We start from the raw sequence: 144,179 nt of genomic DNA on the forward strand, positions 1-144,179 counted from the left end.
TCATTCTTATTCTCATCTTCTCTCTCTACAATCTACAATATTTTATGGTTTATGGACAAAGAACTTAGACCCTTTGGCATCCCCTTAAGTTTGTATGTCTCATGTTTTCTGTTTTTGGAACAAAGAGCCAACTAATTGCTTGATGTATTTGATAGGCTTGTTGGTTATTTACATGAGAAAGAGGTCTTTATGAACATCGATGCCTGATTCACAAAGTGATAAGATAGATTTGATATCTTGATGTATGGAATATTTCAATGGTATCATATATGTATGTGTGTAATTCATGAAATTTTTCAATAGATAAGGCATTGATCAACTATAGGATCAACTTGTTCTTACTATTACATATTTGGGGATTTGCTAAAATCAAAAATTATAATCATCCATTTCCCTTTTCATTTAAGAGTTGCAAGGATGCCCTCACTTAGCTTATCAATTTCTTGGATCATGTCATTCACTATTTCATGTCTATGATCTTTGCATAAGAACAAAAGATATAAGGGTTTAATCTACTTTGTTTAGATTTAGTCTATGATTTGAATACTAGTACCATATGAAGAATCTAATAGGTCCACCCACCTAGGTTTAGTAGAGCCTAAAGTAGAAAAAGGGTCTTGCCTTATAGTTGGCCCAGTTTTTGAAAGAATATGTTGTAGATGGGAAGTAGCTGCCCCTAGATGTATCATATCCTCATCAAGGTAATTTAAAACCATAACATTTCAAAACACTAGCACCTATGACACTTCATTACACACTAAAATAGAATATTTCTCCTATGAAGAGTTTTTGTTCCTTCTCAACCAAGAAGTAGAACCTAGATTGATTAAAATGTTGACTCTCTACAATTACAACCGAAACATGTACAATTTGTACAACTAGAAGAAACCACTAACTAATGGGATTCCCCTTGGATTAAAACCTAATCCTCATGATCTATGAGAAATAAATAATCCTACACCGGTATGTGCACCCAACTAGGCACAATAATCTCAAATGCAAGGGGCGGTGCCCACTTTAATAAAGAATATTGTATGGTCAAAAGAGAAGTATAGTGCGATCAAATAATTGAAAAGAACTAAAAAAAAAATATCCATGTATGACATGTTGCAAAGTTGTCCCACCCAAAGAGAATCTCTTTTGAAGATGTTGGATCACACCAAGGCATCTACCATCACCAATACACAAAAGGTGAACTCTCCCCAAGTCAATTTTGAAAAAGCCATACCTACCACATTCAAGGATAACATAGAAGTGAATCCTTTTTTTACTAAGCATCTAAATCTTCATAAAGAACCTTCATAATTGCCTCATAGATTTAGGCACTTCATGAAATGTGACATAGGGAGAGAAATGAGATAACTAGGGCCAAAGGCAAACCCAACTATCTAATCTCCTACAGGAGTAACCATAGTAGAAAAACAACACAAATAATAGCAACCAAAGGAGATAGAAGAGCCAAGATGATTTTTAGATTCATCAAATCATCAATATACATGCCTAACTATAAGGCCTTCTGGGTTACAGCCAACATTAAAATTTAGACCCCAAAATTCAACGATAAAACTTTGCATTCCAACTTTACTTCTACTCTTTCTACTCTACTATTCTGCTCTAGGACTCTACCCAATGTTTGAATTACAATAGGAGAGGTCAACTTCTAAGGGGGGGTGAATTAGTAGTTTAAACTTTGACCCTTAAAACATTCACCATGCATCCATCTCATACATTAAATAAGTACACTAAAATACTATGTAAAGCATGTACATCTAAAACATGTAAACAAGTAAACAATCACACATATATGACACTAGATATGATTACCCAGAAACCCTCCAATGAGAAGGTAGAATTTGGGTGGGGATGACACCCACAAATCTTCACTATGGCATTAATAAAGTGTATCTAATGAAGGTTACAATGTTTGATCATGAGACATGATCTAACCTATGAAAGGTCTACCTTGTTAAATACTTCCAAAGACTATTAGGTATTACCTTGTTAAAAGGATTTCAACACACTATTAAAAGTGTGCCTTGTTAAAGGACTTTAACTCATAATTAAGTAAGCACCCTACTAAAGGATTTCAATATAGCCTTTTAGGACTACTCTGTTAAGAGATTTAACTAATTCACCTAATAGAATGACTCAACATTAATCCTACGGTTAGAACTTGGTTGTCTGATGATAGATCACCTCTAAATTGATGTATTCTTGATCCATCTTGATCAGATATCTCTCTACTATATGTTATTTCCTTCCTTTTTTCTCCTCAAATGAATTTTGTAATGTAATCTTAGATCATAACTCCTTAGGCACCATAAATACTATGTTTTTTGCATGCAAACTTCTCTCTTTTCTCCTTCATACTCCTTAGAAAGTCTTGGGTTTGTCCTTCTTAAGAAGACTTAGGTGAATTAGGGTTAGGTATGAATCAATGCCTATGATTCATCCATTTTTCTACTTAATCCTTTCCTTTACCTAATTAGTTGCATATAATGCATTGGGAATCCAACTTAAGATTCATCCTTATCTCCAAAATATCATAATTCAATCTTTAAATTGGCTCAAAAATGGTTTACATAGTTTTTTGTGCCATTACTAACAACTATGACAAAATTTTCTTACTCACCATCTAAATTCTTGGATGCTTAGCATATATTGGTCTCTATATTGTGACTTAGCTTCTGTATCACTTGGCATGCTCTGTTTACTTGGCTCCTAAATCACTCAACATACACTATCTCCTTAGCACTTGAGTGACTCGGCACATGGGTAACTCAACACTCACTATGGACTCAACATGCACTATTATATACATGTTGTGCTCGACATGTACTACTTGTTCTGTATGAACTAAGTAAATGACTTTAATCTGTAGACACTCATTAGTCAAAACCAATCTAAGATCAACACCCTTTGACATGAATGTCAAGAACACTTGGTCATTCATTGATGTCCTTATTCTTACGAGCATAACATATCTCTTATTCAGCTTATGTACAAAACTTCTAATTTTCTAAATTTTGTAACAATTTATTTTAGAATTTTGTAACAGCTTATACCTCAAAATCTGATAACTCCCCTTGAGTTGATAGGTCTATTATGTATTCAAAATTTTTTACTCTTGTTGAGTAGAAATTCTTCAACTAATAGTCTTGTGACTTCTTTGGCTTGCTTTCTATTCTTTGCTAACTAATACTTTTTCATTTCATCTCCCCCTTTGCTCTTACTCTCCTCCTTTTCTCTCTTTCTCCCTCAAATTCTATATCTCCCCCTTTTATTTCTCCCCCTTTTTGACACTTATGTCAAATGGACTTATACACTAATTGTGTGTTTGTCCAAAAAGGATTTATGGACCTCTAGTACAATCTTGAGAGCTACTTCCCAATTTTCACATGCCACATCCAAAGACTTAATTTGGATGACCAGCTCAATAGCCAGGTGGACTATGCTATCTAATGTTGAAAGATTGGGGTCTTTCTTTATAACTATTTCAGCGTAGCCTTATCTAATGTTGAAAGATTGGGGTCTTTCTTTATAACTATTTCAGCATAGCCTAACTCCTTGTGCAAAATTTCCATGTGAGGGGTCAATGTTGTTTGGATGCTAATCAGTTTTGCCCTTATATTGGCTTCATCTACTAATAATACAGCTAACTAACTCTAGGATTGTAGCAAAGTTTTGAAGTGCTTCTCACTTTAAGCTAGTGTCATAGGTAGTTTTGCACCTGATGCATTAATATGACTTTCCAAACTCAAAATGTGACTTCTTGTCTCATGCAAAGAGTGTTGGATTGCACAATTTTGTGTATAGTGAGAAAATGTTCTCAAGTACCTTCTTCACACTCTCAACCTTAGTTGTCAATGCAACTTTTGTAAGTGCTATATCACTTGATATTTTCTCATTCACTTTGCTTTGAAATTTCTCTTCAAAACATTCTTGTAATTTAGCATTTGTATCAAGGTCTACATCACTAACCTTTTCTACTATATTTGTCAATTTTTCAATGAGAGGATTGGTTTCATCTAGAGTAGGCAGACTAAATGCATCCAAAAATATGTCTTTGATTTTCAGCAATGCTTGCTTCTACCTATGCTCCTTTCTAAGCAGTTCTTGTCTTTTCTTTCTTGCTAGGGTTTCTTTCAATATGCCCATTTGCTCAATTTTAATTGTGTTATAATCATATTTTGGTAAAATAATCTCTTTATCAAGTCTTACATCTCCATATTGTATCACTTCTTCAGCCTTTGATAAACTCAGACTCAGCACTGAGATTTGCAATGGTGTTGCATCTATGCTCAGCTTCTAAAGAGTTTGACTAAAAGGAGTGTTAGATTCTAGTAAAGTTATCAAGGCTTGGATCTTTACTTGCTCCTTCACCTTTGGTGGCAACTTAGTCTCTTTAGGCTTGTTCTTCACTTTCATAGTGCCTAGTGATGCAAATTGTACTTGTGTTGGAGTTCTTGTTTCACTCTGTGTTTCTGTAGTGGATTGGGTTTCCACTGTGTCCTTTTCAATTGTATCAACCTTTTTTTGATGTAGCTTCAGGTACTTTATCTAAAGGTTTTACATTAGTGACTTGAGGGGTGATAGTAGATGGTTTTGTGTATTCACCTCCTCCCTTGTAGTATTAGTCATTATTTTCTGTCTCATCTACACTTACCAATATAGGATTGTCACATAATTTGGCCTGCAGTGTGAACTGATCAAGTATCTTTTTCAGATCTTGCTTTGTAAGGGATTTATGTTCTAAGTAGTGTGATCAAAAACATCCTTCACTATTATTGTTTTGGTATTTACACTTGTTACATGTTGAGGGCTAACATCTAGCAATTGTGTATCTTGTACACTCTATTCTTCTTGCTACTCTACCTCAGTTGTTGCAAGATCGTAGACATTCATTTCTATATCTCCCTCAATAATGTCTTTATTGTCATCATCTTTTACCTCAATGGGTTCCTATTCTCCTGCCTTTACTATTGCTAGTCCATATGTCACTTTCCACATTTGTGTGGACTTCTTCACAACATCTTCAATATTATTTTGTAGTATGTTGAAGGCTCTATATTTTGGAACAAATATAACTGCATATTTCTTCATAGCCCTAGCAATTTGTGCCTTACTAGGTTTAGGCATAACTTGTGCAAGTGATGTTTCCCTTATTTGTCTTTCTAGGTTTAAACAATAATGCCATTTTTAATCAACTCTTTCATATAAACTTTTGGGCATAGAGTTAGCAATTCCTAGTGGGGCTTTCTTATAATTTTTCATCATGTCATATATAGCCTCCTCCACTTGATTATTTTTTACTTTACCAAGGTTATGAAAATTGACATGAGAAAATCTTGATAAATTTGCACTATTCTTAATATTTTCACATAGGTTTTCTAAATGAGATAATGGGTTGTGACTCACCACTTTGAATTGGTCATTATCGTCTAATTTAGTTCTTTCTTCATCTAATTTAGCTTGTGCAATGTACTTTTTCCTAGGTCTTTTCTACACTTCTCATCTACATTGACTTCGTATCCTAATAGCCTTAGCCATCTTACCCTCGGAATTGTTGCTTGAACAAAAGTATAATCAGCATCCACTTAGAAACAAACATCATCATAATGCTTTTCCATGAGTGATACTAGAATTCTCAATATTTTCTTCATTGATTGCTTAAAGTCCTCATAATAGCTTGTCATTATAGACTCAAATTTCTCAACCAATTGTTCAATGAACTCACCAATTTGTACTGCCACTAACCTATTTGTCTTCCATGCAATTGTGCCAAATGTAGGAAAAGTGTTTTGAACATAAAAGAAAATATATATCAAGATAGAACCAAATTTGCACTGAGCACTCTTTGTCTTTCTTATTGCTCCTAGGTTTTCAACTAGTTTTAATTGTAGCTCTACAAGATCATATGTGTGATCTTTCTTTACAATCTTGTAACCAACATCTACTACAATACAAGGCACACTATATAATCTACTGGATTGGTAAAAATTTTGTGCAATAACCCTTACTGCAAAGTCTATCAATAGATCTGTGATGGTATCAATAGTCATTCCTCTCTTATTCCACATGGCTCATGTATTATTCTCAATAACCTCTTTTGAATCACTCCTTAGCATCTTAGGACGATCTAGGGTTGGATACCCTATTACCCTATGTATTATTCTTTTAGTTATTTTGATAGGTCCATTGTCTAACCATAGAGAACTATCATGAATTTTGCTTAGCAAAATCCTAATCCATTTGGTTTTGAACATATTTAAAAAATCTAGGGCATGAGTTAACCCTTTCTTTTCAACAATTTTATATTCTTCCCTTAACACACCATTCTCACAAAGTCCATCATATGGTTGCCTGATCTCCATATCTCCAATACTTCCAATCTTGTAGTTGTAACATTTTCTATCATCTTGCACCATTAAAACTTTAGGTGGTATCATGGATAACACACCGGAGGGGTCTTGTTTGTATACAATATCAGGTATGGCCTTGAATATCAATTATTTAACATCATTACTAATTAGTTGAAAATTCAAAACCTCCTTTCCCTCAACATTCTTTGAACTAGATGACATTGTGTACAACTAGGGTTTATGAAAATAGAAATAGCATAACTCAGCACTTGATAAATACCTTTCAAGATCTAACAAAATGATGTTGAATAATTGCTTAAATCTTTTGCAATCACTTTGTATGAATTTTTTGATCGCTTCTTGCTCTCCTTTCTCTTTCTTGGTTTTGAAATGATGTAAAATGAGCTAAAAATCAATCAAATATCCTTTTAAATCCTGCAATAAATGTTGAATGCTTAAATAGTTGTAAGCTTAGCATCAACCAATTTCAAGCTCACTCGACACTCATAGGAAACTTTTCATGCTCGGCTGTTACATGAAAAACATGAAGATTTTTCTTTGATTCCTAATAACATCTTGCATCTTCATTCATGCTTATGTAGAATTTTTAGTACTAAATTCTTTTGGAACTGATGTATGAGATAACTTATGAATATTAGTCCCACATACCTCTTGATTGTTTTGTTTGATGAGATGTGATCACCTGATCCATTGGGTGAAGTGATACCTTCTCCATTTGATGTGCTACAATCACTCTTTTTCTTCCATGTCTTGTTCATTTGATTTTTGACATTTTCAACATCCTCCTTGCCTTTTCCTTTATCAAACTCACAACTTGGTGCCTTTGACTTTGTTAGACAATATTGACTCATGCGATCAATCTTTAGACAACTAAACCATGTGGTTTTACTCAACCACCTTTTGTAGTCACCTCTGAAGTGTGTTCTAATATAATTTTCAAGAACATGTCCATATTCTTGACAATAATGATAGCTATATCTTGTATTATAATCCCAATTATAAGAGTTTTCATTGTTCCTTACCTTTTTTTGCTTGTTTGATGACCACATGGGTTTAAATCTACACTCAAAAGCTCTGTGTCCATACTTATGATAGTTGTAACAATATCCTTCAAATCTTTGTGTGTGCATAGTCATAGTTCTGCATTCATGTGTCTAATGACCTTGTTTGTTGCACTTATGGCAGTGAACCATGTTTTTATGCTTGACATTCTAATTTAATGTCTCGATCCTACACACATTAGCTAGTATGTCCTTTGTTACCACAATTATGACAAGTAGGTTTCAAGTTCTTACCTTTATTGCTCCTTTCTTCAACATTTTTGGATGACTCTCCTTCTTTAGTACTTGTGTATCCCAGTCCAAATGTATCATTTTTGGATCTTGGGGATCTCAATAATTGCTCAAAGTATTTGATTGATTCATTAGGTTTATTGAAACTTTCAGCAAATTCCTTTTCCCTTTTTAGGTCACTCTTCAATTTTGTATTCTATAGTTTTAATGTTGTTATCTCAATGTCCTTAACATTCATTCATAGTCAGCATTCATCATTTGACTCAAAGTATCCAATTACATGTTGGAAATCATGGTAAGATCTATTAACTTCTCTTCTAGTCAATTGATCAAAACTCTTTTCTCATCTTCCATAGCTATCTTCTCCTATTTAGTTACTTTACATAGCAGTATGGCTTGTGATTCTTGCTTTAGCTTGGACTTTGTTATTTTCCATTAGATCCATAATGGTTGCATCAAGTTCGTTAGAATCTCTATTAGAAAATAGCTTAGTAGTGTCCACTTCTCTATATTGTGTGTCATTTTTCTCAATAGCAATTTCCTTCCTTCTCTTCAAAGATTTATTTAGTTCTTCTCTTGCTTCATTTAGTTGATGTAGAATGAGTTGTATTTCAATTCCTTGGTTCTCAATGATCTTTCCCAGCTTGTAGACTTCCATTTTCAAGATCTTTCCTCAAAGTTGCAAAGCCTCTCTTGCAAAGAACTAGGCTCTGATACTAATTGTTGGAATTACAATAGGAAAGGTAAAAAAAATTTTGGGGGGGGGGGGGGGGGGGGGGGTGTATTAGTAGTTTAAACTTTTACCCTTAAAACATTCACCACATATCCATCCCATAAATTCAATAAGTAAACAAAAATATTATGTAAAGCATGTACATCTAAAACATATAAACAAGTAAACATTCATACATATATGACATGAGATATGATTACCCAGAAACCCTCCAATGAGAAGGTAAAACTGGGGTAGGGATGACACCCACAAATCTTCACTACTACAATAATAAAGTGTATCCAATGAAGGTTACAATGTTTGATCATGAGACATGATCTACCATGTGACAGGTCAACCCTGTTAAAGGCTTACAAAGACTGTTAGGTCTCACCTTGTTAAAGGATTTCAACACCCTATTAAAAGTGTGCCTTGTTAAAGGACTTTAACTTACAACTAAGTAAGCACCCTACTAAGGAATTTCAATATAGCCTGTTAAGACTATTCTATTAAGAGATTCAACTGATTCACTTGATAGAATGACTCAACATTGATCCTCTAGTGAGCACTTGGTTGCCTGATGATAGATGATCTCTAAACTGATGTATTCTAGATCCTTCTTGATTAGATGTCTTTCTTTTGTATGCCATTTCCTTCCTCTATTCTCTTTTAACCAATTCTATAATGGAATCTCAGATCATAACTCCTTAGCCACCATGAATGCTCTATTTTTTGCATGAAAACTTCTCTCTTCACTCCTTCATACTCCTTAGAAATTATAGGGTTTGTCCTCCTTAAGAAGACTTGGGTGACTTAGGGTTAGGTATGAATCAATGACTAAACAACTATGATTCATCCATTTTTCTACTTAATCCTTCCCTTTACCTAATTGGCTGCATGTAATTCATTGGGAATCCAACTTAAGGTTGTTCCTTATCTCCAAAATATTGTAACTCAATCTTTAATTTGGCTCAAAAATGGTTTACATAGTTGTTTGTGCCATTACAAAAAAACTATGACAAAACTATCTTACTCGACATCTGAAGTCTCTGATGCTCAGCATATACTAGTCTCTATACTATGACTCAGCTTCTATATCACTCAACATGATTTTTTTACTTGGCTTCTGAATCACTTGACATACATTGTCTGCTTGGCACTTGAGTGACTTGGCACATGAGTGACTTGATACTTACTGTGGACTCGACATGTACTATTATATACATGTTGTGCTTGGCATGTACTACTTGTTTGACATGAACTAAGTAAATGACTTAAGTATATAAACACTCATTAGTCAAAATCAATCTAAGATCAACACCTAAGACCCTTTTAAAAACTTACACAACCGCAAGTTAGCCTATTAAAAATACCAACTAAATAAAACCTTACATTAAATGCAAACCAAGTGACAAGTCAACTCTTAGCAAATATCTATCACAAACTTAAATGCAAAGGTTGTCTCCAACTAGAAACCACACACAGACAACTCAGTCAAAGAAGACCCAAAATAATACTAGCATTTGGCAAGCTTAGTACACACACAAACTAGGAAAACCATAGATAACTCAATAACCAAAGAGAACTCGGCAACCATAAAGAACTTGGAAACCACTTTAAACTTGAAAATCAAAGAGAACTTGGCAAAAACTGGAAACTCGACAACCACTTCAAACTCAAAAATGAAAGAAAACTTAGAAAAAATTGTGAACTTGGCAACCAAAGACAACTCAACAATGCAAGGCATTACAACTTGGTAGAAACTAAGGAACTAGGAAAATAAAGAGAACTCAACAATGCAAGGCATTACAACTCGATAGACATGTAGGATAGCAATGCAATCCATGATGCTCCTACATCAAACAACTAGGGTTGAAAGAAATGATTCTCCTAAATTATTGAGATGTCACAACTTGAGATGAATCCAACTCAAATTGAAAAATCCATGTAGCATCTTCAACGGTCTATTCTTCCACTTTACTAAATACTCATAGTAGTCTTTTCCTCTTGTGCTCTTACCAACTCTCTAATCTATTATCTGTTAAACCTCTTCAATATGCTTCTTAGGATAATTATCTAATACAACTTCATCATCTAACTTATGATATTTATACAAATCAGCAACATTGAATATTAGAGATATATACATGTCATTAGGCAACTCAACTTCATAAGAATTTCCACTCTCAAAATTTCTCAAGATCTTACAAGGTCCAAACTTCTTCATCTTTATCTTATTGTATTTTCCAATAGAAAATCTTCCTTTCTTCAAATGAACCATCACCTCATCACCAATCTCAAAAACATGATGTCTTCTAGACATATCAGCATTCTCCTTATACTTTAGATTACTTTGCTCCAACCTTAACTTCACTTTCTCATGCAAAGACTTCATAAAATAAGAAACTTCTTCCCCTAAAGCACTTCTCTTCTCTTCATTGGCAATATCCTTTAAATCTAATATCTCTTTAGGTTGTATTCCAGTAACAATCACAAAAGGTGTTTTCCCTATACTCCTATTCATAAAATTGTTGTATGCAAAATCAACTTGTGTTAATACCAGCTCCCAATTACTTGGCTTATCTCCATTTAAACATCTCATCAAATTACCTAAGCTTCTATTAACAACATCTTTCTGTCCATTTGTCTTTGGATGGAATGTAGAACTAAACTTCAACTTAGTACCCATTTTTCTTCCACAAAGTCTCAAAAATAACCAACAAACTTATTATCTCTATCAAAAACAATACTTGTTGGTAATCTATGCAATCTAACAATCTCTTCGAAAAAAATCTTAGTAACATGCTCACATCTGATGTCTTCTTACAAGGTATGAAATGAGTCATCTTAGATAATCTATCCACAACAATAAATATAGAATCATACCCCTTCACTATCTTAGGCAATCTAAGAACAAAATTCATACTGATGTCACTCCAAGGTTTCTCAAGAACATAAATAGATGTGTACAAGCCATTATTTTGACTTACTCCTTTCGCAACTTGACAAACTCCACAACTCTTTACAAACTTTTGAACATCCTTATACTTCTATGGCCAATAATACTTATCCTTCAACAAACTCAATGTCTTATCAATTCCAAAATTTCTAATCAATCCACCACTATGCTTTTCCTTAATCAAATTCAACCTCATAGAACTCTTAGGAATACACAACTGAATTCCCTTAAACAACATACCTTCTTGAATAAAATATTCATCAAACTCACTTGGTTTTTTTGTTAAACTGGGTGCTCTACACTCTCTCCACATCTCAAAAAAATTAGGATTAGTTTAATACATCTCCTTCATCTCATCAAAACCAAGAACTTCAACCTTCATCTCAATCAGCAAAGAACATCTTCTACTCAATGCTTCAACAACTCGATCTATGACTCCACTCTTATGTTTAATGCCAAATGTGAAACTCTACAAGTACTCAACCCACTTCATATGTCTTTGATTCAACTTATGTTAAGTTTCCAAGTACTTTAATCCTTTATGATTAGTATCCAACACAAACACCTTAGGAATTAAATAATTTTTCCACTTCTTCAAGGCTTGAAAAATAGCATAACACTCTTGATCATACATAGAATACTTCCTTTTAGCATCATTCAACTTCTCACTAAAGAAAGCAACAGGTTTACCTTCTTGACTCAATATAGCTTCTATTGCACTACTACTTGCATCACATTCAACTTGAAATACCTTACTAAAAGTAGGAAAAGCTGATATAGATAACTTAGTAACCTTTTGTTTCAAAATCTCAAACTATTATCAGCTCCATGTGTCCAATTGAATTTCTTTTTATCTCCTCTTATTGTCTCAATCATATCATTACAAATAGAACTAAAATTCCTTATAAACTTTCTATAAAACTAGCCAAACCATGAAATGATCTTACCTCACCCACATTCTTAGGTGTAGGCCATTCCAAAATTGCTTTAACCTTCTCAGAGCCCATATTCAAACCATCAGCTAAAATCACAAATCCTAAATACAAAATCTCCTCTTGCATAAAAGAACACTTCTTCATATTAATCTTCAACTTTTCATCCTTCAATCTCTGCAATACTTGTCTAAAATGCTCAAAATTCGTCTTCCTTAGTCTTACTGAATATTAGAATATAATCCAAATAAATAATCAAAAATTTACCCAAGATTCTCTTGAGAACCTCATTCATCAACCTCATGAAAATACTAGTTGCATTAGTCAAACCAAAAGGCATTTCAAGCATTCATAGAAACCATCTTTTGTCTTGAAATTAGTCTTCCATTCATCACCTTCTCTAACTCTAATCTAATGATAGCCACTCTTCAAATAAATCTTGGTAAAATACTTTTCTCCACTCAAACAATCCATTATGTCATCCATCCTCAACATAAGAAACCTATATTTCAATGTGATCTTTTTAATAGCTCTAAAACCAATACACATTCTCCATTCTCCACTCTTCTTAGGTGCTAATATAGTAGGTACAACACATGGACTCAAACTTTCTCTAATCAAACCTTTGTACAACAATGCATGCACTTGTATGTTAAGTTCTTGATTTTCAGTAGGTGTCAATCTATATGGTCATTTATTTGGCAAACTAGCTCTAGGAATTAGATCCATGCAATGACTTATACTTCTCATTGGATGTAAACCTTTAGGTATATATTCTACAATAATATCTTTATACTCATTCATCAAATTTTTAATTTCCACTAGCACTTAGTCAATACTACCAATTTTTGGTGTCACTCAGTTACCACTACCTTATGTCACAGTTACCACTACCTTATGTCACTCGGTTGCTACTAACTAGCACTTGGTTAACACTCTATTATGATACTCAATTTCTACTAGCACAATTCTATCTCCTAGGAATGATGGAAAAATATATTTGTTTCTTCTTCATATCCTTTTCAAATTTCTTTCCATTAACCATGCAAATTTTTATAGTAGTACAATTAACCTCATCTAGACTTTCAATCAAAGGAAACAATTTTTTCTTTCTTCCATTCACCCAAAGAGTATATTGATTCAATCTTCCATCATGTATAGCATATCAATCATATTGCTAAGGTCTACCTAATAGAATATGGCAATAATCCATAGGCATAATATCACACAGAATTTCATCAAAATAATGTCCAATCTTAAACTTCACAATACATTGTTCACTTACCAATATCTTATGCTCATCTTTGATCCATGAAACATGATAAGGTTTAGGATGTTCAAACCTCTGCAACTACAACTTTCTAACCATTTTGTCTAATTTAAAATTTGTAGAACTTCCACTATCAATGATCACCTTGCAGCATTTTCCAACCATCTTACATCTAGTCTTGAAAAGACCTCTCCTTAGGATAGGTTCCCCATCACTTCCCTTATTACATAAGGTTCTTCTCACCATTAGATTTTCTCCAGCCTCAGGTCCACTAGGTGAACCCTCAGTGTCTCCTTGAACCACAACATTTTGGTTACCTTTCCCACTTTCATAGGAGCTACAATGAAAGGATATGTGCCCTTCTTTACCACATCTGAAACAATTACCACAAAAATCACCTCTAGAATAACAATTACCTCTTCTTCAATAAGAACTTGTACCTCATTGTTAAGAATCACCACCTTTCCACTTGGCCTTTCCTTTATCGTCATTCTTCCATTTATATTTTCCCTTATCTTGTACAAGAACTATTAAATCTGCCACCTTCCCCATATGATCTACCTTTGCCTCTCTGGAATCTACCACCTCTACCTCTTTGTCTTTGTTCATACTTCTTTCTCAATATCTCTTTAGCTTTTAAGGTATATTGATATGCTTCCTCCACACTTTCCAATTTTACAAAAATTATCTCATCTTGAATCCTATATATCAATCTATTTATGTACCTTGCAATTTTCTCAACATCATCATCCACATGTATAGATCTAATGTCCAATCTGTAGAATTCCTTAGTATACTCCTTCACAATCATGTCCCTTTGTCTCAAATTGTGTATATTTCTCAACAAGATAACTTGATAATCAACAGGAAGGAACTTGTTCTTTATCTTTTTCACCATTTTGGGCCAAGTCTTGATCTTCTCCTTTCCTCTCCTTTTTCTATCAATTTGAAAATTCTCCCGCCATAGTGAGGCATGACCTTTCAACCTAGTAACTTCAATCTTCACCTTCTTATTATCAAGAGTGCTTTCATACTCAAAGAACTTCTCCATTTTAGAGATCCAATCCAACACAACATTGGTATCCAATTTTCTATCATAAGGAACAAATTCTATAGCAAGTTTTGAATTTTCCCTAGATAATATTCTCAACAATTTTGCCTCATCTTGATCTTTTTTAGGTTCTAGATTAGGGTTTAGTGTTGCTACTTCATCATCACTCCCATCATCAAGGTGCACTCCTCTCCTCTAAGTTGTCTTCACAACATCAAATCTATCTACAATTTGTCTTAATGTATCCAATACAACATTATTAGCATTTCCTCTACCTCAAACCATCTTTACAATTAGGTTGTTGCAAGATCGTAACCCTCTACAAGTTAAATGTCAAATACACAGATCTGTAATGCTACAACCCAAATTCGCTTAGGGTTCTACATGATCCAATCTCCATAAGTATGAACCTCAAGCTCTGATACCACCTGACACAGGGGGAGACATGAGATAACTAGGGCCAAAGGCACACCCAACTATCCAAGCCACTTGTAAGAGTAAACACAGTGGAAAAACAACACAAATAATAACAACCAAAGGAGATAGAAGCCAATTTTCTTTATAGATTCATCAAATCATCAACATGCATGCCCATTTGTAAGGCCTTCTAGGTTAAGGCCAACATTAAAATTTAGACTACAAACTTCAATGATAAAACTTTACGTTCCAATTTTGCTTCTGCTCTTTTTACTCTATTATTCTGCTCTAGGACTCTAACCAAGACCCCTTTAAATACTTGCATGGCCAAAAGTTGGCCTATTAAAAATACCAACTAAATAAACCCTTACATTAAATTCAAACCAAGCCACATGTTGGCTCTAAGAAAATACCTATCACAAACTTAAATGCAAAGGTCGGCTCCAACTAGAAACTGCACATAGACAAATCAATCAAAGAAGACCCAAAATAATACTAGCACTCAGCAAGACCAGCACACACATGAACTTGGAAAACCACAGAGAACTCATCAACCAAAGAGAACTTGGCAACCACAAAGAACTCATCAACCAAAGAGAACTCGACAACAAGTGTGAACTTGGAAACCACTTTGAACTTGAAAACAACTGTGAACTTGACCACCAAAGATAACTCAATAATGCAAGGCATTACAACTTAACAACAACTAAAGAACTCAGTAATGCAACTCAACAGACATGTAGGATAGCAATGCAACCCAAGTTTCTCATGCATCAAAACATCATTCCACTCTCAATATCTCAAAGGCTAGGGTTTACCCTATAGTCCAGCAATTGAGTCATGATCAGCTCAATAAGATAGAAATGAAGGTCATTGGTGTATTAAAATATCTATGTGTCCAACTGACTACAGATCCTTAAATTCAAGACATCATTGATATCCATGTAGTAGACATTCATGAGATCTATGGAATTATCTTGAGTAGGGGATGGACTAAGTGTCTCAAGGGATGGTTTTCTACAAATTTCACCCAACTATAACTATCATTGAAGGGGTTGAATAATCAAATTAAAATTGATGCTAAGCCCATGATAAAAAGGATGATCATAGAATACAACACCCATAATGATGTGTTGTTCCTCCAATCCAACTTAGAATCATATAGGGTGATGGTACTTGATACGTCCCATATTGAGGAAACTAGTCAAAATTTTGTCATATCTCAACAAGATCCCCCTCCACAAAACCTCATCACTTAGCTCATAGGCAACATGGTAACTAATTTGCAATACCTTGGAAAATATTTGAACCCAAACATATTTATCCTCCCTAGGTTCTATAGGTTGCACCATCTGATCCATTTTGAATTTGAGTGCCCGAGTTGCTAGTATGTAGTTGCTCAAGTGCTAACCTAACTTTCTCCATCAATGAGTACTAAGATATCTTCCCTATGTTAGAAAATCAAGCTACCTATGAGGTTTGAGACACTTTAAAATTACCCTCAAAGGGGTTGACACTAAGAAATGCTCCTCCATAGAGGAAGTAAAATAAGACCTTAATCCATCATACAATAATACATCTTTAGATGGGAGAGCTATGTCCTCTCCTCCCAGAGGGGTAATTATTATATGTAGGAGGCAACACTCTGTAAAAGGTCAAGGATAGGTATTGATGGTTGTCCATACCAAACCCCAAAATTCCAAGGTCACTCACCTCATCAAGGAAATCCAAGAGAAGCAAAGAAGCAAAGCTATCCAGTGTCAGAAGTGATTCTTAGTGATAGGCCAATGCAAGAAAAAATGAAGTGGGCTCCCAAGACATTTTTCAAAGACCAATTGAAAGAGAATTTCAGAAGAAATAAACATAATTCAAAGGAACCTAAGAAAGAACTAGTTTGGACTCTTAGATTTGATGGCTCCAAGTGTAAACAAGGAGCCAAAACTGGGATTGAGTTGATCAATCCCAAGGGTAAATTTGTTTATGCATCCTATTGTCTACAATTTATATGTACCAACAATGTGGTAGAATATGAAGCTTTAGAGTGAGGACTTCTCTTCACACTAGAGAAGAATGTGAGATCTCTTGTGGTAGAAGGATATTCTCAACTAGTGATTTGACAAGTCAAAGAATTCTACTCTTATAATGACAAAAGGCTAATAGCCAATCACAAAATGGTATGGGACTTGGTGGAAAACTTTGAATCACTGAACATCAATTCCATTCCTAGAAGAAATAATATATTTTCCAATGTGATCGTTATCTTAGCCAATGCATTACAACCCTTAGGAAGCACAAAAATTAAAAAGTTTTATGTCAAACTTCTAGTTGTCCCATTAATTAAAGACAACATAATGAACTGTGTCAAATTTTTGGATTTGATTGTGTATAATTTTTTTACATCAACGTTTCGGATCATACTACATGATCCATCATCAGGATGCTAGAGAGAAAAGAGAACACGAAAAAATAGAATGCAGATCCAACCAACTGAAGAAAAAAATGAACTTCCAAGCTTTTCAAGATGATCAACATATTTTAGAATTCATCATGTGAAATGGTTTATTCAAAGGACAAATAATTAATTACAATCTCGAGGAAGACTCAGAAGATCAAGAATGTGAGGATGGGGATGGTATCCTAAACCTAAACACCAACACTATCACTAAAGGAATGTTAGAGTTAGAACACATCTTTGATCACAATGAAGCCACATGGCACAAGAAAGCTCCAAAAGAAAAGGGGAATGATGAATGTGAGTCCTATAACTTTGGTACCGAAGATGATCCCAAGATGGTCATTATTGAAAGGTGTGTACCCCTCAAGAAAGAGATAAAATGCTATGCCTTCTCACTAAATATAGAGATGTCATCACTTGAATTTACAAGGAACTTAAGACCTATGACCCAAACATCATCACTCACAAAATCCTATCAAAGCTAGATGCTAAACCTTTTTGACAAAGGAAAATACTGGTGAACCTAATCATTGAACCATTAATTATGAAAGAAGTTCAAAAACTATTGGATGTTAAGATTATGTTTTCTATCTAGTACTCTATTTGGGTAGCCAACCTCATGTTGGTAAGAAAGAAAAGTGGAGATATCTACCTTTTTGTTGATTTTAGAAACCTAAACCAGGCATCTTAGAAGGACAATTATCTTCTACCCTCACTTGATGAGGTACTAAAAATAGTGAATTGATCCAAGATGATGTCATTATTAGATAGATATTGTAGGTATAATCAAGAAATGGTGGATGATGACGATAGATTGAAGACCACCTTTACCACCAAGTGGGGTATATTTGTGTATAGGAAAATTCCTTTCAATCTAATAAATGTGGGAGCTACATTCCAATGGGATATGGATGAAGCATTTAAAGGATTGTTAAACAAGTGCATTTTCATCTACATGGATGAACTTATAGTGTTCTCCAAAGATAGAATTAATCATATTACTGACCTGAAAGAGGTACTCAAAAGATGTAGGAAATATGGCATATCCCTCAATCCCAATAATTTTTCATTTAGATTTATTAAGGGGAAGCTCCTTAGGCACATCATCTTGGAAACAAGAATTTCTATCCCCTGAGAGATTTGAGGCAATTCTCAAATTGCTACCACCCAATAGTCGTAAAGAGTTAAAGTATTTTTTTGGGAAGATCAACTTCATGCAAGAATTCATTAGTGATTTTTCTAAAGAAGTAGATCCTCTAAATGACCTATTGAAGAAAGGGGTAAGAATTGGATGGACACCCAAAGTCAAAAGGTATTTTGAAGATATCGAGGTGGTTATTTCTACTACCTTGGTCCTCATTAGCCTAGATTATCAACTACCGTTCAAAGTCTCCTCTTTTGCCTCAAAAAATTCATGTGTTGGCATCTCCACACAAAAGAAAGAGAGTGAGTATGAGAAACCAATCATATTCATGAGTTTTCTGCTGAAGAATACAAAGTTGAACTACCCAAATCTTGAGAAAAAGTCATTTACATTGGTTAAATCAATCAAGAAATTCTAGCATTATATACTCTAGAGAAATGTGTACACCATGGTACCTAACCATGTGGTCAAGGTACTACTGATGTAGAATGTGTTGGGAGAATGAAGAGGGAATTGGATGGTTATGTAACAATCATTTAAATTGGAATTTAGCCCATGAAACTAGTAATAGGACAAGGGTTGACCAAAATGATGGTTGACAATAATGAATAGGGCATAGTATCTCATGTGTATATATGTGAAGGGATCATAACTAATGTTTGGTATCATAGTATCATGTATTATCTCCTACAAAACCGATGCCCTCAATACATTAACAGTTCTTAGCATTGAGGTCTAAAGATAAAATGTAAACACTATATGCTCCAAGATAGAAAAATATACAAGAGAAAATATGAAGGAAATATTTAAGTTGTTTGGACCATGATGAATCCAAATAGGTGTTGGAATAATATCATGACAAGTATAGCACGGGGCATTGTTTGACAGAAGCTATAATTCACCAAATTTTGAGGTCTAGATATTATTGTCCTGGCCTCTTTAGAGATACCCATCAACATGTGCATTCTTGTCATGTATGTTAGACTTTCTAACAAAGAAAGAAACCCAGTGATGTCTTTGCAACCAACCTTCTAGACTTTTCTTTTTGCCAAGTGGGGGTTTTATTTTGTCAAAGCAATAAACCCACCCACTGGAATTCTTTAGATAATTGAGATAAGGGGTGAATCGATTATCCAAGGTCTAGATGTAAAAATAAATCCTTTCAATGCTTAGTAGACCTATATCCATAAAACCTTCTCATGCATGCATCCATTAGATCATAAAATACTTAAACTTTGTAGGTTACTATGCTAGGTCAAAATAACTTTGCAAAAATGTAAACATGAAACATAACTGATTCAATAACACATATGACACAAGAATTTTATGTGAAAACCCAATTTTGGAAAAACCACTAGTAACATGCTACTAATTCTCACTCTTCTGAAATGATGCCCTATGAAAGGCCAACCCTGTTAAAGGTTACAATACACATTATTAAATGTGACCTAGTTAGAGGATTTCAATCACCCTATTAGGAGTGAACCTTGTTAGAGAACTTTAGACCATTCCATTACAATGTCATCTAGTTAAAGAATTTACAAATGACTCTTAGGTCAACCTTAATCCAAAGGATTTACCCTAGACTGATACAATGATTAGAAAGTAATAGTAAGGCTTGATCTAATAAAAAATTACAACTCACTTGTAGATTACAGGTCTTTGTTTTAGTCCTCCATTATGCTTGGAATTCACACACTTTAGCTCTAATAGCTTATTCACCCTTCAATCATTCACAATCTTAAGACTTCTTGCTTTGCATGCTAATTGCAGTCTCTTATATTTAGCTACTGAATGAAGCAATACCCTAGACTCCTTGTCTTCCTTAGGTTCTCTCACATGACAACCTTTTCTTCTGATCAACTATCTCTATAAATAGAGAATTAAGATCTTTTATCAGTTAATCACAATAACTTATTTTAGGGTTAGGTAGGATACAATGAATCTACCCACTTTTCCATTTAGTTCCTCTAGAAACTTCTTCTCCAATCCTCCTTGAATTCACCTCAAAATGGTTTACCTTCAATTCTATGCCACTAGCCCATCATAGTTATCTTTCATGCTTCACACTATTCAAGAAAAAAAATAGTCCTCTCAGATTCATCAAATCTTTGATTTAACATATTTACTAGCACTCAGCATCAACATGTTGTCACTCGGCTTCTATATTGTTCTTCCACTAGAAAAATCCTAGTTCACTTAGCAAACACTAAAGTTTACTGATGCTTGGCATCAACTCAAATTTACTCATCATATACTAACAATCACTCAGCTTGCACTATTTTTTATCTTTGCTTGGCACCTCTTGTTTTTCATTCAAATTCTATATTGTTCTTCCACTCGGCCAATGCTAGTTTACTCAGAAAAGACTAAAGTTTAATGATGCTCAGCATCAACTAAACTTTACTTAGCATATACTAACAATCACTTGGATTGCACTATTTTTCATCTTTTCTTGGCACTTCTTGTTGTTCACTTGGCTTTCACTAATTTCTACTTGGCTTGCACTAACTACTCAGCAAGGCTGAGCAGACACTTTTCATACTTGATCTTCTTCCAATCTTAAATTGAGTAATCTTTCATTTCATACTTTAAGCAGATAAATAATAAACTATAGTACCAATGTCTTACTTCGTCTTAGTGCTTCTTTTACATATCAAAAATTTCAACCTTTCTCTAGGTGCTATTGTTATCTCCTCTTCATCAATCAACTAAATGATAGCTTTCAAACCAAAAATCAATTGTCTCGTTAACAGGTAATAGGTTTGACATCATTGAAAAAATAATGAATGTTCCATTATAGGTTCTTCACTTCAAAGCAGTCTTACATCAACAATATCTCTCTTTGGCATTGATGGAAAATCAATACCAAAAATAAAATAAAGCTTTGAAATTTCTCCCTCTATCATTGTAGTATATATCCTTCCACTGTATAGGGTAATGTAAGCTTTTATCAAGTTCCTTTACCATTTCTTCTCCCTCTGACTTATATGTACACTATCTTCCTCTAGTAAACATTGAGTACACTATCTCCCTCTTTGAAAATAATGCCAAAGACTTTTAATCTCTAAATGTAGATATAATCAATTCAAAATTCTCCCTTTGTCACCTTTCATGTAACTATAAGTCTTCTAATTCAGTTCCTTCATTACTTTAGGCAGGTCCTAAAGTAATATCCACTGCATCAAGTTGTAAGATACAACATTTGGCTTAGTTGATGCAGGGCACTACTTATGCTTTTTAAGTAGCTTTGGATAGGGCTATCACCCCTATTTTTCCTCTTAGATACTCATGAGCATCCTTAGTTAAATTTTATGAATATATTAGCTATCTACTCTCTTGCATTCACATATTCCATCCTCACTTCTTTGTCTTGAACTAACTCTCTCACATAATGATACTTGATTGCAATGTGCTTAGTCTTTGTGTGCATCATAGGGTTCTTTGATATATTTATAGCACTTTTATTATCACAATAAAGTACTACAGTTTCATTGATTTCCTCCTTCATACCTTTGAGTAGTTGTTTGATCCATATAATGTTTGTATAATTTACTGCAGCAACCACATATTTAGTTTTGGTAGTAGATTGAGATATGCAATTTTGTTTCTTATTGGTCTAGGTGACCAACCTCTTTCCTAAGAAAAATTATACACCACTTGTGCTCTTTCTGTCATCAATGTTTCCATCCCAGTCAACATTAGTGTAGGCTCTCAACTCAAATTTTTCATTTTTCTAGTAGTATAGACCATAGTCTTTTGTTCCTTTTAGATATCTCATAATTCTCTTAATAGCCATCAAATGATTCTCTTTAGGATTTTCAAAGAATCTTACAACAATCTTAATAGATAATGCAATGTTAGGTCTACTATGCACTACATATTACAATTTTCCAATCATAGACTTGTACAATGTTTGATTCACATTAGTTGAATCATCATTCTTTGACAACTTGTGTCCTATCACCATAGGTGTGCTAACTGGTTTTGAATCTTCTAATAATTTTTTAAAAAATCAATATTTTCTTCACATACTTAGACTAAGTGATGTATATATCATATTTCATCTGATATACTTGCAAACCAACAATGAACTTGATCTCTCCAAACATAAACATCTCAAATTTTTTCTTCATTTCATTTTCAAATGCCTTACATAATCCATCTTGACCTCCAAATATGATATCATCAACAAAAATTTCATCTAGTAAAATACCTTTACCTCCTTTTGTCTTCAAGTATAGATTGTTGTTATCATCAGTCTTCTCAAACTAATCTTCACAAGATAATTGTTAAGTCTTTCATACCATGCTCTTGGGGCTTGTTTTAAACCATATAATGCTTTTTTTAGTCTACATACCATGTTATTTTTGTTCTATATAGACCTCTTCTTCTAATATACCATTCAAAAATGCTAAAGTCACATCCATTTGATAAAATTTGAAACCTTTGTATGTAGAGTAAGCAATCAGAGTTCTTAATCCTTCCAATCTTGCAATAGGGCTAAATGTTTCTCCATAGTTTATTCCTTCTTATGCATACCCCTTGAAAACTTCCTTGTGACTTCACCATTTTCATCTAACTTGTTTTTTTACACCCACTTGGTTCCAATCACATTCTTGTCCTTTGGTCTGGGAACTAGAGTCCATGTCTTGTTCTTCTCAATCTCTTCTTTCATGACTTTACTCCAATCCTCATTTTCTAAGGCATCTTTCACTATCTTAGGCTCATGCATGCTCAAAAAACATGTATCACTTATCATCTTATTTCTTGTCATTGGTCTAGCATCTTTATCTCCAATAATTTGTTCAGCAGGGTGATGTCTTTTGACATACTTTAATAATCTTGGTTCTGCTCTTCTTTCCTCATTAGGTCTATCAAATTATGAATTACTATGTACTTCTCTATCAGGTAGTTCAACATCTCTTTCATGTACACTTATCTTAGAATTAGAATGTGCATCAGCTTCTATCTCCAACTTAGCTCCTGAATGCAACTCGGCATTCATTGTATGTGACTTAGCAATCACTGAAACTTGTTGATTTGTAACTTGGTTTATAGCATCTTCATCAGCATACATACCTTCATAAAATTATGTGAATGATTTTTACTCTTTAGGTTCCTTCATAGGTTTAACTTCATGTACCTCTGTATATTCATCAAACTTCACATTTGCACTTTCCACAACTTTCTTAGTGTTAGTATTTAAACACTTATAAGCTTTACTTCTTGTGGAATAGCCAAGAAATATACCTTCTTCAATTTTAACAGCTAATTTACCATTCCTCAAATCCTTAAGAATGTAGCACTTGCTTCCAAATTAAATATATATATTTTACATTCAGTGAGTATCCATACCATAAGTCAAAAGGTATTGAATGAGTACCTTTCTTGACTTGCACACGATTGAAGGTATAGAGAGTTGTACTAACATCCTCTCTCTAGTATTTCAAATCAAAATTATTCTTCATCATGAGTGTCCTAGCATAGTCCATTAAAAAATTTTCCTCCTTTCAAAAATCTTATTTTGTGGAGGGGTCCTAGGTGTAGATATATGTCTTTTGATTCCTCTATCATTACAAAACATCTCAAACTCATTTTCTGTAAACTCTCCACCTATTAGATCTCACACATTTCAAGCTTTTGCATGTCTCTTTTTCAACTCTAGCTAAGTACTACTTAAACATTTGGAAAGCATCATATTTATGTTTTAGAAACATAATTGTCATCATCCTAGAATAATCATCAACAAATAGGATAATGTACTCGTTACCCTTGTAGCTTTGCACATCAATTGGTTCACACAAGTCAGTATGAATAATCTCAAGAATTTCTTTAGAGAAGTGAGTCTTACTATTAAAACTAGATTTTTTCCTCTTGCCTAATTGACATTGTTTACAAATTATATAGTCAGGTTTCTTCAATCTAGGAAAACCTCTGACTCTTTTCGTGTTACTGATACTCACTAAGTTATCAAAGTTAACATGACATAACCTCTTGTGCCATAACCACACATCATAAAATTCTACAACAAGGAAAGTAGCATCATTCATATCAAGATAAAATATATTACCTCTACTTTAATCACCTTTCCTAATTAGTTTCCTATCAGTATCATAGATCTTTGCTATCTTGTTCTCAAACTCAACTTTACAACTTGAACTATTCAGTTGCCACACACTCAACAAATTAGTTAACTCCTTCAACATAATAAGCATTGTCACATATGATCTTTTATGTGATTTTGATGGATCCTTTTCCTTTTATCAAATAGGCTGCATCATTACCAAACCTTACACTATTTCCATCATAACAATTTAGGGTAATGAACTTACTTTTATCTCTAGTCATGTGATGTGAACACCCACTATGAACAAACTATTTGTTACTTTTTTTCACATAAAATACTAGTGCAGTTGCCTCATCCTCATCATAATCATCCTTCATTGCAACATACACCACTTCATCATCATGGTTGTTAGATCCATCTTTGGTTTCCTCTTCTACAATGTAGCAAGACTTCTTTCCTTTATCTTTATAATCTTTGATGTCTTCATCTCTTTTACTTATGTAATTGTCTCCACTTCTATTGTTCTTCTTCTATGGACATCTAGTAGCAATATGACCACCCTAATTGTAATTAAAACACATGATAGGTAACTTAGCTCTGAATTTGTATTTGCCTCTATGAAATATCCTTTCTAGTTGTGATTCAAGTTGTTCTACATCTGTACTACTATCACTAGAAATATATTTGACCTTTTTTTTCTTCTCTTTAGATTCTTTTAATGATAGTTTAGCTTTGAAAGAAAATTCAACATTCTCAGATTTGAAATTATCAAAATTAGAGAGTTCAAAGGCAGTGAGCCTACCTACCAAACCTTCAAGAGTCAGATTAGAACCTAGTATACATCTTAATTATCTTATGGTAGAAACTCTAATAGCATAGATGGGTACAAATCTTCTCAATACTTTTCTTAATATAGTCTCATCATCAATCTTACATTAGCTTCTCTTATAGCATTAACAACATCTTTTATTCTAGAGCAATATTGAGCAATGTTCTCACCTTCTTGCATCCTCATGTCATCAAAATTCCCTCTAATACTTTCATATTTGGCTCTCAAAAAATTTGTGTCTCCTCCATAAATAGTATGAAGAGCATCCCACATCTTCTTTGCACTATTACAACCCTTGATTTCATTGAACTCAAAGTAACTTAGGGTAGAAGTAATCTCCAACATTTTCTAAATGTGTTCTTTCTTCTTTTTTAGATCCTCAACAGTTAGGGCTCCAAAAAGGTCAACATGCTCAGTGGTGATGATAGATTTTGCATGGTCTCCAAGACCTCCTAGGTGTAGCGTCATCAAAATTTTCCATGTAGGGAAGTTCTCCTTATCGAGCTTAGGTACCTCTCTTTTAGACATCTTGATCTTTTGCTTCTAGCACCTTCAAACTAGTCATCTTAAGCACAATGGCGCTCTGATACCAATTGTTGGAATTCTTTAGAATAATTGAGAGGGGGGTGAAGTAGTTATCCAAGGTCTATATATACAAATAAAACATTTCAATGCTTAGTAGACCCATATTCATAAAACCTTGTCATGCATGCATCCATTAGATCATACAATACTTAAACTTTGTAGGTTATTGTCCTAGGTCAAAATAACTTTGTAGAAATGTAAACATGAAACATAATAGATTCAATAACACATTTGACACAAAGACTTTACATGGAAACCCAAAGTGGGAAAAACCACCAATAACATGCTACTAATTCTCACTCTTATGAAGTGATGCCCTGTGAAAGGCCAACATTGTTAAAGGTTATAATACACACTATTAAATGTAACTTGGTTAGATGATTTCAATACCCTATTAGGAGTGAGCCTTGTTAGAGAACTTCATACCATTCCATTAGAATGTTACCTAGTTAAAGGATTTACAAATGACTATTAGGTCAACCTTAATCCAAAGGATTTACTATGGATGATACACTTATTAGAAAGTAACAATAAGGCTTGATCTTATAAAAAATTAAAGCTCATTTGCATATTACAAACCTTTATTCTAGTCCTCCATTCTGCTTGGCATTCACACACTTCAGCTCTAATAGCTTTTTCACCCTTCAAGCATTCATACTTTTAAGCCTTCTTGCTTTGCATGCCAATTTTAGTCTCTTTTGTTTGACAATTGAATGAAGCAATACCCTAGACTCCTTGTCTTCCTTAGGTTCTCACACATGACAACCTTTTCTTCTAACTAGCTATCTATATAAATAGAGAATTAAGATCTGTTGTCACTTAACCACAATCATCCATTTTAGGGTTAGGTAGGATACAATGAGTCTATACACTTTTCCATTTGGTTCCTCTAGAAACTTCTTCTTCAATCCTCCTTGAGTTCACCTCAAAATGGTTTACCTTGAATTTTGTGCTACCAACTCATCATAGTTATCTTCTACACACTTCACACAATTCAAGAAAACAAAATAGTTAGCTCTAATTTGTCAAATCTTCAATTTGACATATTTATTGGCACTCGGCATCAACATGTTATCACTCGGCTTCTATATTGTTCTTCCACTTAGCCAACACTAGTTTACTCGCCAAACACTAAATTTCACTAATGCTCGACATCAACTAAACTTTACTTAGCATATACTGACAATCACTTAGCTTGCATTATTTTTCATCTTTCCTTAGCACCTCTTGTTTTTCACTCAGCTTTCACTAATTTCTGCTCGGCTTCCATTAATTTCTACACAACTTGCATTGACTTCTCAGCAAGGCTCAGTAGACACTTTTCATACTTGATCTTCTTCTAGTCTTAACTTGAGTAATCTTTCATTTCAAACTTTAAGTAGATAAACAATACACTATAGTATCAATTCCTTACTTGATCTTAGTGCTTCTTCTGCATACCAAATAGCTCAATCTTTCTCTAAGTGTTGTTGTTATCTCCTCTTCTCAAATCCTCTTAATCAATCAAGTAAATGATAGCTTTTAGACCAAAAAGCAATTGTCTCACTAGTAGGTAGTAGGTTTGGCATCATTGACAAAATAATGATTGTTCTATTATAGCTTCTACACTCCAAAACAATCTTACATCAAGACCACCATCTTCAACTACACATACTTCTTTCTTGATAGCTACAGACTATTGTACAAGGTGGATTGAGGTGGAGACATGTCAAAATTACATAGTGCAAGTGGTCACTAACTTCCTCATAGAATGTATAGTGACTAGATTCAAAATGCCTTTCTTTCTAGTATGTGACAATATAGCCTCCTTTGTGTCGATCTTCCTAGCTCAATGGCCCTTGGAGAATTAGGTGATAATCAAGTTTTTATCCAACTACCACCTACAAGGGAATAGATTTGTTGAATCCACCAACAAAGATCTACCAATGGTCATAAAGTTCCTACTCGTAGAGAACCTAAAGGATTGGCACACACAATTGAAATATGCTTTTTGAACTGACAGGGTCAGATTAAAGAATGCTTTGTGTGCATCCCCATACTTGTTAGTTTATGACTAGGAGTTCATCTTCCCCCTTAATCTGAAGATCCTAGTGATAAATTTCATGAGGGGATATGTTGAAAATATAGATAAAGTCTAAGTTAGACTGATGAATCTTTTAGAGTTGGACAAAAAGAGAATGGGAGCATTAGAACATGTTTCAAAACATCAAGCCATTGTCAACTGGCTCAATAAAAGAGCCACAATAAAGGCTTTCAGGATCTTTGACCTAGTTCTCATATGGGATAAAGAGAAGGAGAAGCCCAAGAGCCATACCAAGTCCTAGCACCTATGGATTGACCCCTACCAAATTGCAAAAATCCTAGGGGATAATACTTTTAGGTTCTGCACACTGGAAGGGGAATGGATTATATTCCTAGTTAATGGAAATTTTCTAAAATACTATTTCGAAGCATGAACAATTTTAATTTTTTTAATGTTTGTTTAGTCTTTTGTGTCATAGTTAAAGTCAATTTATGTTTTTTTATTTTTTTATTTTGGTTTGGGTTGGGAGTATAAAAAGTATATGCACCAACCCAGCAAGTCTCAACTTTATGAAAGAGGTATTTCCTCATTAAAAAAGTATGACAATGTTGTCTCTTGAAAATTCTTAATACTAGTTTTATGTATAGGAAATAAGGGGTCCATAGCTTATGACTCAGACAATAGAATGATATGTCTTATTACTAATAATTCATGTAAAGAAATGACTAAGTTATTTGTAACCTGAGTAGACGGTGACTAGGTTTGGCCTGAAACTCATCAACATGAGTAGAAAGGGGTTTCTCTCATAAATCAGACCAAGATTACTTGTTGGCATGCGAGTTTCCCAAATTTTACTAAAAGAGGAACATGGAAGACATCCAAAATGGGGGATCAAGAAATCAAACACCGCCGCTCCCTTGCCTAGTCCAAGCTCATAGTAGAGGGTACTACAAAAAATAAAGATAGATGAGTGTCATAAAGGGATCTCCTCAAAAGAAATAGGTTGCACAAGGTCAACAATGTTTAATCACTACCTTCCTAAAAAAAAAAAAATTAAAGGGTAAAACAACTGGAAATATGTGAGCCCTCTAAAGTTGATAAGAGTCCCACAAAATTCAAATATAAATGTCTCATTAAGAGCCCTCTGAATGTATTTTTGCATTTGGTCAACACTGGTTGGAAGTACAATAATAGGAGAACCCTAGAAGCTCTCACTAGTTAGTAAAGGGTTATTTTAATACTGCTTGATGCTCATGGTGAATAGCATTTGAGAATGTCAGCAAAATCAACTCACTGAATCACACACTGGGTGTGAAATTTGAAAGTCTAAGCTTTGATTCGAGACACTAAGTAACCTCTTATAAATACCAAGAATCAAGTCCTAACTTGACATACATCTGACGATTGTTTCTTAATAAAGAAATGCCTATGTCATTTCTTCCTTTTGATTGGTCTATCTGTTGTGGCTTTAAAATACATGCCCCATTTTTAGTCAAAATGGGGACCCCCACTTCTGCTTCTAAAGAAAAATATCTCATTCTCTAGAATAGGGCACCTATTCGAGAGCCTTAGTGGATGGGTCTTTCCCTAGGTATAGTTTAGTCTAGGATGTTCAAACAGTCATCTCTAAAAAGGTATAAAATCAAATTTTGACAAGGCAGAGTAATGGTGTTCACACGTGCACCCAAATGCATAACTCCCAAGAGGCACATATTTACACATGCACACCCTTGAAGGTGCTTTACATGAACCCTCGGTCCCCATGCATCTATAAATATATTAGTCACTCCCCCCATGCATTATGTTTATTTTGCATCTCATAAACTCCAGCACTACAACTTTGCACTTTTGGATATCCACATCATCTCAACTCATCATTATCTTCCACCTAGTACTTAAGGTGAACCTTGGTGTGCATATGCTCACCCTATAATGGTGCACATTATGCAACATGTAAATAGCATGCACTTATGTGCAATTTGTGCTAATCAAGAACAAGGTCATGTTATTCACCATGTGCACCTTGTGAACCTGCACATCTGTGCCTAGTGTACAAGGTGTGCATATGTGCTCTTAAGGCTTCTTGTTAGTTTTTCATTCTTCTATTAGTTTCTATCAATTTTTTCTAGTTAGATCATGTTGATTAGTGTATTTTTAGTCCTTTGGCATTGATATGAAAACATGTCTCTCTTGTGCAGGTTAAAATGGCATCTTCATCATCCTCAATGGCAACTAAGATCACACCAAAACTAGTCATGTTCAAGTTCCAAGGTGCACCAAATAAATCATGATTTGTGCACAAGCATTCAAAAATCCAAGACATAGAGATGGGACATACTAATTGGAATGCATTCCTGGTTTTGTGAAACAAGTCAAGGGAGAGGTGTAAGATGATTTCATTACTAATCCTAAGTGGGTTATTGAATGCAGCCTCACATCTTGTATCTATCCAATTTTCTAACTTGATCATGGCACTAGCCCATTATTATGTGCTATAGGAGAAGATTGTAAGAAGTTTCATAGGAGAGATGGTCCTAGAAATCAGCCGAGATAACATTGAGAATATTTTTCACATACTACCTGTAGATTAATCCCAGAAGACAATGTATGGCATAGCAAACAGGTGGTGTAGGGAGAATGAACAATAGGAGAAATGCATAGTACAAGAAAAGTACCTTATTTCCCAACCATCTGCTAATAAAATAGCTAGAAAGGTCGACATGACCTAGAGGTATATGATAGGCAATATTGGTTACTATATAATGCTCCTAAGTAGAGTCATGGGACTCCCTGTAACCAATCATCTTGAGATGTGGATGGTTCATTTCATTGAAATCATCAAGAGGAGGGGGTTGTCAACTGATTGGCCCACCATAACCAACAATAACCTAGATAAACAACACATTTTGGTGAAGTCTGGCCCTTGTTTCTACAAGGAAGCTAGATAATTGATTATCTAGGGTTGATAAAGAGAGGAAGCATGCAGGAAGCCAATGTTTTGCTATATATAGTGTACCCTCAATTGGTACAAAAGAAGCTCTCATTTAAGAGCCTAGAGTACAGACTAGTGAATGATGGCTTTGTCTTTTTTCTATAGTTTGGTTCATTGAAGGGGAATATGCAAAGAGAATTTATGTGGAGGTCATCACTCGAGTAGCACAAGTGGGTTCTTATTTCATTCAGTTTAACACATTCACATATATTTGGATGGTAGGGACCCTCTTGTGTCAAAAGAAACTTATCTACTATCTATCAGATAGATTGTTATTACTAGAGATAGCTAGGCAATTTGCCTCAACCTATGATAGGGTCAAAAGGAAATATGAGAAGACATGGGTATGGCCCATTACCATTGTAGCTTTTTAGCTCAAATAGTGGTAGGATATAGCCATGTATGATTTGGAATGGGATAAATATCCTTTTGATGATTACCTAATAACATGCCCCTACTTTGAGAACATTGGGATGGTCCAACATCTTATAGGGAAGCAATTCACACATGATGCCTTGATAGAAGATCACTAGATAAATTGTAGAGATGAATATGATGTTTGAGTTAGGAACTATTATAGAATGAGTCTACAACTTACTTAAAGAAGTCTTAACTTGCACATCCCTTTTAAGACATGGAACAAAGATACCCTAGATATGTTGGACCCACTATATAACACGGATAAGATCTTCAAGAGGCTCATAATAAATGTTTAGATCGGTCAGGAAGAGAATGAGATATAGAATATAGGGCCATACATGTCATTCAACTAACTAGAGATTGGGTAAGGAAGTCTTTTCACTTGGAGCCAGTTCCCAAAATGTCGACATTACAGGCTATGTCTAGGCTCAAGAAAGGAAAAGAAACCAAGGTGTGGATGGATGGAGTCTAAAAAAGGACATGGCTCTGATATCTTTGACTTCTCAATGATTAATTTTATGTCTATTGGGACGCATTTGGAGGGAAGAGTGATAAGTGATACATCATAGAGAGAATCCTTGGGTAAGTATTGGAATAAATTTCCTCCACTATTGCAAGGACTAGTGTTTATACCACCTTCCCCACCAATAAATCCACCTATTCCTCCTCCTCTTCCACCAAAGGGGGAAACCACCCCTATGCTACCTCTAATCACTAGATCAGATTGTCAGGTAGCTGGTGGGGATGATTTCCAACAATTACACACTTATGAGGTTTTAGAGGAGGAAAAAATTGCTAGAGAGAGAGAGAGAGAGAACCACTCATAGAAGGATCAAAAACCTCTCCTTTGAGGACAATAATAGCCACTCTATTAGTCAACCCATCAATGGCTAAAAAAACCCATAAAATGAGTGACTCAAGGAGGAATTGAAGAGCTAGGCCTAGAGGCAAACCTAACTATCCAATCACCTTGTTGAGTAACACAATAGAATCAAAAAAACAAAAATAATAATGCTAAGGAGAGAAGGAACTTGAGAATTCTTTATTAATTCATCAAATTATTTGCATACATGCCTAGCCATAAGGCTTCTGGGTTATGGCCAACAAAATGCAACTTAAAAATCCATGATCTGACTTCAAATTTTCTATTCTAGGAATATTTTCTCTCAACTCTCTAAGTTATGCCTAATCTAAACCTAAATGCCCTCATCTATACTTGAAAAAATGGTTCACAAAAGATTCTAGATCATTACATAATAGAAAGGTTGGCCTTAAAATGGATTGCACACATCCGAAGATAATATCATAACATTAAATTCATGATCCAAATTAATTACATAAGTTGTCTCAAACAAAGAATTTTTCATAGAAAAACTTGATCAAAGAAGGAAGTGTGCATCAATAAATATCAGGCTCACTCAGCACATGAAGGAATACTCAGCCAACATCAGATAGTGCGGCCAATACTGGATAGCTACAATAATTTGGTAGCTATAGTAACTTGTCCAACACTAGCTATAGTAACTTAGCCATCATTGAACATCTTGGTAGCAATAGAAACTTGGAAACCACTAGCACTTGGCTCCAACAAGAAGAATAAACAAAGATGAGTAGGATAGCAAGACAACCTAGTATGCTCCTACATTAGACAATCAAAGTTGAAAGGAATGATTCTCCTAAATCATTGAGATGTCACAATCTAAACTAAATTCAACCTGAATTGAGAATTCCATGATGCATCTTCAATAGGTTTGTTTTTGCATTTTACTAGATATTCATGGTAATCCTTTCCTCTCATCCTTTTACCAACTCATTTATCTAATATATGTTCAACCTCTTCAATTTTCTTCTTAGGATAATCATCAAGTACAACGACTTCATCATCTCACTCGTGATACTTGTGTAAGTCATATGGGAGATATATCCATGTCATCAGGTAATTTAACTTCATAAGAATTACCACTGTCAAACTTCCTCAAGATCTTACAATGTCTAAACTTTTCCATTTTCATCTTACTATATTTTCCAACAAGAAATTTATCTCTCTTCAAATGAACCATTACCTCATCCCCAACTTCAAAAATATCATGTCTCCTAGACTTATTAGCATTCTCCTTATACTTATAATTACTTTGTTCCAATTTTAACTTCACTTCCTCATGCAAAGACTTCATAAAACTGGAAAATTCTTCCCCTTCAGCACTTCTCTTCTCTTCACCATAAACATCCCTCAAATATGATACTCCTCTAAGTTTCATTCCAATAACAATCTCACAAGGTATTTTTCTTGTACTCCTATTCACAAAATTATTATATGCAAACTCATCTTGTCCCAATACCATATCCCAATTACTTAGCTTAACTCCAACTAAACATCTCAATAAATTACCCAAGCTTCTATTCGCAACCTCTATTTATCCATAGGTCTATGGATGGAATGTAGAACTAAATATCAAGTCATTACCCATCTTCTTCCCCAAAGTCCTCCAAAAATAAATAGTGAACTTATTGTCTTTATCAGAAATAATACTTTTTGGTAATCCATGCAATCTAACAATATCTTTAAAGAAAATTTCAGCAACATGCACAACATCTGATGTCTTCTTACATGGTATGAGATGTTCTATCTTATAAAATCTATCCACAACAAAAAAATATGGAATCATACCCTCTTGTTGTCTTAGGTAATCTAAGAACAAAATCCATAATGATGTCACTCCAAGGTTTCTTGAGAATAGAAATAGGTGTATGAAATCCAATATTCTGATTTACTTCTTTTGAAACTTCACAAATTCTGCAACTCATTAAAAAAAATAGAACATCCTTATACATATGTGGCCAATAGTACTTATCCTTAAGTAAACTCAATATCTTATCAATTCAAAATGTCTAGCCAATCCACCACAATGCTTTTCCTTGATCAAATTAATTCTCAAAGAACTTCTTCATACACACAACTAAATACCTATGAAAAAAATACCTTCTTGAATGAAATACTCATCAAACTTACTTATTTGATCCGATAGATATCATGCTCTGCACTCTCTCCACACCTTAGAAAAATCAAGGCTGGCATCGTATGATTCTTTCATTTCATCATGACAATGAACTTCAACCTTCATCTTGGTCAAAAAAGAATGTTATATGCTCAATGCATCAAAAACTCAATTAGTAGCTCCACTTTTATGTTGGATCAAAAATATGAAACTCTACAAGTATTCAACCCACTTCATATGTCTATGATTCAACTTATGTTGACTTCCCAAATATTGTAAAGCTTTATGATCAATATACAATACGAATTCCTCAGGGATCAAATAATGTCTCCACTTCTTCAATGCTTCAACAATAGTATAAAAATCTTGATCATACACAGAATACTTCCTTTTAGCATCATTAAAATTCTCACTGAAGAAATCAATAAGTTTACCTTCTTGACTCAACACAACTCCTATTGTATTTCCACTTGCATCACATTCCACTTGAAATACCTTATTAAAATCAAATAAAGCCAATTTAGGTAACTTAGTAACCATTTGTCTCAAAGTATCAAAACTCTTATCAACCCCATCTGTTCACTTGAAATCCTTTTTATCTCCTATAATTGTCTCAGTCATAGCATTACAAACAGAACTAGAATTATTAATAAACTTTATGTAGAAACTAGCCAAACCATGATAATGATCTTACCTTACACACATTCTCAAGTGTAGGTCATTTCAAAATTTCTTTAAACTTCTTAGGATCCATTCTCAAACCATTGGTTCAAATCACAAATCCCAAATATACAATTTCCTCTTGCATAAAGGAACACTTATTCAAATTAATCAACCACTTCTCCTCTTTCAATCTTTGCAATACTTGTCTAACATTCTCAAGATGTTCTTCCTTAGTCTTATTGAATATCAGAATATCATACAAATAAACAATCACAAACATACCCAAAAATCTCTTCAAAGCTTTATTCATTAACCTCATGAAAGTACTAGGTGCATTAGTCAAACCAAAAGGCATAACCAACCATTCATACAAACCATCTTTTGTCTTAAAAGAAGTCTTTCATTCATCACCTTCTTTGATTTTGATCTAATGATAACCAATTTTCAAATAAATCTTGGCAAACTACTTTTCTCCACTCAAACAATGCATTATAGAATCCATCCTCGGCATAGGAAACCTATATTTCACTTTGATTTTGTTAATAGCTCTAGAGTCAGTACACATCCTCCATTCTCCATTCTTCTTAGGTGCTAATATATCAAGTATAATACACAGACTCAAAGTTTCTCTGATCAAACCTTTCTACAACAACTATTGCACTTGTATGTTAAGTTCCTCATTTGTTGTAGGTCTCAATCTATATAGTACTTTGTTCGGTAAACTAGCTCTAGGAATCAAGTCCATACAATGACTTATATATCTTATTAGTGGTAAACCATTAGGTATATCTCTAGAAATAATCTCCTTGTACTCATTTAGTAACCTTTCAATTTATGTTGGAACTCAGTTAAAATTGTTAGCTTTTGTTGTCACTCTACCTCCATGAGCTTCTGCCACTCAGTCATCATTGTTTTTTGTCACTCGGTCACTACTAGCACAACTCATTCCTTTAGGGATTACTGCCAAACACACTTGGTTCTTCCTCAACCCCCTTTCAAATTATTTCCCATTGACCACATAAACTTGAACAGTAGTACAATTAACCTCATCTGGACTTTCAATCAAAGGAAACAATACTTGCTTTGTTCCATTCAACCAAAGAGTATATTAATTCAATCTTCCATCATGCATAACATATCTATCATATTGCCAAGGTCTACCCAACAGAATATGACAAAAATCCATAGGCATAACATCACATAGAACTTCATCAAAGTAATTTCCAATCTTGAACTTCACCTCACATTGTTCACTTACAAGAAGCTTATGTTCATCCTTGAACCATGAAACATGATAGGGTTTAGGGTGTCTCAACCTCTACAATTGCAATTTTGTAACTAGCTCCTTTGATTCTAAATTTATTGAACTTCCACTATCAATAATCACTTTGCAACATTTTTCATCCATCTTACATCTAGTCTTGAAAAGAATTCTTCTTAGGATAGGCTCCTCATCAATTCCCTTAGTACACAAAGTTCTCTTTCCTATCAGATTTTATCTAACATTGGGTCCACTTGATGAACACTCAAGGTATCCTTGAATCATAGCATTTATGTTACCTTGTTCATTCTCACCAGAGTATCTACACTCAAAGGATCTACTCCCTTCTTTACCACATCTGAAAAAATTACCACAAAAATTGCCTCTACAATAAAAATTACCTCTTCCTTAGTAAGAATCAGTACCTCCTCTATAATGCCCCACCCGGAGATCCTTGGAAACAAGGATGAAATACAAGCAAGATAAAAAAAAAATTAAACAATTGTAAGAGCACAAAGCAACAATCATACACAGATCATAAAGATTTCAATGGAAAACTGACAAACAATACAACACCAATAGATCTCCAAATGCCACTACTACCAAAACCAAAAACAAAAAAACATAAGAGATTGACCAAGCTAAAAGATCAAAGCAGACTCATGAAAATTGGCTAAGTCTAAATTCTAAAGCCCTAAAATTTCCTAAAATCTTTATCTTAGCTCACAGAGGTTTGAAACCCATCGCAAATGAATCATCGCATATATTAAAATATATCTTAAATAGTTAAACAATATATTTTAAACCCCAAATGACTACAATGAAAAGATGCATAACTAGATTAGAACAAAAAAAACTTGGATCCAAAATGCGACACCATAGGGTTGAAGAACATCAAAGAGGGTATCCAAAACAACTCCCAAAAAGTTTGAATCAAACCGAAAAGTGCTTGCTATGGCCCGCACAGGTTTTTACAAAACTCAGGTGATACTTTAATATAGCATTAGAAAGTATCATGCGACATTTCTAAAGGAGGGCAACACTTTTAGGGACTAGGCGATACTTTTCTTGAAGGCGTGCAATACTTTAAGGGTATCGTACAACAGTTCTCAAAAGGAGGTATGATATTGGAAAGTATCGTACAATATTTCTCCAAGAGGTGTGCAATAGAATCAGGAGACGCACGATACAATTTCAATGAGCATGCGATACATTTTTTTGTTGACCATGTTGATAAAAGGTTGCCCATAGAAACCCAAGAACACTTAAGGAAAACATAAAAGGGGAAAAACAAAGTATAAAACCTCCACACCATGGAGTAGTGGGTCCACAATTTGAGGCATGAACACTCGAACACACTACTGAAAAATGCAATCTACATCTAACCATCTAACAAGCAATGAAGGGAAAAATACTGAAGTAAACATCGTAGTGTACAAAAGAAACATTGCAATAACTGAAATAGCATCACAATGTATAGAATAACCAACTAAGTACGTGGTTCCTCCCAATCGCCAATGGCATCATAAGACCATCGTGGGCCCTAGCCATCCCCCGTGTGTAATATCCCAAGCCACCGATTAGATCATCGATACTATCATGATAGGGATGTCACTACTAACGTGCTACAATATATGCATAAAGAAATCTAACATGCTAGTAATAAAGCAAAAGATAATCCTACAAAGTAGATAACATCACCTACCACATGCTAATCATCATAATAAGGAATGCGTTAAAGCTAACATCATCTAAACATGATAAACAACATCCCAATGAAAGCATAAATAACAAGGAAGCATATTTCACAAACTGAAGTACCAAGTGAATACATCTAGCAACAGTTGTGCTAGAACAATAGATCGTCTCTGTACATTGGTCCCTAGCAGTGGTGAAGGTAGCTATGCCTCCCAACCACATGGAACCCATAGGTCCACACCCATCATGCTAATGGAGATCATGATCTAACCACAAACACGCAAAACTACATCCATGACTAACACACACCAAGCAGTCTAATGACTGAATCCAAGATATAGACAATGCATAAACTACAAGTCCTGGTCAAACATCTCAAAGGACTACTAAGTAGGGGCTAACATTATGGAGAGTTGCTTGGCATCAAAAAGCTCAAGCTCAGATCTATGTAGACTCAACTCCCTCAACAGAACGCTCATACACTATGTAGACTCAACTCCCTCAATGGAAGGCTCATACACTAAAGTACTATTTTATTATATTTAATGTTATTACCACTCGATGTTTTATTTATTTATCACTTATATAAAGCTTCCTCTACCAACCTTCGATGCCATGAATGTCAAGTTGTGAGATAGAAGACCCTTCCATATGCTACCCTACCCTACCCATGCTCATCCAACGACAAGTGCCCATAGGCATGCAAATTCTCAACCCATCCCAAATGATCACAACTTCCAAAAGTACCACAGAAGATCAGGCCCCGCAACTCACCCAAAAAATGTACTCATTCGTGGTGCACCACCATCACGAAGATCAACACAAGGACTAGATGAGAACACAAATAAAAAGTCAATCAACCGAAAACATAATCGGGATGACGAATGCTACACGCATCCCAATGCAACATAAAGTGCAAAAGTGATTTGACAGATATCCAAACGGATCATCGAAGTCCACGACCCACATTGTGCCAAGAAAACTTGAGAAAATAAAGTGGCACGCAAAATGAGGCAAAAACCCCAAATTTTGGAAAAATTTTGAAATTAAAACCCATTTGACCTTTGGGTGCAAAAACCTTAAAAATCCAAAAATAATTGAAATCAGACACTATATGCAAAAACAGCCAACATAACGGCTCAAAAACCCAAACCCCCATTCCAAAAATAGGGAAAACATTCATACCTGACCAACCAGGTAGAACTAGCAAACAAAAATGGAGCGAAACACTAGTTCTCAGCCTCCTAACATACTACTAAAAGAAACAAAAGCTAAAATGGAGCGAAAACAAAAAAAATGAGAAAGTCCTACCTAACAACAAAAGGGCAAAAACTGAAACATGAACAATAAAATAAATCACCCGCCAAATTTGCTGAAAATGATGGCAAAGCATAAACTCCCCAAGCCGAATCCAATGAGACCAACCTCATGAAGATCCCACGCTCACAGCTCCTAGGGCGAACAAAACAGGAATCCCACAAAAGAGGATTTCTAAAATAGGTCTCCAATTTCTAATTCTGAAAAGTGAGAAGTCCATAACCCATCCACTTTTCCAATACTTATTCACTTTTCAAGTGAATAGTCGATTATGAAAAATAGCCAGCTAGAGTAGCTAAACTCTGAATCGACCCAAACAAAAATAGGTTATTATCCATAATGAAAATTCACCTAAGGCAGAGTTGCCAAAAATTAAATTTGAAAAGATTTAAAATCCAAAAACCTAAAATCACAGAAAAACACTTAACACTTTCATGATAGAGCGAACCTCTACATGCACAGATATGCTCACTGGTCTAATCACATAATGCAGATGAGTTTGGATTTACTAATCACTAAAAATTTTTTAATTTAAAATAACTAAATAAGGATATGTCGACCATACAGGGATGACATTAGTAAAATATGAATAGTTGAATCACTAACTCCATGTGCCACTACCAGGGATATAATTCATGCACACTAAAATACATGATCAAGTGCAATTGCATATAATATTGTAGTCAAAGCAACATGTATTAAAATACCTATTTATTCCATTTACATCTCTCACATTTGTAGAAGCGTAAAGATACAAAAATGAAGTAAATAACCATGGCATAAAATTCATCTCATAGCATCATCAAAAAATATGTCCACTAAACCATATAACCAGATATCATCATAGATCTACTATCATCTCAAAATAGCATCAACATGTGAATATGATAAATTGAACAGTATATAGTAAGCATCTATGGTACTGGATCAAGTATACATCTGACTCTCAGGTCATCTCAAAATATAAAATAAGAGTATCAAGTATCTCTCAAATCAAAATAAAAAAGGTATAGACTGTAACCACAAGAGGCACTACATCCTTGGTAATAATTACCACCTTTCCATTATGTCCTCTCTTTGTCATTATTTTTCCACTTAGATTTTCCCTTATCTTGTAGAGAATCATCAGATCTACCACCTTCTCCATAAGATCTACCTCTGGCTCTCTGGAATCTACCACTTCTACTTCTTATCTTTTTCCATGCTTCTTTGTCAGTATCTCCTCATCTTTCAAGGCATATTGATATGCTTCTTCTATGCTTTCCAATTTCACAAAACTTATCTCATCTTAAATTCCATATCTTAATCCATTTAGATACCTTGCAACTTTCTTAACCTCATCATCTACATGTCCAAATCTAATGTCCAATCTATAGAATTCCTCAGTATACTATTAAAGTCATGTCCTTTTGTCTCATATTTTACATCTTTCACAACAAGATAACTTGGTAATCAGCAAGAAGGAACTTGTTCTTCACTTTGTTCAAAATTTTTAACTAGATTGTGATCTTCTCTTTTTCTCTTCTTTGTCTATTAGTTTGCAAATGCTCGCACCACACTAAGGCATGACCTTTCAACCTAGTGATTGAAACCTTCACCTTTATATCATTAGGAGTGCCTTCAAATTCAAATAAATTCTCCATATCAAATATCCAATCCAACACAACATAGGTGTAAATTTTCCATCATAAGTAACAACTTCCATATCAAACTTTGAATCTTCCCTAGACAATACTCTCAATAATATTTCCTCATCCTGATCTTCCTTGGCTTTTGGATCAGGGTTTTTTGTTATTGCTTCATCATCACTCACATCATCAAGATGTTCTCCTCTCCTCTAGGCTCTCTCTATGGCATATAATCTAGCTTCAATTTGTCTCAACATGTCCATAATAGTAGTGTCATCATTTCCTCTACCGCAAACCATCTTTACAAATAGGTTCCTACAAGATCATAACCCTCTACAAGTTATAGGTCAAATTTGTAGATCTACCACCCTACAACCAAATCCAATTTAGGGTTCTACACAATGCAATCTCCACAAAGATGAACCTCAAGCTCTGATACCACCTAACGCAAAAAGGAATTGAAGAGCTAGGGCCAAAGGCACACCTAACTATCCAATCACCTTACTAAGTAACACAACAGAAGAAAACAACATAGAGAACAATGTCAAGGAGAGAAGGAACTTCAAAATGCTTTATTAATTCATCAAATTATTTTCATACATGCCCATTTGTAAGGCCTTTTGGGTTACAACCAACAAAAAAAAACTTCAAAATCCATGATCCAACTTTGAATTCACTATTCCAAGACCATCGTCTCTCAACTCTCTAAGTTATGCCTAACCTAAACCTAAACACCCTTATTTATACTTGTCAAAATGGCTTGCAAAAGATTCTATATCATTACATAATAGAAAGGTCAACCTTAAAATGGTATGCACACATCCCAATAAAAGATGTTAACATTAGATTTAAGATCCAAATTAATTATATAAGTTGGCTCAAACTAAGAAACAATCACAGACAAACTCGGTCAAAGAAGGAACTGAGCATCAGTAAATATAAGGCTCACTCGTCACATGAAGGAACACTTGGCCAAGACTAGATAGCTCAATCAATACTAGATAGCTACAATAACTTGGCCAACACTAACTATAGTAACTCACCCATCATTGAATAGCTCAGTAGTAATAACAACTTGGAAACCACTGGCACTCATCTCCAACAAGCAGAATGAACAAAGATGAGAAAGATAGAAAGACAACCCGAGATGCTCTTGCATCAAGGAGTGATAGAACAATCCCTAAAATGGCCTTGTCTTCTGGTCATTACATGTCTCCCATGGGTACTACTCTAACATGGTTGAAGTGAGAGGTATTGACTCATCAAAAAAGGTATGTAGAATATACATAGGCCGAGGGGTTGAAGACATTAACAAAGGAAGTCAAGACTAGAGCACTTCTTAGTTGCAATGGCACTGACAATCAACTGTTAGTTTTATTTTTTGGAAGTTTCATGCATAGAAAATGTCTTTTGGTGGCAGTTAAATGGATAGAGATACATTGTGGAACCTGAGCTTGGATATGAATAAGTGCCAAAGACTCTCAAATCATCTACAGACTTCTCTCTTCTTTTCTTCTTCTTCTTTAGGAGTTTTTGAGCCATTTAAAGATCCATGTGCCATGCAATTAATAAAATAAAGAGTGTTGACCTACTTAGTACCTATTTAGGAATCTATTTGTACATAATTTTCTTAGAATTAATGATTTTAGAATGCTTTTTGCAAGAAAAAAAATCCCTAAATCAAAAATTTGTATTAATGGTGGGGTTTCCTATAAATACAGAGATGTAATATCTATTCAAGATCGGTATTTTGATGCAATAAAGCATGTTATTATTTCTCTCATTTTGCATGTAGTGTTTCTTGTTCGAATGTGTGTTTACTTTTTGAATTTTATGTTCATCAATAGTGATGGATCCAATGGTTTTATTGTGTTTTAATTCTTGTGTGATCTATTAATTTTGATGTTTGTCATTTGCTAACATTTTTTCCTCTTTTGTGGCGAACTAGAGAAAGGATCACCTTCGATTTGTTGCATTGCAATTTGTCTCATGTGAGCACACTTTTTGTGGTTGCATGAATTGATAAATTGTGAAACTTCTTATAGTTTTCATTATTCCCTTTGATGATTGCATCTATAGAGTTGAGGAAGCATTGCTTCTAATTTCAATGGTTTCTACTTGATCCTTTTAGAGATTTAATTTGCATAAGTGTTGTTGATTTGACTTATGTCCATTATGAATTTTATTTTCAATCATTTCTTTAATATTTTGTCACCCTAACTCTATTATTTTCTTTTGAAAATGTGGTTAAAGTATGACTTCATAATAGTTGTGTTGGTAGAACTTACATTCATCATTAAAAACCAAGAAATACAAAATAAATTCATTCATGAATTGTATTCTCATTAGAATTTTTAAAAATTAAAGTACTAACAAAGGCCTCCTTGTAAACATTCACATTTATCTTCAATTGAGCTACCTACCAGGTTAGAAAAAAACCATCTGGAACCTTGGAGTTGGCCAAATTTATTAGCTTTTCAAGAGATAAATTTGTAAGGATTTATGTGGTTGGCATCATGCAAAATGACCACTCAATTGAATTCATGCTAGAAGGAGGGACCAAGAAAATTCTAAGTGTAAAATCTCACATATTTGCAGAATTCTAAGTCTGTATTTTTATAGTCACTAAGGTGTTTAGGTATGCTTGTTCATAGGTCCACTTGTCAAAAAGTTGTGCTAAATTCCAACGTGCACTAAAAAAAAAGGTGTGTCACTTCAAAGGTGTGCAACTAGAAGATCCTAACCCAACATCTCCTTTTCAGCGAGCTTTGAGGTCCTCTCCCAAAAATAATGAGTTCTTAGAACTTGACCATTTCAAAAATCCTTATAGCAACAAGGGGATACTGAAACTTTTCCCATTCACTCCACAAATTCCATCATCATCTTCCACCTCACTTTCCAATCATGTCATCACAACCACTTCACAAAATATCTCACAATATAAAATTCAAGTGCCACCATTTCCACCCATGTCTTTCTTTGTAGACACACAGGGTTCACCTATCAACTTACAAAGACTACTCCACGACCTCCCCAAGAGTCCTGAAAACTTATGCCCAAAGTTTATCTATGGTGATATGTGAAAAATAGAAGATCACGTCAAAGTCTTCAAAGAAATATGGAACAAAAAGCAAATTCAGCATGAAGATGTGGTCCTTCACCTTTTCCCATACACTTTGGGAGAAGTTGCATTCAACTAGTATGTGAATCTTCTATCACCATCTATCCAGAATTGGATAGCTTTTGAGAAGTTGTAAGGGAAATTCTATCAATTTTGGGTAGCTATTTTGACACTTAGAAAAAATTGTCAATTTTGGTCCTACCATCCAGAGGTGCACTAGTGTAAAGGTGTGCAAAACACAAAGGTGGGTTTTTCATAAGGTGCACCAAAAAAGTATTTTGGCAAAAATTTAACTAATAGAGACACACAGTGAAATGTGAGCTTGGATCTAAAAAAGTGCTAAAGACTCTCAGATCATCTGCATACTTCTCTCTTCTTATCTTCTTCTTCTTTAGGAGGTTTTGAGTAATGTAAGGGTCCATGTACCATGTAATTGATAAAATAAAGAGTGTAGGCCTACTTAGCACCTAGTTAGGAGTTTGTTTGTACATAATTTAGTTAAAATTAGTGATTTTAGTATGCTTTTTGCAAAGAAAAATTCCTAGATCTAAAAATTGCATTAAGGATAGGGTTTCCTATAAATAAGAAGATGTAATATGTATTCAAGGCTAGTATTTTGATGCAATAAAGTATGCTATTGGTGCTCTAATTCTACGTGTAGTGTATTTTGTTGGAATATGTGTTTACTTTGTGAACTTTATGTTCATGAATAGCAATGGAACTAGTGGTGTTTGTCATTTGCTTAAAAAATTCCTCTATTGTGAAGAATTGGAGAAACCATCACCTTTGAGTTCTTTCATAGCAATTTGTCTCATGTGCATACACTTTTTGTGGCTGCATGATTTGATGAATTGTGAAACATCTTATGATTTTCATTATTCCCTTTGATAATTGCATCAGTGGAGTTGAGGAAGCATTGATCCTAACTTCATGGTTTCTCCTCAATCCTTTTGAAGATTTAATTCATAGAAGTGTTGTTAATTTGACTTGTGTCCATTAGGATTCCTTTTATTTCTTGTTTCCCTAACTCTATTATTTTCTTTTGAAAACATGGTTAGAATATGACTTCATAATAGTTGCATTAGTAGAACTTGCATTCATCATTTAAAATCATAAAATACAATAATTTATTTGTATGTAGATTGCATTTTTTCAGAAGTTTTGTAGATTAAAGTACCAAAAAAGGCCTCCTTGTGACCATTCACATTTATCTTCATTTGAGCTACCCATGAGTAGCTTGAAAAACAATCATCTAGAAGCTTAGAGTTGGCCAAATTGGTCAACTTTTCAAGAAGAAATTTGTAAGGATTTCTATCATTGGCATTGTGTAAAGCAACCACTCAACAAGTATTACCTTCAATGGTGACATAATAACATTTGTAAAATCTAGGCATAAACTTCATTCCCTTATGTTTAGGAATTATTTAAGGACATCTAGATGCAAAATGACCAATCTTATTACACACAAATTATTTCATAGGGAACTTTCCTATGTACTTATCTTCACCTCTCATATATCTTCTAGCGATCATAGCTTCCAATTCATCTTGCTTCCTTTCCTCTTCCTGAATTTCTTCTCATTCTTTAGCATGTCGACCAAATCTTGTAGAAGTAGTAGAGCTTATAGATACATCATGATCAGTCTTGTTCTTTCCTCTAGATACAATATCTTTGAATGTCAATTCTACCTTAGGTTAAGCATCTCCTATTTTATCACAATTGAGTACTAATAGCAATATCACAATTTCCTAGTTTATGCATCTCAAAGGTGGATAATTTACCAATTCATATCTCCCTTGTCACAATTTGAGTAGTTTTGGTCTCCTCAATAGAAGAATCCCTGGTTTCATAGAAAGATGGCAAGGATCTCACAATCTTTGGCACAATTTCATCTTCAATAATGGCTCCTTCAATAACTCTACAAGTAATTTATGTAGTCCTTTGCACATATTTCCTCACATTTCCATCTTCACTCATCCTCATAGATTCCAACTTCCTTTTATTCTTTTTAGTCTTTTTTGAAGCACAAACTTGTCTCTTTCATAAAGTGATTGTAATGTCATCCAAAATTCATGAGCAATATCATGTTCCATCACATCAGCATTTTTGGTATCTGCTATGGCACTAAGTACAGGTCATATTGCAATAGAAATTTAAAAATATATGTTTTATCTTCTTTCTCAAGATCCAAAATCTAGTGGGAATCCTTTGTAACACTCCAAGCTCTATAGCCATGATCAAGTGTGTCATCATCCTTCCTTTCCAAAGTACATAGTTTCATCAAACTTTAGACTATCCTTCATAAATGTCATTGCAAATCTTCTCAAGCAGTTAAGCTTCATAAATAAGATCAAAGAGATCGAATACCAATTGTTAAGAATAGAAATGCACCACACACAACTGAGAGGGGGCTAAATCAGTTGTGAGAAGATGAAAAAATCAAACCATTCACTACCAATCAAGTCTATAACATACTCGACAATGTAAAGAAAATGGAACCATAAGTACACATCACACCAATAATTTGTTCTTGAGAAAAACTTGGTTAAGGAAAAATGAAAACCTAAAGGGGATATAACCCGCAAGTTGATATACTAGCACATATAAGACATTGTTGAAGGTACAATGATAAATTCACATGCATCAAGCACTCGCTTAGAGAGCACCACTCTATTATAACAAGGGGAAAAAACCTACTTGGACAACAATCCATTTACAATAAAGGAAGCAACCCAAAAGGCGAACAACAATTCCCTATGGACAAAAATCCACTAAGATGAAATGGATGAAAGCATCAACTATGCCAATACAATTCCTTTGAAGTGAAATATTAGATTCCATTCATGACTCTTCTCTAATCTCTACTCTGATCAAGCCTTGCAACCACAAAATTGTAGCATCTTAATATCATCAGTAAACACACTAAATTCAAAAACAAATTCATTTACATATACAAGTCTCAAGCACATATAAAGTTAGTTCAATATATGATCGAATACAAAACTGAGTTATATAACTAATGATATCCCAAAATTGTTAGATACAACACGTATAAATTCATCCACAATAAAAATCAACATGCTAATATTCCAATAGACAATCCAATAATTAAAACAATGCATTTCTTGACTAAGTCGAATAGAAAATAAATTATCTTTCAATGTCCATGATGAAAATTGCTTCCATGAAATTATCCTCAAGAAAATTTGTGTAAACATAAGAACTTATGTCTCCATAAAGTATCCTTAATCACAAATTGTGAACTTGCGCCACTGAAAATTTCTAAACCAAAACTAGACCATTGTCAAAGACCTTTCTGTTGGTCAAATAAATAGTATTGACAAATAAGTGTCAACACACTTAACCATTTTCATCATACATGCCAAGTACACAATAGATGCCAATCCAAGAATTTCAATAGGTTTCGAGTCACAGTTAGTGCAAAGTAGATCACAGTCTAGTATGTGTCGAGCAATACAAGGATTTGTTCATGTGTCGAGTAACAGAATCATTCAGATGCCTAGCAATTTAGAACAACATATGCCAAGCAATATAGGATATAATAGGTGCAGAGAAAACTAGAAAACGTAGTTGATGCCGAGCAATCCAGAAATAGTATGTGTCGAGCATCAGTAATACTTCATGTGTCGAGCAATGCAAGATCAGCATAAGAGTTTGTATTTGCACAAACTAAGATGTGAACCATTTTTGGAGCTGACTTAGAGAAATTTCAAATGAGAAAAAGGATAAGGACAAATCATTTACATTCCCTATACAATCTGCATGCAACCAATCAGAAAAATGGTGAAGGCATGCAACCAATAACAAAAATCCAAAGTATGAGCAGGAATTTGAGATTCAATATGGATCGTAGATCCATACCTAACCTTAAGTCTTCACGTTCTTTATAAGGAGAACGAATGCACCATTGCATAAGTGGAAGAAAATAGAATAAGGGGAAGATTATAGTGAAATTTCAGTGTGAAGAGAAAAGAATTAGAGGAATAGAGCAGCAGTTTCATATTAAGTTGATCAGAACAACACAAGGGACAAGGAGTACATACAGAGATCAGATCAAGTAACGATCAGAACAAGAAGAGCAGATCTTGTACCCAAATCAAGCAATTTGAGATTGTATTCAATCAAGTTAAATTTTCTAATACTCTCTCACAATTGTATTAGAGGTTGAAATCCTATGTTGATAGGTTAGCTTAACAGCTAGATAGGAGAACCTTTGGTGAAAGTCATGAAAATCCTATATATTAGGTGGGTTTAACAACCTATTGTAAATCCTTTAATAGTGTGACACTTCATGTAAGTGTTTGTAAATCCTTTAACTAGGTCACTATTAACATAGTGTGAAGCCTTTAGCAGGGTAGGCCTTTCATAGGGCATACCATCAGAAGTGGTTGAACATTGATTGCTGCAATAATTTTTGTCGGTGTCATCCCCACCCCAGTTTTACCTTCTTATTCCTGGAGGGTTTCTGGGTCACCAAAATCTCTTGTCTTATGTGTTGATGCATGCTTTCATTTCATGTTTGTCTATATGTTTACATGCATGCAAATTATTTTTCAGATATGTGTTAATAAGAGTTTTAAAGGATAAAAATTGTGTGCTTTTGATTCAACCCCCCTCTCAGAAGTACTCTCCCCATTTGGCACATTCCAAAAATTGGTATTAGAGCTTGGTTCTCTCAAGAAGAAGCCTAACAACTTGGAGAAAAAGGTCAGAAGATGAAAGTTTTCAAACTTGAGAAGATCATTGACAATCAAGCAATTGATGTGCAACTAGCTCTACACAAAGTAGAGGAAACCAGGGAGGAACTAAGAAAATCTTTGAAAAGAAGAAAGGAGATAGCCATAGCTGAAAATGACATACACTACAAGGAGATTGACACCTCACAAGTGTTTTCCAATGGAGACTCCAAGGAATTTGATGTAGCAATAGTAGAATTAATGGAGAAAAATAGAGCACAAGCTGAAGAAATTAGATTACTCAAGCTTGAACAAGAATCACAAGCCATAATGCTTTGTGAAGTGACTAAACAAAAGAAAAGAGCTATTGAAGACAAGGCCATAGTAGAAGATGACAAGAGAAATCTCATCAATAGGCTAGAACAGAAGACAATTGAATTTGAAAAGATTTCAAACATGTAGTTAGACACCTTAAGGCAGATGATGAATGTTCATCATGATCTAAATATGAAGGATATTGAGATCTCCACCTTGAAGATACAAAATGAACAATTGTAGAATGAATTGAAGAGAGAAAAGGAAATAGCAGAAAGTTACAACAAACCCAATGAGGCAATCAAGTAATTTGAGCAATTGTTGAAATCACCAAGGGCTAGTAATGATACTTCAGGACTTGGCTACATTAGCACTGAACAAGGAGAATCATCCAAGGTTGTAGAATAAAGAAGCAACAAAGGTAAGAACCCTAAACCTACTTGTCATTTCTGTGGTAAAAAGGGACATAACTCTAATGTGTGCAAAAGCAAGAACAGTCATCAGCATGATAGGCCTACAGATGCAAATTTTTATCACAAGTGTCGAAAGCAAGGATATTTAACACAAGACTGCAGAACCAAGACCATGAGGACACCAAGATTTGAGGGTCAATGCTACAACTATAAAAAATATGGACATAGAGCATTTGAATGCAGATCAAAGCCTATGTGGACACCTAATCAACCTGCAAGAGGAATCAATCATGCACATCACTACAATTAGGACTACAATACAAGGCAAAGTTGTCACTACTATTAGGAATATGGTCATGTACCTCATAATTGCATAAGAACACACTTCAAGGGGAACTATAGCAGATGGTTGAACCAAACCACATGTTTCAGTTGCTTGAAGACTGGTCATATTAGCAAGAACTGTCCAACAAAGGTCAAGGCACCCAAGACTAAAGTTAACAAGGGAAAAGAAAAATTTGATGTGGAATACATCAAGGAAGATATGAAGAAGACATGGCAGAAGAAAGGTGAATGCAGCACATCAAATGGAGAGATCACTTCACCCAAGAGGTCAAGTGATCACACATCATCAAATTAAGCACTAGAAAGGCACATGGGGCTGATACATATAAAGATGTATCATACATCAGCCCAAAAGAACATGGGAGAAATGCAAAGAATAAATTTGCATATGTTAAGATGTCAGATGATGTCAAGGTACCAATACATGCCAAGTTGAATAGACTAGTAGCTACCAAGTAAGACTTGATAGTGGCTATCAAGCAATTAACAAGATCAATAGATGTTGAGTGAAACGAGATAGTAGCTATCAAGTGAATAAAATAGAGTTGATGTCAAGTTGGAAAATCCTTTGGAAGCCGAGTGACAACTATAAGCACGAATGTAATAAATGCTAGGTTTCAAGCTGATAAAAGTGAAAATCGTTCATTTTTTTATCATTTGAACAAAGAGAAAAGACGAGCTGAGTGATTAAGTGATTTCCCAGTGATCAAAAGATGATTTTCTGCAATTCAACAGCAACCCAACTCCATTTCATCAATTTACCAAGTATTTCATTCATGTGTCGAGTTACACAATTTGAAAAGTTTGTTTAAATAGTAAACCCTAGTTTGGTTAGAAATGGCATTTGGTTCTAAGTCTACAAAGGGAAAGGAAGATATGTAAATTCAATTAGTTAGCAACGAAGTTAAATAACTTGAGTTCAAGCCAATCCCAGAGGTTGCCTACAAAAATGATCCCATTGGTGCCATATCTGTGATTCTTGATAAAGTAGTAATGGTTCAGGATGTATGCAAATGCTACAATTGTAAGATAGGATCAATAGGAGATTTGAAGATTTTTAATGCATTTGATAAACTCTATGAAAATGGGAAACTTAAAGATGAATTCTCCATAGTTCAGAAGGATCTGACCAAAGCCCTAGTTTTTCCTATTGTCTTTAAAACGGAATGGATATGTATAGTGTTGAGAAAAATCCATGATGGAGCTTTTTGGTTAGAAACAGGGCCAATAAAGTTTACAAAGAAAACTATACATAAGTTACTAGTATTCCAACCCTAGATCAGCCAAAGACCCTAAGAAGTGACAAAAAGGAAGCTATAGAGAAGAATACAAGGGAAAAATGGAATAATAGGGGAATGACAATAAACACCATCACAAACTAGATTTTGTTGTAAGGGTTATATCTTACAAATTCTACCAATCCAGCAAGTTGAACAGTGTACCTTGCATAGTAGTAGATGTTGCCTACAAGCTAGTGAAAAAGGATCATACTTATGATCTTGCAGAGTTGATGATGCAACAAATCAATGAAAACTTGGGAGCCATAAGGAAATCAAAAGGGGCTCAATGCAAATTTGGCTCAGTTTTGGTTTGCATGGTTTTCTACATTATGAAATAATTCCCCTCAGTAGGCAAGGTGAGATGGGATCCAAATAAAACCATTGTTGACGAAATAAATGGATTTATTGATCAAATGGGTGAAAACTTTGATGCCCAAATGACCAGTTATTTTGAGGACTTCAAACAATCCATGAAACAAAGAATGAGAATTCTAGTTTCATTCGTGGAGCAACATGAAAAAGGCATTTCCTTTCTAGTGGATATTGACTATACTTACATACAAGCAGTCATCCCTAGAGTTAGATGGCTTAGACCACTAGGTTATGAACTTGATGTGGATCAGGCTTTAGCAGCTATTATAGCATTGCTAGTAGAGGAAACTAATAAAACTGCAAAGCACTTTGGGACATGATGTTGTCAAATCAAGGGTGGTTACAGACCTCAAGATAGCAACAATAGTCAAGAAGAAGGACAAGATTGTAAAGAAGTTTAAGAAGAAATTTGGGGTAGATATTGGAGAGACAGGTACTGCAGAAGAAGCAGAGGAAATAGGTAATGATGAAGAAGAGGATGACAATGAGAAAGATGAGGATGAGCCAGAGCAAGGGTCACTTAAGTTAACCCAAGGCCTAGGTGAAGATGAGGATGAGAGTGCCAAGTAAGAACAAGCCAAGGAAACATCCATCCAAACCAAAGTCACCAAAAGAAAGGAAAAAGCACCTCCTCAGCCCAAGCCAAAGAAAGTGGCAAAGCCTGCACCTAAGAAACCTACTACTAGAGCTACTACACAAAAGGAAAAAGAAAAGGCAGCAAAGAGGAAGATATCCACTAAGAAGACTATAGATGAGCCAAAGAAAAGAAGAAAATTTGTGGCTCAACCTGATTCAAATGAAGAAAGGACAGAATCATAAGACATCAATCAGTTTAAAGTGGTAAGTCGTCCACCTAAGTCTTCAATTGACAAATTATGTGCTAAGATTAGGAATGGTGACTTGAATGATTTGAAGAATGTAGATTTTTAAAAGCTCACAAAGGATGAGAAAAATAAAATAGAGAAATCTATCTATAGTATGATGGCAGAATATAAACATACACATCTTGAGTTGGATAGCTCATTTCCAAAGGAATTATATAAGATTGTAGAAGATAAATGGAATTTTTATCTGCAAACTGAGAAGGAAATAAGGGAGTCTACCTTAGCAAGAATGTTGCCTGATTTGACTAAAAGTTAAATAACAAATGTAGTCAAGAGGCACAACAATAGATTTACTCCCAAATACAGGGCATTTAGTATTCTACAAAACAAAATTTAAGAGGTTGTGAGCAAATCCACAAAAGTGTGGAAGATTATTTACAAGAAAATTGATGATGTATTTGATGAAGAATACAAGATAGAAGCAAGGGCCAAAACAAAGGAAACAAAAGAAGGAAGAAGGAAGAAAGTAGAGGAGAAGAAGCTAGAAGAGAAGAAAGTGGAGGAAGAAAAGAAGGATGAAGAAGAAAAGGAGGAGGAAATGAGTAAAGAAGAGAAAAAGGGGACAGATGAGCAACAAGAATAGAGTGTGTAGGATACACAACTGCCACCTCCTAGTCCTCCTCATTCTACCATCACACCTACAGAGACAATCAAGATAAAGGATGTTGTTGATACTTCTAGTCAAAACATTAATCTATTAACTACAGAGAATCTAGCAAAGATCCTTGACCAATCAAAACAAGTAGCTACACTATGTTCAAGCCCAATACTGGTCAGTGTTGATGAGTTACAAAAGGTAGTAGTGAAATCAAAGGAAGTCAAGGTGCAAACACAAGAACCAACTATGACCACACAATCTACTGGACTTCTACTCCTTCCACCTCCATCTCCACCAAAAGCAATCACACAAGCACTTCAGGAGCTGAATACAACAGTAGGGGATGATAAAGGAAAATTAGTACAATCAACAAGTACACCCCTAGCTAGAATGATAGCAGAAGAGAAACAAGCTGAAGAGAAAGAAGAGACAAAAGATAAGGAGCAATTTGCAATATAAACTTTGGTTGAACTACCCAAAATAGGTACTCCCACTCAAACTCTTCAGCAGCCGAGCACTGAAATGCTAGCATTGCAAATTAGAACACCAAGATCGAGCTCAAGAAAAGTAGCCAAGAAACTTCATTATGGAATTCATGGGCTTGATGAAGAAATAAAGATACCCTACTATGAATCCAGCACTCTCATAGAAGAAAAGATGAATGAGATACAAAGTGCATTGGATAGAAGAAGGAGACAAGAGGCACTTAGAAAGGATTATAAATACAAGCAAGCATTAAATGAAATCAAGGACATATTCATGGATGCCTTCAGCCTACAGTCTCCAAATGAGTCAAGACCAATTATAGAACAACTATCAGATATAGTTGATCAGGTGACAAATGAGGACCATGACACCAACACCAAACTAATTGAATGGTCAGAGAAGAAATTCCAAGGTAAGGTCAATCAGAAGATATCAAATGACATCATTTTGGGACAAGTTGACTTGGCTAAGAAAATAGATAAAGCCAAAATCATACTTCGGAATATATTCTCCCTTTACAATAAATTGTGTGATTTTTCCAATTTCACACAAGAAACTAGCCAGAAGATATTGAGCTTGGAAAGAAATCTAAAGATTTCTAGTATGCAACTCCCAACCAATCTAGCTCAAAGTGAGAAGCATTTTGCTCAGACGCTTCAGACTCAAAGGGAACTAGTTGTATTAACAGCACAGGAGGCTAATATAAAAGCCAAGCTAATGCAAATTCAATCCTCCATCACCCCTCACTTGGAGGTACTCCACAAGGAGAAGATGTATGCAGAGACAGTCCTGAAGAAAGATCCCAATCTTTCTACACATGAAGGACTTGTAGACCTAGCAGTAGAGCTTGCAATCCAACACAAGTCATTAGATATTGCATTAAACAATTGGGATGCAGCTCTGAAGATACTCCTGGAGGTTAACACCTCATTTTTGGCTAAACATGGTATTACTCCATAGGACCCTTTGACATTAGTGTCAAAAAGGGGGAGATATATTATAGGGGGAGTAATAAGAAAAGGAAGAGATATGTAGATACTATGGGTAATTACCAAATTTTGACAAATTTTGATCATTTTGATTACATTCTTTCACTCCATTCTTTCATTCATTTTGAGAATAAAGTGGAATGATTGTAAATAGCCAAAAAGGGGGAGACAAGGAATAAAGGAGTGAAGGAGAGATGTAAAATTTTGGTAATCACATGTAATACAAGGACATCACACAGATCAAATATAGCATACAGGCTCAGAATTCAAAAACAGGTCAAAGGACAGAGAGGATCAGGCACATTGGCACAGTACATTTCAATTTCAAAAGCATAATCAACTCAGGGGGGGAGTCATAAGCCGAGCAAGTAAAGAATGTACTCAATAAGGTTAGGATCACCAATGCTTAGTGTTAAGTGTTTTTGACACTCATGTCAAAGGGGGAGATTGTTGGTCAAAGAAATAGTATTGACAAATGAGTGTCAACACACTTAACCATTTTCATCATACATGTCGAGTACACAATAGATGTCAAGCCAAGAATTTCAATAGGTGTTGAGTCATAGTTAGTGCCGAGCAGATCACAGTGTAGTATGTGCCAAGCAATACAGGAATTGTTCATGTGCCAAGTAACATAATAATTCAAACGCCTAGCAATTCAGAACAACATATGTTGAGCAATATAGGATATAACAGGTGCCAAGCAAACTAGAAAATGTAGTTGATGTCGAGCAATCTAGAAACAGTATGTGTCGAGCATCAATAATACTTCATGTGCCGAGCAACACAGGATCAGCATAAGAGTTTGTATTTACACAAACTAAGATGTGAATTGTTTTTGGAGCCAACTTAGAAAAATTTTGAAGGAGAAAAAGGATAAGGACGAATCATTTAGGTGGGTTTAACAACCTGATTGTAAATCCTTTAACAGGGTGACACTTCATGTAAGTGTTTGTAAATCCTTTAACTAGGTCACTATTGACATAGTGTAAAGCCTTTAACAGGGCAGAGCAAACCATTAGAAGTGGTTGAACATTGATTGCTGTAGTAATTTTTGTGGGTTTCATCCCCACCCTAGTTTTACCTTCTTATTCCTGGAGGGTTTCTGGGTCACCAAAATCTCTTGTATTATGTGTTGATGCATGCTTTCATTTCATGTTTGTTTATATGTTTACATGCATGCAAATTGTTTTTCAAATATGTGTTAATAAGAGTTTAAAAGGATAAAAATTGTGTACTTCTGATTCACCCCCCCCCCCCCCCCCCCCCCCCCAACCCCCCACCCCCTCTCAGAAGTACTCTTCCCATTTGGAACATTCCAACACTTTCACCAATAAATACCAACAGTAACTAGTCTCATCAAAACCTTCATAAATCAACCAAAACATCTCGCCACCATGTGTAATAGAAAACATAGAATGTAGACTCTTTAAATATCAATCCATGATGATCACAAATACAAGTGAACCAAGCAATATCACAACTGAACCAATCTCAAAACTAAATAATAACCAATGCTTCGTCTAGTAAGTAGACATCAATGACAAAACATTAATGTCAAACATAACCAACAACAATTCCACTCCAAAATAATCTCACAATATTAACAATCTCCCCCTTTTTGCATTGATGGAAGCATATGACATGAAAAACCTTCAATGCACAAAGTAACATCTTTGTGCCAAAACAACTTTGATAAACATGATTCTTTCTCTACATAAATTATTTTTCACATGATTCTCTCTTCCTTTGACATTAATGGCAAAGGGCCAACATACTCTTCGCATAACACAACAATGCACACTCTCAACTTGTACAACTACTACCCTTAAGGAGCAACTCCAGAAACATCAAGTCTAGGTGTAAAATGAATCAATGAAGTTTATTGGACTAATGTCAGCTTGAATTGACCAATTCTAGAAAAGGAGAGCTCATCACCCCAAACATACCTCTAAAATATTCAGAGGCATCCTTCGACAAGTACTTTGTTAAAATGTTAGTTATTTGGTCATGAGTAGCCACATACTCCAACTTTTCTTCTTCCACACTTACTTTCTCTCTTGAGAAATGATACTTGATTGAAATATGCTTAGTCCTTGAATGCAATAAAAAGTTCTTTTTAGCACTTAAATTATCACAATGAATAGTAATTGATTCATCATAAATAACTTTGATATCCTTCAATATTTGCTTTGTCCAAATAATTTATGTACAATTAACAACAACAACAACATATTTAGCTTTAGTATTAGATTGTGAAGTATAATCCTACTTCTTACTCAGCCATGAAAATAATCATTTTCTCAAAAAGAATGCTCCACCACTAGTGCTATTATTTTCATCCACATTATCGGCCCAATCTACATTACTATAAACGTGAAGTGTAAAATCATTTTCTCGTATTAGTTCTTTTAGATTCAACATTCTTTCACAATTTACAACCTACAATAATTAGTGTTCCAACTAGGTTTGAATCTTCCATCCCAAAAAAAATCAATAGTTCTTGTGCATACTTTCTCTATAATGTGAAAATCTTGGTCTCTATTTGAGTAATTTGCAAACCAAGAAAGAACTTCATCTCACCAATCATAGACATTTTAAAATTCCTTCTAAATCTATGTACTCATCTCATCACCACCTCAAAAAATAATATCATCTTCAAAGACTTCAACAATGAAAATGTTTTCAAAATTAACCTTAAAGTTCAATTATTTTCAGCATTTCAAAGGCAACTTATTTTCATACTTACCTTTGCCTCTTGATAATCTTCTAGCAATCATAGCTTCCATTTCCTCTTGTTTCCTTTCCTCTTCCTTAATTTCTTCACATTCTTTAGCATATCTACCAAATCATGTAGAACTAGTAGGACTTTAGAAACATCATGATCAATCTTATTATTTCCTCTAGTTACAATAGATTTGAATATCAATTCTACCTTAGGTAGCCCATCTCCTCAATAGAAGAAACTTGCTATCATAGAAAGATGGAAAGGATCTAAGAATCTTCGACACGATCTCATCTCTAGTAATGGCTCCTTCAGCAACTCTAATTCAATAAGTAACATTTCAAATCTTCTACACATATGTCCTTATGTTCTCATCTTCACTTATCCTCATAAATTCCAACTTTCCTTTTAGACTTTGTACCCACAATTGTAGCACAAACTTGTCTCCTTCATAAAGTGATTGCAATTTCATCCAAACTCATAGGCAGTATCATATTCCATCACATCAGCATATCTGATAGCAATTAAGGCACTAAATAGGGTTTCCTTACAATCATATTGCAATAGAATTTGTTCATCTATCTGCTTCATCTACTTTGTCAAGATTTGGGATCTAATAGGGATCCTTTATAATATTCCAATGCTCTATACCCATACAGACGAAGTGTGTAATCATCCTTTCTTTCCAAAGTACATAGTTAGTTCCATCAAGTTTCAGACTATCCTTCTTAAAGCCCATTGTAGCTCTCCTCAAGCGATTAATCTTCAAAAAGAGGATCAAAGAGCATTGATACCAATTGTTAGGAATGACAATGCACCACACGCAACTAAGAGGGGAGTGAATTAGTTATGAGTAGTTCAAACATTAAACCATCCACTACCAATCATGTCTTAAACATCTATGCCAATTTAAAGCAAATAGCACAATGTTCTTGAGAAAAACATAATTAAGCGAAAAACCCTAGTGGGGATCAAACTCAAAAGATAATGTACTAGCACATATAAAACCTTGTTAAAGGAACAATGGGGAATGCACATGCATTCAAGATTTTTCTCAGAGTTCATTACTCTATTACAACAAGGGCAATAGCCATGCGTGGAAAGCAATCTAATTACAATGAGGGCAACAACCCAAAAGTGAACAACAATTCACTATAGACAACACTCCACTGAGATGAACAGATCGAAAGTATCAACTATGCCAATATAATTTCTTTGAAATGCATTATTAGATTCCACTCATACATTTTCTCTAATCTTTGCTTTGATCAAGTCTCACATCTACAAACTCGCGTCATCATAATATCATCAGTACATGCACTAAATTCTTAAATGAACTTGTTTACTCATACTAGTCGCAAGCACGTATTAGGTTGCCTCAATGTAGGGTTTAATATAACAATGAATTACATAAGTCAATGTGATCCCATAAGTGTCTACTACAACACATATAGAATCCAATACAGTAATAATCAATCACTAACACTCCAATAGATAATCCAATAATCAAAACAACATGTTTCTTGACTTTGTCGGACAAACAATAAATTCCCTTTCATTGTCCAACAATCACATTGACATCTACAAAAATAATCCTCATGCAAATCTACATAAACATAAGAATATATGTCTCCATGAAGTATCCTATATCGCAGATCACAAACTTGCACCACTTAAACTTTCTGAACCAAAAATCAGGCCATTGTCAAAGACCAACAATAACAAATCAGCTTCAAAACCTTTGTAACTCAACCGAAACAGCTCACCTCCATGTGTGATGGGAAACATAGAATGTAGACTCTTTGAATATCAATCCATAACGATCGCAAGTACATGTGACCCGAACAATGTCACCACTGAACCAATCTCTAAACTCAATAATAACAAATGTTTTGTCTACTAAACAGATATGTTGACATCAATGACAAAACATTAATGCCAAACATAACCAACATCAACTCCACTCCAAAAAAAATCTCTCAACACTAACAATCTCTCCAATAATCATAATAACACCATCAAGTCCTTACCAAGCTATTTAATATCTTGAGGATTGTCTTCAAGAGGGTTAATTTGAGAGGCTTTTGATACATTTTCGTCTAACACTTACATTGGCCAAAATCATGTTAATAGTGATGTACTTGCACCCTTTACATCTTTTGTGATTGGATATACATGTTCACATCATAAAAGTCCTTTACCAATATAGAAAGTCCCTTTCATCAAATTTGATATGGATAAAGAAAAAAAAATTGCCATTTATAAAATTTAAACTAGGTTCTTTAGTATTAGTGCATGCTATATAATTGTTGTTGTCCTCTTAACATGTTTTCGTTATAAGAACACATTTAGAATAGTCCTTGCTCAATACATCCATCCAATTGCCTACCATAATGACCTATCTTCTAACATATTGTGAAATTCCTAATGTATGACATTGTTTGTGCTCTTATTCAAGCATGCACATAGTAAGTAAAGAATCTTCCATAATAATCACAAACATCTAGAATTCAACCATAATCAAGTTGCAAAATGACCATCATTAAAGTTGGTCCATATACCTAGAGTACTATCTCTTAATGTCTAAGGGGTTGTTGACACACTTGTTGACTACTTGAGTTAGCCTACAAATGCATACCTAACAGACTTCAACTTGTGAAAATAAATATCATAATATGGATTCATGCAAACTCAAGTCAAATTCCATACTGACCATCGTCAAGTTGCTCTATATGCCTAGAACAATCTCTTAATGTCTATAAATACAACAGAATTCACAAGACATTTGTTGACATTGGTCTCTAAACGCATATCTAACATTCCTTAGCTTGTGAAAATAAATATTTTTAGGAGTTTGTGACACATTTGTTGACGACCTTGAGTTGGCCCTTAAATGCATAAGTCCTTAAAATGTGAAAATAAATATCATAATATCTTCACTTGCAAACCAAAAATCTTAGCACTTGTGACATGCACCAAAAGCTAAAATTTGGTAGGTTCTTTACATCCAACTAAAAATGACTTTAAATGTTACCTCGAAAATGTGTATGATCCCACCAAGGAGTGGTAAATGATTATTCACGATACATCCTTTCTTTTGCATCATCTAATATTGCAAGATCATCCATCAAGATATGCACACATTTTCAATTCCTAACGAGCTAATAGTCGATAGTAAACTCTTAATACCCAAAAAAGGGGTTCCCAACAAATTTGTTGACTACCTGGGGTGGACTCCAAATGCATACCTAACAATCATAGCTTGTGAGAATAAAATCATAACATCCTCAGTTTACACCAAAAAAATAACTATTGTAACATACACCAAAAGCTAAAAGTTTGTAGCAAGTTCTTAATACAAAAACTTCTCACAATGTTACATGGGAAATATCTACAATCCTACCCAAGGAATGGTAGATGATTATTCATGAGACATCATCTCTTCCACATCTCTAATATTGCAAGCCCATCCATTTGGACATGCTTGTACATTCAAATCCTAACAAGCTAATAGTTGGTAGTAGGCTCTTAATACCCTAATATAGTACATGATAAATCATTATGATCCTAACTAATAGAAGATGATCAAAGATACATCGAGTCTTCCGGATCTATGATTGCAAACCCCATCCAATTAAAATCAAGGCATATGCAATTTTTCAATCCTAACAAGCCTTAATAGTTTATTTCTATGAAATCCATGTCCAACTTACAAATTGTATATATATTTGGGTTGCCAAACAATTGTGTTAGACAATAGCAACTCTCTTAATACTTTTATGTACACCATATGGTCCAAGACAAACACAAAATAAAGTCCATTGTATTTTATCTACTAATTGATGGACAACTAGATATCTTAAATCAAATAATTTGTGCCTTTTCTTTGGTTGATCACTTTACTATCTTCACACAAAGAGTGAGAGCTTCTCATATGTCCAACGTAGCTACAATCAAGTTTTTCATGGCTCCACAAGACAGCCATATAGCCAGTCATAAATGTTAACGTTTGGTAGCTTCAGTTGGATAAACTCAAGAGACTAAATTGGAGTTGTATGTGTGTATGACATGTGTGTATGTGTGTTTAAATAATAAATTATGCTATTAATTATATGATAAACAAATGGATATGTCCTTTGAAGGGAAATATTCCTACATGGATTATGCTATAAGAGAGCTACATTTTGTAAAACACATACCAACCATATGGCAGTGCTTAGTACATTTGCAATGATCCTAAAAAACTAACATGGTATCAAAGCCAAGTTCCAAATGTACAAATGAAGACCACTAAAAATCTGAGACTACATACTTACATGTTGAAGAAAGGTCAAAGACTTTGTGAAACATCGATGATGTTTGAGTGCAGGTCGGACAAAGTTTGTGTGTGTACATATATATACATAAATACATGTATGTATAAATATGTAGATATGTATATATAATATAGATACATACATTTATATATACATACATACATAACTAAATGTATATATACATCATTGTTTATACAATCTACAAAGGAAGAGATAATACAATGGCAACAAAAACCTAAGTTGGTGAAGACAACAACATACAAAGCAAGGGAGTGATGAGTTGATTCATTGAAGTATGCAACGTCGATAACATAGTCATAAGATGGCGAATTCGGTAATGCAAAATTTCACATACATTATCGCATAAGAAGCTAAGGAATAAGCATTAAGTATATGGAGTGAATTTTGTATACAGTTGCAAAACAGTTATAAAGCGGTTTGATGTGTATGGGGATTTCTATGTAGATTCCACCATGTCAATTGTGCAATAGTTTGATACCTTTACAACCCTGATGGGCTTTCAAACTTTTAAGGTAAAGGAGTACATATTCATTGACATCATCAACTGTAGGTAACGTGGAAAGGAACAATGAAAAGAATGTCATTTTTTTCCTATTTGACTTCCCTTGTAATGTGTATTGTTGTGGGATGTCACATATTTGGCTACAAACCTTTGTGGATATCTTATTTCAGATTCCACCAGAGGTATTAGCACTGGCCTGAAAGTGCAAATCTACAAGGGGGAAAGATATAAAAGAGGGTGTCGACCAAGGCATCTAGGCTATAATCGATCACACAGGATGTAAGAAGGGTGTGTGTGAAACTAGAAGGGAATTACATATGTTAAAATCAATTTCGTTGTTGAATGTAGAGAGGTCAGGTGCCAAACCGACTCCTGGTGAAGGTATGTCACAATGTTATACATTTATTTATGATACATGTTATGAATTAATTATTATTAAGTTATGAGTAAAATAAAAGTATCATGTTATTTTAATTTTATTATTGAAAATGTAAAATTGAAGTTGTGTTATTTATGTTGTTAGTAATGGACATGAGATAAATTACTATCATTAGTAATGGACATGATTTATCATCTTAATTAATATTAACATTCTTATTTGTATTTCTATATGACTTCATTAGAGGCAACATTGGATGAGAAGATATGAAGATTCTAATTATTCTAGAGTCCAATAGTTTAATGTGATGTTAAAATGGTGGATAGCATTTGTTTATTGTCCGTGACTAAGAGGGCATCAAGAGAGAGAGAGAGAGAGAGAGAGAGAGAGAGAGATGCATTAAAAACACACACCAACCATATAGTAGTGCTACATTTGCAATGATCCCGAAAAACCAACAACAAAGACTTTACACATGATCCTAAAAAACCAACAATAAAGAGACTATACACAATATCCTACAAACTCTGCAAGCAAGAGCACTATCAAAATGTGGCACACACTACTTAATGATGGGAGTTGCCTGCTCAATATTTCTATTTCCACCATTCTCTAATGTATCAATTTCCGCTGGGTGGTAATTACATTACACAAAAATAGGCCCTAATACCACCACCCCCATTGCAATTAATTAAAATATTGTTACACTAACTAATGGGATAAGCAAGAAAAATCCAACTTTGTTAGGTAACGAAGTGGTAAAGTTTACTCATTACAAAGAGCAGTACACAAAGGCCCAAATCTGGTAGAGGTATTCTCAACAATGATCGGTGTAGCTTGTTGCTTCTCAAGGAGGGACAACTAACCTAAAAGATAGATCATCTTGTGGGCTAATTTTTCACAGTCGAGTTGGACACATCAAATGGAGGTACAAAAATAGATACGGGGTTGTTTGATGACCCTCTGAAAATTAGTATAGAAAACCTTTGCATTGGTATTCCTAAGCCATTTTATTACGCCTCAGGCTTATTGGTTAGCAATATTGTTCAGCATTGCAAAATAAAATTATCTTCTTGTAAGCTCTTTTTTGGGCCACCAGCTGTATTGTGCATACATGGTAATAGCATAAATTGAGATAGCTCGCCAGATATCTGTATCTAACCCTTATATGTGAGTGTCAAAAAGAGTTGACCCTTTTATGAATGCATCAAAAAGGTGTTTTAAGTTACTTTCATTGAGAAATCCCAAGCTCAAATCCTCAAAACAACAACAAAATACATGACCCTAGATAACTAAGTAATAGTATAGAAAGAGTGGCCCATTTATAATCCACGAGTATCTACTACATTTCCTAGACTTATATTCAGTAATTTATCTTTAAATCTCAAAATATTTTCTTCACCAACCTCAAAAGACAAAAGGAGGATGGTACAAACAATACACTCACAAAATATCATTTCCTTTTTAAGAATCACCCTCGGTACATAGAAAGTGTGTAGATAGTACCTTTCCTGCTCTGAATCTGCAATTATGTGAACAAATGATATTTGTTAACTGCTCCGGGGTTCTACATTCAAGTACAAATGTTCAAAATCCACAGGTTATTAGAAGTAACTTTTAAGTAATGAGGAAATTCGAGCTTGTGAAAGACATACAAGCCCATATCTTCCATATACGAAAATCAAAACTTCTTTAAAAAATAATTTTTTATTCATCTGGAAGGCATAAAAAAAATCTGTTAAATTTGATACAAAACTTGAAGACTCATGTTCCCCCATAAAAAATGGCCGCAAGACGGATTATCTATATTGTCTGCAATAGTACACAAGCAAGCACCATGCAGACACGAGAATCAGATCCAGCTCACAAATGCCATGAGGCAGAGCTGATAATCATAAACTCATAATGTGCAAGTTATTTAATGACCCAGCAATGATGCAAACAAACCAACCAGAAAAATTTTCTATTTATGCCAACAGTCATGAGTCCCCATATTTATGCTGGCATTTATAGTGCAAATTATAACTCTCCAACGGTCATCCCAAATCCAAATTTATAATCCTTCTTCCAATGGTCAATCTGTATTAAGATAATCATACTTGGTTAAATAAATTCTAAAGGCCATAGCAAAAGGAAATCAAATTGCGGACTAATAATAAGAATCACACTCACCTCTGCAGAGAGAACAAAATTTACTCCCATGTTCAGTCTTTCTTCTAAATAAGCAGCTACACAACCATTTGAATCAAGCCTGCCACGAAGTCGACACTGCAAAAACAAAAGTCATATCACAACTATAATAAATACAATAAATAAAAAAGATAACTAATGAGCTATAGTAATTCTTAATATAGAAACAGATTTAAAGCAATTAATTTCTGGATTTTCAAGGAATTTCTCATTTCAATTGCCATGGGGACTGCTTTATAATATATTTTACAAGTTCAAATACATAAGCTTTTTTCCAAAGACTTCCCTATAAAACATTTCAGTTTGGAGGCAGTATTAAAAGAAAATTTGGGGTTTTCAGAGCACAAACAATTTACCCTACATTCTGTACATTATTTTAAAAAGGAAGGAAATATGGTATTTATATTAAAACCAACAAATATCCCAAATACAGCAATGTGTTTTGAAGAGCTATAAAACTCTAATAGAGAAGCGCAAAAGTTGCAAGGGTATAAAAGGTCAGTAAATATAGTAGGAAGAATGCCAAACCATGCAAAAAGGAGGTAAATCTGAAGTCATTAAACTCCAAGTATAAATAAGCCATTCAAGTAAGGACCCTAGAAAAACAAGGAGCTGGTGCAGATAAAGTACACAACCATGTAATGTGCACAGTGAGGCCCATAACAGAAAAACCAATGTCATTACCATGTATCCAGGATTGGAGAATGCTGATGGGGAAATGTCAAAAAGGGGTCCAAGTTGGGCAAACACAACAGGAAGCTAGCCACTCCAACAGAGCCTCTTGTCCACAATCAGCGTGCTTCTATCAACAGAGGAATCACTAGTCAAATGATTGCATCTCCATGACTTAGACTGTGGTCAAGGAGAAAAAATATATCATTGAAACAACACAATTCAGTCCACTCAGAATGAGAATAGGGAATCATGGCATTCAAGGAGTCATACAAAGGAAAAAGTGTTAAGCACCTCTTCTTTGTATGCTGAAAGAATGTGGATAAATAGCTGCTTTCTTGGTCAAGGGGGTTAAAATCACATTCAAACAACAAAATCCAGTCCAATTATAATGAGAAAATGGAAATCATTGCACCGTAGGAGTCATACAAAGAGGAACATCATGTCAAAAATTTGTCTCCTTCTGATTGTGAACTGGATGTATCTAAGCGGCACTTACTATCTCTAATACTTGAATAGACAATTTACTTGACAGCTCTAAGGGTGCCCCACAGTCAAAATTGATGTTACTTAAAAACCTCTTGAAGAAGTGTACTGAAGTGAAAAAATAACTGCTTTGCCTCTGTACAGCCTGTGGATCCTATGGTATATAACTCATAAAAAAATTAGTTCAATCTCGACCTCCCCCACCAATATGGAAGCATGCCCTCAAATCGTCAAAGATGTCCGCAAGGCATGTCACCTATGACACTGAAGACAAACTAAATGTTAAAGCTAGCTACAATCTTTAAGAAATGCTCAATATAAATTAAAAAACACATTAAGCAGTAGGAGGATATTTTCAAATGACCTGATTACATTTTCAGAAGAACTTTATTAGCAAATTGCACCGATCAACAAATGCGAGAAACAGCTAGTGAGCAATGAAAAAAAACAATAGAGGTATCAACAGATTGAAAAACCAGACTGGCCTCCATATATACCAACAGAAAAGTTTACTATTTAGAAACTGCTTTAAGAGGCAAGCTTTAAAGAACAAAATGCCAAGTGAATGTATCTCTTATAACCTGAGGTAATCATGTTATCTTTTTGGAATCAAAGACACTGAGGTAACCATAAATTAATTGTGCACGTTTGTCAGCAAAATCCTTTCAACAGTTCCCAAATTTTTATCAAAGAGTCAAAAGGAAAACAGGAATAGGAATTGGCCAAAGTTGGAAATCAAGGTCTTCACTAACATCAGTTGCCAGCATAAAGTATTAGAATTTTTCACAATGTACCAAATTATGTGTTTATGAATATTCCTGTAGTTTTTAAGTCAAACACATTGACCCATATTCAACAAGGGTTCACACTTATGTTACCCCTTCACAGCCTATAGGCCCCAGATTTGGGGCCAGTCTGGCCTGAGTTTGGTTCTGAACCTTGCATGCAGGTCTGTTCAAGGTCCTGCAATTTGCCCACAGATCCGTTACAATAGAATTTGGCGGTACTCGTGGCTACTTGATCAATTTCAGCTTATATTTCATTTTGCATTTTTTCTTTGAATGTGTTGTTTGTTAAACTTGTCCTAGGTGTTGCAATGCAATAGGTTTTAGCTTTGTGCAACAACCTCTCTTCTGAAAAAAACCGAACTCTCCCTTTTGGAAATATGTTGAAATGGTACAATTTCCATGTGGTGTTGGAGATTATCTATAATAACCCCCCTCTAGCATTTGAGATAATTACGTAATCAATTAAAGAATAAAATTATATCTGAATTATCTATAATAAATTATTTGATGAATAGATAGAAGTATTTCACATATAAGTAAAATGATTATATAAACTCTAAACATTGATTAAATAAATATTACAGACAACTATAAATTAAATAACTAAATAAATAATATCCATGTTATAAATGAGTATAACTAATAATTATAAACCTTAAGCAAATAAAGTTCAAATAAAATAGCCGTATCAGCATCTGCAAAGGGACACATATATGTTGCAACCCTTAAAGAGCGGGGTATAAATTAAGCCCAAGCAATAAGTCAAGGATCCATGAAACAATATATGAAAAAATAAAATTAAATAGCTATTACGAATACCACTCACCAATCAAAGGAGAATCATCTTTAAATAGGGAAGTACCTACAAAGGACAGGTTTTCCACTGAAACATGCTCAATGAATTATTTAGTCATTCACCCCTGATTATCTAACGTGGATACTGCAACTTGTACAATAGCGGACCCCTTGAAAGGACAAAGGAATGATAAAAATCACTTAGCTTACCCCACCACTTCTATCCTACATGGATACATCTGAACATGGAAACCTAAGCAGCACAAAAGGAAATTTCATCTTTGTAATGGGCACCCCTGGATGTCCCCAAAAAAACTAAACCAAATTGCTGAAAGGAATTATGTCAAACAGTTTGCATTCAACTCCTTAAAACCCCTTATAACTTCGGAAATCAAACGTTTATTTGTTTGTTGCGTTTCGTGCATGGAATTGGTATCATACAACATAAACAAGAAAGAAACTACAATAATATGCAAAGTGGAAATGAACTGCTGCTAATAAAATGTTATTTTCAGAATTCTTAAAACCAAATACATGGCAGATTTATCAACTCACTAATTACTTCAGCAATATTGTCATAATACTCCAGCCCATGCTTACGAACTTGCTGCTACAATACTTTGTCCTCCAATCAGTCCACTACCTTCATAATACCATTCCCTCCAAGCGGCATAAGCGTCGGACAAGTAGTGAAGAAGATATGAGCAAAATATCAAATCTGCCTGTAGCCGGAAATGCAACTAAACTGCCTGATAATGAAGCTAATAAGAAAGAATTCCAAAGGCCAAACCCCAAGGGAATGACGTCTAGAATGTTACAAGAGAGGATAGACGTCCTCAAATGCCAAGAACAAAGCTGCAACTCACACACCAATTTCTTCTCATATTCAACCTGTCTAATGAAGCCACAAATGCTTCCTTTTATTCTATTCCCACGGGTCCCCTCAACTCATATGGGCAATGTGGGATAAAAAGATGTGTAATATAAAACATATATTAAAATACCCCTTATGTCTCCCTTGGGTACACATCACCATAAAATAAATATTAAAGTAACACTTTAATATTTTACAATTAAATTAGACTTTACTTTAATAAAACTTCAGGCATTAAAATGTATTAGCAATCGGACTCCGAATAATGCGAGTGATAGCTCATCGGAAAGCTCTCACCGAGGAGTATCGAATCCAATCACCAAAATTGACCTGCACTATGTCCTGTCGACTTACTAAAAATAGTAAGTATGCCTGAAACTGAGTAAATCAACTTCGTTTTGGCCCAAACTGGAAATGACTAGGCCAAAACACTCCAAGATCCCATTAAACCCTTCGTTAGCCCTCGGGACCATGTAGAACAAGGCTAACGCACACACACTTGGTCAACTGCTAAAATGGGGACATTACAATCTTATGTGCCATGTACTAAGCCACCAACTTAAATAAGGTGAAGTCTAATGTTAAACCATTGATGACGTGGTCATCGGATCATCACCATTCTATGGGATTATATTGAAGAAGATAATTCAAAACCCCGACTGGTAATAATGACTGAGGAAGGTTGGAATGCATAACCCAATACACATGCATACGCACAACTAGACATATGTAACGAATGGGAATAAGGCATCAAAGGGCTCATGTGACCAGATGGGTAGACCCCACACACAAATGGGAAGAATCCAAGTCATGTAGAAAGGTAAAGCAGTGCACCAAACAGCAAGGACTAATGACTAGGCATGGGCCCACTCAAGGAGAGAAAGGTATGGTATTATGTTATTATTATTATTAAGACTATCATTAGAAATGTAACATATTATTGTTGCTATTATGGAATTTATTATTATATGGTTATGATTAGAAATGAAATTTATTCAAATAATATTATTATGATTGCATAATATGATGCAATTTTATATATTTGAATAATGTAAATATATGATAGTCAACATTATCCCTTATGTGAGGAACAATAGATCTTGGATGATATTGTGTCAGTCCATAGGGTTGACACCATAGGTATTAATGGGAAACTTATCATGGGGCATGCGTGGCGTTAAGGTCTCCATCTGACCACCATGACTAGGATTAATAGACAATGTAATGTACCTTTTTTCTAGGACATTATAATTCAGTGTTACAAGCTCATTTCGTCTAGGTTTCGAGGGCGAAAAGGTTCTTTACAAGGTTTCGTTCGAGATTTCGCCTAGACATTTCCAATTCCAAACCCATCAGGGCAGTTTTGGCAGGTTATCTAGATGCTTACTATTTTTAGTAAGTAATCAGAGCTCAATATTTTAGGTACCTTAGTGCTGGGTTGGAAGCGTCTCGCCAAGAGCTTTCCAACGAGCTATTGCACATGCTTATCAGAGTTCATTTGGTCAATTATTTTAATGCCTAATGACTATATGGTTTACTAACTAAGTGACTATTAAAGTTCATTTAACTTGTCACTTTATTTAAAATTAAAAAGGTATGTTCACTTAAGTGATTAAAGGACAAAAGGTGTTTTATCCCACATTGCTTGAATGAGCGTGCATCACATTGGAAAAAGTGATAAAGGTACAACAAGCTCCACATGAGAGGATATATGAAGGTGAAATTATTTAAAACAAATATTAATCTGGCACTGGAAACAATTGCTGGACGCAAACCCTTGAAGAAGCATTTGAAGGTTGGACGCAAACTTAGCCTTCTTACAGGTTTAATTTATATTTCCAATTTGACTGTTTTACTGTTTATAAGATTGAATTATTTGGATAGTTGCATGTTATTGTATTGCTGTTGTATAATACAGTAACGCATTTGGTGGTTATTTGTGTTAATTCCTGGTCTATATATGTACTTTCTAAATATTGAAGAAATAAAACGAAGTTTTTTGAGTTTCCTTGTATGCAAATCTGCTGATTACAAATCGATTTAAATTCTGAAGTTTATATTGCATATTGGTTATTTGTTCAAGTTTTTAATCTGCACTTTTATATCATGGGTTTTTGGTAAAATATCTAGAAAGGGATAGTACAAACAATCTACATGTGTCAAAATATTCTAATGATGTCAACATATGCATATGTGATTTACCTTGGATAGAGGATGTCTCGTCCAAAAATAATATTAAGGGTTATGCTTCAAAGAAGACCATTGAATAACAAAGGGTTAGGAAACCTGATTTGGAAATGCCCTTAAGGTTGGTTGTTACATCCCAAAATTTTGACCTAAACTTAAACTTGTTCATAAATGTTGGAATTAACAGATTATTCTTTCATGATCATGTGAAATAGGTAGTTATTTTTATACGCTGTATTAACCGTTAATGAGATGGTCGTTAAACATTGACTGTTCTTAGAGGATTAGCAGTTGCTTGATTTAAAATAATGATTATTATGTTTATATGAAATTATTATAAACTTATTATTATGACAAAAGTGTTTTCATGGGTGAGTGCAGGAGAAGATGTAGAAGTGGGGAAGCATTGCTAAACGAGATCATTGGAATGGAATGTTCGCTTAGTTCAATCATTAGGATCGACAGGTATGACCTTAAACTTCTTTGAAAAGAAGGCAACGACTTGATCATTGGATATATTTATGGGACCCGCATGAGCTATTAAGAAAAAAATCAATTTAAAATATAAAACACACCTCAAGGCTTTTAGTTGATCTTTCATTATATTATTATTATTATTATATATTTATATACGAACATATAAATATAAAAATAAAATGACACCATTGTATTAAAAATAACTTAATAAATGATATCACCGATTGATATACTTACATGAATGTATGTGTGTGTGTGTGTGTATAATATTCGAAATTATAATCTTTCCAACTCTTCTTTCCAACCATTTATTTTTATTTATTCTCTCTCTCTTTCCTTATCGATTTAAACACTTGGTATTTCGAATTGACATATGTTATATAACCGGCAGAAGCCAAGAAAGCATGGGCTTCCTTTTAAATTAAGCCGTGTATGAAGTCTGGCATTTTATTATTTATGCTCGATATCAGACTCATTCTTTTGATAATATTTCCGCATATCACAGCTTTCTTCTTTCTGCATTTCTTATTCCATATTACTATCTCCAGCAACCTTATAAATATAACCTGTGAGCCAAAGTCTCATTCCCTTTTCCAGCCTAAGTGTCCATATCAACAATATTTCTACTGCATGTACTTGGCTTTTTGGAAGTATTTCGCATTGGTACGGTTGCCACATCAAAAGGAGAGCAAAATCCCAATTCAGATAGCAGGGATTTAAACATATCCAGTATATACATCAGGTCATGTTTTGGCATATCAATATAATAATTTTTTAATGCTTTCCAATACGACCAGTTAGGCATCTAGGATTTTCTTCTTTTCAATCATATTTTTAAAGATACAATATAAGTCTTGCTACTTATTTAATGTCCTTGTTATCTGCCATTCCCTTAAATCTCATAGTAAATTAGATATCACCATTAAATAAGTTTTCTTTTCAAGTACACTAAAATCTGCAAAACTATCCAATGAAAAATGTTGCTCTCAAGAACAAGTTTTATGTTGTCACAAATTAAGATCAAGATACTAATAGCAGAATGCTCATGACTTTTCCAGAGCACCTGGGATTCACCAACAATGTAGCCATGGAATGGTGAAGAGGTGTAAAAAGAGCAAAGAGCTCATAAACTTTTTAATGCACCTGGGACTCACCGGTTGGTAGCCATGAAATGGTGAAATGGTGAAATAAATCTACAAGAAAACAAGGAGAAATCAGACATGATTAACTTAAAAGAAATATACTTAACAGCTCATGCTTATCCCTATAATGGAACCTATTGTCAAGTCGAGTAGCGGTGATCAGGTCAATGGACCCATTGGAAATACTTGGCCAAGGTAGTTTATAGGCATATGTGCCATCTAATGATCACTTGATGTCTGTAGCGCCAATTATGTAAGCATGTCCATTTCGTAACTAAGTGGACACTCAAAACACCAGAATGCTCGGGTGGCTGGACTGAAGAACATCCCAAGCTCGACTTCGAGGTAGGGAGGGTCATTCTAATATAATAGAATGTGTGGGGACAAGCATGGTCCGAAGTTGGGAGGTTAAGCCTATGTCAATGCTTCTCCTCTCACCAATGTCGAGGCTTGCACAACTAGATAAAAGATCCTCTGATGATGCTTGAATGTTTCTTTTCTTTTTTTGTTAAGCATTTACTTTACTTGTTAATCAGTTGATCATGAATACAATTATTATAGTTAATCATTAATCTATTTATTTCAGCTGAGCATGAATACAGTTAGGAATAGTTAATCGTTGATCTAGTTATTTCAATTGAATATGATTATAGTTATTTTCAGTTGATCATGATTACAGTTATGATAGTTAGTCGTTAATATATTTATTTCAGCTGACCATGAAATTACAGTTATGAATAGTTAATAGTTGATCTTGAATATGATTTCAGTTATTTTCTGTAAATTGTTAAAAGTAGTTATTGTCATGCGAAAAGGATTCAGTGAACTATATAAATGTTGGGAGTTTTAGTATAAAACGTCTTTGATTTAGATATGAAAAATTCGTGTGTTACATTGGTGTTTAAGATAGAGGATACAATAGTGTAGTTATATTTATTATTACTATGATTCTAACATTTATACATTTATTTTGCAAGTATTTCTTGTCCCAAACTACCCCTAATAGTGGGGACATTACATTATCTTTGGATTTTGGTGAATGTAATGTAACATATTCACGCACCTATAGTCATGTGAAAGGCCATATGTGCAAGATCCATAAAGAAGGCAACAAAAAATTTCCAACTAAAAATGGTAAGAAATATCACAAAGGCCCACCTCTTTTGTCCACACCTAAAAAGCAACCTATGGCCTTCACGTAATAAATCAAAGGGAGCAAGGAAATACCATTTCAAAATGCATGTTGAGACGTTGCATCGAGCGAGATGTCTCTATGCGAGATGTTTGGCATTCATTGTTTTTTACTCACCATATTGGCAACATTATGAGGCTTCAAAAGAGTACAAGAGGCCCCAATTATAAGAAGGTGCACAACATCTTAATGCAAAAAATGGTGAGATTTTAGGGTCTTCCTTAAAACCCTTGGGGATTTGTGGGCTGAAACAAGTTGTCTGTCATTTTTTATAGATAAAAAGATACAAGAAATCATTCATTCATCAATGTTATTGCAATTTCCCTAAAGGTGCAATGTTTACTGGAGCAATAGTAAGTAAAGTGGAGGTGAAGGAGGGTGCATTTATTGCTAACATTTTTTGTCAAGCCATTGAGAAAGTGGACCCTCATACTATTGTGCAAGTTATAACGAACAATGTGAACCTTATTATTCAAACATTTGTTCGACACTTTGTGTTATCCACTCCCTCAAACCTTCGATACAAAGAATTAGCAGTGAAATTGATTGGAACAGATAGGTTACCAACCACTACATGGCACAAGGCATATTTAGAATATTCTTGAAATTGGAGTTGTTGACATAAGTTGCAAATATTTCACTTTAGTAAATAGAATTTTATTTAACTAAGAGCTTGTGTAATCTGTTAGGTTGTTCAAACATGTTTCGCCTTCAACACGACTGTGTTGCGATAACAAGTAAAGGTTGGTGAGGCCATTTCCTGACATGGTGATTGGCCTAAATTGGTCCATATGGAAGCAATCTAGCACTACAAGAGCAGAAAAGGCTAAGCAAATGAGTCAGTGACAATTGGTGGGAACATAGTGCATATCTCAAACTTCTCGCAAGAAGTTTTCCCAGGGACCAAAACTTGCAACTTTCACGCCAAAAATTTTCACACAAAAAGTTCTTGAAATGTCACACAAATAATTTTGTGAAATATCACTAAGATTTTGATAAAACATCACATTTTTTCTGAAAATTATTGGCTACATTCTGCTTATAGGGACAAACGGCCCAATAACTTTTGTAACACATGTTTTTTTTATTGCAATCCCATTATGGAGAGGAAAGATGGATTTTTCAAGCAAATTCTGATTCACAAGTTTTCAAAAAAAAAAAAAAAAATAGTACCATTTTGTCTAGTCTTTCTTGCATCCAACTGTATACAAACTCTATAACATCTCCTAGCCAATGGCTAACTAGCCGACTGAATTATTATATTCGATTTTTTTAATTAAATAAGACAAGGAAAAAACTTGCTAAATGCAATTTTTAATTAATTGTAAAATAATTAAAGAGGTGAATCAGGTCGGCTAGGTAGACACTGCCCATTTCCAATGTGCTCTAAATTGTTTTAGAGTGTAATGAACAAGGTCAAACACCATTTTTTAGCAACTTTTACCATCTTTTCATAGTTTTCTCAATAATTTCATATTTTCTTAAAAAATTCAAACCGAAACACTTTAAATTTTTTTCAAAGTTTAAACTAAGTTTTAAATTATTTCACCTTAAACTAATTTACTTTGTTTGCTAGATTCATTTATTTAAAAACAGTATATTACTTTGTGCCTTCAATTTGTATGTGTAGGTTGATATTTCATTAAAATTGCAAATAGAGATAGCTCCACAACAGAGTCAGTTGCATTGTCTATGAGTGCCCCAGCGAATGCATGTTCATTTGGCTATGTAGTCACGCACCCTAAAGGGGCTAGAGACAAGGCTTGGAAATATTGTTTTGAAGGCCCTGAATATAACCTAAATATAACGTATAAAATGTGAAAAAATAATTAGTAAAGACGCTTCACATTTGAATACCACCTTGGAAAGATCATGAAGTATGATACAAGGGTTTGTGAGAACATAGCGAAAGAAATAAAGAGAGATAAATGCCTTGCTCTCTCCCAAGAAGATAAGAATAAGAAGGGAAAGAGCAAAATCAGCCACAAGGGCAGTGACCTTTGAATCTCAAGGTATCCTACTAGGTCTCATGTTTAAGAATCATTATTATTTTCTAATCACCATTATTAGTTTGGATTTTGCTAAACAATGATTATGATGAAATAATGTGGGTTGTGACCAAGTATCCCAGCCAACCTTGAAGAAGAAGAAGCACTTGAGAGCATAGTGGGCTCTCTTTGTGGCCCATGTATTTGCAAATCTACAATCCAGCCACCAATTTTGCTGATTCTAGTAGACCACCACCATCTGTGCCACAACCATCTTCTATAGATAGCACACCCATCAGTGGAGTCTACTAGGTGGAACAACAATGTGCATCGACAAGTTAACATTCATTGTACCCATTTTTGTTATTTCAACAACATCCCCCTCAATGTTGTAGCAAGGCTCTCTTGGCTGAATTTTGTGTAAGGGATTATTGTGGCATGAAAGAAGGGTGCTACAATCCGCCTACTCTAACAGACCTTGAGCGAGAGGTTAGTTCACTTGTTTTAATTTTTAAATGTTCTACAATTTTACTTAATTTTGTTGAAAGTTTTTTTTAATCATAATTTTGTGTACTTAATTTTACTTTGTACTTGTAGATTGCTCAAAGATGGTTTTAGGCCAAAGATGAGATAGAAGACCAAAAATTACAATGGAAACAATTTGGCTGCACCATACATTCAAATAAATGGATGGATGGATGGAAAAAACCATGTCATTATCAATTTTTTGGTTTCTTGCAAATTGTGATGGAGGTGGGGATTGATAATGTGGTGAAAATCATAATTGGCAATGCAGTAACATGTGTGCCAACAAGTAGGATCTTCCAAGAAAAATAAATAACCCTTTTCGGTCTCCTTGTGTAGTGCATATCCTTGAGCTTCTTTTTGAGGACATAGGAAAATTTAATTATGTGAGAACCAATGTCAGTCGAGGATGTGTTTCCGACAAAATTTGACTCGTCCTTGTTTCCGGGATGTCCTGAAAACTTGAAAACTTTTGAAAATCTTTCCCTTGGTTGTCCCATAAAATTAATGTTTCAATTTGATAATTTGCTTGATTTCCACTCTCATGTAAACTCTAATGTTTCAGTTTTGATAATTTGCTTGATTTCCACTCTCATGTAAACTCTAAAGTTAAATTATTTAACACAAACATTATATGTTCAGTTCTATAATTCATATAAGCATGTTTTATCCGTGTTTTTATATGAATATATAAAATTTCTCTATATATTTAAAATTTTCCTTATTTATTATATAGTTGTTCCTATTGTCTTCCCCTGCTCCAAGACAACAAAAAAAAACTTCCTTGAACTTGTTTCCCCATCCCCCTGTCCTAGAAACTTGGAATAACATAGGTGAGAACAGTCGTTCCCACTATCATCCTCTGCTCCGAGAAAACAAAACAAAAAGAGTCCTTGAAATCTATTTCCCTATCCCCTCATCCCAGAAACTTGGAATAGCAAGGTGAGAACAATTGTAGAGGACGCAAGAATGATAAAAAAATACATGTGCAATCACCCCTGAGTTCTCCACTTGATGAGAGAACACACACAAGGGAAGGAGTTGGTTAGGGTTGCACTCACAAGGTTTGCAACAATTTTCTTAACATTGCAAAGTATTATTACTTCTTTGGTCACTTTGAAGCAAATGTTTGTAAGTCAAGCATAATGGATAAAGTGTTGCATACATCATCTTTGACAACCAGTTTACACAAACTGCTACAAAAATCATGAAGGTAACTTGGAAACTTCAAAAGTAGAATATTTTAAAAATTTATATTCAAGAAACAAGCCTTTCATTATTAAATTGTAAATCTAGTCTCTAATAATTAATAATAATATTTTTCTACTTTTCAATTGTAAGTAACGGAGCCCTTGGTTATTCTTTGCTTGGTAGATGGGGACCAAACCCTAAAGGGGTATCTTTATGAGCACATGGATATTTGAAAGAGGCTATCAAAAATCAATACAAGGGGGACAGCCTCAAATTTGACCCCATGGGAAATTTGATAGATGGAGCAATCAGCTATACCAACCCATTCATACAACGAGGTACTTCCTCAACCCTTGTTTTTGTTTCTATCCTACAGAAGCTTGTACTTTATGAGAAATTTGCATGTGACTACCTAACATGGCCTAGTATTCCAAACACATCATTATGCATCCATTACTCCCTAAGTTGCATTTATATCATTACCTAACAAGTCAGTTAACACTTCCTAGATTGACCTATTCATTATTAAATTGTAAATCTAGTCTCTAATAATTAATGATAATATTTTTCTACTTGTCAATTGTAAGTAACGGAGCCCTCTGTGATTCTTTGCTTGGTAGATGGGGAACAAACCCTAAAGGGGTATCTTTATAAGCACATGGATAGGGTGAAAGAGGCTATCAAAAATTAATACAAGAGTGACAGCCTCAAATTTGACCCCATATGGGAAATTATTGATAGATGGAACAATCAGCTTCACCAACCCATTCATACAACAAGGTACTTCCTCAACCCTTGTTTTTGTTTCTTTCTATCCTACAAAAGCTTGTACTTTATGAGAAATTTGCATATAACTTGACTACCTAGCATGGCCTAGTATTCCAAAAACTTCATTATGCATCCATTACTCCCTAAGTTGCATTTAACATGTCATTGCCTGACTAGTCAGTTGTTAACACTTTCTAGATTGACCTATTCACATAAGCTTAAATTTAATTGGGCATTTTAATCTTTTGTCTCACTTCATCTAGTTGAGACATGTACTCACTAATGCATACTCATTACCCACTTGCTCATGCACTTGTCAAGTGTGCTCACAAATGTCACATCATTAAGAAGAATCAATTATTGTATTCAACTTTGCTACCCAATCTAGATTTGCCTAATTAAGCAAGCCTTCATGTAAATGTTAGTGAGTTCTTTGTTTATATCAATCAGGTTTATTGTGTGCTGAACATTTGTGGTTTGTTCTTTGCTAATTAATTTTGGCTTACCACAACACTATGAATTGCAATCCTGCTGCTCCTACATATAATCTCATTGGCTGACTATATAGTTGATGAAAATCGCATCTATCCAAAGTGTTGGAAAACTCAAGCAGATACATATAAGGTAGGGTTTTTCTCTGCCGGAGATAGAAGAAAACATGAGGAAGGCTTTTCCCACAAGTAGAGAAGCCTTTGTTCTCATTCTGGGGTCCATGAAACATGTCCCAAACTCTGAGACTCATACCAAGGGTCAAAAAAATTGGTTACAACTTACAAGTATAAAAGGATGTAATCCTTTAGAGTCCAAGAAGATGAGTACCTTAGTCACATTATCTTGCATGAAGATGTGATGTCGGATCCTAACGTGGCAATGATAGAATGGAATATCTCCAAGATTCTCAAGAACCTCAGCAGTTCCTTAGGATTTCCAAAAACTAACACCGCAGATTTGTTGATAACTGTGGCTGGATAGCAGCTTCACTAATAGATCTACTAAAAAGAATGCATTTCAATGGAAATAAAAAACGACAGCAACCTTTAAGTAGATTAGACGCTCAGTTCACAACTCCAGTTTTAGGTACTTTGAATTTCACCAAAACCTTTACCATGAAGTGCAACACTTCGGACCACCAAGTTGGCGCATTTTAATGGAAGAGGGCAAACCTGTAGCATTTGAAATTTGTCAACTCAAGGGAAAGAATCATGGTATTATGCGGGGGTCTACCATATTTTGCTCGCTATTATACAGTACTTAATATTTATGTCATTTTGTTCATGTCAAATAAATGATTTTATCATATATCACTGCTAATCCTCTCTTTTGGGCAATGTAATTTAAATTCAATCATCTATATCTCCAAAAGGGCATTCATGTGCTCTACAAAAGGGCATTTTTCCTGTGCTCTACATTAAAAAGCTGACATCAGAAATTCAGTGTATGAAGAAGCTAACCTGAAAGAAAATAGCAAAGGCTAATATAGCAATTTGAATAACATTTCATGTGATAGAATTATACCTGTCGCATTAAGTAATCATAACCAAAACTAGTTGTTGTATCTTTTGTTGAATTGTTGTACATGAATTCTGATGCAAGAGACACCTATAAACACAAAAAATATTACAATTTTACATATGACGCTTATGGCCATTGCTGGTAAACTTGAAAAGACAATGACTCAAATAATTTTCGATTGCCATATATTTTACCTTTTCAGAGACCTTCTGCACATAACTCAAAGCAACTACCCCAGTGCTAGCTACTTGCCCTGTTGCAACCTGCCATAGAAGCCATTACTTCTTTAAGAAACATGACAGCATAGTAATAAATGTTTATGAAATGAAAATTTGCAGTCCATCTTTGCAACCAAGAATATTTGTAAAACTGCATTATCCACCTGCATGCATCCCATTTACTTTTACTTTGCAATTCATGCATTACATGATGCATAAACCGGAGAGAGGTAGCACAATAATCTAAATAACCATAATTTTTATAATTATAATATGAAATTTTCAGCAAAGAAAAATGAAACTGAGTTTGTTGAACAGATGAAATAACCAGAAAGCAGTAATAGAACTGATGACCAAGACAATCTTAACAAATGACCACAGACCTAAAATATTGCAGAAGTACGCATTTCAAACTCAAAGGGATGCACATAGTACTAATGGGACCACAGTTGCAAAATTTGCAGGTAGTCATGTGACTCACAACTGTCAAGTTATTGCGAACTCACATGTGAGTAGCAGCCCACAATAAAACTCGACCCCAAGTAATACATAAAACTTTGAAAGGATTTTCAACATGATTACCCAAAACAACGAAACATGCAGAAAAGTTGTCAACTTGCAACTAGGCAAAAAAACATATCCAGTTAAATGCAAATTCATAACAAATTTTCAAAACTTCCCATGTTTTATTTGCCCAGTGAATGTGCAAATTTTTTTGGCTGTGCAAAGTTTATCAGTGTTTTAACGTTTTGTAATATAGATGATTGAATTCAAATTACAAAATTGAGACAAAATATCCAGCAGGGTTGACAGAATATAGATGTTTTAATGTTTTAACGTTTTGTAATAAAATATCCAGCAGGGTTGACAGAAAGCCATGCCCACATGAAGACAAAATGTGGAACAGAAAATCCGGTCCTCTTTGAGGAGGCATCCAAGGAACCTAACCATTTTTTAAAATCAAAAAGAAAGGAAAGGTTGGGCATTCTGTCTGCCACAACTGTCCCCCAGTATCTTTCCATCCCAGATGTCTGAAAATCGCTTGAGATGTATCCCCAGGGAACAGTCCAAAAAACATGTAGGAAATCAAAACACGTATATTAAAATGAATATACTTCCATGATCAAGGATGCTTCAATCATGTTTGATAAAATGCATAGAAAACATAAAGGTACTATTTGTAATGTCCATTATTGGAACTTTACTTGATTTACCCTAAAATTCCCAGTTAGGGTTTGGATCACACTTGGAAACAGCAATTTACTTAGTCATTGTAATGTTCCCTACTATGAAGCTGTCAATTTCCAATGATTAAACATACATCACTGTGCATTTGAATCAGATTAAACTAAGAAACAATAAACTAAGAAACAATTAAGGATTCATAATTCATTTGACAGACAACATACTTAAGCCCTAATTCCTAACTTCTCTCCTAAACATTAACCCAAAGAGATATAAGGAACCCAATCTACAAGCAGACTCTCTCAAGGTATCTGGAGCACATAATTGTACCCATCTCAGAACTTTTCCTTTGTGGTATTGGAAATACATGTCCTTAACCCATCTTGGGATTCACCTATCTTGTGAGGAATTACTCTGCCTCTCCCTGACAAAACCAACATATCCTCTTAAGGGCACTAGCAAGTAACTAAGGATTAGGCTGAGTATACTCATATATCTGGTATTATAAGTAATGTATTCTGGTACTATGAATAATGTATAACTAATATATATAATTCTGATTTCACAATCACAAACAGATGTGTGTGTGTATTTGTAAGGGTTTCTATCCCAAATAGACTTCGGATATAATATTCTATAAATCAGTATTTAACTCATAGATGCTTGCCAGCAATATAATATGATTCATTCGCTTTGAAGAACACCAAATATAAATAATAATTCTCATTATTCATTTCTGATACTTATCAATGTAATCAGCATCATATAAATTTTTAATCTCTGATTCAACCCTTGTGGATTCAAAGAAGAGACAAGTTTCCAATTTCATTTCTATTGTTTCTTTTTGGATGCCCATTTCAAATTAACCCTTTACCTTTTTGTATCCTCCTATATGGGGGAAAAATCATGCCTTTGTTTGGCCCTTGAAAGAGTAACAACTATTCATCCTTAATTGCTGTCCTCCTAAAATACTTATTTATTTTTCCTCAAGTCATGTACATTTTCCTTCCTATCACCTTAAGTTGATGATTGATTCACTCCTTTTATATATTTAATTCTCCAATAGTCACAACTCTTTGATTATTTCATGCCCTTTGACCAATCTTTCAACTTAATTTAAACTATTTTATAAAATTATATGAAGTTTTATTTTTATTATTTTCTATTTTAATTTGTTATTGTTATTTATTAATAAGTCCTATTCCAACAAGGGAACATCACACTAATAACATTTTAAATTTTCCATAGACAACCAAGAGCTTGAATTGCAAACACACTGCTACAGATGTTGCCTTCTAATAAGAAATGGGTTGCTGCCATTTCTTCCTGGAGAAGATTCAAGAGTATTCCCTATAATAGTTTGCGGTCATGCAAGGCATAGTTCAGTGCAGCAGATGATATTAGCTATGACAATGAGTGTACCTTATACTGATTCTCAATGAGAAAACTAAATTATTGAGTCAATATTAATCAAAGAGTAAACAACATAAACACAGTGCAGATGAAACAAAATTGCCACATAAAAACAGGTCTGTCAAACTAACCATCTTGTCAGTGTTATATCGTGCAGCAAAACCAATCCCAGATTTTCTTTGATGACCAAGCCAAAATATTTCTCCACCAAGAGCCAAGTGTGGAGAGACACTCTGCAAAACATTGGAAAACAGTAACCTCAAAAAAACATTATTCAAGAGTATAAAACTACAAGTGCTGCATACATGGATTGTCAAATTTGATTCCTGAAGAGAACATAAATTACAATAATCATGAATTTGTGTAATAATTTTCCTAAAAGAACACCAAAATATTCTTAAAATCTTTGTTTCAGGCCCTGTTTCCCATGATATGTCCTCTGTAAAATCTCAGCAAGTCTCAAACTTCTAAGAACACGGACAGTTCATAAAAAAAATGAACACACAAACCAATTTCAACAGAATTATATGAAAACTTTATGCATGCAAAAACCAGCGGAATAGTAAAAACGTAGAGTAGCTGTAAGAACTGTAAATGTTACACGAGACTTTTAGTAGGTTCAGACTTTCGGAAACACACAGAAAGATTACAAATATATATGAACACACAAATCAAATTAACAGTTTAAAAACAATAAATACACAATCGGAGTAATAAAAAAAGAATTGAAATGAAAAACCTATAGATGGAGGCATATCTAAATAAATAGATTTATATAACGAGGAACAATAAAACTAAACAGCAGCTGTACAAATTCTAAATGTTACAGTACAGACTTAGAGATATGCAGAGACTGTGAGACATAGTTCATGGCAATCAAAATATTACCATGAGAAGCTGCAAGAACAGTTAAGCAACATGACCCCCAATCAGCAGAAGAAGAACAATGGTGGATAGGATTCCATGAATTTAAGATTATAAAATGAGTGAAATGAATCTGTGGAAGGTCTGGAAAATAAATTTTCTTACAGTGCACATTTTATGCTAATTAAGCATTGTGGTTTTCATGAATGGACATATCCAGATTAGACAGTATGAAAATAAAAGGTAACTGTAGGAATTCCGAACATTTCAGCACAGACTTAAAGGTATGCGGGGACCATGTGACATAGTTTGTGGCAATCAATAATATTAGAAGGAATAACAAAAAATAAAGACCAACTGTACGAATTCTAAATGCTACAGCACAGACTTTAAGGTACACAGACTCTGTGACATAGTTCATGGCAATCAAAATATTACCCTGAGAAGTGGAGCTGCAAATAACAGTTAAGCAACATGAGCCACAATTAGCCAAAAAAAAAGATGGATAGGATTTCATTAATATAGGTAAGATTACTAAACTTGAGTGAAATAGAACTGTAATAGATCTTGAAAGTAACTTAATTTTCAGGCAATTTTGGATCTTAAGCAAGTTTTTAAAAATATTAAGCTTTGTGGTTATCATAAATGTAAGTCATATCCAGGTTAGATTGTATGATACATGAAGTTTAGCATAGAATATGTGAATATCAATTCCAATAAGAGAAAAGATATTTTCTGCGTAATATTAAAAAAAATGTCATCATGGTAACATTTTATTCATTGAAGATAAATTTCTCCCTTCTATTATCCTATCGAGTGATGTGTGAATTTCAACCACCCATGTCCCATTGTCTATCATACCAACTCTAGTGCAAATTAATAGCAGCAAATTCTCAAGTATAAATTTGAATCCATCACCTGGCTCTTAATTGTCAATTTGAACTTGATTTCTTAATGACCGTTAATTTCATGACACACTGAAATCTGTGAGCCGAAGTCAACAAGCATTTTTTAATCAAGTTTGTAAAATAGACAATTTTACTTAAGTTAGTAAGTTGCTAGTACTCTCTAAATTCAGCTATTGTTCGTCAACTTCACCTACTCTAAAAGACCAATCACGCTGTAGTAGTAGACTACTACTAACCCCATCAAAGTCAAGGCTATTGTAGATAATAGATGGTTTTAGATATTCCAATATGGTTTGTTGTATGTAATAGTATCACTTCACATTTATTTTGAAATTCGGATATTACAAAGGAGAAAGTTTTTCAACTAATTTTTTTTTTTTGGTATTAAATTTAATTTAGTTTGTAATTTTGTATGGCTTTATATTTTTTTGAAGTTTACAGTCATTTCCTTTTTTGCCAAGGATTTTGGGTAGACTCCTTCCATTTAAGCAATCTCTCAACTCTTTTATTAGGGGAGGGAAATAGAACAAAGCATTCAATTCCTTGTCATTTCAGTAAATTTTATGGCAGTTTTTTATTTTTGAACAGGCTCAAATAAGCTGCAAGACATTATTCACTATTTACCATTTCACTTCCCAATGATTAAAGATGCCCTATTTACCTTGACTCTTGTTTTTACAATCTCATGAATAAGCCACTACAAGCTGTGAAGGCTAATCTTCCTTCCTAAAAAGGACTTGACGTTTAAAATCCTATACTCTGATCTCAAAGAGAATCCACATCAACATTACGATATCAAGTTTCCAGTACAAAGTTATAATTGATGACATTATTCCTGTACGACTAGATCAAAGTGAACAGCCTGCATGATATGAATAATATGAATATCTTTAAACACAATAAACAAGCAACTTCACATACCATTTTATTGTTTCCTTTTTACCACTAGATCAAAGTGAACAGCCTGCAGCATATAAATAATATATTTAAGCACCATAAACAAGCAACTTCACATACCATTTTATTTTTTCCTTTTTGCCAAATTAAGCAAGATTAGAAGTTAAAATTTAATAAAGACCACCCAGTCAAGCATTTGCAGCGTTAAATTACTCTATAAGAAATTATGAACAGAGACTGAGAAGCCAAAAATTGTTTAAAACAGATCGTAAGTGCTGCTCTTTTTTGCATGCAATAGCCTGATCTGTGCTATCCTGTTTTGTAGGAAACAAGATTCCTAAATAGACTGAGTTGTTTTAACAACTCAACATACGACCACTTAAAAAACTTATTAAACAGACAATATGACTAATAATAATATTAAGGTGTGTAACAATTTAATATTATTATGACACTTGTAACACGAACACTAATTCCCAACGCCCCCCTCCCAGTGTGAACATGGGGAGATTGTACATCACAATAGTTGATGACCACACACACCAGCTCACTATTATAAAATAATAGCAGGAACATACACATCTATGCCTAGAACCATGGATGGTTACTAACACATCTATCCAGGGTCTTAAATCAAATTTGGATAGGGACAAACACATCTATCGAATAACAAGGTTATGAACAGGGACACACATTTAAGCTTGCACCTCTTATGACTGGGGACAAACACATCAAATCATAACTACCCAACAAATGTGACTAGGGGCAAACACTTCCAATCATATACATCACCTTGTGAATGGGGACAAACGCATCCACTCACAAACAACCAACAATAGTGATTAGGGACACACATCCAACCACAATATTGTAACTCTAATCACAAACACTTTGAGACAGTTGCTGCTGCCACCTAGAAACCGATCTTAGCTTTAGTCTTTTTGGCATAAGATGGGATGGAACATTGGTTATAGCAGTCACTGAGTTTGGCAGTGATAGAAGAGAGCAAGGCGGTGTCGATCACTGCCACAGGCCTTCCTTGAGTGCCTCTGCCTTCCACAAGAGAGCCTTCTATGTATAGCATACACATCCACAATGTTCAACAACCACTTTTGGAGCGGGGGTCACGGGTATGAAATGCATGTTGGAAGCTTACAAACTCTTCAATTGATCTCTGATACTATGCCACAATAATAGAAGCTTTACAAGCTTCTCAAGAAAGCCATACGCAAGCTAGCCTTCTCAAGAAAAAATATGCTATACTAGCAAATCCACCAAATAATGGCCATTGGGCTATGTAAGTGATGGAAGAGAGCAAAGCATTGTCAATCATTGCCATGGGTCTTCTTTGAGTGTCCCCGCCCACAACAAGGATTGAAAGCGCTATCTGCTACAAAGCACAATACAAATACAAATGGCCAAAGTGATTGGTCAAAAGCACACATTTGCCAAATAAATGAAAACACTTGGTTCAATACAACTCCATGCAGCTAAGCCAATGTGATGGGGAATAATGGAATTGACAACCATAATTTGAGGACACAAATTAGATGGAAATAAATTATGTGTATAACGGCTAGCCAAACGTGACATGGAAAGAAATTAAATTGCCAATTCCAAATGAAGAAATGAACCACGAGGTCAAGGAGATATTAATGAGTCATTCCTTTGCCAGTCAAATAAGAATGTGAGCCACAGATAGAGAGTGTATGACGAAGCAATAGATTTAACCACCCCACAAGCCAATTGCACGACCCTATCTTAAACAAATCCAGTAGCGATGTAGAGGATCAAAATGGTGATGCAACGTATGAATTGGCCTGGTCTAGAGATATAAAAACTTGACTTATGTAATTCTTGCTTGGTTCAAAACCAAATCGAGACCAATCATGGAATTATAGGCATGGAATCCTCTTTAAGCCTTTTATTCATGTTTCCTCTGCTACCATACGAGAAATTATGGATGAAGACTAAGAAGCCACCAATGATTAAAAACAAATAATAAGTGCTTCTCTTTTTTCCATTCGGTACACTTACATATTTATAGGATTCTTAAATCCTAATTTGTAAAAAAATAACATTCCTCAACAGACTGAGTTGTTTTAACAACTCTACAACTCAATATCCGACCATCAAAAATTACGTATTAAACAAACTATATGACTAATAATAATATTATTATAACATTATTTATAACTCGTTAATTACCACCCACATATACTCTTATTTAAATTACCTACATGAACACTAATTCCCAACATCCTCAATACTATAAAATTGATGTTTCTCCAATGCCACACCATTAAGAAGTTTTCAATACTATATTCAAAAAGCAATACTTGTTATCTGAGAACAGATCTTTACATTGTTCCCAAGAGTGTCAGACATCCTTCTTTCCATAACAAAAAAATGAGTTGAATGTCCCACCTTTCATTGAAAAAACTGTGAGCGTCCTTAATAAATATGCTACCTTCTAGTTCAGGAACAGAAAAGGAGACGATTCATAGATATGACAACAGTAAAGTTTGTAATGACATGCAATGCAGCACAGAATGAAAAAAATATTATATGGATAAACGATAAAACAAAATGAAAAAACAGAACACTGATTATCCTTAAAATAAGGCACAACACTCCAAGAAAAATAAGGAATATTTTGTGGGATTCTTCCAATTCGTGAAGCACTTAACTGTAATAGCACAGATGCAAATCGAAACAACATATTTTGTTCTACTTCAGAAAAATTGCTGAAATAAATCCTCTTGCTTGTGTGTGGATGGTTTAACTATCAAGTGCAAGCCACCATTGTGTAAATAGTTACAAGGCTAACAAAAATGCAGTTACAAATAATTAAATGAAATTTATATATACCTGTATATAGTTTGCACCATAAAATGCATTATTCCCCAGTTGCACTTGGCTTCTAAAATCTTTTCCCTGAATAAGAATGAACAATTTTATTATTGAAACAATTAACATTCCTCCTTGTATACCATCACGTTGAAAATTAAATTATTAGCAAATCAAAATATTACAATTGTTCCCTTCAGACTTCTTATATATCTTTAAGAAAAGAAAAGGAATGGATCCTTAGTTTAGTTTTACAAGATATGAGAAAACACAAGCATGCATTACAAGAATCCCATACCAACAATATCAATAACTCCTAATTCTAATAAACATCCTACAAATAAGGAAAAATGATAGCCCATAAAGAAAAGTGATCCAAACTATCTGTACATTGAAAGGTAACAATAAGATAATACACATACAAGTTAGAACTACTACAAAAGTTATTAATCTATCGCTTTTAATTTCAATTCTGGATAAGCTGAGCATTCAAACAAAAATACAAAGAGAATACAATTTAGGAAGAAAAAAATCCAGGCCTGGTGCATACAATAAGTAAGGCCCTATAGATGTAATTTAGAAGCCTATAGAGTCTCCATACCGAATTTGCAAGTCACTAAGGGTTAGATTGCATGAAAAGGGGTCCATTGGTAAAGATGGAGGCCCTTTCGTGAATACAATTTAAGAAGAAAAAAGTCCAGCCCTGGTGCATACAATAAGTAAGGCCCTATAGATGTAATTTCGAAGCCTAAAGAGTCTCCATACCGAATTTGTAAGTCACTAAGGGTTAGATTTCACGAAAAGGGGTCCACTGGTAAAGATGAGGCCCCCAACCCCACTGATGTATGGAAGTTGTGAATTTTGAAATGATTAAATTGATAAAGACTCAAGAATACCCATGAATCTTAGTGAATGTTGAACATAAACATCAATGTAGACAAATTCAATGATCAAATTGCCAATATGATGGTAGAAATGTCAAGGCAAGGCATAGTACAATACTTAAACAAGTTTAAAGCTGAAGTAATGTATTTTAAGTTTTGCAATTAATTATGTATGACTTCATGACCCAATGATAGCATAGTTTGGCCTTCAATTATGTATTTGTTGATTCATTAATTGACTTCAGGACTAGATGATAATTACTCTCGAATATGACAAAAGCTTACAACTTCAAAGTGAAAAACAAAAACATATCTAAAAACCTTTGGAATGTTAACTTAGCACTGTTTGTGTTTAGGTAATGTTCAAGTGTGCTTAGCCATGAAGTTTCCTCTATAATTAGGCCTATTGTAAGCTTCATATTAAAACAGGGAGGACACTCCAAAAACGCTTCGGAAAATATGGGCGTACAATTTATATGACCGATGCAACATATTCACTTCTATCACATCCATTGTGCAGTGATACTAGACATGCAGACATAGATATTTAATATCAGAAGTTAAAACTAAATTCATCAAATTCAATGATGAAATTGCCAATATGATGGTAGAAATGTCAAGGCAAGGCATAGTACAATACTTAAACAAGTTTAAAGCTGAAGTAATGTATTTTCAGTTTTGCAATTAATTATGTATGACTTCATGACCCAATGATAGCATAGTTTGGCCTTCAATTATGTATTTGTTGATTCATTAATTGACTTCAGGACTAAATGATAATTACTCTTGAATATGACAAAAGCTTACAACTACAAAGTGAAAAACAAAAACATATCTAAAAATCTTTGGAATGTTAACTTAGCACTGTTTGTGTTTAGGTAATGTTCAAGTGTGCTTAGCCATGAAGTTTCCTCTATAATTAGGCCTATTGTAAGCTTCATATTAAAACAGGGAGGACACTCCAAAAACGCTTCGGAAAATATGGGCATACAATTTATATGACCGATGCAACATATTCACTTCTATCGCATCCATTGTGCAATGATATTAGACATGCAGACATAGACATTTAATATCAGAAGTTAAAACTAAATTCATCAAATCCTAAATTGGGTGGACTAAAATAAAACATGGAGATCTCATTCTAAAACTTGATGGCCAAGAAAACAACTTTTTAAATTGGTCAATAGCCCATGTTGACCATAGATGTGATAAAAATCATCTTTCTCAATTTTGCCTCACTTCAGTATGCTTGCATATAACCAATTATTATTTAATTTGCTTTGGTTCATTACTTTCTTTCCAGAGCATTTCAGTCAGGAAGAGTTCAAAGATAACAAAAGCCAACATCAACAAAGACAAACCAACATGATACTTTTAGCATTGTCCATGCATTTTGATGAGTACAACAGATCATCATGTGTGTGTCTGGGTTTGCCTTAGAAGCATTATGATGATAATGAAATAAATAAAAATAAAGAATCCTATATAACAATGAAAATGTTGTCTTAACTAAATTTGAACAATATCAATCTTAGCTTCAAAACAAAATGGTTGCAAAACTAAAAACTATCTCCCATTATCTTTATTGAGAACAGTTTAATGGGATTCAGAGGCATAGTTTCAAGTAAAACTTCATTACCAATAACTCATAACCAGTGGCAGACAAGAACATTTCTCATAGGCATTAGATCCATTTTTCACTAATTCTAATTAAGAGAAACTCATGTGTGCTTAGCCATGAAATTTCCCCATAATCAGGCTTATTGAGCTTCACATTAAGACTGGTAGGGCACTCCCTAAACGCCTGAGGAAAAAGGACCTCAAAGTTGTGCAATTGATGCCCACACCTAGAATAAAAGGACCTCAAAGTAATGTAATTGACGCAAACACTTGAAGTTATGCAATTGATTCGACACATTTTGTTCTCTCCTTTCCATTGACCAGTAATATTAGATGTTTCCAATAACACTACATTAATGAATGAAATCAAAAGTAACAAAACATGGTAAGTTTGACAGTTTATTTTGGCAAGAACTCTTTTAAGTTGGCCAGAATAAAACTAACCAAACAGATGGGCAAACGGAGATCATAAATAAATGGCTACAATTCCACCAATCATGTAAATTGGTGACACCCTTAAATGCACTATATGGTTATGCAGCAATATCATTTGGGGATTTGAGTCTTGCATGAGACTTGGTATGACAGAGTGTGGATGATTTACAACACACTAAAAGAAAACACACCCAGGATGAGCAAAATATGCATGCTGAAGAACATTTGAAGTTGGAGACTTGATCTTACTAAGGTTACAAGTTTATAAACAATCTTCCCTCAAAGTGAGAGACGTACAGAAACTGAAGCCATGATTCTATGGACCTTATAAGGGCATAAAAAGTATTGGTTGACTAGCTTATAATTGGAGTTGCCAGCAAACAGTAGAATTCTTAATGTCTTCCACATATCTCACCTCAAGAAGGTACCAGGTCAACATATCGCACCACATGTAGAGTTACCCCATTTGATAATAAGGGAAAATTTATTTTGGAACCCAAAGCCATCATTTACATGCAAAAGCTAAGATACCAAATCATCAGATTTATCAGCCAATTACAGGTACAGTCTGTTCCATAATCTGGTACAATTTGGAATTGAACAACGTTCAATTTTCAGGGTTTGAAGCATTTTTGACTTTTTGTCTAAATCGCAATTGATTCTAACATGATTGCGATTGTTAGTGCAATATTTAGATTTTTTCACTTTCTAAGTGTTGTTAAAGGAAAAACCCTAACCTGTAAAAAAAATTGTTTTTGTTTTCATTCTTCTTACTTCTTGTGAGTTGCAGGCAATTGCAAAAAGATGTGAATTCTTCACTGATAAATGCCATTTATGCACACATCTTGCAGAAAAGAGGACACGAGTAGAAGTACATGAATGACAAGAGGAAGAACGTGTTGTTTGTTTCCAGGTCCAGTAGAAGGATGTTGAGTGATGTATAAAAATAGCAATTAAAAATCTCAAAGTTTAAAACAAATTAATTTAAAAATCATGAAACTGCTATTTTTGTATTAAATATTAAATATTACAAAATATAGTCATTTAAAATTATAAATTTATATTAAAAACTTGGTAGTTTGAATTTTCAGTTTTCAATTCAAATATGATTGTATAATTTAATACTTTATAATTTGTAAATATAATGAATGTATTGTTAATTAAAACAATTATTTAGTATATTGTAGAACAAAAATTTATAAATTGTTTAAAGTTTTAATAGTTTCAATTTTATACTTCAACTTTTCAATTTAAACAAGTGCCCCATAGTGGCTAGTACCTGCCTTTATAACTAATTGTAATTTTAAATTATGTAACTAGTTGTACTTTTAAATCTATTGTATATAATTTTTTAAAAATAAATTAAATTAAGTTTTTTTAATTCATCTTAAATAATATTATAATTAGAAAAAATTGAACATTTTCATTTAAAATTAATTTTTCAATGTAAAATTGTTGTGTGAATCAAACAAAAGTTCAAGGCATGTTTATTTATAATCTTAATTAAATTACTTCAAAATAGCTAGAATTATAATTTACCATTATTTTGGCAACAAAATTGAGTAGTAAGTGGCTAGAATAATGGAAGATGTTTTAAAAAGTGTCAAACAAATTTTTCCCATATAAGACTCAAACCTATTTGGCCTATCACATGATCAATAAATCATTTATAGTTTATAAAGTTAAAATATGTTATATACACTATACACAAAAAATTATAATAAAATAACATATATGGTAAATTATAATTGGTCCACATGACTCCTTTTAATCACTAGTTAAAGAAAGAAATCCAAAAATTGTTACAATAGTACATAGCCAAAAGAAAGTATACTGTATATTTTAGTAGTTTAATTCATAATTTATAAGGTTATGAATACATTGTGCTTGGTTTAATAAAGAATATATTTATATCTATTAATTTAATATTTTGAGTTTAATTTAGACAAGAGCCTACAACAAAACAGTAAAATGTGAGCCTCTTATCTGGGAGGTCTTGGGTTCGAGTCCATTTGAGCTTAACACATAATAATAATTAATCTTGACAAAATATAATAAATAAAATAATAAATAATCTATGCTTCCACCCATTACCTATTAAAAAAAAAGTATATATATACAAGAGCCTACAACAAAACAGTAAAATGTGAGCCTCTTATCTGGGAGGTCTTGCATTTGAGTCCATTCGAGCTTAACACATAATAATAATTAATCTCAACAAAATATAATAAATAAAATAATAACTAATATAGGCTTCCACCCATTACTTATACACACACAAACACAGTATTTAATTTATAAATGATAAATGCAGATGTTTAATAATAATTATATTAATAATTGTTTTTTAGAAATAATTTTACTATTGTCTAGCCCATGAATGGGCAGGAACGGGTTAATCCATCTATGGGTGTGCTTGCTGATGTTTGGGGAAAACATATTGAAGGATGGTGGAAATGTACTTGGTCCTTCGGAAGCGGGATGTATCATTTGAGATTTCAATTGGTGTTCTTATTTTGTGGCAGGAAATGCTTATTGGATGGAACCAACAATGTTGCTGAATTAGCAGTACGAGCAGCAAAAAAGCTGTGTCACAAAAGTACATGTCGATGGTGATTCACAAATCATTGTTAAGGCAATTATAAAAGGTGACATGGATGCTTGGCACCAGCGAAATTGCATGAACCAGATTATTGCCGAATTAACCTCTTTGGAGGATTTCAAATTAGCACATGTAAGAAGGCAGAGCAATAAAGAAGCTGAGACACTATCAAATTGGGTTGCAACTCTCAGCATGCATGAAATCGTACTCCAGGAATTCCAAGAAAACAACTTCAACCGATAAATGTGGCATGCAGATGACGGCGGAGATGTCATGGGAGTACACTGTGATTTTTGTTATGCTTGCAAAGTAACCACTGACGATCAGATTGATTATGATGAGGAATGTTTCACTTATGTTCCTTCAAGAATAAATTTCAGTGAGCTCTTTTCTGGTCATTTCATTCTCATTTCTGAAGTTCTCTAGAAGTGGAAGAGATTGAAACCTCCTTTACTCTCACTTGCACCAAGCAGCAAAACCCATTTTATGGGCATAGCAGAAAATTAAGGCTGGATAGAATGTTTAACTTCACGGACAACAAGCTCACAGAGAGCATCTCAATTCTACAAGGGGAAATGTTCCACAAAGTTGAGAATCACCACAGAACCAACACAGACATTTAGTCCATCATTATGGCCTGGGTGCTGCAGCTTGTTAAAGATTAAGCCATCATTAAGCTGATTATGATAATGCCAACTCCAGGAGAAACAAACAAAGGAAGGAGGCGGGTAACAGTGGCGAGGATTTTGCAAATGCAAGAATCAATGCTTTGTTGTGTAAACAGATTGTTGTTGTAGCACAGGGTCAGTACAAATAGAGGGTCGACAAGCTCCAATAGTACCCTACTTCTCAATGTTTTTATTATTCCTACTTTAGGGTTTTCTACATGACCGTTTTGGAGTATCTGTGTACATGTTTCTTGTTCTGGTTCTTTTTTAGATTGCATTTGTACTTCGTTGGCATGAAGGATGCCATATTCCTTGTGATGTGAATTTAGTAATTATACAATGGTTGTTACTGGTGCACTAGACAGTGAATGGTCCCCGAAGGGTGGTTCTTTTGGTTTGTTTCAATGGTGGTTGGAAACTGACATACAATTTGGTTTCGTCAAGAAATTGTTCTAGGTTTGGTGCAGCTGACGGTTATGCATTGTCAGGAAGCTGATGGAATGGAAGGATCCAATGCAAACTTGGAGCCTAAATACCAGTCTTTTGTGAAAAAAAAATTGTTAAAATTTCTTAATGTGAGCAATCTGTAAGTTTCGAGCATACACCCTGCAATTTTGTTGGGTAGAACAAGTTGCACTCTATTATTTTCATCAAATGTGGGTGTTGGGCTAGGGTTTCTTTGAAAATCTTGACTGTGAATTGTTCAAAGTGGTAAAAAGTGGTTTGCGAGTTGTTCTTGGTGTATTTTTTGGATTATCAGCACTGGAACACATTTTGTGAAAGAACTTTATTTTATTGATAAAACTAAAAATCTATTACTGAGAAAAAATAATTAATACTATATTAAATATATATATATATATATGATATATATGATCATATATATATATATGATTATTATTATTTTTTGTACAGACATAACCAACCCCACCTAAAAAAATGTCAATGTACTGTACCCACATACCTGAACCTGTACCAGCAACTTGGGATATAAAAAATTAAGAAAATTATCCTATAATATTTGATTAAATGAAAAAATCTGCCCATGAGTATGTCACTAGGGAAGGTGTAACCTATACTATTTGGTTAAATGAAAAAATCTGTCCATGAGTATGCCACTAGGGAAGGAGTAACATTTTGTATCATCTCCATTTAAAGTTGCCCCAGTACAAAAGCAGATTTGAGAAGGGCAGACTGTCATGTCTTAGCCAAAATGTTATAGATCACCACCACATACATAGCTACCAATTTAAAATATTAACAACCAGGTCGTTAAATGTTTTATGTATAAAGTAACACCAATATCATATACACCAATGCAGTTAATAAATAATACAGTGGCATAGACAATATTAATAATGTAGCACTAGCAAAAATATATATGAATATTAATTTAAATAGGTATGAATATTAATTTAAATTATGATTTCTAAAGAATAGATATGGTATGAATGTTTGACTCCTGCAATGTATTGAGTATGAAGCGAAATCATTTCATTGAGAAGACAATATCAATTGGTAATAAATATTATGTGACTCGCACGTACATATTACAGACAAAGAGGATGAAAACCCTCAAAGGAAATCAAGAGTAACTTGTCTATATATGAAGGTCAAACATTCAAGGAAAAATGGTTGCAAATAGGAAAGAGAATTGTAGCACAAAATCAAGATAGCCTATTTTCAGAATTACGTCAAAGAGATATGGCTGCATATTATAATAAAATTCATAATTTTTTATTAAGAATTGTTATTTATATGTGAAAAGAAGAAAAGATCTCGAACGGAACATTACATAAATATCTAAGAAGATGTAAGGCAAAATGTTGGAGTTGTGGATCAATCTGGGAAAATCAAAATACACTGCAGTTTAGGGAAATTGACAAAAACAAAGCGCCTCTAGTGGTAGCACCTCTTTGGAATCAAAACTCTCCACTAAAGAAGTGGAAGATGTGTTCTTGGAATCTCCTAGTACAGATGCATCCAACATGGCCAACTACTTCAAAAACTTATTGTCATATGACTCCTAAGAAATAGTTTTCTAGATATGAAAGTTATAATGGAGATGATGTCTTCATAGGGGATAGTACATAAGATCATTAGCCATGGTTTGGTCAAATCAATGTTTAAAAATGGGAAGATGAAGCCACTTCATGGACTTTTGCATTTTCCATGTTCAGCCAAATATCTAACCTCTATGAGTAAGAATTGTAATATAAATAATGTAGGTCTGCCAGTAGTCTTTAGCAAGCATTGTTGTAAGATGGTCGAAGTAGTGATGGTGTCACAAGAATTTAATTTTTTTTTATTCTAACCCTTCAGCCAAAATTCTAACCTCTATGAGTAAAGTTTGTAAGATGAATAACATTAGTCCGCAAGTAGTCTTTGGCAAGCAATGTTGCAAGATGGTCAAAGGCATAGTGATGGTGTTACAAGAATCCAAACTGAACCCTATATAACCTAGATACTAGCATTATGAATATTGGGCTTATGAGCATTGTTGCAAGATAGTCAAAGGAGCACTGATGGTGTTAATTCAAACTAGAACCCTAAATAACCTTTATAGTGGACTTGATAGTTCCAGGTTCTTGAGATTGTTCATAAGTTTCCTGCTAGAAGTAAATTCATTAATTGCAGATGAGTATATCACGTGAAGTTTGAAACTATGGATCTTGAAAACATTAAGGATGTGATTGTTTCCTAGGTTCCCCACTGCCTATAAACAAGTGCTTGGAGTTGTGCTCTGACAAATTGTTGTAATGAGATTCCCAAGTAGGTACATGTCCAATCAATCACAGGGTTTAGAGCAGCTCATCAAGTGCATTGAGAATAGGTGGTTCAATGATGCAGCTCATCGAGTGCATTGAAAATAGGTTTGATAAAGCATTATATCAGATTCAACATATAATCAACACAACTGAAACTTCCCATGAATTGTACTCATCAACTTGCCAACAATATATCAACCAGTGTCATATTTGTTGTTCAGTTTTCCCCGAAAAGATTTCCCAGGGTATTTTGTGTCCATGTGTGTTTGCTATTGTCCCTGCAATGCTGTTGAAGTTTGTAAGACTTAAACCCTATATGGAACAAAAAAACACATTAGAAAATTGTCTTATTGGTAAGACATCATACATTTCAAAGTTCAAACCCTCACAGACATCAGCAATTTTATTAAGAAACACAATTTCTTTGAACCCACTACAAATAAGGTTATAAATAAGGGAAATGGTGGAAATGGTTTAATGGAAGCTGAGGGGACATAATTAAAAAAAGGTCAGGCAGTTACTAATAAGCAGTCATTAATTAATTTACATAAACCAACTCCAACTAAGGTTGATCCATAATAAGTTGCAATTAATTGATCTGGCACAATGTTAGCAATGGATCAATTCATAATAACAAGCGATGATTTATGAGGGTCGATCCATCAAGGATCAATAGCAGCAAATTAATAATATAGCCACACTAATAATATAGCGAACTAGTCCAAAAGGTGTAATCAGAAAATGGCCTGCCCTCATCATTTATTTACCAGGTATTTTTTTGTGCTTAAATTATAGGTTCTGAATCAGCATTCGTAATGCAGCTGCCTACTCAATAGTTTTGTAGGACTTATGCATACTCGGCATCAATCAATCACAATCTGTTTATATTCTGGTTGTGCTCTCTTTTGAGCTTTATACCATGCAAAAACATGATTCCACAAATCTCACAAGTGTATCTGCATTTATAAGACATGCAAAATTAGGAGATAATAGCAAACATAGTTTGAAAACTCAGACTTGGAGAGTACTTGGCAAGCTCAAAAAAATTGATTTGTCAAAGAGTGAAGAGTGTTGATTGAGTAAGTGCTGATTTGATGTATTGGTGAGTGATGATAGATAAATCCCTTGAATGCTTATACTGATTTGTCTATTAATGCCAAAAGGGTCACCACCTTTCATGAAACTTGAGTCACCATGTTTCATTGTTGCCTTTGAGATGAATATATCATCCCTCCAAATTGATCTCCTTTGGATCCTCCTCAAATAAAACCTTCTCCCTTTATATCTTCCTATTACAATAATAGATAAGACGTCTATTATTAGTTAATGGTTATCTTGTAAATATCTTTAGCTTTAGTTTGCTTTCGTTTTTTGCTTTCTCTGGAATAGAATGTTTCTATTCTTTACGATCGTTTCCTAAGGAAACATCGTATCTTCCTTTTGTATAAATTGACCTTTCGGTCTCTGTTATTAATAAGCGAATATTTACCAATTACCTTGTAATATGGTATCAGAGCTAAATACTTAAATTTTTTCGGAAAAATTTATAATTTCTTCTTGAAATTATTTGTTTAAATTTTTCCAAAATTATTTCAGAAAGGACCCAAGTGTTGTTCTTCAACAGGCTCTGGTGTTCAGATTGCATGGCCTGTTCCCACTCTGGAATTCCTTTAGCCTCGGAATATGTTTGAGGTTCAAACACACTGTGAATGTTGGCCATAAGAGCAAAGTTAACAGAATCTATAGTTTTGCTCTTTTTCCGAGTAGTTCTCCACACTTGACAGTCACCTTCAGTTCACATCAGTGCACCATCACTAATCGGGCGACTAAGTCTACTATTGCAGTTGGTCTTGACGATCATGGTCTTTTCAGACTTACTGATTCTGGTGATTCTCAGGACTTAGCTATGTCTGCTCGGCGATCTTCCATCATCACACTTTGGCATCAGCGATATGGGCACTTAAATGTGCATTATCTCTCACAACTTGCTCGGGATGGGCTTGTTCTTGGTTTGCCAGAGATTCAAACCCAACACCTTGGAGTTTGTGACGCATGTCAGGCTGGGAAGCAACATCGCACACCTTTCCCCAGTGGCGATTCTTGGCAAGCTTCTCAAGTACTTCAGCTTGTTCATGCTGATATCTGCGGCCCTATGGCCACTCCTTCTGTTCTTGGGTACAGGTATTTTCTGTTGTTTGTAGATGATTTCAGTAGAAAAATGTGGGTGTATTTCCTTAAAAAGAAATCCGATGCATTTATTGTATTTCAGAAGTTTAAACCCTTAGTTGAAAAAGAGTCTGGGAAATCTATTATTACTCTTAGATCAAACAATGGGGGGGAATTTTGTTCTAATGTTTTCTCCAGCTTCTTGGATACACATGGCATCCAACGCCAGTTCACCACACCCCACATGCCACAACAGCACAGTGTAGTTGAACGTCGAAATAGGACAATCACCGAGATGGCTCGTTCCATGCTCGAACACAGACATGTTCCGAAGCGTTTTTGGGCAGAAGCAGTTAACACTGCAGTTTATCTGTTGAACCGGTCACCCACAGTGGCGGTCAAAAGTAAAACTCCGGAAGAGGCCTGGTCAGGTCGCAAGCCCAGAATCAGTCACCTGAAGGTTTTTGGCTCTCTTGCTTTTGTTTGGATCCCTGATGCTTCACGCACCAAGTTGGATGCCAAGAGTCAGAAACTGATGCTTGCTGCATATAGCAGTCTTCACAAAGCCTATCGCCTTATTGATGTTGAGACATCTCGTCTCATATACAACCGCGATGTAGCCTTTGATGAGCAGCGAGGACCATTCATGCCTGTTTCTCCTGTTCCTGATCCAGCAGACCAGCCTATGCAGGTTCATGATTTGGGAGTTCGGCTTCCATTAGGTCCACCTGATAGGATGGCTCCAGTAGCTCCTACAGCTCCAGTCCTGCCAGTGATACCTGTACAGCCACCTCCGGCTTCTCCTGCAAGATCACCTCGTTTTGAAGATGCTTCACCTGAGTTTGATCCAAATTCTTCTGATCAGGATCCTGCTGATCAAGCATCTCCTAGTACTACTGTTGGTCATTCTCCTCTCCGGCCTAAGTGATGGGCTAAGACACTTGCTGATCTTCATGATGATGAGCTCATTGATGGGAGAACTACTCGGAAAAAGAGCAAAACTATAGATTCTGTTAACTTTGCTCTTATGGCCAACATTCACAGTGTGTTTGAACCTCAAACATATTTCGAGGCTAAAGGAATTCCAGAGTGGGAACAAGCCATGCAATCTAAACACCAGAGCCTGCTGAAGAACAACACTTGGGTCCTTTCTGATCTTCCCCCAGGGAAGAAACCCATTAGCTGCAAATGGGTCTATAAAATCAAATACAAATCAGATGGTACTTTGGATAAGTACAAAGCTCGTTTAGAGGCAAAGGGCTTTTCTCAGCGTCAGGGCATTGATTATGAGGAGACCTTTGCTCCTACTGCAAAGATGAGCACCATCAAATTAGTCTTAGCCATGGCAGCACAGTTTGGCTGGAAGGTCCATCAGATGGACGTAAAGAGTGCTTTCCTGAATGGTGATCTCCATGAAGAGGTCTACATGACGCAGCCTCTTGGTTTCAAGGTTGCTGGTAAAGACCATCAGGTTCTCAGATTGGTAAAAGCTCTCTATGGTTTGAAGCAGGCCCCTCGGGCATGGTACATCAAGATTGATACGTACCTCAGTGATCAAGGCTTGAAGAGGAGTTCTTCAGACTCAAATCTGTACATCAAGACTACTGACAGTGACATCATCCTTCTGGTTATCTATGTGGATGATCTGATCATCACTGGCAGTTCGGCATCTTTGATTCAGAGAATCAAACAACACTTATGCCAGTCTTTTGATATGACTGACCTTGGGCTCATGCATTATTGCTTAGGTGTTGAAGTTTGGCAACAGTCTTCTGGTATATTCTGTAATGATCCCATCTTTTGGCCTTCACGTTCTCCAAAGTCTAAGTGGAGAATAAGAAGAAATTAAATTAATTTCTTATAAAGCCATTAAATAAATTAAAATTAAAAGGTGGCTTTATATTTAATTAATTTAATTAATTATTGTATTACAAAGGAGATGCTTCTAGAGTGTGTATTAATTATTGGAAAGGTGGAAGCCTCTAGAAGCAAAATTAATTGTTGCAAGAGAGGAGTTTCTAGAGAGTGCATTAATTATTGGAAGGGGGAAGCTTCTAGCACTTGCAATTAATTAATGTTTTAGTTCTTTCTAGAAGGGTGAAGGAATAGGATAAATAGGGGTGAGAGTCTCATTGTTTAGCATGAGATTATTGTATCGAAGGATTATGACTTGCATTTGATAAGAGCTTGGATGTGTGAATCACACTCCTTTTTTGGCAATAGAGGACGTTCATTCTCTGTTGTAACATTCTAGACGTCATTCCCTTAGGGTTTGGCCTTTGGAATACATCTCTTTGTACTTGATTGCAGCATTTTTAGAATTAATATAATTTCAACAATTGATTGAGCTTTTGGGCATTCCTGGGTGTCCATTACAGTGGTATCAGAGCTATAAGTCTTGCCATCCTGTGGAGGTCTTATAGGGAATTTGGAATAGCCGGATAGAGGGAAAAAGTGTTTAACGAAATGTCAAAACACTAAAATCAGAAATAAATAAAAAACACAGGCTAAGCATTTATATTTGAGCATGCGACAGGGGTCTTATAATTTCCGCGATACCAGAGCAAGACAAAATAGGATTTCAGACTTGCAAAGCAAACAGTCTAGTACATCCGTGCAGGGGGACATTGAATCCAACCATACGGACACAGAGGAGATATTCTGTGATCAGGACAATAATATGGGTGATCGAGATGACAGGAATACAGGATTAGGCGGAGGCAGAAATGCTGGTCCAGATCAGGGGGAGGTACTGTTCAGACAGTTATTGGGTACATTAGAGAAGGGGCAACGTATGCAACAGGAGCAGAATAGGCAAATGGATATGATGTTGCAGCTTATGGCTAAACAAATGGGCATCAACATTGATGATTTGTATGCTGCTCCAGAGCAGAAGGTAGTTGATTCCTCAGGTGGGATCGAAACACGTATAGAGCCAGCCAGTTATGATGTTGGTGATGTGGGTATTTCGACAGAGTCTATAGAGACATGCGTGCAAAGTCAGGAGACCACATATGAAGCCTTGTCAGGGGATGATGATGTAGCAATAGTGGAATTAGGAGAATGCAAGGGAACTGTCATATCAACAACCACTTCTATGTCAGTTGAACCATCCAATGAGGAGTTTGGTAATAAGCATTCGGTTGTAGATGTGTGCTCTGATGATAGTACACTTGTTATTGCTAATGAGGTGAGCAATATAGTGACAGAGTCATATTATACTATCGATCAACAAAGTGTTAATGTTCACTCTTGGGATAATATTATGTTCAACATGGATGCAACATTGTCTTATGACAATCTGATGTTTGAGGCTGATGTTGATCATTCACCTGAGTGGAGTTGGGCTCAGTTTTCACTATCTACAAAGATTCAGTTTTGTGTTGTAGCAGTTGGGAGGAAGAGGTTTCATAGATCTTCTATGGAGCCACCTTCTAGTGACATCCAGACTTATACTTCATCAGCACAAGTTTTGGGAGCTAACTTGCAGGACATGTGGTTGGTCCTAATGATGTTCATTTGTAATTTGTTTAATGTCTATATGGATATCACACATTACTTCAATTGGGATCCAGGTGGAGGTTGGAGTTCATTATGTTACTTAATTGCTTGAGGACAAGCAATTTCAAGGAGGGCGGATTTGTAATGATCCCATCTTTTAGCAGTTGACCAAGTGTGTGTGCGTTAGCCTTGTTCTACATGGTCCCGAGGGCTAACGAAGGGTTTAATGGGATCCTGGAGTGTTTTGGCCTAGTCATTTCCAGTTTGGGCCAAAACGAAGTTGATTTACTCAGTTTCAGACATACTTACTATTTTTAGTTAGTCGGCAGGACACAGTACAGGTCAATTTTGGTGATTGGAATTCGATACTCCTCGGTGAGAGCTTTCCGATGAGCTATCACTCGCATTATTCGGAGTCCGATTGCTAATACATTTTAATGCCTGAAGTTTTATTAAAGTAACGTCTAGTTAATTGTAAAATATTAAAGTGTTACTTTAATATTTATTTTATGGTAGTGTGTACCTAAGGGAGACATAAGGGGTATTTTAATATATGTTTTATATAGTACACATCTTTTATCCCACATTGCCCATATGAGTTGAGCGGACCCTTGGAAATAGAATAAAAGGAAGCATTTGTGGCTTCATTAGATAGGTGGAATATGAGAAGAAATTGGTGTGCGAGTTGCAGCTTTGTTCTTGGCATTTGAAGACGTCTATCCTCTCTTGTAACATTCTAGACGTCATTCCCTTGGGGTTTGGCCTTTGGAATTCTTTCTTATTGGCTTCATTATCAGGCAGTTTAGTTGCATTTCCGGCTACAGGCAGATTTGATATTTTGCTCGTATCTTTTTCACTACTTGTCCGACGCTTATGCCGCTTGGAGGGAATGGTATTATGAAGGTAGTGGACTGATTGGAGGACAAAGTATTGTAGTAGCAAGTTCGTAAGCATGGGCTGGAGTATTATGACAATATTGCTGAAGTAATTAGTGAGTTGATAAATCTGCCATGTATTTGGTTTTATGAATTCTGAAAATAACATTTTATTAGCAGCAGTTCATTTCCACTTTGCATATTATTGTAGTTTATTTCTTGTTTATGTTGTATGATACCAATTCCATGCACGAAACACAACAAACAAATAAACGTTTGATTTCCAGAGTTATAAGGGGTTTTAAGAAGTTGAATGCAAACTGTTTGACATAATTCCTTTCAGCAATTTGGTTTAGTTAGCTGGGACATCCAAGGGTGTCCATTACACATTTTTAGAATTAATATAATTTCAACAACTGATTCAGCTTTTGGGCATTCCTGGGTGTCCATTACAGTGGTATCAGAGCTATAAGTCCTGCCATCCTGTGGAGGTCTTATAGAGAATTTGGAACAGTGAGATAAAGGGAAAAGAGTCTGACAAAATGTATACCAGTCTAGATCAAGAAAATGCAATGCTTAGGTTACTTAGTTCATTAAAGGAGGGGCAGCAGATGCAACAGGAGCATAATAGGCGAATGGATATGATGTTGCAACTTATGGCTAGACAGATGGGCATCAACATTGATGATTCGTATGTTGCTCCAGCACAGAAGGTAGTTGATTCTTCAGATGGGATCGAGACACCACCGGGCTATGCTATTGGTGATAGTCAGGAGTCCACATATGAAGCTTTGTCAGAGGATGGCGATGCAACAATAATGGGATTAGGAGAATGCGAGGATACTATCATATCAGCAGCCACTTCTGTGTCCGTTGAACCATCCAACAAGGAGTTTAGCAGTATGCATGCAGTTGTAGATGTGTGCTTTGATGATAGTACACCTATTATTGCTAACAAGGTGAGTGATATAGTGACAGAGTCATATTATACTATTGATCAACAAAGTGTAGATGTTCACTTCTGCGATAGTTCTATGTTCAACATGGATGCCACATTGTCTTATGACAATTTGATGTTTGAGGTTGATATTGATCACTCTTCTGAGTGGAGTTGGGCTTTGTTTTCACCATCTACAAATATTCAGTTTTGTGTTGCAGCAGTTGGGAAGAAGAGATTTCATAGATCTTATACGGAGTTACCTTTTGGTGACATTCTAACTTCTTCACCATTAGCACAAGTATTGGGTGCTAGGTTGCATGACATGTGGTTGGTTCTGATGATGCTGATTTGTAGTTGGTATAATGTCTACAAGGATGTCGCATACTACTTCAATTGGGATCCAGGAGGAGGATGAAGTTCATTATGTTACTTAATTGCTTGAGGACAAGCAATTTCAAGGAGGGCGGATTTGTAATGATCCCATCTTTTGGCCTTCACGTTCTCCAAAGTCTAAGTGGAGGATAAGAAGAAATTAAATTAATTTCTTATAAAGCCATTAAATAAATTTAAATTAAAAGGTGGCTTTATATTTAATTAATTTAATTAATTATTGTATTACAAAGGAGATGCTTCTAGAGTGTGTATTAATTATTGGAAAGGTGGAAGCCTCTAGAAGCACAATTAATTGTTGCAAGAGAGGAGTTTCTAGAGAGTGCATTAATTATTGGAAGGGGGAAGCTTCTAGCACTTGCAATTAATTAATGTTTTAGTTCTTTCTAGAAGGGTGAAGGAATAGGATAAATAGGGGTGAGAGTCTCATTGTTTAGCATGAGATTATTGTATCGGAGGATTATGACTTGCATTTGATAAGAGCTTGGATGTGTGAATCACACTCCTTTTTTGGCAATAGAGGACGTTCATTCTCTGTTGTAACATTCTAGACGTCATTCCCTTAGGGTTTGGCCTTTGGAATACATCTCTTTGTACTTGATTGCAGCATTTTGTAATGATCCCATCTTTTGGCCTTCACGTTCTCCAAAGTCTAAGTGGAGGATAAGAAGAAATTAAATTAATTTCTTATAAAGCCATTAAATAAATTAAAATCAAAAGGTGGCTTTATATTTAATTAATTTAATTAATTATTGTATTACAAAGGAGATGCTTCTAGAGTGTGTATTAATTATTGGAAAGGTGGAAGCCTCTAGAAGCACAATTAATTGTTGCAAGAGAGGAGTTTCTAGAGAGTGCATTAATTATTGGAAGGGGGAAGCTTCTAGCACTTGCAATTAATTAATGTTTTAGTTCTTTCTAGAAGGGTGAAGGAATAGGATAAATAGGGGTGAGAGTCTCATTGTTTAGCATGAGATTATTGTATCGGAGGATTATGACTTGCATTTGATAAGAGCTTGGATGTGTGAATCACACTCCTTTTTTGGCAATAGAGGACGTTCATTCTCTGTTGTAACATTCTAGACGTCATTCCCTTAGGGTTTGGCCTTTGGAATACATCTCTTTGTACTTGATTGCAGCATTTTTAGAATTAATATAATTTCAACAATTGATTCAGCTTTTGGGCATTCCTGGGTGTCCATTACATATTCATCTCTCAGTCCAAATATGCCAGAGCCTTGTTAGACAAATTCCGAATGCAGGATTGCAAACCTGCATCTACACCTATGGAGAAAGGTCTCAAGTTATCAGCCAAGTCTGATTCTCCTTCCGTTGATGATACTACGTATAGGCAACTAGTAGGCAGCCTCATCTACCTATCTGCTACTAGGCCTGATATCAGCTTCGCAGTCAGCTATATTTCACGCTTTATGACAGCTCCTAAGGCTGATCATTGGATAGCAGCAAAGTGTGTGCTTCGTTATGTGAAGGGCACTTCTGATTATGGACTTGTGTATTCTCGGAGTTCTAATCCTAAACTCAGTGGGTTCACAGATTCAGATTGGGCAGGCTCTGTTGATGATAAAAAGTCAACATCTGGATATGTGTTTAGTTTGGGATCTGGTGCAGTCACATGGACCAGCAAGAAGCAGCAGGCAGTTTCTCTCTCTTCTACAGAGGCTGAATATAGAGGGACTGTTAAGGCAGGATGTGAAGCTGTCTGGCTTCGTCGGATGCTTGGGGATATGCAGATGTCACCAGCAGGACCGACTACTCTATTTGTTGATAACGAAGGCGATATCAAGTTAGCACGGAATCCAGTCTTCCATGAACGAACCAAGCATGTGGATGTTCATTGTCATTACATACAACAGCTGGTTGAAGACGGGACTATAGATCTGCAGTATGTTCCTACCTCAGATCAGACTGCAGACATTCTCACCAAGCCTCTTGGTCCTGATAAGTTTGTCAAATTCAGAGGACAGCTTGGTGTGTTAGATAGATTAACCATTAAGGGAGGGTATTATAATAATAGATAAGACGTCTATTATTAGTTAATGGTTATCTTGTAAATATCTTTAGCTTTAGTTTGCTTTCGTTTTTTGCTTTCTTTGGAATAGAATGTTTCTATTCTTTACAATCGTTTCCTAAGGAAACATCGTCTCTTCCTTTTGTATAAATTGACCTTTCGGTCTCTGTTATTAATAAGCGAGTATTTACCAATTACCTTGTAATACTTCCAACATGAGGGAGAAGTTACACCTCTTCATCATGTCCGCCCAAGGGATGCGACCTTTCACAATTACCACTCTTCAAAAGAATCACAACCCTTCATCATTCCAGCCCTTTGAGAGAGTCACAACTTTTCATAATCACGCCCTTTTGAGAGTCATAAACCTTCATAACTTTTGTCTTTTGAAGAAAGCACTTCCTTACTTTCTTCTATACTAATTCTTTCTTCACTCACCTCTTCCCTTTTTGTTCCTTCTTCTACCCCTTTCATGACACTTGAGTCATCATGTTTCATTGTTGCCTTTGAGACAAATATATCATCCCTTTGAGAGGGTCACAACTTTTCATAATCACGCCCTTTTGAGAGTCATAAACCTTCATAACTTTTGTCTTTTGAAGAAAGCACTTCCTTACTTTCTTCTATATTAATTCTTTCTTCACTCACCCCTTCCCTTTTTGTTCCTTCTTCTACCCCGTTCATGACACTTGAGTCATCATGTTTCATTGTTGCCTTTGAGACAAATATATCATCCCTCCAAAATGATCTCCCTTGGATCCTCCTCAAATAAAACCTTCTCCCTTCATATCTTCCAACGTGAGGGAGAAGTTACACCTCTTCATCATGTCCATCCAAAGGACACGACCTTTCACAATTACCACTCTTCAAAAAAATCACAACCCTTCATCATTCCTGCCCTTTGAGAGAGTCACAACTTTTCATAATCACACCCCTTTGAGAAACATAACCCTTCATAATTTTGTCTTTGAAGAAAGCACTTCCTTACTTTCTTTTGTATTAATTCTTTCTTCACTCATGCCTTCCCTTTTTCTTCTTTCTTCTACCCCTTTCAAATGGAGTTCTCTTCTCCCTTGTGTATCTCATGTTTGAGGGAGTCCCAAATTTTCATCTGATGCATTTTGACCATTCATTAAACATAACTAAATTTTAATTATGTTTTATAATTTAAAAATCTTTTATTCTTTTATATTTTAATTAATCATTATTGTTTATGATTAAATGATTTAAATCCTATTTCAAAAAGGGTACATTAAAAATTGAAATTCAGCACCTCTATCATATGAAAACAATTGTACATGGAAGCACGTGCATGTAGTCAAAATAGGTATATGTAAAAGTGGGTCCATGAAGACTTCCATGTCCAGTTACGATTAATATCCTCGTCGTTAGGAGAGTCAAAAGAAGATGGAAGCACGTGCATGTAGTCAAAATAGGTATATGTAAAAGTGGGTCCATGAAGACTTCTATGTTCAGTTACGATTAATAACCTTGTCGTTAGGAGAGTCAAAAGAAGCTGTAATGCAGAGTCTCTTGCATCTTAGTAATCATAACAATAACTCCAATATTTTAAGTTAATTTCTGGGTCAAAGGCTAACCAGCATACCGATTTGGTAAGCAAGAAATCCTCCTGCAAACAAAGAGACTTATTCAGTTAGCTGTGCTGATTTGGCTGACCATACACAGGAATTGCAATAAGAGTGCTGGGATTAAAAAAGGATTGATATAAAATCTGCCAAGCATATTTCACGAACAAGAGGATTTTGTCAATGATAGTGAAAACAAGACTGACTCGTAAAGGTAGACTGGTGGCTTACCACATGCATAGGTATTAGATGTAGAACTGCTATTACTCATGATGTCATATAACTATGATTGCATAAGGTGTGTAAGTTTCTGTTATTTATTTTGATTTAGTGATTTGCAATAATTCGCCTCTTATTTTCAAATTGTATTATTGAATTGTATATCGTTTTCAGAAAAATAAGTGATCCAACATTAATCATAATTTATTGCTGCTGACTTTGGACGAAGATCTCATGTTCAAAATTTGGTGGATCACTCAACTTATCCTAAAACTTGGTACTCAACTCTGCACACGTTATCCTTCAAACTTGGCATTGCTAGATAGCACCCCAGTTTGTAGAACATATTTATTGCTAACCATATTATATCACAACAAAATACAGATCACGTAGAATATTGTAGCATTCAAGTTAACATAGACTGCTGAAGCGTATAAACTAATGCCATTTACATTATTGCTTGTTCTAAATATAAAACACAACTAAAAAGACCAAATATCACCTTATAGTCAAAGTTGAACATCCCTTGAGAGAAATGTGGCTCATTAGTCAGCTGTACATGACAAAACAGGGATCAATTAGAACCATTCTCAAATAATAAATAATTAAAACCACTTTTGGTCATCATTATATATCTATAATAAGCTAATCAACATTTGCAATCCAAAAGAAATCTTACTCTTTCCTATAGACACATGCAAGAATTAAAATAAGGGATAACAAACTTACAAAATAGACCAAAAGTGCTAACACCATTAAAAAACAATATATGAGCATGTAGATTACCTGTGCATTTATTTTAAGTGTCAGATTCTCAGTCAAATCAGCTTTAACCCGTGCACTCAACCTCCCATCTGTCAGAATCCGTCCAACAAGCATTAACTGCAAAAGAAAAGTGATAATTCCTTCTCATGCTCATGCAAAAAAGTCAATAGAGGAACCATGCACAGATTTCTAAAGATAAATTTCTGAACAAATTGTAAATCTTATAAGCCTTGAGTAACTTAGCTTTAGAAGGATCCAGGAACGAAGCGTAACCCTGCTAATTTACCTTAGGATCCAGGAAGTTTGCACCGAACTCATAATGTCCACTAGGAACCTTGATTACATCTGTTGATTGTGAGGGAACTTCAGTGGATCCCATAAAGACGCTGATGAAATATACACATTTGAAGTAAAGTTCAGTGGCGAAAAATTTAAGTAGACTTATAAGACATGGTTCTATGATTTGGGGCATCAAAAGATAGCATGTTCGAAGTAAGAAAATACCTGTGGCTGAGTGAAAACTTCTGATTAAGAGGTTTTGTGAAATCAAATCGCATGCCTTCAAATAGTTCAGGCTTGAGTGACACTGCACAGTGCTAATTATGTGTCAATCAACTAGAAAAGTAAGAAATGCAATATTAATTAGTTTCAGAACTCCAAAAAATGCCTTTCAGGATGTAAAACCAGTTTGATGGTTTGACTTACAACTTCCAGAATATATAAACTAAGTAAAAAGCAGATGTCACATTGATTCTATTGTCTGAAATGTTTGTACAAAATCAACTATGTTTAATGATATGTTCTTTAGTATTTCCAGCATTTCCACAAACATCAAAAGTAGAAGACTACAAATATGGTTGATTCCAAATGTTTACATCAAACTCTTTACCTGTGAAAATCTCAAGGCTTTAGTTCTAATATTTACTTCATTCAATTGACAGTAAGATGCCTAAGTGGATCCACACAATAGGCAACAGTCTGACCATGATGAGGGAAACAAAATTCAGACTCTCAGATGATCTACAGGTTAAATGCAAAGTTGCATCATTGCAAAGTGCTGAAGAACAACCCAGAATATGGAAAAAAGACTGCAAAATATTATATTACCAAGTTAGACAATTACTATACCTGAGATGCCTATTTCAATTCCTAAGAGATCTCAGTTAACTTCTTGATGAATTTTTTCCTCTTTTATAAAATTGATATGGCGTATTTCTTACATTGCACACATTGATTTGTTTCCGCTGTTTTCCCCTTGTCATGTATTGCAACTATAATTTACGCTTGCAACAGTTCTTCACCTTGTTGTTCAACCTAACTCAACCTAAGCAATTTTTTCCAAAAAATAATAAGCACTTTTTTTTCATTTTCTGTACTTTAGACTGTATACATTCTAGTTTTTTCTCCTACATCCTATCTATTTGATAAAGATCTCATGTGTGATATCTGGGGAAACAAACAATTAACTTAAGAGGATACAGATACATTCTTTAATGTGAATCATGTGTTAAGTCAATCAGCCTTTGCAGTGGCCAACATAGGTTCATTAAGCTGCTAATATAACTTTCATTTCTAGAGCTCAAACAAAAATAGTCCCTCTCTTTTACTTCAAGAACATATGACACCCCTATGAAATCAATTTTTCAAATAAAAATAACTTTCATTTCTAGAGCTCAAACAAAAATAGTCCCTCTCTTTTACTTCAAGACCATATGACACCCCTATGAAATCAATTTTTCAAATAATGATTATTGCACCAAAGAAAAAAAAACTAGCTTTGAATAATCCACTAACGTAACTTATGTCTTCAATGATGTTAAAGTTCAAAACATAACAGATAATGAGAGAACAGTAAGCATCAACCAGACAAATTAAAGAAGTTAAAAGCAGTCATTCTCCAAGTTTTTCAGACACAGGAGTTCAGGAAAAGAGAAAAAGAATCCTAGATTTTGTCAAAGGTGGATGCACAGATAATCATTTATGTGTGTATGTAGTATGTATATTATCTACATATGTATATGTGTCAATATGACTGTGCTTAAATGGCAAGGCCATCTGATTCTCAAGATAGAGACCAATGTACAAATCACTAAGTGACATCAAAAGATAGAAATCCAAGCAGTTGCTCTTAGATTTCCATTGTGGCTTCAAAATTGATTAGACTAGAAAAATAGATTGTGCTGGTCACCCTTATGACCTCTGCTGGTATGGAGCCAGTCTAAGTAATCCCTCCTCATTGATCAAAATACATATATTCCAATTCTGGGTAAGGATATTATGCATAGTTTGCAAACTCTCCTAGTACTTTTTGAATTGCCCAGTACTATCTAATTTTTTGTTGGGCGAGTGCTCACAAGTTTAACTCTCGCATTTTTATAGACACAAAAAACCATGGGTAAAAATGTTGATGCACTTAAAACATTGGTTAACACTTGTTTTCCACATGCTGATTTTGCTATAAAACCATGCATTTTCTCTTTTCAGATGTCAATTTTTAATTTAATACATTGAAAAAATGTGCTCCTTTATGATATTTTAAATTTTTATTCTTTCTAAGTTGTCGAACAAGTTTTTGCCAAGTTGAAAATTTTAGGCTTGTTGATTACTCTTCGAGTCTGCAAACTATGCTATTATGTTTTACAACAATTTTGATTTATTGTTTGCATTTATGAGCTTTTGATAGCCAACAGCTGATAATTGATTCCACTGTCGATTATCGAAAACTCATAAATGCAATTTGTCGGAAATAGAGATGGAATAACTGAGAGGGGAGGGGTGAATCAGTTACCACAAAACTAAATCCACAGATCCTTAGATGTCTTAAAATATAGTTGTTGCTGATACTCGGTAACCACACAAATGAATGCTAAAACTTGATAGATGTTCTGTTAACTTATTGAGCATTTAAAGTTATTAACATGCATGCATAAAGAAATAACATGAACACAAGAGACACCAGATTTAACGTGGAAACCCAATTTGGGAAAAACCACCAAGTAACTAGTTACCAATTTTCACTCTTCTGAAGTGAGCCCTGTTAGGAGCCAACCCTATTAAAAGTTACAAAACACACTGTTAGGTGTGACCCTGTTAGAGGATTTAATCACCTTGTTAGAAGTGGCCTTGTCAGAGGTCTTTAAAACAATTCAACTGAATTGTCACCTTGTTAGAGGATTTACAAAATGGCTGTAAAACCAACTCTGTTAAGAGATTTTGAATCACTGTCACAATGATTAGAAAGCAACAATGAAGTGATCTGAAATATATGCAACTTATCTTTGCTGAATACAGATCTCTGTTTTGCTTCACTAGATCCTCACTAATCGAATACAACTTTGCACCTCCATAAGCATATCTAATCCTTCTTCAACATTCGCTCATATATTCAATATTCGTTCATTCCATATCCATACATTCGCACTCTTATTCATCCACACTCTTACATCTTATGAATTCACAACTTAACCTTTCATATATACCTTACAGATTGTCAAGTCGGCTCAATTACAAGTTACAACAACCGAAAAACATTAAATCAGTCGACTGCACAAAACAATTAAACTTAACTCTTTAGAACAATAAAATTCTTCGCTGCCCGACCCAGCTCGATGACCACTGCTCTAGAATGGTTTCCCCAATGTTAACCAAGTGAATCTCGGTAAACATTGCAAACCTTGCAACTTCCTTCGGAGACTGAGTTAACTCGGTAAACACTGACCTTCCTTCGTTTACCGAGTGAGCTCGGTAAAAGCTAACTTTTTCTTCAATGACCGAGTGAACTCAACAGACATTGACTTTCCCTTTGTTAACCTTGGGAGCTCGGTTAACATTAACTTTTTGCTACAAAATTCTTTGATGCCCGAGTGAGCTCGGTAAGAGCTAACTTACTGTGTAATGTTCAGGAACGTTCGGTAGACACTGTAAATTGCTTTGCTGACCGTCTGAGCTCGGTAGACTCTGTCTGATGACTGATATGACATTTGTGTAACATCAAAGACAATACACAATTAACAATTGTATCCAACACAATCAACAAATCAAAATGGTCTGTAACATTGCAGCATTACTCAGGATTGCAATTTATTCTAAAAATCAACAGTATAAATGGTAATTTGTCCTTGAGATCAAACAAGAAGAAAAATAATTCTCTTTCCAGTACAACACAAAACAACTCCTGTTAGTTGGTTTTTTAATTTCACAAAAGAACTAAAAGTTGCAACGCAGGACAATATCAAGCGGTAGACCCCTGTCACCCTTCCCAACAAATAAAACCCCCTGAAGCCACACAAACCAGCAAGTCACAAGCCGTGGGAGAGGGGAGAGAGGGTGTGAGTGGAGCGTGGTGGGGGAGCAAAGAGTAGAGTGATCCAAGGAGATTCCCAATATATGCCATATCACTTAGAATCAAGACGCCAAGCAAACACAAATCACCAATGTGTGTGTGCACTTATTTATATATACATACTTCTCAACCTCTTCCATAAGTAGTGGTAATTTTCCCATGACCATTATTTCTGATCAAACATGCACTTCTCTAGGACATGACAAAACAATATTACTTTTTTTTTTGCAAATATTGAGCTTTGCCTTGACCAAAAAAAGTTAAGAGGGATTATAAGGAGGAAGAGAGAGAAGCAGATCAAAGATAAGATAGGAAATGGAGCTCCTAAGGAAACAGGGCGAAGCATAAGCTTAATTTTTTTGTCACAGTTAAAGGTAAAAAATAACAATTATTTAGTTTGGGGTTTTTTGTTTTGAAACAAATAACAAAACCATTTTTTTATAAAAGGTTAAAGATTTCCTTAATATCTTATTGAATTGATTTTCAAATTGGAACAAGTAGGCAACCCATGTCCACAAAACCATGCACAATAAGGAAGCATCACAAGAAACATCACCCATATCTGGAAGACATCTTGGTGATGACCACAGCTCTTTTGCAAAATGGGGGCAAGGGTACATTTTGTCCCCACTCCTTTTTAACCAAAATGTCCTTGAACCATGGTATATAGGTTAAAAGTGTCAAATCCCCCTTATAAGAACCAGGGATTAATCATATTTTCATGTTTGGACTTCACAGTATTTAATCTATTTAGTCGATTAATACCTATTATATGAAATTGTGCATATTTAATATGTTTAGTTGATTAATGTCTATTATATTATATTAATATCATTGTATGCTTGCCAGAATTAATTAATTAAGATCTAATATTAATAATATACTTGTTAATATATTAATCAATATTTAATAATGCTATTGTTTATATTTATCTCCTAGTCAACTACCAAGGAGAATAAGCCCTTAACAACCAAAAAAGACATGTTGATCGAGGGTGAAAAGGCATGACTGATGCCTAGAACGGTCACTCATTTCCTCTCCATTAAGACACATATAAGCATAGCAGATTCCAAGGAAGATATAAAGGCAGAAAAATATATCAGACATATGCTTATTTCTGTTTATCTCCTAATCAACAACCAAGGAGAATAAACCCTTAACAAACAAAACAGACATGTTGACCAGGGGTGAAAGGCATGACTGATGCCTAGAAATGCCATGTGGGAGGGGAAAGCATCTAGCAAAGACACAAAATGGGGTATACATGGTCACTCCTTTGCTCTCCATTAAGACACATATAAGGATAGCAGAGTGCAAGGAAGATTAAAAGGCAGAAAAACATATCAGACGTATGCTTATTTATACTTATCTCCTAATCAACGACCAGGGAGAATAAGCCCTTAAGAAACAAAAAAAGACATGTTGACCAGGGGTGAAAAGGCATGACTGATGCCTAGAAAGGCCATGTGGGAGAGGGAAGCATCTAGCAAGGACGCAAAATGGGGTATACATGGTCACTACTTTCCTCTCCATTAAGACACGTATAAGCATAGAAGATTGCACGGAAGATATAACGGCAGAAAAACATATTAGACGTATGCTCAGCCAGCAATTATAAAAAATGTGAAAGTTTCCAAATAGAAGTTATGGGCTCTGCACAGTAGAGGCATCCAGTAATTAATAACAGACTCAGTCTATGAACACAGGACCACTGGCAGAGGGCAGAGCCCGTAAGGTAAAATCAGAGCTCCATAAGGGATCAACTAGACAGAGCAAGGAAAACGGCAACTTCTGAAACACACTCAGATTATAGAGGTATGTCGTTTGATATATATTTATATGTATTTCTGGTCATATATGCCTGTGTATTATCAAAGTCCAGACATCATATCATCTGATAAAAATTTATAAATATAAAATATGCAGCTATCTCCAGAAAATTATATTGCTTATACTAATAACATGTTGATTACAAGCTAATTCTATGTTGAACTAGAGCTATTTTATACAAATAAATGAGTCACATTAACCAGGCTCAGCATGTTTAATTGCAATATATATATGATTCATCAGTCTGCTATCCTAGCAATGTAAGAATGTGTGAATTTGGTGGAATACTATATGATAATTACCTCACATGTTAGATAAGTCCTGTGGTGGAATGGACGGTGCTACATCATACAAAGTGCTAGATCATGCCTGCAGCAGAATAGGCATAGACTACATCATGCAAAGGCACTAGACAAGGCCTGCAGGAATGGGCATGGGTTAAATCATACAAAGGCACTATTTGTGAGGGATAGTCAATATGGGTGCTAAACGTTATAAGTGAACTTCTTTCATATGCATTGTTATCGAAATCTATAGGCTAGAGTTTGTATATCTCTTTCATCAATTCATAAGGCTTGAAAGAGATTATATCGTGCTAACAATTTGTGTAAGTATATATGTACACTTGTTCCTTATTTTTTTAATTTTGAGCATTATGTTCCATGGAAGAAATGCCATAATTGGTAAGCCACCTGTCTAACCCTAATTATTGAAATTGAGTTCGTGGGGTACAAAGTACTACAAACTGAGAAAAATTCTAGAAGTGGACATCACAAATAGGAGAGACCATTTTGTCCCCACCCCCAAACCAGCGATTTCATGGCGATTCACGTTACTATGGTACAAACTAAGGCAAATCAGTGAAATTCTATAAGGGAACATTACAAACAAGAGAGACCATTTTCTCTCCATCCCCTATTCCCAAAAACATCCTTCAGATTAAAGAAACAAAGGGGGCATTTGTTTCCCACCATCCATTCCCAAAACATCCTTGCACAAGGTATATTAGGACAAGGTTAAGGATGCATCCTTCAAGTACAATGGCTAATATTAAAGATAAATTATTAAATATAATCATCTGAAAAATCTATCTGAATTCCAAAAGATTGAACAAATGCTATCGTGTGCTCAAAATATGCTCAAGAACATAATAAAGCCAATGCAATGGTACAACTTCAGCTTTTATTTAATCTTAAGAATCCAAAACCTACCATATTTTTGAGCTAATGCTAAAAACTAATCATAAGATTTTATTGTCTAGAGAAATGCTATGATATGATTCAGATCTTCAATTATATAAAATGTTCAAAACGTAGTTCATAAAAACAAGAAATGCTGAACTTGACAAAAAAAATCCATAGGGATATGTTCTTGATGATCAAAGTGACATCCCCAACATCTCAAACATTCCAATGACTTCAGAACTTGGAGACGTCAGCCCTTTTTTCAAGGACTCAACAATTTCTTCCATTTGACGTAAAAAAAAGGACTTGCAAAGAGAGAGTTTTTAAAACAAATAAGTTGAAGGCCTCTCAAAAACTAAAAGGATGCGAGTTGTCATTACAAATTCAGAAAATCATATTTACTTTTCAAATTTCTGCTGCTTTTCATTGGATAAAGTTTTTTTTTTTTTTTTTTTTGGCTAGCCCCATGTTCTCCCCAACTATTTTTGGAAGAAAGTTACAATCCCCAAAAGTAATTACCCATCTCCGTGCATCCCTACATCCTAGAAACCTAGAGAAGCATTGTGCCAACAGATTTGAATGAAATTAAAGACTGAAATAAGCTAAAATCCAGGGGCATTAATGTAATCACCTTCAGAAGGAAAAGAATTTTACAAAATTATTAGTAAAATCCTTATTTAATATAATTTTAACTTAAAACAAAATACAATTTTAAAAGCATATTTGTGTGAGGAGATCAATAAAATATGGACACTAAATGATCATTTAGATAATTTCAAATTTTGTCAGGCACTCAAACAAAGACAACAATTACGAAGTTTTAAGCAAATTTTGTCAGGGCAGTCAAACGAAGACAACTATTACCAAGTTGTAAGCAAATTTTAGCATGTTATTTTTCAAGCCTGTCTTTCTGGCAAGTAATTTGTACTTGCTTTACAAATGAAGATATCATCGGAAATAATGAGACTTTTAAGCAATTGTAGAATTGCACAAAAGACTCAAATTTAGAATAATATTAACTATTTATTAAATAATCATTATTAATTAGTTTATTAATTATAAATACTAATATCATAAAAACCATATACTTAGACATATGTATAACGATATGTATGTGTATCATTTTGTGCTGCCAACCATCATCTCTGCTGTCGCCCCCAAATTTGGCTCATAACCCCCTTATCCTCAATTTGAAAACTCTATGGAACATAATTTATTTCCCTACAAAACAAATAAGTAACTTGCTATGCCTTAATGGTATTGATATGTTGTTTATAATATTCTTCTTCCATTTCCAAATTGTCACCTAGTTTGTTCATGTCAAGTGCAAAACCAAGAACAAGTGTCTATTTACTAGTAAGTGCAACTACGGCATGGTCAATGCAGAACAACAATACACCCAAAGTGTTAAGCCCCACAATAAGTAATTGCTATGTCTTGATAGTATTGCTATGTTGTTTGTAATAATCTTCTTCCATTTCTAAATTGTCACCTACTTTGTTCATGCCAAATACAAAATCAATAAGTGTTTGTTTACTAGAAGGCAAAACCGCCGTGTAGTCCATGCAATTTGTTACCTTTTCACCAATGTGGGTTAAAGGCCACAATATTGCTTGAATTAATAGTGAGGATAGAGATGACTACGGTATATTTACTATAAACGATATTAAAAGAGAACTAAAATTATTTATCTTTCTATTGTTAATGTGAATTAACATCTTCTGATGAAAATGTATAAAATAAACAACACTTCTGATGAAAATGTATAAAATAAACAACACATCTACAATTACTAGATGGTTATTCCTTATTTGATGCGTAAGATATGTAAATTACTATTAGTAGTATTAAGATTCCCACTGCTTAACACAAGGTCAAACTTATAGCATGCTTGTTAATGTGTGATTTTAGGGAGTGTGTCAATTTTGACCCTGTACTCATCTATCATTGAGCTTTTAGTAGAAATGAAAGTCACAGTGAGCGAGAATTGTTAAAAGATTCAGCTTTCTGGATAAGACATGCATGATGCTCTAGGAACTATCCACAAGAACACCAAGCTAATCAATTGATTAAACCTTTTTGTTTTTGCAGTATTCAGTGGTGATGTAACTGCATTTGTTCATTATCACATCTTTCTTGGAAAGGTTTGTCTAATTGTGCATCCGTGCTAGCTATATCTTATTACAGTTTAAGACTTAAGAGCTACTTGGTGTGAGATTCTTCTTCTTGATATTAGTAACAAATCAGAGAAAAGTCTAGGTGAAAAAAAGGAAAACGGATTTGAGAAAGGGAGGAGTGAAGGTGCAATGACAGCAGGGTTTCAGAAAGTCGCATCAGCCAAAAAAGGTTGAAAATGAAGCCATTTTCCATTTTACTGGCGAGCACATTTTATCTTGAAATATTGCAGACGTTGCACACTTCAAAATCAGTGACAACGTGAAATTCTGTTGTGTTTGCAACATTGATTCTAGACCCGCCAGATCAATAACCATACTAAAACCTATTGAAAAAGAGTTTGGGTGGGTCGTCATCAGAAAAATCCTGTTACAACTTCCCAAAATGAAAGAAGTCAAGAGTTCGAGGCCTAAGAAACATATAGTCGAGGAAGTAGTGTTTTTGTTTCTGCATTGTTCATCGGAAAGAAAACAAAGGATGGGATAACCATTAGAAAGAATTGGTTTTTCGTTTTAGCATTCATATTCACCATAAAAGAAATGAATGTGGTAAAACAAGGTACCAATTTCGTTACTGTTGTGATTATAAACTAAAATTGAAAATGGACAACATTGAAAAAAATTATAAAACGAAAAAGCTATATAAAAGGATGGGGATTTATTTCTGTACTGCTAAGTCTGCCGGCACGCAGCTAAGTATCTTTATACACGGAACGAAAATGGGATGCAAAATAAGAAAAGGATTATTCTTTTCTGTTGTATAGTCGCATAAAAAGCAATTTACTATACAAAAAATGAAATGCAAAAATGCTAGCAACTGTTTGACGAAAGAACATTTTTAAAGACTTACTGAGAACTTCTCTTTGTACTTCATCATAGGGCACGGGACAGGGAAGATTGAGCCAATCCACCTTTTCTGGGCCCTTAACAGCAGCTTCAGCTGGCTTTGCTGGGTCAACAATGCCTAAAGGATGAGGAGGAGCAGGGGGATTAACCGTGTGAGAAGCAACGGGAGGGGCAGCAGGAGGAGGTGGAGGAAGTGGTGAAGGGGGCGTAGGGGCAGAATGGCTTGCAGACGCACCCATATTCGAGAAATCGACAAATGGATGAAACCCAGTTGAAACAAATAAATATACTAGATATCCAGGATTTCCTCTGGCGGAGTGGAACGATACTGAATATGTCAAAACAAATACATCGATGATCAGCAGAGAAAGAGGTCAGACAGAAGAAAAAGGAGGAAGAGAATTATTCTGGCAGGGGCTTTCCCCTCCCTAAGCTTCTTCCCTAACGAGTTTCGTATATTTGTTTCGACAATAAGGTAAATCTGTGAGGGCATTGATATTTTCCAAACCCTAGGGTTTAAGTAGGGTTTTGTTCTCCGAGGGTTTTGGAGAAATCCTAGGTTAATATGCTTAGTTTTCAGTACTATAATATGCTTTAGGAAAATATAAAATTCGTTATTAAATTTACTAGTTAGAGTGGTAGGTAGCTCGGCAGACTACTTTTGTCTAAATAATAGATGAAACATACCCAAAAAAAAATTAAAATGATAGATACAAGAGCTCTTTGAGAGTCCTTGCCTCTAGGGAAACAAATTGGACATAATATTTAAAATTATGGTTGTGAAAAGAGAAATTATAAATTTTAGCAAATTTAATTTAGATTTTTAATTAATATTTAAATTTTAGTTTTATAGAATAATGTGGCGAGTAGCTATTGTCTAAAAATATACAACTTAATGTAATGCATTGTAAAATCACGAAATTTGAATTAATAGATTTTTAACAAAAAAAAAAATTTTAAATTAGAATTTTATTACATAAGTTAAATTTAGAAATTAATTATTTTTTTATTTTTTAAATTAATATATACTAAAGTCTATAAAGCAATACAACTCTTAATAGCAATAATATATTTTAATAAAAAATTAAATTTAATAATTATTGATTTATATAAAACTAATTTTTAAAAAATAATTTAAAATATATTAACATTTTTAAAAACTATTTTGAAAACTAAAAATTGTGATATTAATATTGATAAGACATTATTTTTGTTGTGAAAGATTAAAACATGAATTTTTTAGAAATCTAATGAACTTGTGACAAATATGCAAAAGATAAAATTGTAATTATTTTATAAATCTAATGAACTTGTGACAAATATGCAAAAGATAAAGTTGTAATTAATAATGAACTTGTGACAAATATGCAAAAGATAAAGTTGTAATTAATAATAATAATGAACTTGTCACAAATATGGAAAAGATAGAGTTGTAATTAATGAATTCATTGATGCATGTTAGGAATATTGTATTTTTTGAAGTGGGAAAATAAAATAAACCCCACCAAAAATGCAACGGACCAATTAGAAAAAAGTAATAAATCAATATAAATTAATTTAAAAATATAAAGTTTGTTGAACTTTAGAACTAAGTATTTTTTTTGGGGTGCACAAATTAGCAGGGGGGGTAAACAAAAACATTAGTATAGGCAGGGACTAATAATTGAGTTTTCATATAATGGTTGAGTATTTAGAGCATTTGTTTATTGTAATAATTATTAAAAAATGTCATATATATATATATATATATATATATATATATATATATATATATATATATATATATATATATATATATATATATATATATATATATATGAACTAACTAGTAATTGTGTATTTGTGGGCATGTAGCAAATAGTGGTAGATTTTATATAATTAAATTGGAGCAGTAACTATGGTGAAAGAAAGAGAATAGGTCTTGAAATATATATTTTGTTACTTTTCAAATTTGTGAGAAGTGTATAATAATGATATTTTATAGTGATGTTTTAATTGGCTGGCAACATGTCATTCTCTTCAAGTAATAGGCAATGAATGTGTTGTTTAATTTTTAGCCACCTAATTGGAAACTTATCATTATGGTTTTAATAAGTTGTTAAAGTTTCAATGAAGTTCAAGAATATGCTTCGAGATCCCACATTTCTTTTTGAACAATGCTAAGTCTTTTGTTATGTCGAGTCTTCGGTATTTTTAGTTTTGATCATGTCACATTTCCTTAGTTGGTCCCCGACATTACATTTAGCAAAAGAATTGTCTAACTTTTCGTTGCCCAATTCCCAGTCATCTAATCCTTAAGTGTCCAAGATAGAATTAAGAATACTTGTCTAACTCTAACATTGGTTCTAGAATCAAACTTGAAGCGTGACATGTGAAGAAGAACATTGTTCTAAATAAAATGCAAGTCCTAGCCAAGGAAGAATAGATATGGAACTTTATATATATTGAGGGGAGTGGATAATTATGGTATGTATTAATAATGGAAACATTTTGAATATGTAATCAAGTTATCATTAACTATATATAAGGTTTATCGTAAGTTTGAGGATAGCTTCAAAAAGTACACAATTAGACATAAAAAGAGAAATCACATTACATTTTTAAACCACATCTATTCATTGCATATCAATAATGAATTAGACTATGTATATTAATATTTTTCATTGTGCATAATACTATATTGTAATATTGGTTGGATAAGATAGTTGACAAATTTTTTACTCTATCCTTAAGATCTTGGCATCACCCTTCTTCTTTAGCATACTTTTGTTGAAACAAATTTGTCGCCCATTTGTCAAGGGAAGTCAAATGCACGTGATTTTGACTCCAGCTTCATGATCTACATAATGCCCTTCTTCTACAACATATTGTTGCCACCACAACTTTTTTCTATGTGTCTTTAGTACTGTACAATGAATCAAAAAAGAAGAAGAGGGTGGTTCTTTTTTTAGTAGTACATTTTTCATTGCAATGGAGACAAAATGCAAATTACAAGTCCCTTTGTGTTCATATGAATTTCAAAAGCCCTTTTTCAGGGCTTCTAAGCTAAATTACTCCAACACCACGCTTTTTTTTTCTCCAATTTTTGCTATTTTAACTTGATTGCAATTGAAAACATGTAATCATGGTAATCAACATTATTTATGTGTTGGTTGTTTCCCCTAATGTTGATAGAGCATTCTTTGACCACTCTATTTGTTGGGTGATGACATCACCATTGTCATTATTTTCAAATTCTCCCATGTTAACACTCATTGCAACGATTCTATTCTTGTATGAGAAGCTACACGGATGCAAGTAAAAAAATTGACAATAATGATAATACTACAAATGCCTCACATAAAGAATGATGGGATAAAGAGGAAGAGGATGAAAAGTAGAATCACAATGTCACAAACATTGACAATATCTAATGTAGTGAGTGGATTCCTATGACTCTAACCTTCCTTGACTACATTAGATATTGTCAATGTCTGTAGTTGACAAAGTTTGATTGGCACTAACTTTGTTATATCTAATGTAGTGAGTGGATTATGTTGCCAATAAAACTCAGAGATCATTAAAAAATAGTTCATGATTGCATATTATAAATAGAGTAAAGTATTATAACATAAAAGACTAGATGCATAAGGGATTGGAGATGTTATTTAACCTTATATGCACATTAGGGAAAGAGGGAGAGGAGTCTTCAAGAGAACCTGAATTAATGTCGCATAACCCAAAATGGATGTAGGATACCAATGTTAGACCCAAATCCTTTGAAAATTTGTACACTAAAGGATCTATTTCAATGGTTGTTCTTTCCCCTTAATATTACATATTCATTAATTATGTTTGATCAATGCAAATTGATTGACTAAATTTAATGCAAGTAAAGTAGAAGCACACATGAAAGTCAAGTAAATAAAGAGATATAATTTAGTATGCCAAAATAAATGTTGTGAAATGACAAAGAGAAATCAAACTCACCATGAGGGGTAGTACAAGCAAACAAGATTAAATTTGAAAAAGACTAACAAACTACAATAGAAATAGAAACTGAGCTAGGTCCAAAGCCTACAAGTTGAAATTTGTTGACTATGAAAATCTAGAAGCCTCAGGAACAAGTCATCTTCTAGGATATATGTCAACTAGAGTAAAGGTTGAAGTTGACTTATACTTGTTCCACACAAAAATCTAATGATCTGGAGTTCCAACAAAGACTATATGACACAAGGAGGGATCTGAATAGCTAGGGCCATATGTACACCTAACTATCCAAACAACTTGTTGAGTAAATACAACAAAAGAAACACATAGAGAACAACACCAACATGCCCAGTTATAAGGCCTTATGGGTTATGGCCAAATACAAAATACAACTTAAAAATCCATGATCCAACTTCAAATTCACTATTCTAGAAACATCTACTCTCAACTCTCTAAGTTATATCTAACCTAAACCAAATACCCCTACTTATACATGCCAAAATGGCTTACAATAGATCTAGATCATTCTATAGTAGAAAGCTTGACCTTAAAATGGTTTGCACACATCCCGAGACAAGATCCCATCCTTAAATTCATAATCCAAAAGAAATGCATAAGTTGGCTAAAACTAAGAACCAATTACAGACAAACTCAATCAAAGAAGGAATCGAGCATTAGCAAATATCAAGTTCACTCGACAAATGAAGGAAAACTAGGTTAACACTTAAACTTGGTTAACACTAAAACTCGCTTAACACTTGAACTCGATTAACACTAAAACTTGGCTAACATTGAAACTTGGTCAATACTAAAGCTCGATTAATAGTGGAACTTAGTTAACATTGAAACTCAATTAACACCGAAACTTGGTTAACACTGAAACTTGGTAGAATGAACCAAAAAGAGCAGGATAGCAAGGCAACCTAGGATGCTCCTATATTAGACAACTGGGGTTGAAAGAAATGATTCTTCTGAATCATTGAGAGGTCACAACCTAAGCTGAATCCAACTCAGATTGAAATATCCATGCAGCATCTTCAACTGGAATGTTCTTCCACTTCACCAAATATTCATAGTAATCTTTTCCTCTTATGCTTTTACTAACTCTCTAATCCAATATATGTTCAACCTCTTCAATCTGCTTCTTAGGATAATCATCTGATATAACAACTTCATCATCTGACTTACGATACTCATACAAATCAACAACATTGAATATAGGAGATATATCCATGTCATTAGGTAACTCAAATTCATAAGCATTACCACTATCAAACTTCCTCAAGATCTTACAAGGTCCAAACTTCTTCATTTTTAGCTTATTGTATGCTCCAATATGAAATCCACCTCTCTTCAAATGAACTGTCACTTCGTCACCAACTTCAAAAACATGATGTCTCCTAGACTTATTTGCATTCTCCTTAGACTTCTGATTACTTTGTTCCAACATCAACTTCACTTCCTCATGCAAATACTTCATAAAACTAGCAAATTCTTCCCCTTCAACACTTCTATTCTCTTCACCAACAACATCCCTTAAATTTGGTATTCCTCTAGGCTGCATTCTAGTAACAATTTCAAAAGGTGTTTTTCCTGTACTCCTATTCATAGAATTATTAAATGCAAACTTAGTTTGTGCCAATGCCATATCCCAATTACTTGTCTTATCTCTAATTAAACATCTCAACAAATTACCCAAACTTCTATTCACAACCTCTGTCTGTCCATCTATCTGTGAATGGAATGTAGAACTAAACTTCAACTCAATGTCCATCTTTTTACACAAAGTCCTCAAAAAAAACCAACAAACTTACTGTCTCTGTTAGAAATAATACTTTTTGGTAATTCATGCAATCTAACAATCTCTTTGAAGAAAATCTCAATGATATGCCATCATCTGATGTCTTCTTACATGATATGACATGTTTCATCTTAGAAAATCTATCCACAACAACAAATATGGAATCATAACCTCTTGCTATCTTAGGTAATCCAAAAATAAAATCCATATTGATGTCACTCCAAGGTTTCTCAAGAACATGTATAGGTGTAATATACAATCAAGTATTGTGACTTACTCCTCTTGCAACCTAATAGATTCCACAGCCGCTTATGAACATCCTTATACAAATGTGGCCAATAATACTTATCCTTTAGTAAACTTAATATCTTGTCAATTCCATAATGTCTAGCCAAACCACCACAATGCTTTTCCTCAATCAAATTAAATCTCATAGAACTTCTTGGTATGCGGAACTGAATTTCTTTGAACAACATTTACCTTCTTGAATGAAATACTCATCAAACTTACTCATTTGACTTGATATATTTAGATTTGGTGCTCTGCATCTCTCCACACCTCATAAAACTTAGGATCAGTATCATACAATTCCTTTATTTCATCAAAACTAAGAACTTCAACCTTCATCTCGGTCAACAAAGAACATCTTCTACTCAATGCATCAACAACTCGATTAGTAACTCCACTCTTATGCTTTATCACAAATGTGAAACTCTACAAGTATTAAACCCACTTCATATGTCTCTGATTCAACTTATGTTGACTTCCCAAATACCGTAAAGCTTTATGATTAGTGTAGAACACAAACTCCTTAGGAATTAAATAATGTCTCCACTTCTTCAAGGCTTGAACAATAGCATAAAACTCTTGATCATACACAAAATACTTCCTTTTACCATCATTCTGTGAGGTTCCTCCTCGCATGTACTTATTAAATATGTATATCATTGCTAAAACTGTTGTAGGAGATTATAATGGATATGAAATAATGTTTTATGGAGATGTCCTAATAAGAACTAAAATCCTAATACATTCATGTTTTAAATATTCAGTGATTCGAGAACAAACTACATTATCTCGCCTATTCAAACATTAAAATTTCACTAATGATGATATGAGGCATTTTCACCTGATGATAAGGGTGTTGATTTTGATACCCCAATGATTAAGTTTTATGATCCAGATAGTTTAGTATTCCTTAAATGGCAATCTTTATGATGTTATGTATATGCATGCCTAATGATGATTTTTCTAACATTTTAATCTGAATTAATGAATAAGTTATGTTATATTGATTATGTGATTTCTGATGATTAAATGTGAGTAGAAATGAATTAAATGGTTAATTATATGAGAGATTCATGTTTGTATTTATGTAACTATCCAAATAAGTTTTGAATATATGTATGTAATTTTTTTGAGCTACTGATGTGTGCAAGGTATTTTAGCCGAGAAAATCTAATGAAAAAATAAAACTGAACCCTATGTACCATTTGTGGAAAGCGGTTAAATCTGATGAAGGATACAAATCCTGTTATTTATATTTTATTTGTATTGTGCATTGAATGAATGTATCATTCTATAATCAGTAAATGTTAATGTTTTGTAACAGTATTTTTATAGTGTCACTTGACACTTGTGAATTGTATATGCATTCTAGCATGATAGTTAGGGTTAACGAAGTAACCTAAAGATCTAAGTCAGACTAGGTTAGTGACCTTTTTGCTAATCAAGCTAGTAATTGAGATTAATTACCCCTAATCTGAATTAGTGTTTAATCTACATTTTGAAGGTTGTTAGATAGTCCTAAAATTTCTTAGCTTTTGATAGGTCCCTAATTAATCCTAAAGGCCTAAAAAATATGAAATCTAAGTACCCAAGGGGTATGGGTATGGGTTGGGGCATTTTCCACCCCCCTAGCCCCTTTTGTTGACTTTTATGGTCACTCAAAAACCCCATTTTAGCTTTATTGAGAAAATTGATTGATTTCATCATGGGTTGGATAACTTTAACTCCACCTCGAGGTTAGCCTTAGGTCTAGTTGTGTTAGAAGCCTCTAGAACTTTAGCCAAGTGGGGGAGTTATTGCTTTTTGGAGTGGTTGAGTTTAGGATCTTATTTAGAGGCATTTTTTAGAGGGTTTGAGTGTTCACCCAACCTCTAGTTTTAGAGTGAAAAATTAGGATTGAAGGAGAAGGAGAAGGAAGGGAATGCTCACCTCAAACTTGTTCAATTGCCATAACCCGATTTTGAAGGTAGGAATACTTCACCTTATTTTGTTCATGGTGCGCTCCATGTTTCAGTTTTATTGCTTATGTATGTTTGTGTGTGTGTTGAGTATGTTGGGAGGGATTGAAACAAATTTTCTTAAACATTTTTCCTTTGTATTTATGCTTTAAATTTTGAAAGGATTGTATGGGTGTATTGGCATTACTCACCCTCCGATAGGGCAAAAGTGGTCATGTACAGGGGAAGGTCTTTAGTTGGACTCCGACAATGTAGAGTCTCTTCTCAAGATGAGAAGAGGGAAAGAGGTTAGGGTGTTATGGGCTCCTACTTGTTAGCACAAACCACATATGAGTATTGGAATGTAAGAATGGAAGAACAGAAGTTCTTGAGTTATAGCCCTGAAAGGGCATCTGTTTTGGTGTTGTGTCTAACGTCTCTAATTGAAAAAATCCACCTTCTCCCTAGTCTGGTTCAATGTCGAACCTATTGTGAAAACCCGGGATGGGAGTGAATGTTTGTTTTTATCTTCATGTTATGATTGGTTGTCTCCTGGTCAGTTTTTGTTCTCTCCACGATCATTGTGATGTATTACAGAATTCAGCATTGTATTGGATTTCAAATATGTTGAGAATTTGTCTCTCAAGATAATATCCTATGTAAAAATATTACATTTAAACTTATTGTTGAAATGGCAATGATGTTAGGTTTTCTTACTAGTTCTTTCCCGGCAGAGCCTTTGAATCAGGTGGTTCAATAGAAAAAGATAATTGAGTAATATTCTTGCATATGAGTCTTACAGTATTTTAGTTATGCACGTGTTTATCAAAAGATGGATAAAATGATGTTCACTCTTCCTTAGGCATTCATATATATATATATATATATATATATATATATATATATATATATATATATATATATATATATATATATATATATATATATATATATATATATATATATATATATATATATATATATATATATATATATATATATATATATATATATATATATATATATATATATATATATATATATATATATATATATATATATGCAATTTAAGTTTAAAATATGTTAAGAAAAATCACATTTGATTTGTTCTTAAAGTTTGTAATTATATAGGAGTATGAGGAAGTTAAGTAATTCTATTTGAATACTTATGTATTACATTTAATCCAATTATCACCCTTTAAAAAAAAAAATTGTTTGTGTGTTTTTGCCCTGTATTTTGGGCATGACACATTCAAATTTTCACTAAAGAAAGTAACAAGTTTACCTCTTCACTCAACAAGACTCCTATTACATGGCCACTTGCATCACAGTCAACTTGAAATACCTTAAATTGAAATTAGGCAAAGCTAATACAGGTAACTTAGCAACCTATTGTTTCAAAGTCTCAAAACTCTTATCAACTCCATGTGTCCACTTAAAATCCTTTTTTATCTCCTCTCATTGTCTCAGTCATAACATTACAAATCAAACTAAAATTCTTTATAAACTTTCTATAAAAACTAGCCAAACCATGAAATGGTCTTACCTCACCTACATTCTTAGGTGTAGGTCACTCCAAAATTTCTTTAACCTTCTTAATATCCATTCTCAAATCATCAACTAAAATCACAAATCCCAATTACACAATCTCCTTTTGCAGAAAGGAAAATTTCTTCAGATTAATCAACAACTTCTCCTCTTTCAATCTCTGCAATACTTGTCTAGCATGATCTTGAGATGTTCTTCCTTGGTCTTATTGAATATCTAAATATCATCAAAGTAAACAATCACAAACTTATGCAATAATCTCTCGAGAACTTCATTCATCAACCTCATGAAAGTACTAGGTGCATTAGTCAAACCAAAAGGCGTAGCCAACCATTCATACAAACCATCTTTTGTCTTGAAAGTAGTCTTCCATCCATCACCTTCTCTGATTATAATCTTATGATAACCTCTCTTCAAATCAATCTTGGTAAAATACTTTGCTCCACTTAAAAAATTCATTATGTCATCCATCCTCAGCATAGGAAACCTATATTTCACTGTCACCTTGTTATTAGCTCTGGAATCAGTACACATCCTCTATTCTCCATTATTCTTAGGTAATAATACAACACATACAACACATGGACTCAAAATTTCTCTGATCACACCTTTATGCAACAACTCTTGCACTTGTCTATTAAGTTCTTCATTTTCTGTAGGTGTCAATCTATATGGTGCTTTATTTGGAAAACTAGCTCTAGGAATTAGATCCATACAATGATTTATATTTCTTACTAGCAGTAAACCATTAGGTATATCTTTTGCAACAATCTCCTCGTATTCATCAAGTAAACTTTCAATTGCTACTAGCATTTGGTCAACACTGATAGCTTCTACTATCATTCAGTTACTACTATCCTTTGACACTCAGTCATTACTGTGTGCCACTCAATCATCACTATTTTCTATCACTTGATCACTACTAGCACAACTTGGTCTTCTAGGAATTATGGAAAAACATATTTGATTCTTCCTCATTTCATTTTCAAATTGCTTCCCATTGACCACACAAACTTGAACAACATTACAATTAACCTCATCTAGACTTTTAATCAAGGGCAACAATACTTGTTTTCTTCCATTCACCCAAAGAGTATATTGATTCAATCTTCCATCATGCATAGCATATCTATCATATTTCCAAGGTTACCCAACAGAATATGACAACAATCCATAGGCATAACATCACACATAACTTCATCAAAGGAATTTCCAATCTTGAACTTTATAGCACATTGTTCACTTACCAACAACTTATGTTCATCCTTGATCTATGAAACATGATAAGGTTTAGGGTGTCTCAACCTCTATAACTACAACTTTGTGACTAGCTCCTCTAATGCCAAATTTGTTTAACTTCCACTATCAATGATTACTTTGCAACATTTTCTAGCCATCTTACATTTAGTCTTGAAAAGACATCTCCTTAGGACAAGTTCCTCATCAATTCCCTTATTGCACAAAATTCTTATCACCATTATATTTTCTCTAGCCTCAAATCCACTTGACAAACCCTCAAGGTCTCCTTGAATCACAACATTTTTATTTCCTTGTTATTTCTCACCAGAAAATCTACACTCAAAGGATCTATGCCCTTCTTTATCACATCTAAAACAATTACCACAAAAACCACCTTTAGAATAAGAATTACCTCTTCCTCAGTAAGAGCTAGTACCTCCTTAGTAAGAATTACCATATTCCCATTCGGTCTTTCCTTTGCCATCATTATTCCACTCAAATTTGTCCTTATCTTGAACAAAATTATCAGATCTACCACCTTCTCCATAAGATCTACCTTTGCCTCTCTGTCTTTGTTCATGCTTCTTTGTCAAAATCTCCTCAACTTTCAAGGCATGTTGGTATGCTTCTTCCACACTTTCCAATTTTACAAAACTTATCTCATCTTGAATTCCAGATCTTAATCCATTCAAGTACCTTGCAACTTTCTCAACCGCATCATCCACATGTCTAGATCTAATGTCCAATCTATAGAATTCCTTAGTATACTCCTTTATAGTCATGTCCTTTTGTCTCAAATTTTGTATCTTTCTCAACAAGTTAACTCACTAATCAATATGAAGGAACTTCTTCTTCACCTTATTCGCCATTTTCAACCAAGTCCTGATCTTCTCCTCTAATCTCCTTTGTCTATTAGTTTGTAAATGCTCCCACCACAGCGAGGCATGACCTTTCAACCTAGTGACTGCAATTTTCACCTTTCTATTATCAAGAGTGTTTTCAAACTCAAAGAAATTCTTGATAGCAAAGATCCAATCCAACACAACATAGGTGTCCAATTTTCCATCATAAGGAACAACTTCTACAATAGGCTTTGAATGTGCCCTAGACAATACTCTCAACAAACTTTCTTCATCCTGATCTTTTTTAGGTTTTGGACAAGGGTTTGGTGACATTGCTTCATCATCACCCACATCATCAATATGCACTCTTCTCCTTTGGGTTGTCTCCACAACATCTAATCCAGTTGAAATTTGTCTTAGCATGTCCATAATAATAGTGTCAATATTTCCTCCACCTTGAACCACCTTTACAAACAAGTACCTGCAAGATCATAACCATCTACAAGTTATAGGTCAAATTTGTAGATATGCCACCCTACAAAAAAATTCAACTTAGGGTTCTACATGATCAAATATCCTCATGGATGAACCTTGACTCTAATACCACTTGACACGAGGAGAGATCTGGATAGCTAAGACCAGAGACAAACCTAACTATCCAAACACCTTGTTGAGTAAACACAACAAAAGCAACACACAGAAAATAACACCAAGGGGAGAGATAGAAAACATTTGTATCGATTCATCCAATTATCAGCATACATTCCTAGCTATAAGGCCTAGGTTATGATCAAATAAAAAATACAACTTCAAAATCCATGATCCAACTTCAATTTCCCTATTCTAGGAACATCTACTCTCAACTCTCTAAGTTATATCTAACCTAAACCAAATACTCCTACTTATACTTGCCAAAATGACTTACATAATAATAGAAAGGCTAACCTTAAAATAATTTGCACAAATCCCAAGACAAGATCCTATTAATAAATTCATGATCCAAATTAAATACAAAAGTCAACACAAACTAAGAACCAATCACAAACAAACTCAATCAAAGAAGGAACTGAGCATCAATAAATAGTAGGTTCACTTGACACATGAAGGAAAACTCAGTTAACACTAAATTGAGTTAACACTGGAACTCAATTAACATTGGAACTCAATTAACGCTAGAACTTGGTTAACACTGAAACTTAGTTAATATTGAAACTAGGTTAACACTAAAACTCAGTTAACACTGAAACTTGGTTAACATTGAAACTTGGTCAACGCTGAAAATCGGTAGAATAAACCAAAAAGGCAAGATAGCAAGGCAACCTAGGATAATCCTGCATCACTATAACCCTAGATCTACAATTCTCAATAAATTGTAGATCTAAAATTCCATGACTCTACTCCTACACACAAGAAAAATATAAATTACTAGGTAAAAGGGGCTTGCCTTGGTCAAGCCCTTGCTTGGTAATTATCCTTGCAATGAAATTAAATCTTGTAAAAGCAAGATAAATGTAAATATTCACCTTATTGTAAAACCTTCATGGATGGATTCAAACCTGTTATTCATAGAGATGTCTGAATGTGTGTGTATGTATATAAGGTGTAGTATGTCTTCACAAATTTAATAGATCTTCGCTTGCCAAATCATAGATCCATGGATGTAAGCATGCTCAAATTCTTGAATGCTTGAGTGTTTTTGCAATGTTGATGAATGGAGTTCTCTTTCCTTGATGGTCAACTCCACTATCTCTCATGAAGAAAGAAACTAGATTTGATTTTGGGATCAAAATCAAAAAGATTTATTGTACTTGGTGGGAAAGAAATGAAAAACCCTAAAATGGGCCCAAGAGCCCACAAAAAAACTCCAGGGGCTAGGTATAGATCACCTTTGAGCTATATTAGGTATAAGTTGACCTTAACTGATACCTAGGAGGCATTTTGTATGGGAATCATCTCCAAGATCTGAAGAGTGGAGATGAAATGATTGGAAACAAACAAAAATGCAAAAAATTAAGCATAAATGCATCCATGTTCTAAGAGATCACTAAAATAGAATCTAAGAAGCATTTGAGCTTCCAAATTAATGGGTGCTAACTTTTAAGATGGTATAATGGCAAATAGTATTGTTGTGATTGTGGTATTGCTTGACTAGTAACAGATGAAGGCATGACCTAGTAGTTTTTGAATGACGCGATAAGGGTATCTTATGGGGTAGGTTGTATTGATTGGGTTGAAAAGTACACTCGAGGCTATGAGGTTGAAGGATACAATTGTGTTAGAATTACTCGGGGATACAGTAGCATTTGAGTGAGGCTTCAAGATGGTGATGATGTATGTGGAAGAAATTATGCTAAGAAGGTATGTCATTCAACAACTTATAATGATGGAACACTTAGGACACCTAGAAAGGGGGTTGGGGTTGTAGTGGTTTGTGGGATAAGTGGTTGATCCATGACTCCTATAGGAGGGATCCTTGTTGTATTGAGGAACTTTAGATACTTGCAAGGTGGCATTTGGTTGTGATGTTGGGATGAGGTTGGGTTGTATGGTATAAATTATTGTGGTGATAGTATAATTGCCTATACTAGGGGTGGAACAATTAAAGCTACTATGACAGCGATGTAGTGGAAGGCTGTGTGTACCCCCCTTGGAGGTGACCTACCCCCTAGTGAGTAACCACACAATGGAAGTTGATCAATAATACATAGATTTATATCCAAAACAACACATATTCTTATAGTAGCAACATAAGATTTATGTCCAACATATTAGGTTGTAAGGCCTTCCTGGTTATGACCATTATAAGGAACAAAATAACTCAAATCTCATATGTAAGCTTCCACCTCCTAGCTATCATCACTTGAGTTTCTCTTAGCTACTCCATGCTAATAACTAATTACTCTAGACATTACAAGACTCTATACTTATACCATACAAGCCACAAGTCGACCTGATAGATTACATTAAATAAACACTTAGGACATGCCCCAAGTTTACAAACATAACTAGCTTGTAAGATAACATAAGACTACACTACCTTAGAGATAGGTCCACATGTTAATTTTAATAATCAAGATAAAAAATCATATAAGTTAAGTCCCTCGGATAGAAGATCGCAAAAACAATCTCCTAAGTATATCCAACAAAGGAAGAACACATTACCAACAACCACCAAAAGAGCTATAAATCCAACATGGTCAAACCAATCATTATGAAAACATAGGAAAAGGTCCATAGAGATGCCCCAAGCTCGCAAACATAGGGTCCACTCAAAACCATGGTTGATGCTCCTACATCAAACTCCCAATGTAAATAGAAAAGTGTGTCCCGCACTTGGATGTCAAAAGAAATATCTACACTCAACTTCATCTTCACCAAAGGTTTCCAAATCATCAAAGACAAGAGAACAGATCTGTAAATCAGCCATATATGCTTCATCAAAATCATATGAATCTCAAAAACCCAATCAACATGCCCACTCACAAGAACTAATTGAACATCACAAGGCTTTACAAATAATCTTTGCAATTGATCACAACCAGCAATAGCAACATCCTCAAACATGAAATGCATGTCAAAAACATCATGAAAATCCAAAACCAAGTCAACAACAACATGCAAACCCGAATCCACAATAGTAGCAACATGTAGATCATCAACCATATCAACAACAAGTAAATCCACATTAGCAATATGTAAATCCAAATCCACAACAATAGTAACATCCATATCCACATTAGCAACAACATGTAAATTATTAACACAAATGAAACTCTCAGCAATCCCATTGTCCACAATAAGATGCTCTGTGATTCCCATCTCAGATCCATCCATCTGTTATGGAAACCAAAAGATACCTCATTATCTTTAGTGAAGTCAACATTTACCTCTTCCTCATTAGCAAAGTGTTTTCTTCTTGAATAATCTTTCTAAATAGCCCAAAAACCCTCTTTCTAATTAGTATATGCCAACTCAAACAAGACTTCCTCATTTCTTGAATCCTCTCACTAGATTTAACCTGAAATTGTTTCAACTTAGCCATTAGGTTCCTCTCAAAGTGAAACTACCTCACATTAGCGATTTAATTGCAAAGCTCTAGTTGCTTCACACTTGACGATATGCTTTCCATCTTCACAACATGCCTCAAATTGGTGATTTGTTCACCCAATGAAAACTCTATCTTTTCATATCAATGTGTCACAACCAAAACATTCTATATGTGAGTCCTGTGTAATTATGAGCTAGAACCAGGACCTACCACCTCACAACAAAGTGATATAGGGATGAAAAAATGATCAATCCACCACACAATTATCACAAGATCAAAATTTTCCTTGATACCATTTGATGTAGTGCAAGGTTAGGTGTACCCCCTTGGAGGTAACCTAGCCCCCAATAAGTAACCACACAACATAAGATGATCAATAACACATAGATTTAGATCCAAAACAACACATATTATTACAGTAGCAACATAAGATGTACATCCAACATGTCAACTTGTAAGGCCTTCCTAGTTATAACCATCACAAGGAATAATACAACTCAAATATCATATGCGAGCTTCCACCTCCTAGTTATCATCCCTCAACATTTTCCTAGCTACTCCATGCTAATAACTAATCACTCTAGACATCACAAGGCTCTATATTTATACCATACAAGCCACATGTCGACTTGAGAGACTATATTAAATAAACACTTAGGAAAGGCCCCAAGTTTATAATATAACTATCTCATAAGATAAATTAAGACTACGTGACCTTAGATATAGGTCCACATGTTAACCAATGAACTAGATCCAAGATCACATAAGCTTCTCCCATGGATAGAAGACCGCATAAACAATCTCCAAAGTTTGTCTAATGAAGGAAGAAAATGTTACCAACAACCACCAAAAGATCTTCAACTCTAAAGTGATCAAACCAATCATTATGCAAACATAGAAAAAGTCCATAGAGAAGCCCCAAACATGACCCCAAGCTCGTGGACATAGGGTTCACTCAAAACCATGCTTGATGCTCCTGCATTAGATAGTGAAGGATTGAATTGGGGTCCTTATTGGGAAATCCATGGTACAAATGGTGGGTTACCCAAAGAAGCTCCCTTAACGAGAAAAGTTGTCTGTTGTATTGTGTAATGGATCAAGGGTTGTGTGTTTGAGAGATGCATGATTTTTAGAATGTTTGCAACAATTTGCATGGATCTCATGTGTGGGCCACAAGTTTCTCTGTGATAATTTTGAATATCCCCTTAAGGATGTATAGTGGATCTGTTGGATCAGTAGGACCAAGCAACCTTGGGAGGTAACTACCCTCTTGTGCAAAGTTGGAAATGATAGGAGCATGATTTCATCTATGATGATACTGACCATATGCCTATTGACTAAGTGATTCATAATAGATTCCATAGTACTAATAGTAGAAACTTCATCTTGGCAAGCATGCATGTCTTTTGATTAGACCAAGTTATTGGGGTCAAAGGTTACCATGACATTGTTAGGATCTTGTGTTGTGCCTATGAAACTTATGGTGAGATTAGGATCCATATCCTTTCTTTGATATTATGTTTCGAGGAATTAAATGCAAGCTATAAACTATATGTAGGGTTTTTTGGATTAAAAAAGAGACTTAGAATAAATGATAAAATATTAACTAAGGATGATGGTGATGATGATGCAAGATCTAGGGATGAATGTTACTAAGGATATAATGTAGGCATTTTACATTAACAAGAGAAGATTGATTGGCTAAGAGATGCAACCAAATGGGTGATAGGTTTTCATTGATGGAAAGCCAGTGATAGAAGGAACAAAACTAATCGGTGAGACAAGGCACATGATCAATGACTCTTGGTCATGATCAATATATTAAGGAGCATAAACAAGTTAAAAGAATATTATTGCAAATAATCATGATGAAGTATGAATTCATCTGAATGTTTACAAGAGAAGATAATTGGTAGGATAAAATTGATTTGGTAATCCTTTTTTGAGATCAAAACAAGGTTATGTCCAATGTTGCAGAGTTGGGTGGTAAGATTTGCACCTACTAGTTCCTTTGTAAATGTGCCTTTTTTCTAGCCTAGAAACAAACAAAATTGTTTGGTTCAAAGGTTTGGTCCAAAACACCTGGCAGTAATCTTTTAGTATGGCTAAGTAGAGCCAAATAGGTGATCATAAAGGTAAATTTATTTAAAAATTGTTCGAGAAAGTTTGTAGTAAAGTTGAATTTTTAGTCTCTAGAGGATTGATTGCCAGTAGGCCGAGTGGGTTGACATTTTGAATTTGTTAATTAAATGAGTTGTTGGAAATTTGTGAGTGGGTTTTTCTAAGGTATTTAAGTTGGTAGAAGTCCTTGAAGGCATTATAAGCCCTTGGGAAAAGTCTTTATATAATTAGAGCCTTCAAGTCTTTAGTAGCCCTTTGAAACATTGAGCAATTTGCAACATTGCCAAGTACTTGACAACTTTATCATAAAGGGTTGAGAATTCTTAGCCCTTGCATTTGCATCAAACAACTCTTCTGATCCCATGATGAAATGTGTGCAATGGTTATGGATCACGTGATCACAAGATGCTTATGCGGGTCCCAAGTGGTGGAAAGGTGGGGTGTGTTGTGTCAAGTTATCATCACAGATTTTGCAATGACTTGGATGCTATTAATTGGGTAGAATGTAGATTGGTGTGATACATCACTAGTCAAAGGATGGTTTACTTTTCATTTTCATTTGATTTAACAAAGTAGATGAGGATTGAGGGTTGAAATTCAAAGTTGAAATTTTACATTTTTTCAACCGCTTGACCACACATACAAATTAATGGCGGAAAAGACTTGCAACTATGAAGATAAAAGGTGACTAAATTGAATATTTCTTCTTATTTTGCTACTCTAAAAATTGTTCTAAGATCTTGGAATGTCTCAATGATCCAAAAAGTTATTTGCAAGAAAATTTGAGTCAGAGATTGTATGAGAAATCGAAAGTTACTTATGACTTAGTTTGAATAATCCAGTGTATGTAAAATTTATGTTGATAAATTAGCGCGGGCAATTTTCATCTGGTTAGGGTGAGTTAATTCATCGAACTTGTTTGTAAGAGTGTTGAGGTTTTCAAATTCATTTAAAATTTTGAAGTAGAAGGAATCCTACCTTAACTAATTTAGAGATGAAAATCCTAGTTACAGAGATGTCACACGTTAGAAGACACTCAGAGAAAACTAATTATTAGGATAAAAACATATATGATGATTTCCTAGACCAATTGAATCCCTCTTCTAATAAAAATGCAACAATTGGGGACTTGACTAAGGTAGATAAGAATATCATTGATAGGTTGTGGAATGAATATAGAAATGTAGGTGGTTCTAGGTTACCCATCTTAGGTTAGGAGTTATTTAGGCAATGCTTTGGTCAGGAAAACTTATCAAACCCTAAATTAAATGCATGGAGATTCGACCTAGGAAAAATGGTTGTACCTGATATTTGTGTGTGTGTGTGTGGATGTGGATTTTCTTCTTAGCCTGACACAAAAATATGATCTAGTAACTAGAATGATTAGGGATATTAGAATTGAAGTCTTGTGCAATGTAAATGTTGATGAAATTTGGAGAATATTTGACACAATTGAATTCTCCTCAACTCTGGAAGAGATAAATTTGGAAAGGTTTAAGATCCAAGACATGAAAACTAGGAATGTAGTGAGAGATAAGCTTACTCTTGCACATTTTTCTAAGGTGGGGCCAATTACATTTTTATGTGGGTGATCTTGGATAGGAATTATTTTTCTTGAAATTATTTACAATGGAATTCCAAAATACATACTATTCCCTTGACCAATTACTAGGGAGACGTGTTAGACATACTATTCCGCCAAGCTATCTATACATGACAATTAAGATCCAACATCTTATTTTTATCATGGTTTATGATTATCCAAGTTTTGTTGCACAAAGGATACATCTGTGTTTGTTAAATTTGAAGAAAATGTGAGTAAAGTTTTATTTTGGTATTATTTACTGATACATATGATTATTTTTAAGAATGTTGACTATTTTGGTAAATTCATGGATTTAAATAAGGAACATGATGGTGTGTCTATGCCAATTCAAACCTGGTCAACCATACTATCAAGGCATTCACCTAATTTTAGTTATGTTCTCTTTGATCATCATTTTACATCAAGACTTGGGGCTAGGTTAGTTGTATATCCCCCAAAGATCCCTACAGAATTATTGGATTTCTTAAGGTCAAAGGAGAGAAATCTAGATTTGGGTGTACAACATAACTGAGGATACATTATCCCTTATCTTATCAATACACTCATTAGGGTCTATGGTTTCCTTTTTGTTTTTCCCTACCATATCATAATGATAATTGGTTTCCTTGAATTTATTAGACAGATCAAGGAAATCCAATAAAGAGAATCAACGGGTAAAAAAGGAGGCACCTTTTCCCCTAATTACATCTTCTTCCATCACTTTTCACCACGTAAAGGGGGTTGGGTTCACTTGATTAAGGTTCTTGAACCTTATGGTGTAGGAGTCATTGTAGCAAGGATGAGTTACCTTGAGAATTATCATAATATATTTAGAAGGAGAGATAGACTCCAACAAGTGAATCATATTTCCATTGTCTAGAGGGTTGTATAAGAAATATTATGGCGAAGAGGTCTAGGAGGAAAATAATATAAAGTGGTTAGTATTCAAGAATACGTTATATGTGACAATAGATCTGATCCCACCAATTGTCCTCTCAAGTCTTTGGTCCCTTTTTTGTTATGATGCCTACATTATTCATTTTATTTCAATGATATTCACACTACCTTAAGACAGAAGATGTGAAGGATCAAATCCTTCAAAGTGGTATCTTTAAAGATAATTGAAAAATAAGAGGGGAGACTCTTGGAAGAGAGACCTCCAACCTCAAATTTAAGAAAAAAAGTCCATACACACCTGAGAGGGGGAGGGGGGCTAAATTAGTTGTGACCAAATATAATTAAAACCAAACCTATAAATCTAATCTTCAAGAATTAAAACAATGTTGCACATCAACAAGAAATTATACACCATAACACAATGATTTGTTTACTAGGGAAGCCCTTGATCAGAGGAAAAACCCAGGGGGATGACACCAACAAGATAATGTACTAGCATATAAATTCCTTATGAAATGATGTGACCCTGTTATGAGTCAAATACAATGCATTTAGTACATCGAGCCCTCTTAGAGGATAGTTCCCTATTAGGAGACTTTGAAACCTTATTAAAATGTTCTAACCATGTTAAAGGAATATAAGAAACAAATAGACCCATTACCTAAATGCTCTAACAAATGTGAAAATAAAAACTCTAGGATAACATATCCAAAATCATGAACTAGTTGATCTGCAACTTACTTTTCAAAATAGTTCCTTTGAAGCTCACGTCAATCGTCCAACATAACCATTACTCTACTCTAATCATCATGCATACAATATCATCACATCCACATCAACCAATCACATTTATGACACATACCTTTCTTTCCAAACCAAGGAAAATATATTTCCTTTACACCCTCTACAAATAATTAATTAGGTTGGCTTGTTAAAGCTTCCCAATATGCCAAATATTAATTGATCTTCTAATATTCCCCCCATTTGATGATGATATTGATCAAAGTACCTATAGCTAATCTACAACCAAAAAACATATCAAGTTCCAACAAACACTATTATGCCAAAAAAACTACATAAGAGTTCTAGAGTTAGCTTTGCTCAATGTGACCGCTTCCCCTAAGAAGCAATAACGAGCATTACATCCATGTGAATAAACAATCTTTGAATACAATAGATTGATGCAAATCTACATCAATTACTCTGTACTAGGTGGGGCCATTACCCCATGCATGCCCCTAAGGTACTCAAATATGTCTTTAGTCAATAGTTTAGTGAATAGATCCGCTACCTTCTCTTTTATACTCATATATTCCAATTTGTTTTCCTTCTCAATGACCTTCTGTCTTAGAAAATGATACTTAATTGCAATATGTGTAGTCTTAGAATGTAAAACTAGATTCTTAGACATATTAATTGTACTTTTATCATCACAATACATGATAGTAGGCTCAAAAAATGTAATACCGATATCCTTTAGCATCTATTTCATTCATATTATCTAAATAAAATTATTTTTTATTGTTAAAAACTTTTTATTTTTCTATAGATTGACAGATACAATCTTGTTTCTTGCTCAACCAAGATACTAACCTTCCTCTAAGGAAAAAATGCTCCCTAACTTGTGCTTTTAATGTAATCTATATTTCCTTCAATTAACAACAGTATATGCGTGCAATGTAAAATCATTAGATTGTTTATACCATAAGCCAAAGTCTAATATTCCTTTTAAATATCAAAAAATCCTTTTTACTACTGCAAGATGTGGTTCCTTAGGTTCTTTTTGATACCTTGCTACAATTCCATCTGCACTAGAAATATCTGGTCTTATATGAGACTACAACATTTGGGGTCAAATTGCAATGGCAGTGTAATTTGTGGTGATTTTCATGTTTTTTTTTTGTAATTCTCCCTGACGTTGTTGCAATACTGACATTTGAGTCGCAATCATTGTTGCAATTCTTTTGAGTGCGGTGATATGTTGAATAATATTACAAGGAGGAAGCAGAGGATCCTAAAGGTTGGTCAAAGATTTGTCTTCAAAACATGGCCAAATTAGCAAAGGAGTCCACCATAATATGTCGTTTACTAGAACCTATGTTTCATTTTTTTGATAGTGGTAAACACTAGTCCCTTTAGAATGGACTTGCACTATGTGTTTTATATGACATGTAATGCTTAATGGAGAAAGAAGGTAACATTTATATTTCAGTTACTGTTTCCAAATTCCATGTTCACCTTTTCATTTTAATATTTTATGATATTTCATGCTTTTCTGCAAGTCAATTTGCAAGCCATTGTAAGGTTTGCATAACTCTCATTTCCTACCAAATAACAACACCATAATGACCACTCTTCAATTATAAATGCCTAGGTTACATGTTGAGAAAAAAATATAGATCTAATTTGGGTTTTGAAATTCATTTTACATCTTTCCCATTTGAATACAATCAAAAGAACAACACATTAGGAAAAGTTAGAATCTAGTTTCTTACACACAATAAAGGGCATAATTCTCCATCCGCCCATATAAAACTCTTTCTTTTGCACAACATAATCCTCATTTCTTGAATGTGATTGTTCCTGCACTCTTAATGAGGACAACTGCACTGATATATCCATTGGGTCCATTACAAAATATCTTCTTCTTGGGTATATAAAGATTGTTGTTACACTTCAATGCATGAACAAATCATTAATATTCTTATCACAATGTTGGATTATTGAATGCAATATGATATATTCATGCAAACTAAACTATTACATAATCTAATTGGGAAATAACATTGCTCAATCACTACCCATTATTTATATCTACACAATCTAGAACAACCACCATTGAACCTTTCAAATTCTAAATTTGGTTGATGGCATTGTTAAATCAACTTCTGTGATTGTTATTCTCAACTTATTGCTACTTATTTTGAACATCAAACTCAATGCAACAAAATTACCTTATTAGGGTTTTCTCAAGAAACACATAGACACATGTGCGCGCGCGCGTACGTGCCTATGAACACACACACACACACACACACACACACACAAACAACTATTGCCATGGCCATTGGAAGGCCTACATTTGATAAATACTTTGTATGTAGGTACTTTTCTTTTTGTCTTCTCTCTATAGATTAAATTTGTTTATTTTTTGCAGGCATTTTAAAGGATTTGGACTAAATTTTCATATAGATTATGGTAAGCATGGAAGTTAAACCACCTTAAGAGACTATAAATGTTTGGTATCATAGTGTCTTCCATGGATTTTTTTTATTAAAATTAATAACTACAATATGAGATGTAAAGAAGCTTTAGTTATGTGTTATATAATTATAATGTCTTTTTAATATCTTATAACAGATGCTTGATTTTTAGTACAACATATATGTATAAGCTTGAAGAAGAGATGCACTAAATTGTACTTGTGCCCTTTCCATATGATAATTTAGACATTTTTAGTCCTTGGGACACCACTTTCTCCATTGGCTAAGTACTAAAATCAGAGTACTACATTCTGATTATTTTTTGTGATCTAATTTCAATTAACCTCTGTTGAATATTAGTTTGATTTGTGTTTTGTTCAATGAACCTTGTCACAACAGACTAATTCAGAGATTGAATATACATGCTTGTAGAGTTCAAATCCTAGCAACCATAGGGACAACCTCACCAACAAAAGTTATGACCAAAACCATATGAGAAAGAGGAACCTCCAAGCAAGAGACGAGCAAGGAAGACACACATCCCCAACTGAAACACCAATAGGAAGAGTGGACATGACATCACAAGGACCAAGGAAATGAGCTCTAGTGATACAATAAAAAAAACAAGAGGGTCTCGAACTACGATAGAAGCAATTGGAACCATCACAATAGGTTCTTGAATCACACAATCTTCTACATAATGTTTTGAGTCATTAAGCATGATTTTAAGATCATACTTGCAATATGTTATTATTTTTAGTACCTTGGCTATATTTAGAAGAAAACAATTAAAGTAAACCTTATCCAATTGAGGACATTTACAATATTAGGTAGACTTGTAGGAGAGCAAATGCAATGTGCTTCAGAAGGAGGAAATTTGTGCTACATGAATGAAGCTGCACCACATTGAATGGACCTTATAAAAGCAATGTTAAGCTATAAAAAGGCATGCTAAATCCCTTGGGAGATGTGTAGATAATTAAATACAACACAATGTGTCATCATGTGTCAAGACATGAGATATGACAAACATTGAATGATACCACAAGGAAAACATTTGAAGAACATGTCACACTACAAATATTTTGCTCAACTCTTGAGGATACACCCATGGCTAAGCAACCAATTAAAACATATATTTTATAAAGAGAATGATGAAATACAACTACTAAGTGTCCTATATATTTTAGTATGTTGCTCAAACCTACACCT

At 34.4% G+C, this 144,179-nt stretch overlaps 1 protein-coding gene across 1 annotated transcript; it reads right to left on the minus strand.

The window, feature by feature from the left end:
- Nucleotides 1-64,228: 64,228 nt before the first annotated feature.
- TOM40 (translocase of the outer mitochondrial membrane 40) lies at nt 64,229-119,980 on the minus strand. The gene is made up of 11 exons (XM_089800700.1): nt 119,494-119,980; nt 109,618-109,699; nt 109,400-109,499; nt 109,135-109,230; nt 108,851-108,901; nt 87,684-87,749; nt 82,275-82,376; nt 79,522-79,590; nt 79,331-79,414; nt 64,713-64,808; nt 64,229-64,619 (listed from the first exon to the last, which is right to left on the minus strand). Exons 1-11 carry the CDS (start codon nt 119,726-119,728, stop codon nt 64,560-64,562), a joined length of 1,041 nt encoding a protein of 346 aa, XP_089656826.1. The 5' UTR covers nt 119,729-119,980; the 3' UTR covers nt 64,229-64,559.
- Between the last annotated feature and the right edge of the window lie 24,199 nt (nt 119,981-144,179).

This window comes from Cupressus sempervirens, chromosome 9 (assembly GCF_028749045.1).
Source record: "Cupressus sempervirens isolate cs-2001-9-10 chromosome 9, ASM2874904v1, whole genome shotgun sequence".
In the NCBI taxonomy this organism is placed as follows: domain Eukaryota; kingdom Viridiplantae; phylum Streptophyta; class Pinopsida; order Cupressales; family Cupressaceae; genus Cupressus; species Cupressus sempervirens.

What these genes read in the sequence shown, in the direction of transcription:
- TOM40 (XM_089800700.1), bottom strand. Translation starts at nt 119,728, where the DNA reads ATGGGTGCGTCTGCAAGCCATTCTGCCCCTACGCCCCCTTCACCACTT. An exon ending in ATGGTGCAAACTATATACAG is followed by an intron (nt 82,377 to 87,683) that starts GTATATATAAAT and finishes AATGTTTTGCAG; the next exon opens with AGTGTCTCTCCACACTTGGC. An exon ending in TGCAGAAGGTCTCTGAAAAG is followed by an intron (nt 79,415 to 79,521) that starts GTAAAATATATG and finishes TTGTGTTTATAG; the next exon opens with GTGTCTCTTGCATCAGAATT.